The 130,903-nt window shown below is 36.3% G+C and overlaps 4 protein-coding genes across 5 annotated transcripts; 2 read left to right on the forward strand and 2 right to left on the reverse strand.

Annotated features, from left to right (window-relative positions):
* Nucleotides 1-22,381: 22,381 nt before the first annotated feature.
* On the forward strand, nt 22,382-23,852 carry LOC113332124 (peroxidase 72-like). The gene is made up of 4 exons (XM_026578799.1): nt 22,382-22,600; nt 22,705-22,896; nt 23,061-23,226; nt 23,351-23,852. Exons 1-4 carry the CDS (start codon nt 22,382-22,384, stop codon nt 23,767-23,769), a joined length of 996 nt encoding a protein of 331 aa, XP_026434584.1. The 3' UTR covers nt 23,770-23,852.
* A 1,516-nt stretch (nt 23,853-25,368) lies between these two features.
* Nucleotides 25,369-89,161, reverse strand: LOC113331901 (histone H2A.1-like). The gene is made up of 4 exons (XM_026578543.1): nt 89,016-89,161; nt 88,419-88,479; nt 26,025-26,273; nt 25,369-25,863 (listed from the first exon to the last, which is right to left on the reverse strand). Exons 1-4 carry the CDS (start codon nt 89,159-89,161, stop codon nt 25,618-25,620), a joined length of 702 nt encoding a protein of 233 aa, XP_026434328.1. The 3' UTR covers nt 25,369-25,617.
* An 813-nt stretch (nt 89,162-89,974) lies between these two features.
* On the reverse strand, nt 89,975-95,504 carry LOC113332072. Of its 2 annotated transcripts, XM_026578747.1 has the most exons (11): nt 95,200-95,504; nt 94,904-95,089; nt 94,300-94,382; nt 93,998-94,196; nt 93,345-93,466; nt 93,088-93,154; nt 92,594-92,644; nt 92,465-92,517; nt 92,004-92,214; nt 91,216-91,386; nt 89,975-90,267 (listed from the first exon to the last, which is right to left on the reverse strand). In XM_026578747.1, the coding sequence occupies exons 1-11, from the start codon at nt 95,455-95,457 to the stop codon at nt 90,193-90,195; spliced, it is 1,476 nt and encodes a 491-aa protein (XP_026434532.1). In that variant the 5' UTR covers nt 95,458-95,504; the 3' UTR covers nt 89,975-90,192. The 2 variants fall into 2 exon arrangements, with proteins under 2 accessions (XP_026434532.1, XP_026434533.1); XM_026578748.1 differs by lacking the exons at nt 93,998-94,196; nt 94,300-94,382.
* Nucleotides 95,505-121,815: 26,311 nt separating this feature from the next.
* LOC113331902 (protein MAINTENANCE OF MERISTEMS-like) lies at nt 121,816-128,587 on the forward strand. The gene is made up of 5 exons (XM_026578544.1): nt 121,816-121,829; nt 122,363-122,615; nt 122,913-123,152; nt 127,970-128,242; nt 128,339-128,587. The coding sequence occupies exons 1-5, from the start codon at nt 121,816-121,818 to the stop codon at nt 128,585-128,587; spliced, it is 1,029 nt and encodes a 342-aa protein (XP_026434329.1).
* The last annotated feature ends 2,316 nt before the right edge of the window (nt 128,588-130,903 follow it).

A 130,903-nucleotide genomic window follows, 5' to 3' on the forward strand; every position in this document is an offset into this window, starting at 1 on the left:
CCAATAAAAACAAAAGACTAAGCCTGTGAGTCTGATCTCACAAAAATTTTGAACTGTCGAGGGATTTCGCGCACCTTGACAGTTCCAAGATAAGTAACTCATTCTTGTTGTGAGTACTGGTGCTTTCCAGCCAGTCGCTTGCCTTTTCCTTGAGCTTTTGCATCAGTCTCTTCATCGTCCAGAAAGAGTTTCCAAGCCAATTTGGTTTGTTGAGGGTTGTCATGGGTGCTTCCAGGTGTAGTAGCTTCCTGATTAGTTGCTTTGACTTTGTTCTTTCCTTGTTGCTCATGGGTTGATCTCGTCTTTTTTGCTCGAACTATTGGAACTTCATGTTTAGGTTGGAGAACTCTGGTTGATTCTTGTATAAGTGAAGAAAGAGAAATAAACTTCCTTGTTTTTTGTGGTGGGGATGGTACTGCAAACTCGGGTGTTGGGGGGATATTCAAGTGTTGTGGTATTCCATTACTTGGATGTGTGCCTTTCCTTTTATAAGTTTTGAGAGGAGTTGTGTCAACCTGCTAACTTTCTGGCTCTGCCAAGTTTACATGATTATGGGTTACCTTCACATGTGGTACACCATTTACTTTAGTAATGACCAGACTGACAATGGCATGTGGGGTGTCCAGGAAAGTGTCTAGAGCCTATGCATAAAGTAGGTTGAAGAAATTATGGAGCTGATTAGATTGTTGAGCAGTTGTTGTCGGTTCAGATTGATAGTGAGCCTTTTAAGACTTTCATGAAAGTGAATGTTGTTGTGGCTGGGCCTTACTTTTTCCTTTCTGTTGTGATGTCTTCATGTCCTCCTCTAATACCCTGTATGCGGATATGGGTATTCCAAAATCAATTGGCCCACTTTCCAAAGGGTTTGCTGAGTCATTTGTTCTCGTTTTAGCATCCGACCCGGATCCAAAAAAATTGTTTATTCCAAATATTTTAAAGCCAGAAGCTGCTCCATGTCCAAATTCATCTTCTCCCTGTTGTTTTTCAGGATCATCATAGTTTCGTCATGTAGTAGACGAATCAGCCTTTTTTCTGGGTTCTGAGAGTTATGGGTTACTGTCAGGAGAGCTTTTTGTTGATAGCGGTTATTGTGCTAGTGGGGTCCAGCTTAAACCTTGTTGAGCCATCACCGGTGCAAGCCGCGTTGGAATCGGTCGTGTTACTGTCTGTTTGGGTGGTGTGGTTGGGGTTGTGCCTGATGAATATTGGTGTTGTTGGATGAGCTTGAAACCTGATTTTGAAGATTCTGGTTGTATAGTGGATGAGGACGAGTCTGAAACTTGGTTTGATGATGATGATGTAAATGAGAGCTGTCTTGGTTTAGGTTTTGCAGCTCTCATGCGACCATTAAGCCTATGGTAAGGGAAAAAGAGGGTGTTCTGGATCTTGCATTGCATGTTGTTCATTTAGGAAGTTTGAACATTCATCAGCAATATGTCCAAGAATACCACACTTATAGCAGATAGTGGGTAGATACTCATATGAAAATTGAATCCATTTTGCTCCTTATATACTTAGTAAAATACCTGACATGAACGGATCTTTGATGATCAGCTCCACCTTTGCTCGAACTGGTTGGTATTCCAAATCTACCTCTAGGATTTTCCAGGTATCACTTAGTATCTCCTCCATGGATTTTTCATATTTGATATATTTTGGTAGCCCAAGCATCTGTAGCCAGAACACATCCTTTGTGAAACATGCTTGAGGGTTTTGCTGGTAACTAGTCCAATCTTCAGTCAATATTACTTGGTTTGACATAATCCATGTCCAGGTCGACAGTTTTCTCAGTTTATCACTTTCATGTTCATAGATGCTGAAAAACGGGGGTACAACAACCACACCCAATATTTCGCTTAGCAATATGTATGGACAAACTCCAATATACTTTCAAGACAATAAACTAGAATCAATCTTAATAAAGTATATCAAAGAGTTATATCTCTCTTTCTTGATTCAATTCTTACTCAAGCAAATAGAAATCTGCGAGTCTAAATGAATACAAGAGAAATCACTTGAACGGTACCAAAGACCAATGTTCAAGGATCAATAAATTTCAATCAACAACCAAAGGTCGGATTTCCAATTGATTGATTCAAACGCACAACCTGTGATATTTCTATTATATAACAAAATATATGCAGAAAAGAAATAACACAGACGCCAGAATTTTGTTAACGAGGAAACCGCAAATGCAGAAAACCCCGGGGACCTAGTCCAGATTGAAAACACACTGTATTAAGCCACTACATATACTAGCCTACTACAAACTAACTTCGGTCTGGACTGTAGTTGAACCCCAATCAATCTCACATTGATTCAAGGTACAGTTAAGCTCCTTACGTCTCTGATCCCAGCAGGATATTACGCACTTGATTCCCTTAGTTGATCTCACCCATAACTAAGAGTTGCTACGACCTAAAGTCGAAGACTTTAATAAACAAATCTGTATCGCACAGAAAAGTCTACAGTAATAGATAAATCTATCTCTCACAGAAATACCTACAAGTTTTTTTCCGTCATTTGATAAATCAAGGTGAACAGGAACCAATTGATAACCCGGACTTATATTCCCGAAGAAAAGCCTAGTATTATCAATCACCTCACAGTAATCTTAATCGACGCGGCGAAAGAAGATATTTTGGAATCACAAACGATGAGACAAAGATGTGTGTGACTACTTTTGTATCTTGCCTATCGGAGATATTAATCTCAAGTCAATCGTTACGATTGTACTCAACACGATAGAATCAGCAAGATCATATCACACAACTACGAGAAAGTAGTATCGGTCTGGCTTCACAATCCCAACGAAGTATTTAAGTCGTTAACCTATATAGTCTCAGAGAAAACTAAGGTTAAAGGAGAATCGACTCTAGATAATACAACTAGTATCACACAGGAGGTGTGGGGATTAGGTTTCCCAATTCCTAGAGTTCTCCCTTATATAGTCTTTCAAATCAGGGTTTGCAATCAATGTTAACTTAGTAACAAAGCATTCAATATTCACAGTTAGAGGAAAACCTAATTAGATTCAAGCTAATATCTTTCAACCGTTGGATCGAAAACTTAGCTTGTTACACACAAATGAAATGCACGATTTTAGGTTTGTGTAACCATACATAAACATGTACATTTGTTGGTTCAACAATAGTTAACCAAATGGTTAGCCCATATGAGCACTTTCATATCAACCATATTCATCTTCACCATAACTAGTTCTAATGAATTAAATGAACTAGTTAGAGAGTTGTTCAATCGTATAAAAATCTTATGTAACTACACAAGAACAATCGAAGCAAAAACTATTTGATTCACTCGAATCGATTCATGAACTTTATATCCACGGTTTGCATTTTGCATTCCTTAGTTAATATAAATATAAGTTCACAAAAACCGTCTTTAGATATAACCAACTTAAGTTCGCAGACTTAGTTCGCGGACTTAAGTTCCCGGAAGGAGTTCTCAAACTCCAGCAGATATTCTCGGGATGAGAACTTCCGCCAGTTCGCGGACTGGGTTTGCGGACTCAGTTCACAACTCTTGTTCCGGTTTTCCTGATCAACAAAGTACGCATACCTTGGTTCAAGGAATAAGGACTTATACATATATGTGTCGTCACACAATGCTTATATCAACCTTTAGTTATATAATCTAAACTCTCATTTCAATCATTGAAACATTCTTAGAGGACGTTATATAACTGTTATTCACAAACCATTTTTCGTCAAATCCATTTTCAAAGTGATTGAAACATAACATGACTTTCGTCACTAGATAAATATGAACTTGGCCAAAGCGAAAACTTACCAACACATATTTCGAGAAATAGATAAGCGAGATAAACTCGACTCGAAATATCAAATGTGTATAATCGAAGTCTATACATCAATACGAATTTTTTAAAAGGCGAGGGTACCCAAATATACCTCAAGCTAAAACATTTCCTACCTATAAGTCCTTTCCCCGAAAGTGATTGTCTATGGAAAGAGTCGAGACAATCCAACTAATCGGTTCACACTTCGTGTGATTGTGTATGGATACGAGTTCGAGAAAATACAACAACGAAGTATGTTTACTTGATACAAAGGTTCGGACTTAACCAAACACAATATGATTGCTTATCAATTAAATAGGAATTAACGTTTGTGTAATGTATTTTAATTATAATAAAACAATTATAATACGGAAAATAAAAGTAAATGACACGGCAAGATTTTGTTAACGAGGAAACCGCAAATGCAAAAAACCCCCTGGACCTAGTCCAGAATGGAATACTCTCAAGATTAATCCACTACACAAAATTACACTTAACTTCGTATATTTGAGACCAAGTAACTAACCCTATAGTTCACCTAGTTCCGTCTATATTCCCACGCCTCCGACCTATAAATAAGTCACGTACTTGGAACAATCCCTTTGGTTCATATTCCAAACAGTCAAGGAACAAGAAATATGTTTGGTGTTAACTCTATTCAACCAAGTGATATGAGTCGGACAAAGGCTCTTCCGTTTATCTTAACATAAACTCCTTCGTCGGGTCTAGATTTAGCTTATGTTCAATCGCCCTAAGGCAATCGGTTAAGATTAAGCCAACAACACCTTTAATCACAAGGAATCGTTTTGATGTCGATCTACTCAATTAATCGATCCAATCTACCACAAGGATAAACCGATTATTAATTGGATCCTCTTTTCCCAAACAAGTATTGTGCACACCAAAGATTATAAAACCCAAGTCAGATCTTCAATATCTTATTTGTCTTAAAATCTTCTTAAATCTTCAATAAAAACCTGCACACAATCACTTGAATCTCTTGTGATCAATCACGCACAGAACAGAGTCTGTTAACAATGGATTATCACAAGATCGTCTTTAGAACTAACAACAATCTAAAGATCCATGTCGAAACTCTGAACTAGTTTGAGTGAATCTTATATCAGAAGAGAAGATTCTTAAGAATAAACAAACTAGGTGCAATCAGATTTCAACCACCGTTAGTCAATCAAATCAATCGAAAACAAAGATAAACCGTAATTATCTAGTTTCCCACCAACGGGTCGCACTAGATCTTCTCAATCCCAAAGAAGACTTTAAACTGATTTCACCTAATTAGATTACTCTCCTCTCCGATAGGCGGCTACACCAGTAACAAAGACAAAAGAGGAAGTATGTTCTTACGAAGGATTAGTTTGCTAGAAAGGAAAACTTCGTGTATTTATAGACAAGGAAGTTTGGACACCAAGGAATTTCCAAAACCGAAAATATTCTCAAGATATTCATTAAAGCACAAATTCGGTTTCCATAATTCCTGGAAATGCTCTGTCCAAAAATAACGATCGAAATCTCTCGGAAAATATAATTAGTAAATGCACATTACTAATTCTGAAATTTCCCTACAAAATGAAATTAATAACCTTAATTAAAAGATTCTTAACTTACTTATGTTTCGATCCTGGGATTCTCTTCCCTTAGCCGTTAAGGATTATCTTTGAACAATTATAGAAATAAACATTCACAGAACGTGTTCAAAGTTTGTCGACATCTTTACTTTGTAAGTTCTCTTTCACACTTACAACCTTGAAACCGATTTGCCACACTTCCAAACAAGTTTATAATTGGTTCATCTGACTTTCAAGAACTATGTGATTGATCAAACCAACACTCAATCACAATCATGGGTTTACGGTTCTACCAAAACAAGTTTCGGTTCAACCTCCATGTGAGTACTAAGCATAGTCACACTAGATTCCTAAAAATTCGGTTGACTAGGTACTAGGATCGGTTCCCCACATATGTATGGTATCTAACTTATATGTGTTGCACATGTTCACAGTATCGGTTCCCCTTTCTGTTGTAAACCTTGTTGCACCCCATACAAGGATCGGTTCCCCTTGATGTATTGCACCCCTTACAAGGATCGGTTCCCCTTCACCTCTTACAAGGATCGGTTCCCTTCACCCCTTATAAGGATCGGTTCCCTTCACCCCTTACAAGGATTGGTTCCCTTTCCCATGGCAGAGATAATCCGATCATACCAAGGTGATTACTTAAGATTGGTTTTACTAATGAAAGTTATACCAATACAAAAGTCATGCCTTTGTGAATAGTTCTACCAAGAACACAACAAGTTGTGAGACGCTCTACTTTATCACACATATTGGTTGTTCATAAGATATGCAATGAATAACAAAACCAATAACACCTGGCAATTTCCTTTTCGGTTCACACAACAAGTTTATGAACTTACTTCCTTAGAACACATGTAAAGATTTTTCCCTAGGATGAAATCCTCACCTTATACCCATACATAATCACAATAGCATTCAAATGATTATGGCGATGTCTTATCTACAAAGTTTAATGGTTAAGCAATAAACCTCGTATTGTATTCCTTAGTACTATGTCTATCTAGAGTTCAAATATGCTTCGCAGTTATGTTTTCAATATGCACGACTTGAAAGATACGTTAGGGAATGAAACTGTTCAAGTCAAATATCACTAACCTCAAGTGGAAGGATGATTGTTGTCGTTGTATCTCCTTGCTTATTCACATATTCAAGACTTCGCAATACTTGTAATGTCTCATATCTTAATGCTTTCAAGCTAACCTACACGAAAGTTAACTCTAGTACATAATCAAGCGACTCTTAACATGAGTTTTGATTCACTAAAATATGACAATTAAACTTGACATACCAACGCTTGGTGGGTTCAACCGAGCAATGCTCTAACAATCTCCCCCTTTGTCAATTTAGTGACAAAACTCTTACATCATATGGATAAACAAATTACAATAATTCATTACAATCCGCTTGATTCCCGATTCAACAGCACAGTGAAACTGCTTACATTCAATCCTTGAAAATGCCGTTGTTGACATTATAATAACAAAGCAAATACTCCCCCTAAGGAAGATAGGTATATATTCAATCCGCACGGCTTTGTTATACCAATATATATGACATGTTACTCCCCCTTAGTCTGTGCTTTCACTCTTTCATTAGATAAAACATTCAAGCACAAATGTTCTTTTCCTTAGTGATACCAATTAAAATCAATGTCAATATCACTTGTTTACTCCATATATTTCTCCCCCTTTTTGTCACAAAAATGACAAAGAAACGAAAAAATAAAGCACAACACGAAAAGAATCTTACAAATATCATCATAGACTTGCAAACATGTAGAGTTAGGCACGATGGTTCCACACATCACATTCTGATAACCACTATCAAAACCGAAACTACAAGTAGTCTTATTTTGATATGTTATCATGGAAACAATTTCCCGAAACAATTTTTCCCATTTAGTTTAGCAAACCAAAAACAACTAATCGCATTAGTTCCTTTGCTAAACCGATTGTTCATAAACAACCGCTTAATTCGATAAGACCAAAATAAAGAATAAACTCCATTTTTATCATCAGGTTCTAATTATCCATAAACTTAGACCTTCCAATTTCAAACAAACCAAATACTAGGTTAGTTAACTAGTATTTCTTTGTTTAGGCATTCGATTAGACTTGAATAACCAAAACCTCACTTCGATAAGACAAACTAAGATCAGAATTAACTTAGTTTCTTATCCAGAATCGAATTGTACTAAACAACTCATCCCGTACACATATTATTTCGTTAAGTCATAAATAATTCATACAAACCAATATAAATCAACTAGCAACATTATTCACCTCAACCGGAAGCAATTGAAACATCATAGACATTATAAGCACCGCAATTGCACCGTAATTTTGTAAGCCTAAACGATTGATACCATACAAACGCAAGATAACAATATTTTTTCTTAACCGGAACCAATTGAATCACACACACATCAATTGTACCGAAATTTTGTAAGCCTAAACAATTGAAATCACACAATAAATCAAGATAACAATGGTTTTTCTTAACAGGAACCAATTGAAACACACATACACACACACATCATGGAATAAATATCAATTGAACCTAAACTTCGTTAAGAAAAAGCAATAAATATATAATAAACTCAGGATTTTCTTAAACAGGAAAATAATTAACTAACAAGATTGTTACCTCAAATTTCGCATCCACTTCTCCAATATGATTGCATCTTCGTCCAGGGAGAATTGATATCGAAATATCATCGCGTTCTCATCCTTATGCGTAAACAAAAGAATAACAACACACCTCAACCTTTACCAGAGAAAGGTTGAAAACCGTCGAAACACATATGCTTTTATGCAAAACCAAAACCGATTCAACATATTGTGACTTTTTCACATACTGTTTCTATCAGAACCCTTCATAATCCTTTGATAAAGCCTACCTACTAGGGCTAGAACTTAATCCCGCTAAATCAAAAAGTCTCCCAAACCATGAGGGTTCACAATATATAAGATCGAATATTAAGGTAGTAAAACCGAAATCAGACATCCCATAAACATACATAGCAATAAGGTAAAAGCAATTAAGCACAGGCTATGTAAACCAAAAACTATCACAAAAAAATTACTCAAAACAAATAACTTTATTCATAATAGTTTTATTCATAATAGACCAATACAATCAATGAAAGAAATAAAAAATTGATATTTATTCTGTCTTTGCAACCTAGTCCTTCATATCAGAACCAAATGAAGGTGCATTACTACTTTTCAGCTTTTGAATTTCTTCAAGTAGAAAGCCTTGTTGCTTGACCAAAATCTCTTGTAGATGATAAATCTTCGTGAAGGATTCTGCAAGAGCATGTAATTCTGTCTTCGATTGAACACAAAAGTGTGTCAATGCCTCAATACACTGATCTTTCTTCAGAGTATTCTCTCTTTCCTTCTTTCTAAGACAATCTCCCTTTCTGAATTTACCCTTAAAGTCAAGAGATAAACCGGACTTAGTTTTAAGATGATCTTTCTGATCTTGCATCTTCTCCAGAGAAACCATTTGATCCAGACTCATAGTTCGGACAAGGAATGATCAAAATGGGAGAAGAGTCTTTTTATAATTTTTCATACTTCCGAAAATATAATATTCCTATAAATATGAATATATCAAATATCTTCAAATACTAGATATTATTTCCATAATCTACACAAAAAGTGCCTTGATTTTTCTTATTCCTCACTCAAAATTTGGCACACGAGGTGAGGAAAGAATTCTAATACCGATCATGCGGCATTAGTATGAGATTTTCTCTCATTATGGAATTTTGAACAACCAGAGTGTTCTTGATCTAGTATAGTATGAAAATATCTCTTTTTGTTGCTTCGAACTAACGAAGCATCTTGAGATAGATCGAAATTGCACAAACAACTTTTAGCAAATCTACTCTTAAGACAGTTTTTGTATCTTGTCTTATTTTCCCCTTTACCATTAGGTGATTTAATAACATCGGAAGACATGTCCATTCTTAAAATGGGTAAATCACGAATGGAGGAGGAAGAAATAAGATTTACAACTAATGAAGTATTAGATATTTCCTCTTCTTCAGAATCGTATGAATCAGAGGTCTCATCAAGAGTAACATCCAATGCCTTGCTTCCAGTGCATTTCTTAAGATTGGGACAGTCTTTAGCAATATGACCAAACCCTTTACACTTGAAGCATTGTGGCTGATATTCATCATCTTCTTCCTGATCTTTCTTGACAGGAACTCGATCATGTGGTCGAGAAGATCAATAAGTATCCTTAACGAATCTCTTGTTTCTCTTCTTCAAGAGATCTCGAAACTGTGTAGTAATCAATGATAATGATTGTTCAATTTCATCATCAGAATTTTATGCAATCGGTTCATTTGAATCATCCAACTGTCTATTCTTTTCTATTGAAACTTTTAGAACTTTTTCTTTGAAAGCAATTCCTTTACTTTGAATATACTGTGATTCATGATCAAAGATCTTTAACTTACCAACGAGTGTGTTTCGTGTGAGAGTTTAAAGATCATTTGCTTCTATGATTGCATGCTTCTTAGAATCGTATCTAGATGGTAACGATCTGAGAATCTTGCATACTATATCCTTTTCAGAAATAGTATTTCCTAACGAGAAAGAGGCATTAATTATCTCAGAGAGTTTAATGTGAAACTCCTCAAAAGTGTCGTTGTCATCCATTCGAAGGTTTTCCCACTCAGAGGTGAGGGTTTGAAGTTTAGCTTCTTTCTCAGAAGAGTTTCCTTCGAATACGATCTGAAGATTATCCCAAGATTCTTTCGAAGTTTGACATATAGACACATGATGTTGCAAGTCACGACTTACAGCATGAATAATAGCATTCAAACCATCATAATTCTTCTTTTCCAATGTATTTTCTTCACTAGAAAATTCCACTAAGCACTTAACTCGGTTTCTGAATTTTTCTCTCTTTGGAAGAGTATAACTATCGACGACTAATAGCCAAGTATTAAAGTCTCGTGATTGAAGAAAAGATCTCATAGCACATTTCCACCATAGATATTTTGTTGTGTCAAATCTTGGCGGTACGTTAATTGAAGTCGATTCATGAGAACTCGAGTTCATTATTATAGGTTGGATCACACCAAACACAGATTGTTAGATATTTTCGTGTGCTCTAATACCAATTGAAAAGGCGAGGGTACCCAAATATACCTCAAGTTAAAAAAATTCCTACCTATAAATCCTTTCTCCGAAAGTGATTGTCTATGGACAGAGTCGAGACAATACAACTAATCGGTTCACACTTCGTGTGATCGTCTATGGACACGAGATCGAGACAATACAACAACGAAGTATGTTTACTTGATACAGAGGTTCGGACTTAACCAAACACAATAGGATTGCTTATCAAGTAAATAGGAATTAACGTTTGTGTAATTTACTTTAATTATAATAAAACAATTATAATGCGTAAAATAAAAGTAAATGACACAGCAAGATTTTTTTAACGAGGAAACCACAAATGTAGAAAAACCATGGGACCTAGTCCAGAATTGAATACTCTCAGGATTAAGCCGCTACACAAAATTACACTTAACTTCGTATAGTTGAGACCAAGTAACAAACCCTATAGTTCACCTAGTTCCGTCTGTATTCCCACGCCTCCGACCTTTGAATAAGTCACGTACTTGGAACAATCCCTTTGGTTCGTATTCCAAACAGTAAAGGAACAAGAAATATGTTTGGTATTAACTCTATTCAACCAAGTGATATGAGTCGGACAAAGGATCTTCCGTTTATCTTAACATAAACTCCTTCGTCGGGTCTAGATCTATCTTATGTTCAATCACCCTAAGGCAATCGGTTAAGATTAAGCCAACAACACCTTTAATCACAAGGAATCGTGTCGATGCCGATCTACTCAATTAATCAATCCAATCTACCACAATGATAAACCGATTATTAATTGGATCCTCTTTTCCCAAATAAGTATTGTGCACACCAAAGATTATAAAACCCAAGTCAGATCTTCAATATCTTATTTGTCTTAAAATCTTCTTAAATCTTCAATAAAAACCCGCACACAATCACTTGAATCTCTTGTGATCAATCACGCACAGAACAGAGTCTCTTAACAAGGGATTATCACAAGATCGTCTTTAGAACTAACAAAAGTCTAAAGATCCATGTCGAAACTCTGAACTAGTTTGAGTGAATCTTATATCAGAAGAGAAGATTCTCAAGAATAAACAAACAAGGTGCAATCATATTTCAACCACCGTTAGTCAATCAAATCAATCGAAAACAAAGATAAACCGCAATTATCTAGTTTCCCACCAACGGGTCGCGCTAGAGCTTCTCAATCCCAAAGAAGACTTTAAACTGAGCGGCCGTAAGAGATTTCACCTAATTAGATTACTCTCCTCTTCGATAGGCGGCTACACCAGTAACAAAGACAAAAGAGGAAGTCTTACGAAGGATTAGTTTGCTAGAAAGGCAAACTTCGTGTATTTATAGACAAGGAAGTTTGGACACCAAGGAATTTCCAAAATCGAAAATATTCTCAAGATATTCATTAAAGCACAAATTCGGTTTTCATAATTCCTGGAAATGCTTTGTCCAAAAATAACGATCGAAATCTCTCGGAAAATATAATTAGTAAATGCACATTACTAATTCTGAAATTTCCCTACAAAATGAAATTAATAACCTTAATTAAAAGATTCTTAACTTACTTATGTTTCGATCCTGGGATTCTCTTCCCTTAGTCGTTAAGGAATATCTTTGAACAGTTATAAAAATAAACATTCACAGCACGTGTTCAAAGTTTTTCGACATCTTTACTTTGTAAGTTCTCTTTCACAGTTACAACCTTGAAACCGATTTGCCACACTTCCAAAAAAAATTAGAATTGGTTCATCTAACTTTAAAGAACTATGTGATTGATCAAACCAACATTCAATCACAATCATGGGTTTACGGTTCTACCAAAACAAGTTTCGGTTCTACCTCCATGTGACTATTAAGCATAGTCGCACTAGCTTCACAAAAATTCGGTTGACTAGGTACTAGGATCGGTTCCCCACATATATATGGTATCTAACTTATATGTATTGCACATGTTCACAGGATCGGTTCCCCTTTCTGTTGTAAACCTTGTTGCACCACATACAAGGATCGGTTCCCCTTGATGTACTGCACCCCTTACAAGGATCGGTTCCCTTCACCCCTTACAAGGATAGGTTCCTTTCACACGGCAGACATAATCTGATCATACCAAGGTGATTACTTAAGATTGGTTTTACTAATAAAAGTTATACCAATACAAAAGTCAGGACTTTGTGAATAGTTCTTCCAAGAACACAATAAGTTGTGAGCGGTTCTACTTTATCACACATATTGGTTATTCATAAGATATGTAATGAATAACAAAACCAATAACACCTGGCAATTTCCTTTTCGGTTCACAAAACAAGTTTATAAACTTACTTCCTTAGAACACATGTAAACATTGTTCCCTAGGATGAAATCCTCACCTTATACCCATACATAATCACAATACCATTCTAATGGTTATGGCGATGTCTTATCTACAAAGTTTAATGGTTAAGCAATAAACCTCGTATTGTATTCCTTAATACTATGTCTATCTAGAGTTCAAATATGCTTCGCAGTTATGTTTTCAATATGCACGACTTGGAAGATACGTTAGGGAATGAAACAGTTCAAGTCAAATATCACTAACCTCAAGTGGAAGGATGATTGTTGTCGTTGTAGATCCTTGCTTCTTCACATCTTCAAGACTTCGCAATACTTGTAATGTCTCATATACTAATGCTTTCAAGCTAACCTATACGAAGTTTAACTCTAGTACATAGTCAAGCGACTCTTAACATGAGTTTTGATTCACTAAAATATGACAACCAAACTTGACATACCAACGCTTGGTGGGTTCAACCGATCAATGCTCTAACAATTTTGTCTCAAGATAGGAGATAGAGTAGATAGACTTTTGAGTGATCAATAAGTTCAAGTCACATACCTTTTAGTCGATGAAGTTCCACCAGTTCCTTGAGTAGTTCTTCATCTTGTATGATGATTGCCATCGAGTTCTTGAGCTTAACTACACTTATCATCCTAGTCCGAGACTTAACTAATGTAGACTAGAAATCAAGACTTATAGTTTTGATCACTAACATTGACAAACATGCTTGAGATAGCAACGCATGCGAGTTCGACCGAGCAGTGCTCTAACAGATGCACTGAAAGATCTTGTTGTTGGTGTTTGGCCAAGTCTAGAATTTCTTGATTTTGATGGGACCCCGGTGTCTTGTGACGGCTTGTTTTAGGGCAGGGTAAGTGAACTTTCCGGTAAGAACCGCAACAACAATACAATGGTTATCATGAGCTTGTGTGAGAGCTTTCATTATTTCAGTCAGTTGGAAGATGACAGTTTCTTTCTTTTTGGTGGGTGAATGATGGTCAACAGTTGGAGTTTTGTTTGAATGATTTTTGACTTTGTTTTCTGGGTTTTCCTGTTGGGGTATAACCTTTTTTAGTTGATTTGGTTCAGGTATGAGTTGAGCTTTTTGAGGCGAGGGTGGGAAAAAAGGGGGTGGGGAAAGTGGTTCGGTTCTACTTTTGGGGTTGTGAAATGATTGAGCAGAGAAATAAGAGGAAAAATATGAGGTGGTTATTTGGGGGTGATCAGTGGGTATATTAGAATAAGGAAGGAAATGATTATGGTGTTCAGAGGCGTGTCTAGGGAACTGATGAATTTTGGGTATACGGGAAGAAGAGGTTGCGGTTGCAGTTGCGCATGCTGCTGGTGTTGATTGCTTTTCAGGCGGTGAGGAACGCCATGCATTGGGTGGTTCAGTCGGTACTTGGGATGTCATTGGTGGAGAAAATTTTAGTTTTGAGATTAAAAAAATAGTTGAGGAGATAGTGGAGGAAGATATGAGTAAGGTTGGAGATGGGCGATTGTTGGTGAAGCAGTTAAGAAAAAACAGATTCTCAGAAAGTCGAGCCAACGTAGTTTATTTTGTGATCTTGGTATGAGCTGAAAATGTTATGATTTGAGAAAATTCTCATATCAATTGCTTAACTCCATTACCGAAGAAAACCCAGATTCTTCATAATTGGTGATATGCAGAATTTTGAACTTTTTTTGACTCTAGTCAACGTAATACGACCCAATGAAACATTCCATCATTTAGTTAGTCCTATAGAGAGTTTCTGATGAAAAATATATTCTTACAGGAGTTATTACAACAATCGTTCTAGGCGTACCGCCAAAATAAACCATGGGAAAACCGTTACTCACACAAAATTGGGCCCAATGGGATGGGAATTTGCAGGGGGCTCAGTATTGTGCGGCCAGCATGAAAGGTATGTGGGGGGCAGTTTTCTTGGTGTCTGTTTGAGCGGTTCAGCAAGAATTTTTGTTATTACAAAAATAGCTAACAAAGTTAGAACTCTTAAATCTTCCTTTGATTTTGCTAGCAGTATTCCCATAGACATAGCCGATCGAGTAAGGGAAGAAAGGAAGATGACTATGAAGTCATGTAATATGTTATGTTTTAATATAATAGTTCTTTGCATCAAAAAAAAAATCAAGCAATTATTGTGAGACACGAAAACATAAAAACTATAATAAAAATCTAGTCAAGCATTGACTATTGACCTGAAAGACACGGACTAATAAACACATAGTCATATGACACAAATACATTGTACTGTTTCACGCAACTTTTTCTGGCCATTGGCCAGTGTATCAAAAAGAAAACAAAAAACCAACCCGCTACACTTCCCCTTCTAACTTCTCCTGCTCCCTTCCCAGTTAGGTGGCATTATTCTTAGACCTTGATTCTTTGGATGGAGATTAGCAGGGGTCCCATTATTATTGAATTCTAACCAGTACTTACGTGACACATAGGCGGGGGATGGGAATGGGAATGGGAATGGGTATGGGGACATATCATTATCCGAAGACAAAATTTACACAATTACATTGTCTGAGAAACACAGCAGATAGATGTTACAGGTCCTCATAACATTACACTCGCAAAATATATATATATATATATATATATATATATTTACTTTATGACGAGAGAGAGTACGAAGCATTTGAAACGGCCAAGGGGTCTCATCTTCGTCCTTGTGCTCCACCATTACGTACCTCTTCTTTTCTTTTAGCGAATCATGATTCACTACGTACCTAATTACCGCGTGATTATGAATCCCAAAGTATAGATGTCCAGTATGCCGATGCCACATGGGGGCACAAACCAATGGTCAAAAAGCTACGACTGAATACAAAAAATAAAGACGTTAATATCATGCCTACCAAAAATGAGAGTGAGATAGTCAAATCTTTGTTTGACAAAAAGTGGAGAGGCAGGTTTCCTACCCTTTTCCGATCTTAAGGTCCAAATATCACCTACTAATTCCTGTGTTTGTTTGTTTGTTTGCTAGCGACATACTTAAAAGTCCTCCATGCAAGATAAAGATAAATTTCTGTTCTGGAGACAATAGTAACTAAGACTCATGTGTTTCTTTTTTTTTTTTTCATGGTTAAGAGTAAAGAAGCTAATATCCGCCAACTACAATTCAAAAGTGAGGGTTTTACTGTTAGTCTCTGTCAGTTTTGCCAATCTGCGATTTACAATATGCTTGAGTTGATTTGAGACATGATCTTTTTACTTTCTTTTTTTTTGTTTGAAACAGACCTCTGATAGCCCATATGAAGACATGTCTGTATACATGTGCTGCCTGATTTAATAATGTGCTAACTACACTCTTTTATTGAGATGATCAGATACTGAAATCAAAGGCATATGGCTTTCTGCCTTTCCCATCAAAGCTTTACCTTTTGTAAGGCGTACGATATCTTGGGTTCCAATACCAACTGTTGGATATACAGGTTTTCAAAGCTTCATACAGATATTTGGTGACAGCTTACGTTCAAGGAGCCAAATGCCAAGGTTAAATAAATTAAACTTGCAGATATCCGTCTAACGTACCAGTTTCAGTCATTGGGTATGATGACCAAGACCCGATTTTAACAGCTATAACAATTAATCAGAGGTGTAAAACGTGCCGGCCCGGCACAGTCCGGCCCACGAAGTCACATGCTTAGTGTGCTGCGTGCTGGGCTGGGTTGTGCCAGAGATTCAGACGTGTTGTGTTGTGCTGTGCTAAATGGCGTGTCGTGTTGTGCTGTGCAAGAAAAATAAACGTGATGTGCCAAATGGTGTGCCGTGTTGTGCTGTGCCAGAAAAATAAACGTGATGTGTCGTGTTGGGCTGTGCTAGCACACTTATTTTATGTTCTCCAAAATAAATATTTTTGAGATATTTTAGTTAGTACATGTATTATTATTAAAATAAATTAGCATAACGAAAATAAAATGTCATAAATTGGTTAAAATAATGATTTTTTTGTGAAATATACATCAAACAATGATTTTTTTATTATATATGTATATGAAATTTTTTAAATTATCACTTCTTTATTTTTTTTGAATTTCACAACTATATATGTATATGTTGATAATGGAGAGAACTAGTAACCAACTCCCACCATACTTAGATTTTTTTATTCATATCTTTGCATGCCAGCATCTTTGTTCACTCTGTAAATATTGAAAACCTCGTTCTCAATTTCATTCATCGCATACTTTGTTTAAGGAAAACAAAAACTAGACTACTAGTAGCGATACAGAAGTCAGCGAGTGAATTTCTTGTTAGTTATCGAAGGCTAAATAATTATTTCCTAAAGTTAGTCGTGGTTATTTAGGGAAGGGGTTTCCTAAACTGGTTAGAATTCTTGGTGGCCAAGTTTGTAACCTATATAAATAGGTAGTTAGGCCTTGTAGAGTTTGTACATTGTGTAGAAAATAATTAAGAGATTGGTGAGAGATTTCTTGTATAACTTTTAGGGCTAAAACTAGGGTTTCGTTGTGAGAGCATATTGGTGAGGAACAAGAGACAAGGTTATCGTCTCGGGTAATTGTTGCGGTGTAACCAAGGGTTTGCTGGGATTCACACAACGTTGTAATCGTTTTTCTTCATACTGGATTTGAGTTGGTGCGGCTCAAAGTGGACGTAGACAATATATACAAGTTGTATGTATTGGTCGAACCACTATAAATCTTGTGTCTTGTGAGTTGATTTATCTTTCTCGTATTATTATAGTTGCTTGTGCTTGGTTTACTTATTATTCATCATAATATCTCAAGATCCGTTATTCCGCGGTTGTCAGTGATTATTCCCTAAGAAAATCCTGACAACTGGTATCAGAGCTCGGGTTAGAGCTTTAGGGTTTATCGTAGTACGATTGGAGTGGGAGTTACGGGTGATAATAACGAAAGTACGGTAGCTAGGGTTAAAGTTTTTAATGGGAATAACTTTGCGTTTTGGGAGTCTCAGATGGAAGACTACCTATATGAGAAAGACACTGCTGATCCATTGGGTGGAGTTGCGAAAAAGGGAGCACGCAAAGACGATGAATGGACAACTCTTGATCGCAAGTGTGTATCCGTGATCCGTAGATGTCTAACGGAGGAAGTCTACAATAACGTACAAGAGGAAACTAGTACGAAGGATCTTATGGATAAATTTGAAAAGTTGTATCAAAAGTCATCAGCCTCGGGGAAGATTATGTTGTGTGAACAATTATTTAATCTGAAGATGCAAGAAGGCGAAGCGATTTCAGCACATCTTGGGAAGTTTAAATCGATTATTTCTCAGCTTTCAAAAGTTAGTATTACTTTTGATGATGAAGTTCAAGCTTTACGGTTGTTGTCGTCATTACCAAAGAGTTGGGAGACTGCAAGGACAACCATTAGCAATTCCGCAGGGAGCGAGAAGTTGAAGCTTGATGATGTGCAACAAAGGTTAATTGATGAAGAGGAGAGAAGAATAGAACAAGGTTATGTTTCTAGTTCTTCAAGCTCGGTTTTAAGTATGCATGAAGAAGATAGAGGCAGGAGTTCAAATCGGAACAACAACAACAAATCTAGATGGAAGTCTAGAGGAAAGTCAAGGGGAATATCTCAATCCCGGACTAGAGGTATTGTTGAGTGTTGGGCGTGTAAGAACGTAGGACACTTCAAGCGCGATTGTACGGAAAACAAAGGTACTAATAATGGTGGAAACAAAGTTAATCAAGAAGAGGTCAACGTAGTTGCAGCTGCGGAACCGGTGAAGGTCCTTGTTGATAACAAGAAGATGATTACGGAAGGTTTTCTACTACTCTCTGAGGACAAGCAAGACGATTCTTGGATTATCGACTCGGGAGCTTCTTTCCATGCAATGGGTGATAAGAGTATTATGATCTCTTACAAAGAAGGATACTATGGCCAAGTATTCTTGGGTGATGGTGAAGCATGCGACATCATCGGTTTGGGTGATGTGATCTTGAAAGTCAATGGTTCGACATGGAAATTGAAGGATGTACGACACGTTCCAAATTTGAAGAATAACTTGGTGTATGTGGGTCAAGTTTGTGATGATGACTGTGAAGTTGTGTTAACGAAAAACAATTGGAAAGTAAAGAAAGGGGCTATGGTGTTAGCTCGAGGAGTTAGAGTCAATACTCTATACCGGACTTCAGATGGAACTACTTTAGCAGTGGCTAGTAGTGGTGAAGACACTAACTTATGGCATAGAAGATTAGGGCACATGAGTCAGAAGAACATGAAGATTCTATGTTCGGGAGGATATCTACCTAAGGTGAAGTCTGTTGATATGAGTTTTTGTGAAGACTGCGTTCTTGGAAAGCAAAAACGAGTTAGTTTCAGCAGAGGAGGAAGAGACTTGAGAAGTGAAAAACTTGATTTGGTTCACACGGATGTATGGGGACCAATTGATGTTGCATCTCACAGCGGGTTCCAGTATTATGTCACCTTTATTGATGATCACTCAAGGAATGTGTGGCTTTACTTCATGAAGAATAAGTTCGAGGTGTATGAAGTGTTTAAGAATTGGAAAGCTTTGGTTGAAACAGAAACTGGTCTGAAGTTGAAGTGTCTAAGGTCAGACAACGGTGGTGAATATGACAAAACAGAATTCTTACAGTTATGTTCTACAAATGGAATTCGTTTGGAGAGGACAGTTCCAAGGATACCACAATATAATGGAGTAGCAGAACGTATGAATTGGACGTTGAATGCACATGCAAGGTGCATGAGGTTGCAGTCTGGTTTTCCCGAGACCTTCTGGGCACATGCAACAGAGACGGTTGCTTATCTAATTAACAGGACACCTAGTAGTCCATTAGATATAAAGATACTAGAGGAGGTTTGGACTGGCAAAAAGGTAAATCTTTCTTATTTGAAAGTTTTTTGTTGTGTTGGTTATGTTCATCTTAGTCCCGGTGAGAGGTCTAAGATAGGTGCTCAAGCAAAGAAGTGTATATTCCTTGGTTATGGAATTGACGCTTTTGGGTATAAACTTTGGGACTATGAGGGTCACAAAGTTATTAGAAGTAGAGATGTCACTTTTAATGAGAATAAGTTGTACAAGGACAGGAATACAACACAAGTTGAAGATATCAGGTCAAGCAACGTCGATAAGGAGTTGTATATCGATATTGATGATGTTTCTGGAAGAAGTGTGGAACAAAAAGAGCATGATGTTGCTGATGGCAGAGAAGTACAAGTTGAAGAGACTTCTACTGCAGTGGGAGTTATTCCTACAGTTTCACAAGAAGTACGAAGATCGTCAAGAACTCCTAAACCAAACCCAAGGTATGCTTTGAATTATCTATTACTTACGGATGGAGGCGAACCTGAAGATATTAAGGAAGCACTAGCGGCTAATGATTCAGGCAAGTGGAAACTTGCTATGGAGGATGAGATAACTTCACTTGATGAGAATGGCACTTGGGTGTTAGTAAAATTACCAAGAGGTAAGAAGGCGTTGCATAACAAGTGGGTTTATCGGATGAAATCTAAAGCAAATGGAGAAATTCGCTACAAGGCGAGGTTGGTTGTGAAAGGTTTCCAGCAAAAACCCGGTGTTGATTACAACAAGATATTTTCTCCAGTTGTGAAGATGACTACTATTCGAGTAGTGTTAAGTCTAGTGGCTTCTGAAGATCTCTACCTTGAACAATTGGATGTAAAAACAGCTTTTCTTCATGGTGACCTATATGAAGAAATTTACATGAAGCATCCAGAAGGATTCATAGTAAAAGGCAAGGAAGAGATGGTGTGCAAGCTAAAGAAGAGTTTGTATGGTTTAAAACAAGCCCCGAGACAGTGGTACAAGAAGTTTGATAACTTCATGCATAGAAGTGGTTACTCACGGTGTAATGCATATCATTGTTGTTACTTCAAAAGAAATGGTTCTGACTATATCATATTACTACTGTATGTGGATGATATGTTGGTTGCCGGAACATCTCTACAAGAAGTTGAAAATTTGAAGAAACAATTAGCAAGTGAGTTTGCTATGAAAGATCTTGGTGAAGCAAAGCAGATTCTTGGTATGAGGATCATAAGAGACAGAGCTAAAGGTGTAATTATGCTTAGTCAGGCTGAATATATTGAACGAGTGTTGAAAAGGTTCAATATGGAGAATGCTAAACCAGTTAGTTCTCCCCTTGGAAGTCAAATCCGTCTTTCAAGTATGCAGTGTGCGAAGACAGATGAAGAAAAGGAGTACATGACTAACGTACCATATTCTTCGTCTATTGGGAGTCTAATGTATGTTATGGTGCGCACGAGACCGGATATTGCACATGCAGTGGGAGTAGTGAGTAGATATGCAAGCAACCCAGGAAAACAACATTGGGAAGCTGTGAAGTGGATTCTCAGGTATTTGAGAGGTAACACAAACGTACCATTGTGCTATGGAAAAGGTGGTTCTATTTTGAGGGGTTATGTGGATGCAGACTTCGCAGGTGATGTAGATAAAAGGCGAAGTACGACCGGTTATGTTTATACTATGGGGTCAGCTGCAGTGAGTTAGAACTCAAGGTTACAGAAGTTGGTGACATTGTCTACTACGGAAGCGGAGTACGTAGCGGTGACGGAAGCGAGCAAGGAGATGATTTGATTACAAGGATTATTAGCTGAGTTGGCAAGGAACAAGGAGATAATGTTCTGTTTAGCGACAGTCAAAGTGCTATACATTTAACCAAGAACTCAGCCTATCATGCTAGGAAAAAGCATATAGATATTCGTTATCATTTCATTCGGAATCTCTTAGAAGAAGGAGAGTTGAAGCTCGAGAAGATTCTTGGTTCGAAGAATCCGGCAGATATGTTTACCAAGGGAGTTGCATCAGACAAGCTAAAGCTCTGCAAGGCTTTAGTTGGTCTCTCAGAATGAGGATCTGGTAGGGGAGCCGCACTAACAAGGAAGATGTTTTAGCACCGTCAATCCAAAGTTGAAGAATGAAAGACAATCAATAAGTCTTCAAAGTGGGAGATTGTTAGTTATTGAAGACTAATTAATTATTTCCTAAAGTTAGTCGTGGTTATTTAGGGAAGGGGTTTCCTAAACCGGTTAGAATTCTTGGTGGCCAAGTTTGTAACCTATATAAATAGGTAGTTAGGCCTTGTAGAGTTTGTACATTGTGTAGAAAACGATTAAGAGATCGGTGAGAGATTTCTTGTATAGATTTTAGGGCTAAAGTTAGGGTTTCGTTGTGAGAGCATATTGGTGAGGAACAAGAGACAAGGTTATCGTCTCGGGTAATTGTTGCGGTGTAACCAAGGGTTTGCTGGGATTCACACGACGTTGTAATCGATTTTCTTCATACTGGATTTGAGTTGGTGCGGCTCAAAGTGGACGTAGACAATATATACAAGTTGTATGTATTGGTCGAACCACTATAAATCTTGTGTCTTGTGAGTTGATTTATCTTTCTCGTATTATTATAGTTGCTTGTGCTTGGTTTACTTATTATTCATCATAATATCTCAAGATCCGTTATTCCGCGGTTGTCAGTGATTATTCCCTAAGAAAATCCTGACATTTCTAGCAAGGTCGAAAAATGGCTCAAACTAATATTAGGCATGTCATGGTTCTTTCACTATTTTTATGTGTTGCATTTTCTCCAGTTTACTCTTTCTACCTTAACCCCAACTTTTATGAGCAATCTTGCCCAAAAGCTGAAGAAATTGTGAGGTCTGTTGTTGCAAAAGCTGTCCAAAAGGAGACTCGAATGGCTGCTTCATTGCTCAGGCTTCATTTCCATGATTGTTTTGTTCAGGTTATACATAATATTTAGCGTACTGTGTTTTAACTTCTAATGCAAAGTGCTAAACTATTGTACTTTTCCCTTTTGTTTTAACTTTTTCCTTGCTTTCCTTGAAGGGTTGTGATGCCTCGCTTTTGTTAGACAACAGTAGAAACATAAGAAGCGAAAAGCAGTCAAACGCAAACAGAAACTCAGCTCGAGGATTTGAAGTCGTAGACGACATTAAATCTGCATTGGAGAAGGCATGTCCACAAACTGTCTCATGTGCCGATGTCTTAGCTCTAGCAGCAAGAGATTCAACCGTATTGGTATAAAACTCATTACAACTTTGACCCTCAATGCTATCCACGATCTATCAGTTTAATATATAAACTTTGGCGTTACTATACAGGGCGTCATCATATTAGCCCCTATAAGGCTGATGTGATGCTAGGATGAAATGATGAACTGTATATGTTTGCGTATTGTGCAGGCTGGTGGTCCAAACTGGGCGGTTCCACTCGGAAGGAGAGACTCCAAGACTGCAAGCTTAAGTGGTTCTAACAGAAACATTCCTCAACCAAACAATACCTTCCAAACAATTCTTACCAAGTTCAAGGTTCAAGGCCTCAATGTTGTCGATTTCGTTGCACTTTCTGGTGAGTAACAAAGACGCGATCTTAATTGTGAATTTAGAATGAATAGTTGAAACTGAAAAACTTCGGTTTATTGAAATTTGAAATTCACTTGGTACAATCTAATGGGTTCTTTTAATCGTTTCAGGAAGCCACACCATTGGAAACGCTAGGTGCACTAGTTTTAGGCAAAGGTTGTACAACCAATCAGGGAAGGGACAGGCCGATTACACTCTTCAACAAGTGTACGCCAATCAATTGCGAAGCCGTTGTCCAAGATCCGGCGGTGACAATAACCTGTTTTCCATGCACTTGGTTTCTCCTGCCAAATGTGATAACTATTACTACAAGAACATTTTAGCTTCAAAGGGACTTTTTAATTCTGATCAAGTTCTTTTAACAAAAGATGAGTCGTCAATGGATTTAGTTAAGCAATATGCTGAAAACAACAACCTATTTTTCGAGCATTTCGCACAATCAATGGTTAAAATGGGAAACCTTTCACCATTGACTGGATCAAATGGCGAGATCAGGAAATACTGCAGGAGAATTAATAGTGGATATTAGGGGAAAGATGTCTGTGCGCTTTTAGTGTGTTTACTGTCTTTGTTTTTGTTTCTGTTTTTGTTTTCGTGTGTGTGGTTTTTAGTTGCTGGCATGTTAAAGTGCTAAAGTGGTATATTTTTGTGATTTAAGCTATTTTTAATAAACGTTTTATTTGAGGAAAATATATTGATGTTTGAATCTTTAGGAATGTACAATACAAACAAACAATCTCGAAACTGAGCTTCCAAATGTCTTGTTACTTTGAACATCACAATTTGATGTTCATGTATCTGGTGCAGGCTTCTAACTGGTCACCCCTATATCTGTTTATCAGACCATAAGAGCATTGTGACATGCATGTCTGAAAGCATTAGCCACAGGATCACAGGCTTTGGTCATGTGTACGTATGCCAGCAGTACAAGTGCTCTAAGCGGCATTTATATGCACATTGATTCAACTTTTTCAGAAAATACTGTTTATATATGTATTTGTGTATTCTTGTACTTACAGGTACGCACTGACAGCTTTCAATTTTATTACCTCGGAAGCTAAATGACATAATGGCCACCTCAATAAAGCAGTTGGAGGCTATTCAGCCCCAAAAGGTTATTCATAGCCACCAGCAACAGATTAACTGGTGGAACATACAGAGGAAGTTATACTCAGCAGCTGCATAACTTGAACATACAGGTAAAATCATCTGCGGAGATTAATCATGTATTGTCTTAAACCGATGAAATTCCCATAATCATCAAGATATATAGATATGTATGCATGGAACTCAATATGCAGATGGCAAAATATGCTTTGAAGCTGCATTATCAGCCACATTCCAGTCCCTCCAAAACAGTCACCTCGAATATGAAAGATTTACAGGATTTGATTTATGCAGAAAGATGATATTATGCCACTGTTTGATGGTTCCAAGAAGACAAGGGTCAAATTGTGAACATACTTGAATTGGCAACTTCAATGCATTTTAAGTTACTAGCTAGTCTCGCTTTATTGTATCTATTTGCTCTCATTAACTTTCTAACTTCACTTATTGTCTCCCTTAACTATGCATGATCAATTGAGTGAGTAACCCAATGTGTTGCAACAAGAACCTCATTACAGAGAAACTCATGAACTACTAGATATCTTGTTTGTCAATAGTAGTAAGTTAAGAGATCGACATAAGTTCTCACATCAGAAGCCCAATCCAGCCAAAATAATCTGTCTGCAATGAACAAGGCATGCTAAGCCAATACATGAAAAACAATTATGATTCTCTACATACCAGTAATCTTGTCTAGCTGTCTTAGCAAACCAGAAAAGATTTGTGACAATGGTTATAGCAGCTTCAGCATCTCCAGCTCACGCAGTCATGTTTGCAACTATTGAGAACTAAAGGCTCCTTTCTACATTCAAATATCTATACAACTATATAAGTGAATTCAGCACTTATAAACATCAAATACTTTTCATTGAAATAGATGAAATAGGGCCATGAAGTGTTTGTTCTCTAGTCACTTAAGTTACTGTACTATGTGGCTTAACCATGAGATTCAATAACACTTTTGAGAAGCCAAGGAAACAAATCAAACAACATATAAGAAATTGTGAGAATAGACGCAATGTTTGATAGACTGCTAGCAGCTTATAAAGGATTTAACAGTCAATATGTCAAGAAAGTAGATCACTTTATTCCGAAGAAGCCTATGAACATTGAAACCCGAATCAGATTTAAATCTGTAAAAACTAACCCCCAAAAAAACAGATAATTTGAACCACCAAAATAGTCCCATCCCAGAGTTTCTAGATTTCATTTCATTGCACATTTAGTTACATAATAGCTAGACTGTACCCAGAGTAAACAGAAACTAGATCTAAGCTTTCTTTGGAGACTTTCCAGCGGGAGATTTTCCAGGAGACTTGGGTGTGGTTTCTTTCTCAAGACCCTTCTTTGGCAACAAAACAGAGTTGATATTTGGAAGAACTCCACCACTAGCAATAGTAACACCAGCAAGCAACTTTCCTAGTTCTTCATCGTTCCTTACTGCCAACAGTAAATGCCTTGGTATAATCCTTGATTTCTTGTTATCCCTGGAAGCATTTCCAGCCAACTCCAAAACCTAAAATCCAAAACACAAACCACAATCAAAATCAAATTAAACAAAAACCCAGATCTAAAATCAAAATTTAAACAAAACCCGGATCGTAAATCAAGGGTTTCAATCCAATATCTCAAAATCAAAAATTACTAACTGAAAATAAAGGAATTTTGTTTATATACCTCAGCGGCTAGATATTCAAGAACAGCGGCGAGATAAACTGGAGCACCAGAACCAACACGTTGAGCATAACGACCTTTCTTTAAGAAACGAGTGATTCTACCAACTGGGAATTGTAAACCAGCTTTGACTGATTTTGTTACTGCTTTCTTTCTATCACCACCTTTCCTTCCTCTCTTAGAGCAACTGCAATGGACGAGTAAACCTATAATTATGATCCAGGGACGAAACGCAACGGGACGGAGTAAAGACTAAAATCTGGACCAAAACCAAATTCCAGACCATATTTGGTCTGGGACCAAGACCAAAACTATATATAGTGGAGCGGAGGTATAATCACCGTTTGGCATCGGGCGTATATATAATCTACGCCTGTTGTGAAACGTACGTAAAGTCACCGCCCCATAAAGAGGCGTGTATATAAGTTACGCCCGGTTCAGACGTTGATAAAATGTTCGCCCGTTGGGACGTTGATAAAGTTTACGCCCCACGTCAGGCGTTAATAAAATGAACGCCCCATTCAGACGAAGATTATACAAACGCCCCAGCCCGGCGTTGATATTCTTAACGCCCCACGCCAGGCGTTGATAAAGTGTACGCCCCATTCAGGCGTTGATATAGTTAACGCCTCACGCCAGGCGTTTATATAGTTAACGCCCCAGACAGGCGGTGATATAATTAACGCCCCATGCCAGGCGGTGATATAATTAACGCCCCATCCCGGCGTTGATATAGTTAACGCCCCACGCCAGGCGTTTATATAGTTAACGCCCCAAGCTTGAGTTAAAAAAAAAAAAATACTTAGACAAAATTGGTTTTGAAATTTTTTTATACCGTTGGTAATTCGACCGTTGAAGAAAATGGAACGTTGAAGAAAATGGAACGTTGGATAATTTGGAACGTTGGAAAGTTTGGAAGACATTTCGGTTTTTTCAGAAGAAACACCTATATATACACATGAGATCCTGTGACATTTTCCCACGACCAATACTTCAAACTATCCACACCAATAAGAAGAAATATTGTTTCTGCTTTCAAATCAGTTGGAAAATTTTCACGGATTCGCTTACAATGGCACCAAGAGTAGCACGAGGTCCAAATTTTACGACAATCGAAGATGTAACAATGTGTAAAATTCATTTATCTATATCTCAAGATTCTAGTGTTGGAGCTGATCAATCAGAGGCGACGTTGTGGACTCGTATCAAGGATGATATTGAACTTCATTTACCTAATAATCCAGAGCGGTCTTGGAGTTCTTGGCAAAAACGATATCAGGGAATAAGTAAAGATGTGGCGTTATTTTCGGCAAAAGAGGCAGAAGTTGAAGGTGAATATCATACTGGATGGGGTCCTGAAAAGAAGGTAAGCATTCTTGATTTTTCCAACCATTGTTTTCTAATATTTAATAAGCGCCCATGTACTTAAGTGTTTTTAAAAACATTAACAGCTTGAAGAAGTAAACAAGAGGTTCAAGGAATGCAACGATGGGGAAAAATTTAAGCACGAAGAGTGCTACCAAGTTGTGTTAGAAAATATAAAATATAATCGACGATCGACTTTTGTATTCGATATGACGCATGATTTGGACACTTATGAGAATAACGAGGAAGATGATGAAGGACCGCAAACAACAACTCAAGGAGAGACCGGTAACGACACAGATGGGGGAGACATAGAGAACACATATCTTCGTAAGATGGGGAAAAAAGCAGCAAAAAGATTGAAGAAAACAGGGAGAGAGAAATCCAGTCACCAAGAGGAATTGATGGGAATAATTATTAAAGAACAACAAAATTTCAATACTCATTACCAAGCACAATCAAGATTCAAGATGGAACAAAGAGCAGCAGAGTTTGCAGCAAAACAAGCTGAACATGCTGCAAAAATAGCCAAGCAAGCTGAAGACGAAGAATTTCGCATCATTATGATGGATCTTGAAAAAATGGAACCTGTACAACAAGAGTACTTCCGACTTCGCAGGGCGGACATAGTTCGGAATAAAAGAAACCAATCTTAACACAAAGGCGGAATAGTTCAAACCTTAATTATTTCTCCTATTTAGTGATTAGTAGTATTATTAGTATTATTATGTTTTAAATTTCTTATATCTGAACAATTAGCATTATTATTATGTAATTTTTGGATTTTAAATTTACTTCCGTTGATTTGAATTAAATTTCTACTTTTTTGAAACATACGACCTTAATTAAAACTTGAGGATGTTTACATACAAAGAGATAATAGAAAGGAAATGACAAACGACAATTTTTAATTCCCATATTCTGCCCATATATATCGATCAAGTCATCACGCAAGCGAATATGTGCATCTTTGTTACGCATTGCACATCGGCGTTGCTGAGCTCTAATTTGGGAAAACTCGTCACTATTGCCTCTTAATATATTAACCGGTGCTGCGTTGCTACGTTGTTCATAAACATGTGGCCAGTCACCGGGTAGACGCTCATCCTCGACTATCATATTATGTAAGATAATACAAGTTTTCATGATATAGGCAAGCACATCTGGATTCCACATTCTTGCAGGTTGTTTGATGATTCCAAATTGTTGTTGAAGTACACCAAATCCCCGTTCAACATCTTTTCTTGCACCCTCTTGCATCGATGAAAATATTTCCTTTTTCCTACCACCGGATGTTTAATGGCCGTAATAATAGTAGGAATCTCTGGGTATATTCCATCACCTAGATAATACGGCATATCATATGAATGTCCGTTCACCTCATAGCTCACCGGCGGTGCTTTTCCTGTTACAAGACTTCGAAAAACATATGAACGGTTCATAACATTAATATCGTTGTTAGAACCGGGCATACCAAAAAACATGCCAAAACCATAGGTCATACGACACCACTGCCTCCAACACGATACTTTCGCTCCCTTTATACGCGGTGTAAGCCCCAGATTCTGCCGACGGACATTTATCCCATTTCCAATGCATGCAATCTAGACTACCCAGCATCCCAGGAAATCCCCGGTCTTTGTTTTGCTTGAGCAACAGTTCAATATCACCAGCCGTTGGTTCACGCAAATATTCTTTCCCATACAATTCACAATCGTCTTACAGAACCTACGAGTAGCTTCCAGCACAGTTGTTTCTATGCGTAAGTACTCGTCTATTGCATCTGCCGCACATCCGTAAGCTAACATTCGTACTGCTGCTGTTACTTTTTGATGAGGGTTTAATCCTAAAACTCCACAAGCATCGGGTTTTGAACAAAATATCTGTTTGCATTGGTAACACCTTCCACTATCCGGTTAAACAATTGTCGACGCATTCTAAATCTTCTGCGAAAAACATTGGGTGGTTGGTTTGGGTACGGAGAGAAATAGTCGTTCCATAGAAGTTCAGCCCCTGACTCACGATCTCTTGGTATTCTGATACGAGTTTGAGGCCATTTTGAATTTGTAACAAGGACTCCCAAACTAACGGCCATGTTATTTTGCATAATTGCTATTGCATCATCATCCGAGGAATAAAAACTACTATTAGAAGAAGAAGATGAAGAAGAAACAGAAGAGCAATAATGAGCGGTTTTCTCATATGTTCCATTATATGAAGCAGAAGAGATGTATTGTTATTCATATATTGAGTGAAACCAGTCTTTAATTTATAACCCATTTTCAAGAGCATTAAAAAAACCAAAAATAGATATTTTTTTGGGTTCACGCAAATGTGTTTTCCAAAAAATAAAGTGTTTGTCAGTGACCTGATATGACAATACTATATATGATTAGACTATACTATATATGATATGACTATACTATATAAGATAAGAAAAGATAACTCCAAAGACAGTCATCTAAATAGTCATAACAAATTAACCCTTCATATTATCATTATCCGAAGTGGACGATCTTGGTGCCACAAAAGGCATGTGCGTTCTCGGATTGGTATTGACTGAGGACATTGTTGAAGCTGATCCTTGATTCATACCACTCCAAACTTGTGATGGCAGGGTTTGGGAAAAGGAACCGTATCCAAGCTGAGGTTGGACAGTGTGCGGCATACGGAAAAGAGATAGTTGTTGCTGCAAATCAACGTTCGCATTATTTAGCCTTTGTATTTCTGCTTCTTTCGACATATAACGTCCATCCTCTCCTTCGTTTGTTTTAATGTAAATTCGCGAAATTGTTGATTAAAATCAGCATTTTCTTGAAATAATGTGTAAGCTTCATGCTGTCAAGAAAAAATAAAATATAAGTACAAATATACCAACAAAAATCGAACGTACAATAAAAAGTCGAAAGTACACTTACGTGGGATAATAGATGTGGAGGAGGGATATGTACATGTTCAACAGGTTGTTCAATTGGGACCGTATACAAGTCACCGACATACCCATATGTTTGGGCTTCCCAAATAGGATGAGTCACGTAATCTTTGGAGTTGGTTACCATTGTCCAGTATTGTAAATATATATCATAATCTTTAACAACTTGCACTATCTCTGTTGCATCGACCAAACCTTCTTTTTTTAGGCGTTCGGCTTGAATATTGCCAATATCCCCTATAACTGTGTGTAGTCTTATAGGAACAGCGAAAGTACAATGGTTTTGCCGCCAACACCTTTCACCAAGATACATGTTGTGCTGTACAGTTAGAAAGGGAATAAGAATTTAGTAAGTATGTTATATAGGAAAAAAGTATGTTATATAGTAAGTATGTTATATAGAAAAAAAGTATGTTATATAATAAAATTTACAAATTAACTCACAATGCCCATGTAAGAAAATATATCTCGAGTCTGATAGCCGCGTAGCCGTGCATCCCATATCAGATGCAAGAACTTCTCTGTATGATTCCCATGGGCGCCATGTCACTTGTTCAGCAGTAAGCTTACTTAGTAAATCCCTACAACGGAAAATATCATTTGTATTCTTCGGTACATTCCATTTAGAAGATACGGGCCATTTTTGTTCTGTACTCGCCTCTGGGATTTCTGGTCGACATATGCCCAGGTATTCATACCCCCAAAACTACTCCATCAAAATAATTAGCCAATTTAATAACTTAGCAACAAAATAAACAATGAGAGGAAAAATAACTAGATTGAAAGAATACCTCTAATACTTGGAATGGACCACATAGTGCCTTCTGTCTCCTCCCAGATAAACGGAGTGCCGCATACAATTTCGAAAACGCAGCACCACCCCAGTCATACGTGGATACTACATCAAGATTTTCAAAAGCAGCTAACCATCCAGCATCAATATAAGTCTTTGCATTAGAAAAGAAAAAATGTCCCAAAACATACATGAAAAACAATTGCTACTCTATGAGCAAGGGTGCTATCATTTTCAGCCGCAACCAACTTGTCTTCGATGAAATATGACCTTAAATATTTAATTGTAATTGAATTTGAAACCCACGACGGTGCTTTTGGACAGAGCGTGACATCTTGGATATCCGGAAAGATATGCTCACGAACATGTTCAAATTGGTACTTCCCCGAATCATAAGGAACATCAGGCCCATCACCGATACTCAGTCCAGTCAACATGAGCCAATCTAGGGGGTGAATCCCATCTCACCAAATGGGAAGTGAAAAGTGTTTGTTGTATCCCAAAACCGCTCAGCAATATAATCAACCATTGAATGGTTGGTTTCGCTACATTGTATGTCCAGTAAATTTTGCCATCCCGCTTTTTCAATAATATATTTAGCTCTAGGACAGTGTTGTGAAATAGTTTGATAGTGATGAATTACCGATGCCAAAGATCCACGATGTTGATACTTCAATTTGTGCTCCCCTGTAAATGTGATGTCCGTAGTAGCGTGCGGTTTATCATCTTGCAGTATAGGAAACCTCCTAACCGGGGAATATCAACCTCCTTAATTGTACCAGTAGCGATTAAGTTATAATCCTCTTCGGCTACAGATTTTTGTTTCTTGTTCGTCTTCACGCGACCATTGAAACGCGCTGTGAATTTGTTCAACATCTGTGCACACACAATATAGATGCAGTTACATTATTAAAAGACCAACCCTCATTAACGAATATTTTTATTAGTCCATCACCATTTATATTCCAAATACTATAAATCCTTAACACAAACCATATCAATTCCAAATTCTATAATTCCAGAAACACAAATTAAATCGTCACCGATGCATTTCCAAAATCATTACAAGATTCCACAACCCAATTTAATCACTTCAAGATTCCATAAAAATCACTAAAAAATCAATTCCATACTCACGCAATTAGCTCTTCTACATATGTAACTCCCAAAATTTACATAACTACAATTTACATAACTAAAATTAATCACCTCAAAATTCAATAAAAAAAATACAAATTCAATTATTGGTAACCATATTCACATACAACATGCAGAAAACCAATAATTAATCCAATAATTTACATAACTACAATAATTTAAATAATTTAAAATTAATCCAATAATTTACATAACTACAATTATTGATAACCATATTCACTAAAATTAATTACCAACAGACAACATGAAGAAAAACAATAAAAGGAAGCTCTCAATTGAAATAGGTTGATTGAAACAGTGAAGGGTGAGAACTATTTCCCACATAATCTACATAACCACGGATTTTTACAATACCCAAAAATATCTCATCAAATTTTTACAATACCACTGTGGAAGCTCTAATAAATTTTAGTGAATAGATTATAAATCAAATAAAAATTTACAATACCCACAAATCAAATATTACAATACCCACAAATAAATTTTTACAACCACTGTGGAAGCTCTAATAAATCTAACTATTTTAAAAAAAAATTTAACCAAATTTACATAATCATCAAATATGGTTTTTTTCACATACATATTAATCTCTAAAAAAACATAAAACACACATACCCAATTAAATTTAACCAATTTCATATTCATATTTGTTCGTTAAAACCAAATTTTAGATAAACTAATTTTAACAAATAAAACCCTAAATAAATTATACAACAATATGGATAAAACAAAAGAGATTAAGAAAAAAAAACATACCTCTTTTGTAACCCGGGTTCATCAAGTATCTTGGTTTTTTCTTTTCTTTTACTGCTCGTCACTGTGATGTTTTTGTTAAGAAGCTGTGTTTGTGGGCGGTAGAAACAAAGAAACAAAGAGGAGGTAGAAAAGAAAAGAAGAAGACGGAGAAGATTAGGGTAAAGGGAAAGTGAACACGTGGGCTATACGTGGTGGTTAGAGATTGGACGGGTTTAATGCCACACGTGCTAGATACGTGTGTTAATAGAAGTCCAACACTATACGTACGCCTGCCATGAGGCGTTGATTCCTTCATTCGCCTGAATGAAACCAAGCGTTGATTATACGTACGCCTGAGAGAAGAGGAGGCGTTGATTATACGTACGCCCCACGTCAGGCGTTAATTATACATTCGCCTCAAACAGGCGTTGATTATACTTACGCCTCAAAACAGGCGTTGATTATACGTTCGCCCCACGTCAGGCGTTGATTATACGTACGCCTCAAAACAGGCGTTGATTATACGTTCGCCTGAAACAGGCGTTGATTTTACGTCCGCCTCAAAACAGGCGTTGATTATACTAACGCTTCATTCAGGCGTTGATTATACGTTCGCCACACCAAGCGTAGATTATACAAACGCCCCTTCTCCGAGCGTGAAATATATGTACGCCCCACAACAAGCGTATTCTTTACCAACGCCCCACAACCAGCGTTAACTATATCTCCGCCCGGCCCAAACGAAGATTATACCAACGCTCCACATGCAAGCGTGGATTATACGTCCGCCCGACTGAATATACTCCACTGCCTTAACGTGACACTACAGACTAAACTCAAATTTGATCGTTTGTTTTGGTCTTTGATCTTTGGTTTTGATCGTACCACTGTGGACGCTCTTAGCAGCCTTTCCTGTTTCCATTGTTTAACAAAAAAAATAGCTTCTGAAAACCAAAAAAAAAACTGGGGTCTTGAAAATTAATTGGATTGATTTGAGTTTTGATTGGAAGTTGTGAGTTTTTCGGAGCTTGCTTGAATAGTTATTTATACTGAAGTTGAGAAATGAACACGCTGGCGATCCGTATGACGAGTTTTGTGTTTAGAAACTTAAGATTATAATCTAATGGGGACAAGATGAATACGTAAGCGATCCGTAATTTTTGGTTTTAGCCAATCAAAATTAAACGTGAGGACTGCGAGGATGAATTCTTCTGAGCTTTGAGATCCGTATCTTGCGGTTAGGAGTTGTGTACATGTCATCGATCCGTATGCTTTTGATTTTTAGATGTTGTATAGTTCCAGAGAAATTTTTTCGTCAGGCGGTAACGAATTTGTTTTGGTTCAATTTTGAATTTTTGTTGTTTTAGCTAAATGACGACTAAATCCTCGTAATAACCAGGAACAGGATCAACATCAACAACATCAATTCTTGGGTTTGAACTGGGCTTATGGTGCCCTGGAAAAGGGTTTCACCATAGCACTAGAATAAACTTTGGACTATAACATCTATTTTTTAGAAACCTATTTTGAGGCATACTAGATTTTTTTGAGGCATACAAATAGGGTCACTAAATAAAAAACAACATCACCCCTCATCCACTATTTTTGATAATGGCATAACTACCCTTATATAATTAGTGTAAATGATTATGATTAGAATTGATCAATTATGAATTTTAAGGATTGATTAAACATTAAATTATTAGTGGTGAATTAGTAGAAAAATCAAATTTATGTGAGAAGTTGGGATTTTTGAGAGGAAGAAGAAGAAGTGAAGAAAAAAAGCTTGGGTTTTGACTTTTGAGATTTTAGTGATTAGAAGTGACCAAAATGTGTGATTCAAATCAGAGGTAAACTTCTGTCGAGGTTTAATTTCCTTTTATAAGTTGAATCTGCCAAAAAATTGAATTTTTAAAACCCATATATGCTGACCAGATGCATAGTTCGGCTGATAACTTTTGAGCCGAACTTCACTCAGAAACTGAATCATCCACTAGGTTCGGCTTGAAAAATTGAGGTTCGGCTGGAAAATTGAAGTTCGGCTGAAAAATTGAGGTTCGGATCAAAATATTGTAAAGTCGCATTAGCCGAATATAGTGTTTCTCTAAATCATACACTAAGTTCGGCTCAAAATTGATACTGCAAGATCAGCCGAACTGATCTTCTGAAAACCCTAATTTCATCTTTGAAATCATAAAATACCGATCAAACAAAATAAAATCAATCAAAAACAAGATGGGTTTGTTGCGCATACATTCTAAAATACATCTAAGAGCAATTGAGATTTGGATTTCGCATTCCAACATCGCTCACTTCGATTCGTGTTTCCTTTGTTTGATTAATTTTTTTATTGAATTGGTGTCATAGATGTTTAAGTTTAAAGTTTATTTTGATTTTTAATTTTAGGTTTTTGAGGATAAGGGAACTATGACAAATTGAAATTATTTAGGGATATATATGTAATTATACTACCTTTAGACACCCCTTATAAACCCACCCTAGATAATATAATGGATGAGTATGCCTCAAAAAAAATGAGTAAGCCTCAAAATAGGTCTCATTTTTTAAATCAAAACTAACACACATATGTAAAAAAGAACCCAAATTTTTGGGCCTTAAGACTTAGGGATCCAGGCTGTCGTTAATTCACTTATGCTCAGCGACAGCCCTGAGCATATCAAAAAGAAAGGGTAAGTCAAAAATTGCAATTGTACTATTTTTTTCTCTTAAGTAAAAAAAATATCAACAGTAAATATCAATTAAAAACAATATTTACTAAAATCGATAAAATAGTAGAAGAACTTGGTTGCTGCCATTGATTTTCGTTGATGAACAAAGGAGATTGCAAGTGATTATGAGCTCGTATTTAAAGGGTTTGGTCAGATATTTGAAGCGAGAAGTTACTGAAAATTTTGGTGCGAGTTTTTGTTGATTGGTCTAAGTTTGATCAAATGGGAAAACAGTCGCAGCAAAAGGAGTTGTTGTCATTTATTTGGTGATGAGTGGGGAGGCTTAAAAATAATTTTTTAGTTCAATTAGAGAAGCTTAAGAATAGGATATTGTGGAATTTGTAACTTGGATGAGAATTTAGTGGTTTGTGTGGAGTTTCTTGAACCTAAAAATCAGTCAAGAACTGATGTCGATGTCGTTGGTTTTGTGGATAAATAATGGCTGGTTGACGAATGTTTAAAGTTTTAAAATGATTAGGAATCTTGGGTTTGCATCATACTCGAGTTACAACGAAGAAATTTTAGTGAAGGAGTATATAAAAAGCATAACACGCACTGTAAACTCATGTTCTGGATCACAATTTTACACCAAAAATTGTTCTGAAAAAAGTCTCGAAAGAAACGGCTATATCCTTATCTTTCATCGAGGAACATATGCACGGTATATGACCTGATTGGGAACGAGACACGACAACAATAAACATGATTTTCGTAATGTACCCTTTACTTTTACATATGATTAAAATTTCATCTTCTTCGCCATGGAGGTAGTATTAATCGCCATGGAGAAGCTTCATGGTCGGATATGCTTTTCAATACATCTAGACGTCCCTCCACTTCCATGAGCCGAAAACTTGGTGAAATTGGAAAATTTTTGGATTCTGAAATAATCAAACTTATCACTCTCAGCATGAAACCGCGTTATGTCTTCCAAGTCACGCCCAACCCGGATCCGCCAATGTATAACACCATTCTCTATATAAAAACATTGTTTTTTCCGAGCGCTCTCATTAACCAGAGCTTCTGGTTGATTCTAGCCCACCATTATTTATTTCTAGTAATGATTTAAGATTTTAGCTAATAAAATTTGAGAAATATATTTCTTTGCTCCACAGTATATTTCCTGGCCAATCATATTAATAAAAAAATATATATTACCTAAAAAACTAATTAACAAAAAAAACTAAATAATAAAACACATCACGGTTTTATCATCACATGATTAAAACAATCATAACATTAAAAAGATTGTCCAATGTCCGATTACACTTCTTAAAATCAAATAATCCTAATTACAATTCCAAGCTATTAATAATTAAACTAATCCTAATTGTAATCTTACAATTACAATTTTAATCAAGATAAAAAAAAATTGAATTACAATTTCGATCTAGATGAAACTGATGAATCGTTGATCAAAACTATCAACAATTGAAATTCAAAATAAAAATACATAGGTTTATGGTTGATTACCAATTGATCATAATATAGTTCTTCCTTACTAGAAGAATAGTAGTTGAGAAAAACTTTGGATTCCTAAGCAGGTTAAAAACACAAAAAAATAAATCACGAAGACAATAGCAAAACAAAGACAGAAAATATCCTTCTGAGAATGCAAAAAAGAAAACGGAAAATTCAATTTTGCATACATTTTCTTTTTGTATTATTCATTATATTGACAAAAAAAATATTCGGTGAATATCAAAGACTTTAATACAAAGTTTGTAATTTGTTTGTTCTTCAAATAAAAGACTATTAAATGAGATTGTTTAATAGCTCTTAATACACTTGACCAAAAGCAATAATATTATCGATATGAGAATTGATATTTTCCATGAGTATATACATAAAAGCTTTAACATGATTAACCAAAAATAATAATATTGTAGATATTATCTTAACACTAATATTTTGGATATTTTCCTAAATGCACGGATAGATATAACAAAATATTCAATAATTCTTTTCAGCCCACCATATATCCCACAGTCAATCCCAACGAATGATTTGGCAAGATTTTTCTTAAGTTTCGGTTTCTCTTTCTTAATGACGTGTGTGTTTGTATTATTTCTTGTTTTTAGTATTAACTTTTCGTTGTATTTTATGAAAACAAAATAATGGTGTATTTATTCATACAAGTTTCTTCCCTTTATCCCCTCTTCAATCTTTGTAGCCCAACCTAGGATATATGATTTTCAGTCACCTTTTTTTTAACTCTCCTTCGGTTTCATAAACTAAACCCTAATATCAACTTTACCCTAGTTTTCCAATGTTTTATATTTCTCATTATTTGATTCATTCACTTTCAGGCTCAAAGTTTAAGATTTCAGCTAATAAATCTGAAACTCGATTGAAGTTATCATACCGATGTTCATCAATCCAGATAACTTTATCTCTCTCTGTTGATTTCGATTTATTTTTTTGTAATTGATAAAGAGTTGTAATTATAAACTTGACTTCGATAGAAGGTTATTTGGTTTAGTTTTTGAGAAGTAATGAATGAGCTCGAGGAATGGGATATTTAAATCATTCTGAAATAACACAAACAGATTCTCTTTTGGTTTCGTATAATTTTATTTCTAGGGTTCTTTAATTGATTGATTCTCAAATGGTTGGGTGATTTGCATTCCTTGAATGCAACAAATTTGTTTATATTTATTAGAAGCAAAAATTTTGAACTATCGCATATGAATTTTTTGTATTTTTTGAACTGTCTCATTTAATATGGATTTTCATTTTTAGATGTACAATACTACATGTTGATACATCACGAACTTAAGTAGCAATTATGTGTTTAAGGTTAAACCAACTACAAGTTGTCAACAAAAAGATATCTTGAGTAACTGCGGTTTTCTTATAATTTAGGGTATACCAAAATTTGTGTAAGAATAAAATTTGAAGTTCTAATTATCAATGGATGCACTCACAGTTTGCAATGGATATCTTTGGTCTTCTTTGTGTTCTTTTTACTTCAAATGCATCCCATAATACATACAAACATTTTTGTACATTACCAGCAACAATCAGTCAACCAAGAAAACTTAGATCATGACACGATAAACCCGTTTTATTTCATCAAAGAAAAAGAAGAATTTCTCTAAGACCGAAGCTTGTCTCATCCTACAGTTGTGTCGTCCTTCCCCAATCTTGGGGAAAACCATAATCAGGCGATATTTGAAACTTTTGACACTTCTTTGTTTTTCGGTAGTAACAAAGAATACAGTTTTGGCGTTCTTGTTGTATAAAAATATTTGTCACGACAAGAGCTTCAATAGAAACTTCCGGTTCTACAGTCCAGGCATAGGGCATTGTGATCTTCTCTTCAGACCGGTTAACCAAATCATCGTTACACACACGAAGTACCCACAAAGAAGCTTCATAATCGGATGTTGATTTAAATACAGCTACGCTTCCATCAACTTCTAGAAGCCGAAAACCTGCTGGTGAAAGTGAACCAGGGATCAAAATTATACTAAAATCTTCACTTTCAACATCAAATGTCAATACGGTTTCAACATTACCAATTTTCCTGAACCGCCAATGTATAACACCATTTGCATAAAAAAGAATCATCGACAATCTCATCCCACATTTCATGACGATGGATAACTGGGTGCATTCCGATTGTACCTAATCTTTGCAACCTCCTACCTCGATCAAGAGTGGAGACTTCAATAACCCGGGTGTGTTTTTAGTTTTTGATATGCAAATGACTTTGTATTTATTTATTTACTGAATCCTAAGGCAATAGTTTCAACTCAGTGGCGTCTCTTTTTTGTCGGCGTTTCAATCCACGGTGAAGAGTATCCAGTGGCAGGATTATAAACAATAAATGCCCCATTGATGGGAATACATATCAAATAATTCACAAATTTCCTGGGTAATTCAAAAGGACCACGATCTACTAGTATCTTCTTAGTATGATATTTTGTCATCTTGTATGAGGTGAAGCAATTGTGAATTAGATGCTTCCTCCTCCTAAATTTATTAACTTCATAGCGGTATATCTTTCATCTGATCTTAGTATTTTCATATATACAATAAAACTTTGTTAAATTAATACACGTTAAATTAATAACTTCACTAAGTAAATATTTTTCGTCAGTCCCAATTTGGGCTAGTGTGCCAAATTAACAACCTCGTTAAATTTATAAGATTATAAAGAAATTAAGTTTTCAATAGAGCCCAACTAATATATAAATTAATAACTAGTGAAATAACAATATATTATGGTTCCTTATTAGAATAGGAATTTGAAGTTTTTTTCTTGTTCACATTTATATAATATTTGACTTTTATCCTTAATAATTATAATCCCTTGATAAGTTCCATGGTGATTTGTTGCGTTGTTGTTCTTTTTCATTTAATTTTAACATCACAGTATATACATTTACGCACATAATACGTAATCTATTGTCTCATAAATGCCATAAAACTATGAGAAAACTATTTGAATTGAAAATAAACTTATGGATATTTGTTATTATAGGAAAATGGTGTATACGCTTATTTTTAAAATTTTAATTTTAATATGTTTCGATATATTAATAGCTTATTAATTTATTGATAAATTAATACTTCGCTAAATTGATAGAATTTGGCAACCCCAAAACAATTAATTTATCGAAGTTTTACTGTAGCAGTAATATATGACCTCCCTCTTGCAGCTTTTCAGTGGATTCCTTGAGAAAGCTCTATAATGTGTAGGAAACTTCTTATGAGATTTTATTCTTGTTTTTTTAAGAAGGAAAACTAGGGTTTGGAATAACCATTACTGTGAGCACACATAGTTATTGCCAATGTTTTCATCTTGTAATGTTTTTATATTTATTTATTTAAATTCTAAAGTTGATTTGGAAGATGATTTTTGAAGTATTAATCCTTATGGTTTTATATGTTGCAAAATGTTATGGGATATGTTGTTTATGTCCGTGAACTTTGACTGTCCCATACTTGTTCAAAAGTTATATTTATTATGTAGGTATGAATGTATTGATAAAAGATAGAACGAACTTTTGACTAAAAAAGTTAAGCCTTTTATGTCACTAAGCAAATATTTTTGGAATAAATGATAAACTTTTGTTTAAAAAGATTAAGTCTATTATATGTCATTGTGCAAATAGTGATGAGAAATAGAATGAATCTTTGATTATTCCGTAGTATTGGTTTTTCTCTGATCCACATTTTTGTGTATATACTGTGTTGCTACTACGTTCTCTTATGATGAGCATGGCCAATTGAATTGATCATTTTCCTTATGGTTGATTCAATTGAGATTTTTCTGTACAAATTCATGTTTCATGTGATTTGTTAATGTCCAAAGAAATCCTTATTTTATTGTAAAAGTAAGGTCGCTCTTGTTGTTCTTTAGGGAATGACATTTTATGGGGGAGAGTTCTTAATTGAACTTGTGCTTAATTGCCAAATCTTTGTGGGGAGTGCGGCTGTGGAATATTGTAGGGGTTATCTTGTACTATAAACTCCTTGATGAATGCATTTAGCTTCGGCTATATGATGGCATCTAAACAAGTTGATATGTTGTTCTGTTTTGGCCATGAAGTATCTCTATGAAAATTTCATGAGGATCCCACTAGTTTTCATACATTTCCCAATTTATATTGAGAAAAAGGGGGAGAATAAATGTGTAGTTCACACTATAAATACACATGGTTTACGGATCATTATGTAAGGGGGAGTGCTTTTCATTGTGTGATGAAGTATTGACAAACGGGGAGTGATAGATATCACCGTAGTATTGTTATTAAAGTTGTGATATAACTGAACTTTGATGTTGTGTAATGATACTATGACACTATATAACAATGATTGACAAAAACTGTTTTCTCATTGTTATAGCTACTGATCTTCAACAACTATGATGCTGAATTGCACACAATTGGATTCATTGGCGTACTTCAAAATCACGAAGATTTCGAGTAATGTTGAAGAACCAAGGAGATAAAGCATTTGGATGAGAAGCTACAAAGTTTATTTATTTTGTAATCCATATGTATTGATAGTTTTGTAATTAAAATCGACAAAGGGGGAGATTTTTATGGCACTGCTTGGTCGAACTCGCAAGCGTTGTTATCTCAAGCTTGTTTGTCAATGTTAGTGATCAAAACTGTAAGTCTTGATTTATAGTCTACTTATAGATGTCTCATATTAGTATAGACTGTGTAGTTGAGCATTAGACTTCACGGCTTTCATCATTGAAGACGAAGAACTACTAAGGAGAGCTTTTGGAACTTCATCAACAAAAAGGTACGTGGACGCTGAAACTCATTTGTGGAGACTGAAACTCATCTATCACTTGGAAAGTCTATTTCTATTTTATCTCCTATATTGAAACATAAGTTGTATTACGATATTGTTTTCTATTATACATATTTGAGATTTCGAGCTGAGTACTAACTCGCCTACATATTTCTTGGAATATGTGTTGGCAAGCTTTCGCTTCGACCAAGTTCATCTTATATTCTTGACGAAAGTCGAAATATGAATTGCCGAGTAACATCTTACATGGTTTGTGTGATACAATTATTTGGTGTAGACTTGGAATGTTTCGTTATGATTATTTCAATAACTTGAAAATTGTTTTGATGTTAATAATGTGTGAAAACGGCTATTGTCATCTTATAAGAAAGTTTCAATGATTGAAATAAGAGATTAGAACACTTAACCATTATTGGATTATGACATGTTGTGTACTCTTGCACATATGTAATCCATGTCCGAGAACCATAATATGCGTACCTGTTGGTTTGAGAAGTCGGGGAACCTAAGTATGCGCACCCGTATGCGTACTGGCGTAAGGTTCATGTCCGAGATTTTCTGCTAGGATTGGTGGTATGCGTACCCGTTTGCGTACTGGCGAAACCCAATCTCAGTCCTGGTATTTCAAGTATGCATAACCGTTCGCGTACTTGAAGGTTAAAGTTCTAAAATCGGTTTAGTACATGAACTAATACATTTATATAATAAGGAATGCATTCTTTGCAAACCGTGGCTATAATGTTCATGAATTGATTCGAGTGAATTAAACCGATTTTGCTTCAATTGTGTTCTTGTACACTTCTATGAGAATATTGCAATTAAAAAACTCTTTAACTAGTTTCATTTGAGTCATTTGAACTAGTTATGGTTAAGATGAATAAGGTTGATATGAGAGTATTCATATGGTTAACCTTGGTTAACTATTGTTGATCCAACATGGTGTACACGTTTAGGTATGGCTACATAAACCTAAATGAAAGTACATTTCATTTGTGTGTAACAAGATAAGTTCGATCTAACGGTTGAAAGATATTAGCTTGAAACTAATCAGGTTTTCATCTAACAGTGAATATTGAATGCTTTGTTACCAAGGTAACATAGATTGCAAACCATGATTTTAAAACTATATGTTAGAGCACTGATCGCTCAAACTCGCATGCGTTGCTATCTCAAGCATGTTTATAAATGTTAGTGATCAAAACTATAAGTCTTGATTTCTAGTATCTTATAGCTAAGTCTCGGACTAGGATAATAAGTGTAGTTGAGCTCAAGGACTTCATGGCGATTCAACATACAAGTAGAAGATCTACTCAAAGAACCGGTGGAACTTCTCGACAAAAAGGTATGTGGAGACTTGAACTTATCCATCACTCAAAAGTCTATCTATTCTATCTCCTACTCTTTGAGACAAAAGTCGTATGTTATATATATAGACTAGATTATACACATTTGATATTTCGAGCCGAGTATACCTCGCCTATCTATATATCGAAATATGTGTTGGTAAGCTTTTCGCTTCGACCAAGTTTATCTTTACCTAGTGACGAAAGTCATGAATGTTTCAATCACTTTGGAAATTGCTTTGACGATAAATGGTGCAACAACTATATAACGTCCTCCAAGAATGTTTCAATTATTGGAATGAGAGTTTAGATTACATAACCAATGTATTCCTTGAACCGAAGTTCTCGAACTTTGTTGATCAAGAGAACCGAAAGTATGGAAAGTGCCAAGTCCGCGAACTGCCGAAGTTCTCAAATTAGAGAATTTCTGCCGGAGTTGACAAACTACTTGCGTGAGCTAAGTCCGCGAACCCAGTCCGCGAACCGGCGAAGTTCTCATCCCGAGAATTTCTGCTGGAGTTTGTAAACCATGTCCGGTGTCTTAAGTCCGCCAACCTAGTCTGCGAACTTGAGAAGGTTATATATCTAAAAATGATTTTTAAACTTAATCTTAAATGACTAAGGAATGCTTTTGCAAACCGTGGCTATTAAAGTTCATGAACCGATTCACGTGAATCAAATCATCTTTGCTTCAATTGTGTCTTGTGTAGTTACATAAGATTTCCTTGCAATCGAACAACTCTCTTAACTAGTTCATTTGAACTAGTTATGGTGAAGAAGAACATGGTTGATATGAAATGCTCATATGGTTAACCTTTTGGTAAACTATTGTTGAACCAACAATGTACACGTTTGGGTGCGGTTAACAAACCTAGAAGTGTACAGTCATTTTTGTATAACAAGCTAAGTTTTCGATCTAACGGTTGAGAAATATTAGCTTGGATCTAAATCAGGTTTTCATCTAACGATGGATATTGATTGCTTTGTAACTAAGGCAAAACCCTGATTTGAAAGACTATATAAGGGGACATCTAGCATCTCTGCAAAACTAATCCCCACACCTTACGTGTGATACTAGTTTGCGTGCTAGAGTCGGTTCTCCTTTAACCTTTGGTTTTCTTCTTCTAAAACCAGGTTAACGACTTAAAGACTTCATTGGGATTGTGAAGCCAGACCGATACTACTTTTATCGTAGTTGTGTGATCTGATCTTGCATCTTCTATCGTAACAGTACAATCATATTTATTGGCTTGAGATTGTTTAATTTCTATGATAGGAAAGATATAAAAAGTAATCACAAACACCTTCGTCTCATTGTTTATGATTCCACAACATCTTGTTTCGCTACCATACGATTAAGATTGTTGTGAGGTGATTGATTAATCTAGGTTGTTCTTCGGAAATATAAGATCGAATTAACAATTGGTTAATGTTCACCTTGATTATTATCAAAAGACGGAACAAAAAATTTAGGGTTTTTCTGTGGGAGGCAGATTGATCCTTTGATAGACTTGTCTGTGTGAGACAGATTTGTTTATTGTTAAAGCCTGCGATTTTGGGTCGTAGCAACTCTTATTTGTGGGTGAGATCAGCTAAGGGAATCAAGTGTGCAGTATTCTGCTGGAATCAGAGGCGTAGGAAGTACAACTGTACCTTGGATCAGTGGGAGACTGATTGGGATTCAACTATATTCCAGTCCGAAGTTAGCTTGGGGTAGGCTAGTGTCTGTAGCGGCTTAATACAGTGTGTATTCAATCTGGACTAGGTCCCGGGGTTTTCTGCATTTGCGATTTCCTCGTTAACAAAATCTCTGGTGTCTGTGTTATTTCATTTTCCGCATTATATTGGTTATCTTTATAATTGAAATAATACAGTTTATGCGTTGAGATCATCAATTGGTATAATCCAACCTTTGGTTGTTTGATTGCCATTGATTGATCGTTGGACATTGGTCTTTGGTACCGTCCAAGTTATTCCTTGTGTTTGATTAGGACTCGTTGATTTCTTTTAGCTTGAGTAAATCAAAACAAGAGAGAGATATTAACTCCTTAAGATACTTTTACCTAGATTAAATCTGACTGTCTAGTTGATTCTCTAGAAAGTGTTTCGGAGTTAGTCCATACATATTGTTAAGCGAAATATTGGGTGGTGTTGTTAGACCCCCGCTTTTTCAATTGGTATCAGAGCAGGCAAACACGCTTAAGACCTCAAAAGTCTGTGTTTGTAGCGATCTGACTATATGGACCATAAAGTCTCTATTGACGCTTCACCAGTTTTAAAAAACAACCGTAGAAAAAGGTCTGATAAACTGGTTACTCTTCAAAAGGGGTTGGATGAACAAATCCGGATCAATTCTGATCTTGTTGCAAAAAGAGAAATTGAGAAATATAGGCCTATTTGAAACTTTGTTTTCAAATATAGGCATGTTTTTTTTTTTACTTTTCAAATATAGGCCTGTTTTCAATTTTCCATCCATCTTGGTTAAGTCTCATTATATTTTTACTTATTTACCCTTTACTCATTGCCACGCCGACCTTCTTCATCCTTTTAAGGTTCGTTGATCTCGGTACAGTATCGCTTCGCCATTTTCAGGTTCGTTACATCATTTCCCAAAAGGGTTCATCATTCAAATGTTAAGGGTTTAGGGTTCAGGTTTCATGTTTTTTAATTCAGTGTTCATCATTCCCAAATTCGGGGTTCAGGGTTCCCGAGTTATTGGTTTCAGGGTTTTTAGTTGGTGGAAAATCGACCTTGCACAAAGGAGATGTGGTTTAGGGGTATATAAGACTTTTTAATATATGAGATAACTGCCACCTTGCACTTCACTGGATGGAAGTCAAAACAGGCATATATTCGAAAAGTTCAAAAAAATAGGCCTATATTCGAAAACGCATAAAAAAAACAGGCCTATATTTCCGAATTTCCCCAACAAAAATTGCAATTATTAAGGATTTGATATCTGATATTAGTCATTTGGTGAATCTGAGTAACTCCAGTTGTTCCTCTTTAAAGAATAGTCGTAAATCAGATGGTAATCAACAACCTGATGATGTTAAAACTGATGTGACAAGGAACCACTCAGACAAACTTCAAAGTTTTGGCCCATATTGTTGTGTTGATTCTTTATAACAAGTTTGTATGTCATTTCGAAAGAGTCTGAATGTTGCATGTAATCTTTGTAAGAAAACTAAACAATGTTTTGATACTCTGAAAGGACATACAAGACTATCAGGAAACTCTAAACATAGAAGTACTAATAGTATGAGTGCTTTTGCTTTAAGATCCACGTCTCCTTTTCAATGGTTTCTTGATAGTGGATGTAGTAGACATATGACAGGTGATCTCACATGGTTCATTTCGTCTATTGACTATGAAGGAGGTCCTGTAATGTTTGGAGATGGGAGTTGTTGCTACATTAGCAAGAACGGAACGATCAAACTACCCGGTGTTCCAGAAATCCATGATGTAGTATACGTAAAAGGTATGACTGCTAATCTTCTTTCTATTAGTCAAATTTGTGACAAAGGCCATCGAGTTATCTTCAATGCAAATGGATGTGACATTGTTGACAAAACTGGGAAAGTAATCTTTGAAGGAACTCGTGGTAAAAACAATTGTTATCCACTTGATACTCAGTTTAGCAATCGTTGCAATTTGACTAAGGTGGAACCTACACATCTTTGGCATGAGTGTTTTGGTCACATCAATTATCGTCTTCTAACTAAGATCATTAATAAAGAACTTGTTTGAGGCATTCCCAAACCAATGCAAAGATTGAAGGTGTATGTGGTGCCTGTCAAAAGGGTAAGCAAACGAAAGTTCACCACAAACCATCTCGAGATATTCTCACTAAATATCCACTTGATTTGATTCATATGGATCTCTTCGGACCAATTCAACAACCCACTGTTGCTGGTAAGAAGTATGTTTTAGTTATGGTAGATGATTACACCAGATTCACTTGGGTTTCATTCTTATCTCATAAGAATGAAACTATTGGTGAATTCAAGATCATTGTTAAAAGGATACAGAATGAACAAGGTCGCAAACTAAAGAAAATTAGAAGCGATTGTGGAACTGAATTCAAAGACACCAAGGTATTTGAATTCTGTGACGAACTGGGGATCATTCAACAATACTCACCACCTATCACTCCTCAATCTAATGGATTTGTTGAAAGAAAGAATAGGAATATTCAGGAAATGGCCAGGGTAATGCTCCATAACAAAAACTTACCTTTAATATTTTGGGGAGAAGCTGTTTTCACAGCATGCTATTTGATCAACGTGTGTATTTACGGTCTAAAACCCTTAACACTCCTTATGAGTTGTGGTATGGAAGGAAACCCAACCTACACTATCTCAGGGTGTTTGGAAGTAAGTGCTACATTCTGAAAGATCGAGAACAGAAAGGAAAATTCAACACCAAAAGTGATAAAGGTATCTTTCTTGGTTATGCTTCTGATAGTCGTGGTTTTCGAGTATTTAATCTCAGAACACAAGTCATGATGGAATCTGCTAATGTTATCATCAACGACATTAGTAACTTTCATCAGGATAATCCTCCTGATGAATTTCCTCCAACCTATACAATTGAGAAAGTCAGAGAAATTCCAGAATCAGTTAAATTTATCCCAACCGTTACTGATCCTGAAATTACTAGTGACGAGGAGAAAAGCACTGATCAAGGCATCCCTGATGAACAAGAACGTGTCCCCCCATGACATCTATGGGTTCAAAGGATTCATGATCCAAACAGTATTATTGGAGGAATAGATTCTACAACTAAAACTAGAAGACAACTTCAAAATATATGTAATTTTGGTTGTTATGTTTCCCAAGTAGAACCGAGGAATATTGATGAAGCTCTGAACGACCCCTTTTGGGTGAATGCAATGCATGAAGAGTTAAATCAATTTCAAATGCAAGATGTGTGGGAACTTGTACCTTGTATTTCCAATATCAATATTGTTGGTACTAAATGGATATTCAAGAATAAGTCTGATGAATTTTGCACAACTATCAAAAACAAAGCTAGACTTGTCGCTCAAGGATATTCACAGATTGAAGGAATTGATTTTGACGAGACCTTTGCTCCTGTGGCACGCCTTGAGTCCGTTCGTCTTTTGTTAGCTCATGCTTGTTTTCTTAAGGTTAAGCTGTTTCAAATGGATATAAAATCCGCGTTCCTTAATGGAATTTTAAAGGAAGAAGTCTATGTTGCTCAACCTAAGGGGTTTGAAAACCAAAATTTCCGAGATTATGTGCTAAAACTCAAAAAGGCATTGTATGGGTTGAAACAAGCACCTAGAGCCTGGTTTGAAAAACTTACTACTTCTCTTATTAGAAAAGGTTTTTCAAGAGGAGGAGCTGATAAAACATTGTTTACCATATGGAGTGGGAAAGATGTGGTTGTTGCTCAAATCTATGTAGATGATATTATCTATGGATCAACTTCTGAGAAATTTGCAAAGGACTTCCAAGTCTATTTTGCTAAGGAATTTGAAATGAGCAATGTTGGTGAATTAAAATTCTTCCTAGGATTACAAATTCAACAACATAAGGATGGAATTTACTTATCCCAAGAGAAGTATGCTCGAGACCTTGTCAAAAGGTTCGTCCTGGATAAGTGTTCTCCGAAATTGACTCATATGCCCACTACTGGTAAACTACATAGAGATGAGAAAGGAGTAAAAGTGGATCAGAAGTTGTATCGATCTATTATTGGTAGCCTTTTGTATCTTACATCTAGTAGACCTGATATTTCCTTCAGTGTTGGTTATTGTGCTCGGTTTCAGGCAAATCCAAAGGAATCTTATCTTGCAGCTGCAAAAAGGATCATTCGATATATTAATCACACTGTCGGGTATGGTTTATCCTACACTTTTGATATTAACACTGATTTGTCTGCTTATTTTGATGCTGACTGGGCAGGTTGTGTCGAGGACAGAAAAAGTACATCAGGGGGTTTCTACTATGTAGGACTAAATCTTGTTGCTTGGCATAACAAAAAACAAAATTCTCAATCCCTGTCTACATGTGAAGCAGAATATATTACTGCTGGATCATGATGTACTCAACTACTATGGATGAAACAAATGCTTGCTGATTATGGAGTTGATACTGGAATAATGAAGATCTTCTGTGATAACTCTAGTGCGATTCGAATAGCTGAGAGTACCGTAGAGCACTCAAGAACAAAGCACATTGATATAAGGTACCATTTTATTCGTTACCTCTATGAAAATGGTATCATCAGTATGGAATTTGTGCCTTCCGAACAACAATTGGATGATATTCTCACCAAACCATTAGACATTGCTACATTTCAACACTTGCGGCAGTCTATTGGTGTTGTTTTGGTTCATTAAGTGTTTCTATAACTCTTTCCCCTATGCTTATCTATATCTTTTGGGAAATTGAGTTTGAAACTCTAGTAGGTTACTTTAGTTCAGTTTTTGTAGGGTTGTTTTTCTGTTTTGTTAGTGTCACTTTTTGTTTATCAAAAATCCTTCTTTTCTCTTGAAATTAAGGCCGCTCGTTGTTTTTCTTTCGGGAATGGCATCAAATGGGGGAGAGTTCTTTTGAACTTATGCTTAATGGTCATATATTGAGGGGTGTGCGGCTGTGGAATTTTAGAGGGGTTATCTTGTATCTTTAAACTCCTTGATGAATGTTGTTAGCTTCGGCTATATGATTGCATCTAAATAAGTTGATGTGTGTTTCTTTCTCTCAGTCATGAAATGTCTCTTACGGAAATTTCATTATGATCCCGTTCTTGTACTTTTGCCAATTTTATTGACAAAAAGGAGGAGAATTAATATGTAGTTCACACTACAAATACATATGGTTTTCGGATTATTGCGTAAGGTGGAGTGGTTTCCATAATCGAGATGGAGTATTGACTAAGGGGGAGTGATACATATCACCAAGTATTATTGTTGAAGTTGTGATACAATTGAACTTTGACACTGTGTAATAATACTATGACACTGTATAACAATGATCGAGACCAATGCTTTCTCAATGTTATAGCTACGGATCTTCAACAATTGTGATGCTAAACTTACAACCTTTGGGATCGTTGGAGTACATGGAAGTGACGAAGATTTCGAGTAATGTTGAAGATTAGACTTATGGAATATGAGCTACTAAAGTTTCATTATCTTTTTTGTATTCCATATGTATTGATAGTTTTGTCACTAAAATTGACAAAGGGGGAGATTGTTAAAGCACTGCTCGGTCAAACTCGCATGCGTTGCTATCTCAAGCATGTTTGTCAATGTTAGTGATCAAAACTATAAGTCTTGATTTCTAGTATCTTATATCTAAGTCTCGGACTAGGATAGTAAGTGTATTTGAGCACAAGGACTTCATGGCGATTCATTATACAAGTAAAATATCTACTCAAGGAACCGGTGGAACTTCTCGACAACAAGGTATGTGGAAACTTGAACTTATCTATCACTCAAAAGTCTATCAATTATATCTCATACTCTTTGAGACAAAAGTCGTATGCTATATATATAGACTAGATTATACACATTTGGTATTTCGAGCCGAGTATACCTCGCCTATCTATATCTCGAAATATGTGTTGGTAAGCTTTTCGCTTCGACCAAGTTTATCTTTACCTAGTGAAGAAAGTCATGAATGTTTCAATCACTTTGGAAATTTCTTTGACGAGAAATGGTGTAACAACTATATAACGTCCTCTAAGAATGTTTCAATGATTGGAATGAGAGTTTAGATTACATAACCAATGTATTCCTTGAATCGGAGTTCTCGAACTTTGTTGATCAAGAGAACCGTAAGTATGGCAAGTGCCAAGTCCGCGAACTCAGCCCGCGAACTTCCGAAGATCTCAAACCCGAGAATTTCTGCTGGAGTTGACAAACTACTTGCGTGAGCTAAGTCCGCGAACCCAGTCCGGGAACCGGAGAAGTTCTCATCCAGAGAATTTCTGCTGGAGTTTGTAAACTCTGTCCGGTGTCTTAAGTCCGCGAACCTAGTCTGCGAACTTAAGAAGGTTATATATCTAAAGATGATTTCTAAACTTAATCTTAAAAGACTAAGGAATGCTTTTGCAAACCGTGGCTATTAAAGTTCATGAATCGATTCATGTGAATCAAATCATCTTTGCTTAAATTGTGTCTTGTGTAGTTACATAAGATTTCCTTGCCATTGAACAACTCTCTTAACTAGTTCATTTGAGGCATTTGAACTAGTCATGGTGAAGAAGAACATGGTTGGTATGAAATGCTCATATGGTTAACCTTTTTGTAAACTATTGTTGAACCAACAACGTACACGTTTGGGTGTGGTTAACAAACCTAGAAGCGTACAATCATTTGTGTATAACAATCTAAATTTTCGATCTAACGGTTGAGAAATATTAGCTTGGATCTAAATCAGGTTTTCATCTAACGGTGGATATTGATTGCTTTGTAACTAAGGCAAAACCCTGATTTGAAAGACTATATAAAGGGAAATCTACCATCTCTGCAAAACTAATCCCCACACCTTATGTGTGATACTAGTTTGCGTACTAGGGTTCTCCTTTAACCTTTGGTTTTCTTCTTCTAAAACCACGTTAACGACTTAAAGACTTCATTGGGATTGTGAATCTAGACTGATACTACTTTTATCGTAGTTATGTGATCTGATCTTGCATCTTCTATCGTAACAGTACAATCATATTGATTGTCTTGAGATTGTTTGATTAATCCGATAGGCAGGATATAAAAAGTAATCACAAACATCTTCGTCTCATTGTTTGTGATTCCGCAACATTTTGTTTCGCTACCATACGATTAAGATTGTTGTGAGGTGATTGATTAATTTAGGATGTTCTTCGGAAATATAAGATCGGATTATCAATTGGTTCCTGTTCACCTTGATTATTATCAAAAGACGGAACAAAAACTCTAGGGTTTTTCAGTGTGAGATAGATTTATCCTTTGATAGACTCGTCTGTGTGAGACAGATTTGTTTATTGTTAAAGCCTGCGATTTTGGGTCGTAGCAACTCTTAGTTGTGGGTGAGATCATCTAAGGGAATCAAGTTCGCAGTATCCTGCTGGGATCAGAGGTGTAGGGAGTACAACTGTACCTTGGATCAGTGGGAGACTGATTGGGGTTCAACTATAATCCAGTCCGAAGTTAGTTTGGAGTAGGCTAGTGTCTGTAACGGCTTAATACAGTGTGTATTCAATCTGGACTAGGTCCCGGGGTTTTTCTGCATTTGCGGTTTCCTCGTCAATAAAATCTCTAGTGTCTGTGTTATTTCATTTTCCACATTATATTGTTTATCTTTATAATTGAAATAATACAGGTTAAGCGTTGAGATCATCAATTGGTATAATCCAATCTTTAGTTGTTTGATTGTCATTGATTGATCCTTGGACATTGGTCTTTGGTACCGTCCAAGTTATTCCTTGTGTTTGATTAGGAATCGCTGATTTCTATTAGCTTGAGTAAATCAAAACTAGAGAGGGATATTAACTCCTTGAGATACTTTTACTTAGATTGAGTCTAACTGTCTAGTTGATTTTCTAGAAAGTGTTTCGGAGTTAGTCCATACAGATTGCTAAGCGAAATATTGGGTGGTGTTGTTAGACCCCCGCTTTTTCAATATATAAAGGAGAACTCTAGCAATTGGGAAGCCTAATCCCCACACCTCATGTGTGATACTATTTGCATAAGCTAGAGTCGGTTCTCCTCTAATCTTAGGTTTTTCACGAAACCATGTAGGTTAACGACTTGAAGACTTCATTGGGATTGTGAAGCCAGACCCAATTATTTTCTTTGTAGTTGCGTGATCTGATCTTTTGCTGTTTTTATCGTATTGAGTACGATCTTCTTTAAGATTGGCTCGAGATTTATTCTCCGATAGGAAAGATAAAAAGTAGTCACAAACCTCTACGTCTCATCGTTTGTGATTCCACAATATCTTGTTTCGCTACCATACAATTAAGATTATTGTGAGGTTATTGATAATACTAGGTTGTTCTTCGGGAATATAAGTCCGGGTTATCAATTGGTTCATATTCACCTTGATTTATCAAAGACAGAACAAAACTTGTAGGTATTTCTGTGGGAGATAGATTTATCTATTCCAAAAGACTTTTCTGTGTGAGATAAATTTGTTTATCAAGTCTTCGACTTTGGGTCGTAGCAACTCTTAGTTGTGGGTGAGATCATCTAAGGGAATCAATTGCGTAGTATCCTGCTGGGATCTGAGAAGTAAGGGGCCTAACTGTACCTTGAATCAGTGTGAAATTGATTAGGGTTCAACTACAGTCCAGTCCGAAGTTCATTGGTAGTATGCTAGTGTCTGTAGCGTCTTAATACAGTGTGGTGTTCAAATCTGTACTAGGTCCTGGGGGTTTTTTGCATTTGCGGTTTCCTCGTTAACAAAACTTCTGGTGTCTGTGTTATTTCTTTTTCGCATTATGTTTTGTTATATAATTGAAATATCACAAGTTGTGCGTTGAATCGATCAATTGGGAAATCCACCTTTTGTTGTTGATTGAAATTGATTGATCCTTGAACATTGGTCTTTGGTACCGTTCAAGTTACTTCTCTTATATTCAACCGGGCTCGCAAAATCCTATTTGTTGATTGCAGATTGAATTGATAAAGAGAGACACAAAACTATTTGATATACTTTTTTATAAATTGAGTCTAACTGTCTAGTTGATTCTCTTGAAAGCATATTGGAGTTTGTCTATTCAGATTACCAAACGAAATATTGGGTGTGGTTGTTGTACCCTCGTTTTCTCAGTTATCAATTTTCCTAAACCGCCAATGTATAACACCATTTGCATAAAAATGATCATCGACAATATCATCCCACATTCCATCATGATGGATAAGTGGATGCATTCTAATTGTACCTAATCTTCTCAAACCTCCTACCTCAGTCAAGAGTTGAGACTTCAATAACCCGAGTGTTTTTTTTTGAAGGCTTTGAAATACAAATAACTTTGTATTTATTGCTTTTTCGACTAAATCCAAAGGCAATAGTTTCAATTCGGTAGCGTCTCTTTTTTGTCGGTGTTTCAAATCCAGGGTGAAGTGTATCCAGTGGCAGGATTATCACAAGAAATAAGTTTTCTGGGTAATTCAAAATGACCACAATCTACCAGTATATTCTTAGTATGATATAGTGATCCTGTCTAAAAAAAATTCGGACCACAAGGCAAGCACTATGGTAAGTGTCACTCCGGCAAATGCACCTCACAAATTTTCAGCGCGAATGTAATCCGGAAGCACAGTGGTTCAGTAAATCAAGCTTCACCCCGTCATAATTCAGCCATATAAGTTTGCATCAATGCAAACAGCAACACTGCTAACAGTTAGTAATGGAAGTCTTTAGTCTTCTTTCTCTTCTTTTTACTTCAAAGGCATCCCATAATACATTCAAACATTGTTGTACATTACCAATAATAATCAGCCAACGGAAAAAAGCTTAGAACATGACACAATAAAGCTGTTTTATTGCATCAAGGAAATGAAGAATTGCTCCAGGACTGAAGCTTGTATCAACTTACAGTTGAATCATCCTTCCCCAATCATGGGGAGAACCATAATCAGGAGAGATTGGAAACTTTAACCACTTTTTTGTTTTTCGGTTGTAACAAAGAATACATTTTTGGCGTTCTCGTTGTATAAGAATCACATTTTTCATGGCAAGAGCTTCAATAGAAAATTCTGGTTCTACAGTCCAGGCATAGGTATTTGTGATCTTCTCTTCAGACCAGCTAACCACATCATAGTTATACACATGAAGTACCCACAAAGAATATTTGAAAAGGCAAGGGTACCCAAATATACCTCAAACCAAAACTTTTCCTACCTATAAATACTTTCCCCGAAAGTGATTGTCTATGGATACGAGATCGAGACAATACAACTAATCGGTTCACACTTAGTGTGATCGTCTATGGATACGAGATCGATACAAAACAACAACCAAGTGTGTTTACTTGATACAAAGGTTCGGACTTAACCAAACACAATAGGATTGCTTATCAAGTAAATATGATATTAACGTTTGTGTGATTTACTTTAATTATAATAAAACAATTATAATGCGGAAAGTAAAAGTAAAAGACACAACAAGATTTTGTTAACGAGGAAACCGCAAATGCAGAAAAAACCCGGGACCTTGTCCAGAATTGAATACTCTCAGGATTAAGCCGCTACACAAAATACACTTACTTCGTATAGTTGAGACCAAGTACCTAACTCTATAGTATACCTGGTTCCGTATGTATTCCCACGCCTCCAACTTATAAATAAGTCACGTACTTGGAACAATCCCTTTGGTTCGTATTCAAAACAGTAAAGGAACAAGAAATTTGTTTGGTATCAACTCTCTTCAACCAAGTGATATGAGTCAAACAAAGGCCCTTCCGTTTATCTCAACATAAACTCCTTTGTCACGTCTAGATCTATCCTATGTTCAATCACCGTAAGGTAATCGGTTAAGATTAAGCCAACAACACCTTTAATCCCAAGGAATCGTGTTGATGCTGATCTACTCAATTAATCAATCAAATCTACCACAAGGATAAACTGATTATTAAATGGATGCTCTTTTCCCAAACAAGTATTGTGCACACCAAAGATTATAAAACCCAAGTCAGATCTTCAATATCTTCTTTGTCTTCAAATATTCTTTAATCTTCAATAAACACCTGCACACAATCACTTGAATCTTCTTGTGATCAATCACGCACAAAACAGAGTCTGTTAACAATGGATTATCACAAGATCATCTTTAGCACTAACAACAGTCTAAAGATCCCTGTCGAAACTCTGAACTAGTTTGAGTGAATCTTATATCAGAAGAGAAGATTCTCAAGAATAAACAAACTAGGTGCAAACAGATTTCAACACCGTTAGTCAATCAAATCAATCGAAAACAAAGATAAACCGCAATTATCTAGTTTCCCACCAACAGGTCGCGCTAGAGCTTCTCAATCCCAAAGAAGACTTTAAAACGAGCGGTCGTAAGAGATTTCACCTAATTAGATTACTCTCCTCTCTGATAGGCGGCTACACCAGTAACAATGACAAAAGAGGAAGTCAAATTTTTACGAAGGATTAGTTTGCTAGAAAGACAAACTTCGTGTATTTATAAATAAGGAAGTTTGGACACCAAGGAACTTCCAAAACCGAAAATATACTCAAGATATTCATTAATGCACAGTTTCGGTTTTCATAATTCCTGGAAATGCTCTATCCAAAAATAACAATCGAAGTCTCTTGGAAAATATAATTAGTAAATGCACATTAACAATTCCGTAATTTCCATACCAAGATAAATTAATAACCTTAATTAAAAGATTCTTAACTTACTTATGTTTCGATTCTGGGATTCTCTTCCATTTATCCTTTAAGGAATATCTTTGAACAATTATAGAAATAAACATTCTCAGCACGTGTTCAAAGTTTGTCGACATCTTTACTTTGTAAGTTCTCTTGCACACTTACAACCTTGAAACCGATTTGCCACACTTCCAAACAAGTTTAGAATTGGTTCATCTGACTTTCAAGAACTATGTGATTGATCAAACCAACATTCAATCATAATCATGGGTTTGTGGTTCTACCAAAACAAGTTTCGGTTCTACCTCCATGTGAGTACTACGCATAGTCACACTAGCTTACCAAAGATATGGTTGACCAGGTACTAGGATCGGTTCCCCACATATATATGGTATCTAACTTATATGTGTTGCACCCCTTCACAGGATCGGTTCCCCTTTCTTCTGTAAATGTGTTGCACCCCATACAAGGATCGGTTCCCCTATTGCACTGCACCCCTTACAAGGATCGGTTCCCCTTCACCCCTTACAAGGATCGGTTCCCCTTCACCCCTTACTAGGATCGGTTCCCTTCACCCCTTACAAGGATCGGTTCCCCTCTTCCATTGGTAGTTACAAAACCGATACGTACCAAGGTGATTACTTAAGATTGGTTTTACTAATAAAAGTTCCACCAATACAAAAGTCAGGCCTTTGTGAATTTAAACTACCAAGAACACAACAAGTTGTGAGCGGTTCTACTCTATCACACATATTGGTTGTTCATAATATATGCAATGAATAACAAAACCAATAACACCTGGCAATTTCCTTTTCGGTTCACAAAACAAGTTTATGAACTTACTTCATTAGAACACATGTAAACATTGTTCCCTAGGATGAAAATCCTCACCTTATACCCGTACATAATCACAATAGCATTCAAATGATTATGGCGATGTCTTATCTACAAAGTTTAATGGTTAAGCAATAAACCTCGTATTGTATTCCTTAATACTATGTCTATCTAGAGTTCAAATATGCTTCGCAGTTATGTTTTCAATATGCACGACTTGAAAGATACGATAGGGAATGAAACAGTTCAAGTCAAATATCACTAACCTCAAGTGGAAGGATGATTGTAGTTGTTGTAGCTCCTCGCTTCTTCACATCTTCAAGACTTCGCAATACTTTTAATGTCTCATATCCTAATGCTTTCAAGCTAACCTATACGAAGTTTAACTCTAGTACATAATCAAGCGACTCTTAATAGGAGTTTTGATTCACTAAAATATGACAACCAAACTTGACATACCAATGCTTGGTGGGTTTAACCGAGAAATGCTCTAACAATCTCCCCCTTTGTCAAGTTTAGTGACAAAACTCTTACATCATATGGATAAACAAATTACAAGAATTCATTACACCACTTGATTCCCGATTCAACAGCACAGTAAACCTGCTTACATTCAATCCTTGAAAATGTCATTGTTGACATCATAATAGCAAAGCAAATACTCCCCCTAAGGAAGATATGTAGATATTCAATCCGCACATCTTTGTTATACCAATCAATATGACATGTTACTCCCCCTTAGTATGTGCTTTCACTCTTTCGTTAAATAATAACATTCAATCCGTAAGGGGATCTCTCACTAGGATCGGTTCCCTTACCATGACATGGTACTAGGATCGGTTCCCTTGGGGGTACTAGGATCGGTTCCCATGTGTTACTTGTGACAGATCACAATACTAAATTGTTTTCGACACAACTTTTGCATACGATGTCCGAATTCAGTGATTTTTGGCTCGTTTTGACCACAAAAGCAAGAGATACACATACATGATCAGTAGATATCAACATCATCAACTAAAAATTACCGTTTCTATTATAATCTCAAAAATAGATAGAGCAGGTATGAGTATAGAAGAAGATAAATCTCCATAAAGATGTTAATTAGTCATGTAATAATCGAGAGATCATGTGCTCAGTTTTCATGTGCTTCCTCACCTCCAAAAATATTGAGCACCAAGGTGAGCATGCACATTCTAACACAACTAGGTTGTGCTAAGTTGATCCTTATCTTGTTCGTCACGAGTGACTAAGACCGAATCATCATTCTTGACCTCTTGCTTGGTTTGTCTTGTCTTGTTCCATCTCTTGTTTTTCTTCTTTGACTTGTGATGAAGAGTGTCATTATCACAACGTCCACTAGTACAAGAAAAATCAGACATAATGTCTTTCTTTAGTCTTTCAAGAAGACTCTTGTAATTATTGTCATCAACAATTAACAACTGAGAGTCATTCTTATGACTAACTTTTGGTCCCTTCTTGGCTATGGAGAACTTAGGGACCCATTTAGAGTTGGGTTTCGCAGGAGCAACTTTCTCCTTCATAATACCATTAGGATCATTGCCCTTTTGAATATTTTGCGAAACACCCTTTCTTCAATTTGGAACATGCACACTTGATTCCCTTAGCTGATCTCACCCACAACTAAGAGTTGTTGCAACCCAAAATCGCAGACTTGATAATAAACAAATTTGTCTCACACAGAAAAGTCTATCAAAGGATAAATCTATGTCCCACAAGAAAACCCTAGGTTTTGTTCTTTCTTATGATATGAAATCAAGGTGAACAAGAACCAACTGATAATCCGGTCTTATATTCCTGAAGAATAGCCTAGATTAATCAATCACCTCTCAACAATCTTTCTTGACTACACAAGCAGATGTCGAGGAATCACAAACAATGAGACGAAGATGTTTGTGACTTCTTTATCTTGCCTATCGGATAACTCTCACGATCTCAAGCCAATCAATAGATTGTACTCGTACGATAGAAGATGCAAGATCAGATCACACAACTACGATAAAAGTAGTATCGGTCTGGCTTCACAATCCCAATGAAGTCTTTAAGTCGTTAACCTGGTTTTAGAAAAGAAAACCAAAGGTTAAAGGAGAATCGACTCTAGCGAGCGCACTAGTATCACACAGACGTGTGAGGATTAGTTTTGCATAATGATAGATGTCTCCTTTATATAGCCTTCAACTCAGGGTTTTACTTAGTTACAAAGAAATCCATATTCACCGTTAGATGAAAACCTGATTTAGATTCAAGATAATATTTCTCAACCGTTAGATCGAAAACTTAGCTTGTCACACACACTTGGGTAGACGTTTACTGGGTTTGTGAAAACCATGCCCAAACGTGTACTTGTATGTTGGTTCAACATAGTAACCCAAAAGGCTAACCATATGAGCATTTCATATTAACCTTGTTCTTCTTCACCATAACTAGTTCAACTGACTCAAATGAACTAGTTAGAGAGTTGTTCAATTGCTATGAGATCTTATGTAACTACACAATACACAATTGAAACAATGATCATTGGATTCGATGAATCGGCTCATGAACTTTATAGCCACGGTTTGCATAAAGCATTTCCTTAGTAATTTAAGTTTCATGTTCAGAGGACATCTTTAGATCATAACCACTTAAGCTCACAAACAAGTTCGCCGACTTAAGATAACCGACAGATTTTTCCAAACTCAGCAGAAAATCTCGGCAAAGAGACTTCCGCCAGTTCGCGGACTAAACACGCAAACGAGTTTTTTGGAAATCCCAGCAGAAATTCTCGGTAAGAGAACTTCCCTCAGTTCGCGGACTTGGTAAAGCCAATTCCTCCGGTTTCTCTCAATCAACAAAGTTCGAAAACTTCGGATTAAGGAACATATGTGTTACCACACAATGCTTATATCCATCATTGGTTATATAGACCTAAACTCTCATTCCAATCATTGAAACATTCTCAGAGGACGTTATTCAGCCGTTATTCACATACCTTTCTCGTTAGAGAAATTTCTAAAGTAATTGAAACTTTTCATGACTTTCGTCACTAGGTGAAGATAAACCCGATCAAAGCGAAACGCTCTACCAACACACGATTTCGAGAAAAAGATAAGTAGAGTATACTCGGCTCGAAATGTCAAATGTGTATGATCTAGTCTACATAGCATACGACTTTTGTCTCATAAGAAGTAGAATATAGAATAGATAGACTTTTGAGTGATAGATAAGTTCAAGTCTCCACATACCTTTTTGTTGATGAAGTTCCATGGTTCCTTGTGTAGATCTTCGTCGGTGTATGATGAATCGCCATGAAGTCCTTGAGCTCAATTACACTTTTCTATCCTAGTCCGAGACTTAGCTATAATAGACTAGAAATCAAGACTCATAGTTTTGATCACTAACATTGACAAACATGCTTGATATAGCAACGCATGCGAGGTCGACCGAGCTATGCTCTAACAATCTCCCCCTTTGTCAATTTTAGTGACAAAACTATTAATACATATCGAATACAAAGATAAACTTTAATGGCTCCTATTCCATATTCTAATCTTCAACGTTCCTTGAAATCTTCGTCCTTCCAAGTACTCCAATGATCCCAAAGGTTGTAAGTTTAGCATCACCGTTGTTGAAGATCCGTCGCTATAATAATGAGAGAAATCGAGATTCTCGATCATTATTATACAGTGACATAGTATCTTTATGTAACATCAAAGTCCAATTGCATCACGACTTTAACAATAATAATATGGTTATATGTATCACTCCCCCTTAGTCAATACTCCATCTCGATTATTGAAACCACTCCCCCTTACACAATGATCCGAAAACCATATGTGTTTGTAGTGTGAACTACATTATTTCTCCCCCTTTTTGTCAATAAAATCGGCAAAGGTAAAAGAACGGGATCATAATGAAATTTCCACAAGAGACATTTCATAGACCAAAAGAAAAAAAATACATATCAACTTAATTAGATGCAATCATAAAGCCGAAGCTAAATGCATTCATCAAGGAGTTTTAAGATGCAAGATAACCCCTATAAAATTTCACAGCCGCACATCCCGCAAGATATTACCATTAAGCACAAGTTCAAAAGAACTCTCCCCCATTTGATGTCATTCCCGAAAGAACAACAAGAGCGACCTTAATTTCGAAAGAAAAGAAGGATTTTAATTGGACAACAAAAACCATAGGAATGATTTTCTATATCCAAAACTCAATCAAATTAATCACAAGTAAACCCATGATTAATTTAATTGGAATACGTAACTAAATCAAACCACAAAAGTGATCAATTTAATTGATTGTGCTCAACATAAGTAAACTCACGGAGCTACTGTAGGATCAGAATCTGCAACAATAATGCCTCGGCAAAATTATTAACAACACAACACGACAGTGTCGCAGAACAACTTCAGAAACAACATAATAAACGACATCAGCCAAATCATAAGAAAAGTGTGACGATCCTGCGAAAATAAGGAAGTTTGCGAGATTGATATTTATAAGGTTGCGAGGATGTCGCAAGTCATATCCGAAAACAAAGGACAGATTAGTTGTCTTCCACTATGTAATTCCCTATAAATAGTTGTTCAGTTGTAAAGGAAAGGGAGAGATCTTTTTTGAGTGAGAAGCAAGTAAATAGGAGAGATAAAATTTAGAGCGGTGGTTATTCTTGATTCCTTTATCTTTTCTTGTAAGATTGTTTAAATATTTATCAATAAAATTAGGATTGTTAATCAAAAAATGAGTTGAATGTTAATGAAATCTTGTGAGGAGTGTAGTGTAGGATTTCCTGCAACTACATAATGGCGCTAGAAACAGGGATGAAGATTGAAGATCACCCTAGAAAAAGTTGAAGATTAATATTCTGATTTGTGGGAAATTAGAATAACTGGTGAAGAATTTTGCGGAATCTCTTACAATTCATTAGTATTGAAGAAATGGCTAGAAGGAGGAATATATCCGAACAACCAACAACCGCTAGAAGAAGAAGTAAAAGACTTGCTGGAAGGGAGAGAAGTGAAACAGGAGAATCTACTAGAATAAGAAATGATGGAGAAAATCAAATCCAACAACCAGTTCAACAAACACCCGTACAAAATAGAACTATGGATTATGATAGAGTGAGCATACATACTTGGCGATCAAATTCAGCAGATGAAGAAGAAGAACGACAAACGAGAAATAATAGACAAACATAGGGAGGACAAGAAATAGTTGAAGGAATAATTCGTGAAGATGAGGAAATTAGAGCAGTAGAGATGTTAAGACGAAGAATGCATGAAGAAAGAAGAGCTGAGACAAAAGAGCGTGCGAATCTAACAAGGCAAAATCACGAATTGAGGATGAAAAATATGAGACTGCAGAGTAGAAGATCAAGTACTACAAGATCGTATTCAAGATCGACTAGAAGATAGATGAGGCGAAACTCATCCACTTTGGAAATAATATTCGAGAAGAAATACGAAATCCGAATGAAGAACATCGCGAAGGTAGAGAAAGGACTGATGATCGTTACGTTCCACAAAATGAAACTTTTGATGATAGGAAAAATGATGGAAATCAGGAGAATGGACAACGTCAGGGACGAAATAATCAAGATGGCGAAGAGAATCGAGAGGAAGGAAGGAGAATTTTACATGAGAGAGAAACTCAAAGAAATCAACAAACGATTGAAGAAGAAATTGAAAGACACTATGCTGGACAAGCACGTTTAACTTGCGAACGTGAAAAATTAAGAGCGGAAATGGAAGAACAAGAGCTTCTGGAGGCAATTCGCCAGAACAATCATGAAAATCGAGAAAGAAGGTGTACACAAAACCAGAATAACGGTAATCTCAATGAAGAGTATGATAGAGTACATAGGAGGGCTGAAAGACAACGAGTGGAATTGATAAGAAATGAACAAAATCATGGAGGGGAAAATGAGAGACATCATCATACGAATTCAAGATAGAGATGAGGAAGAGAACCGCAGAATAAGACGAGATGAGGATGATGAAGAAGAAATGCAAAATTTCGCGAGAGAAGAAAGGCATGAACGCAGAAGAAGGGGGGCGAAATTAAAAAGACCGATGGATCAAAATTCAGGCGTAAATGAACAAATCTTAAAAGAATTGGAAGAAATGAGAGGAATGCTAAATAATAGAGGAGAAGTAGGCAGAAGACAATTATATGAAGCTATAGAAGAAGCTGCGAAAAACTCCATTTACAAGAGAAGTACAACTAGGAGGAATACCTCTGAAATGCAATTTGCCCGCATTAACCAACATTTTTGATGGAACAACTTGTGCAATTCTACACATTAAAGCCTATATGAGGTGCATGTTGCAGTGGGAAAATCATGATGTCGTATTGTGCAAGTATTTTGCATCCAGTCTAACAGGAGAGGCGTTAAAATGGTTCGAAGCTATACCAAAAAATACAATAACATCTTTCAATCACTTACATACCACATTCTCGGGGGCATATATAAGTAACAATTCTTCGCGACCTGGTATTGAAGATGTGCTTGGATTAAAACAAAGGATTGGCGAAAGTTTGAAGCACCTAACTAAAAGGTGGAGAACTATGTGTAGTGAAATGGCTGGCCGTGTGGATGAGAGATATCTTATCTTATCATTTATCAATGCTATGTTCGCAACCAATCTATTGTATATCCAAATTTTCAGAGTCAAGAATACAATCACAATGAATGAACTGCGAGAACTTCAGGAAGAGTATATTGCTCTAGAGGAAAGGCAAAATGAAATGGAATCATACCCAGTTGCGAGCACCAATTCACAAGCAGCGAATGCAAGCTTATTACCTAAACTAATAAATACAGTGGCGAGCACTTCGCAAATACAACAAGAAAAGGTTACGGGCAACAATCAACAGAAACTGGTGGCTATGGGAAGCGGAGATCAAGAGGAGTATGAAAGAGAAATAAATTTCTATAATCGTGGTGGAAATAATAAGGTTCAAAGACTTGATCAGCCGCAAGAAACTTATGGAGGTTAAAGACAAAATTATAATAGAGGACAAGGAGGTCACAAGGTAGTATGGGAAGAAATCAAGATGCCACCTCTGAATGCAAGTGTGGAGAGAATATGGGAAGCTATAATTTTGATGGAGAGTATACCAACACCCTGGAACATGGGAACGGAACCACCTCAAATCCGCAGAAGTCATGAGTTCTGTTCTTATCATCATTTTCACGGACATACTACGAATGATTGCATAAATATAAAGAGAATTATTCTGAGAATGATAGATCAAGGAAAACTAAACCACTTTCTGGTAGGAAATCCACAATCTCAACCATTACTACCACCACCACCAGAGCATCACAGAGTAAACACGGTGAAAGAGAAGGAAACGTTCTTCGTAGAAGCTGGTGCAAAAGCAAAGAATCTATTCTGTCACTCTATCGTACATTCATACAAGACAATTGAAGATTTTCATGACAATGTTTTGAGTAGAGTGTTCGCAAGAGACAGTGATGGAAAATAAATTATGAATATTGCGAAAATCTCGCCATTAGAGGAATGGCAGAAGCAGACTATTTCTTTTACCGCAGAAGAAGTCCCCGAAGGTGGAGAGGTACACGACAATCCATTAGTGGTAAAATTAGAAATTAATCCAAAACCGAAAGAAGATGAAGATGATGAAGCTGAAGACTCATGGGCAATTAATAGGATTCTAGTCGATACCGGAAGCTCTGTGAACATCTTATTCTATCATACTTATAAAACCATGGGAGGGAGAGATGATGATCTTATACCATCAACATATAAGATATATGGTTTTAATGGTACTGCCAACAAGCCTAAAGGGGAGGTTACTATGCGAATTCCATTGAAGGGAATATCTTCTGAAATCCTGTTCTGTATTATTGACGTAGAATCACCCTACAATGCATTAATTGGTCGACCTTGGCTACATGGGATTCTAGGTGTAGCTTCAACTTTCCACCAGTGCATCAAATTCCCTCACCCAAGCGATGTAGGAATCATAAAAGTAGATTGGTTTGAAGGAAAGAAATGTTACGAAACTGAGGTAGAATCCTGCGAAGGAAGAACAAACAAGAAGGAAAGTTGGCGACGCAAAATCAAAGAGACACAAAGAAGTGAGAGATTTATGGTGGATGCAATCAAACGAAAAGAAGAAGAAATGTTGTGAAACTAATGCTAGCTCAGAATAAGAAATGGTGAACATACCACTACCAAGGAAATAGTAGCAGAAAATAACAAAGAAGCAGAGAATGGCAAAGGTAATAAAAATAAGAAGTGTATGAATGATTGATTTGTTGCGACATTCTCGCATCAAATAAAATTCTCAGAAGTACATTTTACTGAATGATAAAAAAGAGATTGAGAAGTGCAAATACGATGTGATGATGTGCGAGAACCTCGCAGAGATAATGAATTCTACAAAAGACAATCAGAGAACAATGACAAAAGAGAAAGGGGCGAACCTTTATGGCGTACACCCTAGTTCGCGAATACAATTTCGCAAGAGGAAAATGTAAGGCCTAAAGTATGTCATATAAGGGGGTACATGTTGCATAGCTCAAGGAAAGGCTACACCGCCACCGGAACCTGAGTCATGGAGACTTGGGGTCAGTAAAGCCCATCCGGGAGAGGCACCTTGGATTCTCATCTTAAGCATATGACTTAGGTTGGGCGACTAAGGTAATAAGGACTCTCCCAAGGAGTGCAGAATCTGACCAAGGCGCCGAGGTACACGGCTGAGTCAAGAGTGCTAGGGGCGTCTGGAGCGTACCTTTCCATTCTTGACAAGTCTTGGCTTATACTGCACTCGGCCCGAAGAAAACCCCACTTAGGGTGCAGTCTCGTAACCATAAACCTTATAGGTAAAAGGGATAAGAGGCTGCAAAAACAACTGTTTGTTGTTAAGACCGGATGGGAGGATCCAACCTTGTATGGTAGAGGTACGCCTTCATCACCATCAGATTCTTCATCATCAGCTTCGCTATCCGAGATGGTCAGACTAGGAATGTTCTTTGGGATCTCCTCCAAGAGACAAGGATAATCAGAGTGAGGAATATTATGGTCATCACAAACCATTTTAATAGTTTGATTGCGAAAATGCAGAGCGTCGTTCTTAAAGTTCGCAACAGTGATCTTGGTTTGATTCTTTAATCTAGAATATTTTTCGTTGCGAGAAGAAAGATTCTTTGCGAGTTCCTCTTTTTCAGCTTCAAGTTCCTCAACTATTTGGCGATATCTACTTTTAGATCCTACGAAGTATATAGCAATTAATCAATAACTTGATAAAAACTCGTGAAAAACCAAAGATTAATAAAGGAAAACAGTTAATGACCTTCTCTCTCAGAAATCATATCTCTAATCAAGGTTGTATGCTCAACTTGGAGACTAACATTTACACCTAAATCTTTTCTGGCGTTATCCAAGATTGTCGCGGCCCAAGCGAACTCATCATCACTATTTATAAGAAGACGAGAACGAACTTGGTTTTCTCTCTCGCTAAGCACAACATTTTGACGATTGGCTTCATCTCGTTCAATTTGAACCTCAAGAAGAGTCTCTTGGAATTTTGCCAAAGCCTTAACACCTTGATCAAAGATACGATCTTTATCATCTATAAGTTTGCTAATCTTGGCTCTTAATTCATTGATCTTCTCTTTAGAATTGAGATAAAAACGTTTAAATTGGTTGGCTAAACCTAAACTAGATCTATGATCGATCTCTAAGAGGTGAAATTTGGATTTAAGTTCATTCAAAGGCAGAGATGAAATTTTATCATTAGAGAAACTATTCAAAGATTTATTAAGATGTTCAAGAAGAGTGTCATTATGTAGGGCATCAGGAAATGAACGAAGAATAATGGCTTCATCAGAAAAACCATAAATGTCTGTAAAAAGGATTAATCAAATAAGATAAGACAATAGGATGAATGAATGAAAGGAAAGGAGAAAAATTGCATACCATAGAGCTGATCATTAGCTTTTTGAAGAGTAGAAATTTTGTTCCTTTGCGAAGAAGTGTCGATTTCCAGTTGTTCGTTCTTCTCGCGAAGACCTTCAACTTCAGATTCTAATTGTTCGTTCTTCTCACGAAGACCTTTAGCTTCAGTTTCCAGTTCTTCATTCTTCGTACGAAATTGAAAATTCTTCTTTTCAAGAATTTCGCGTCTCCTCTCCAAATCTGAGGCAACAACGAAAGAAGTTTTTCCAGCCTGCGAATAAAATACAAAAAATAATTAAAATAAAAAGAAATTTTGAGTCACAATAATGAAGAAGTAAAAAGACGAAAGCATACCAATCTATTGAGGGAATTTAGGAAGCTAGGAGTCACTGATCTGGAGAATCCACGAAGAGAACTATCACCATCCAACAAAGGAGTATCGCAAATAGTTGCGAGAGCTTTGCATATACTGGCGAGGCAATTATCTCCCACCCATTGCCAAGAATCAGAGAAGATACCAGATAACTGTGTCATAGAGGATTCAGGTGGAGAATCTTAATTCTCAACAGAGTCGTCATCATCATCTTTATTGTCTTCATCATCTTCAGAACCATCAGGGAAATGAACATCTGAAGGAGGAGGAGAATTCCCTCTCTTTCTTTTCTTTGAAGAGGATGCAGACGATTTTACTTTGCGAAGAATATCTTTACCCTTATCACCAGCTGTCGCAGCCTTGGTGGATTCTTCTACTTCAGCGATAACCTTCACACACAAATGAAGATAAGAAACAGAGACAACAATATATTGTTTAAAATCATAAAAGAATATTTCTTACCTCATCTGTGTATGAGCGAAGAGCTAGTAAGGTATTGGCTTTCCCAGTCCTGCGGTAGCTATCTTTCAGTTTCTGGATCTGTAGAAGGTCGCAAGAAACAGCGAACACAAAAGTAAAGATAAATAGAGAAACATAAAGTGGGAGAAATTGGAAGAAGTATACCTCTTTCACTTTATCAGGCCAATAGAATACCAGGGTCGGTAAGCGGTGAGATTCGCAGGAATGACATTAGAACCAGCAATATAGGGTCCTTTCATCATCAAGGGGAAGACACACCATTTATCATCTTTCGATTGGCGAGGGGTTTTATTTATTCCAGAGTGCCAATCAATGTCATGCATGAACATTTTATCTTCAGCAATAACATCCTTCCTTTTCAAGCGAACACCCCAGCGAGTATTCTCCTTCTTCATAGATATTAGTTCATAATTTTTGAAGAAATTCGCTACTGTGTACTTCTCAACGACTATCTCCAAGTCTGAGAATTTAGGATCCCTAAGATTTTTAGGATAAAGAGATCCTTTACCAGCACCGCGATTAGCAAACTCTAACATCATACGGATGCAATCCCTACTCAATTGGAAGATAGCTCGCGAAAATCCCGAGTGAGCGAGAATTTCATAGAACAGAGGAATATCTGGGTCATAAAGAGGAATGGGGAGACCTGCGAGAATTTGACCCAGCGAAACTATGATTGATTGATCATCACAATGTTGATCAGAGAAAAGTTTGATAGAAATAATTGACTTGGCACTTTCACCAGGAATGGTAGAAAGTGTGAAACCTTTCTCGGCAAGATCGTTTTGAACATCCTTTAAGGTTTTCTCATGTTTTTGACCACTTGAAGGCATATCTAAATATAGAGTATGGGAATGGACAAAGAATTAAGAATATTGAAGAAGGAAGATAGAAGAAAAATTACAGCAGAGGAATTTACGGACAAAATGATGAAGTTGCAGAGAAGATGAAAAAGAGAGTAAAAAAGAAGAAAAGTGAGAGTAAGAAGAGTATATATAGAGGATATTTTCGAGAAGATAAACACAATTAATGCGAAAAGACGTGAGCGGTTGAAAAGCAACAGTTACAGAAGACGTGTCAAGAAACAGATGGGAGAAAAGATACTGTGGTAAATGCATAATATGAAGTGATGGATAGATGCGACATTTCTCACATCGTTCTCTACTTCGCAGAGAAGATATGAGAAGAGGCAAGATGTAGGATCAGAATCTCGCAACAATAATGCCTCAGCGAAATTATTAACAACACAACACGACAGTGTCGCAGAAGAACTTCAGAAACGAGATAATAAACGACATCAGCCAAATCATGAGAAAAGTGTGACGATCCTGCGAAAATAAGGAAGTTTGCGAGATTGATGTTTATAAGGTTGCGAGAATGTCGCAAGTCATATCCGAAAATAAAGGATAGATTAGCTGTCATCCACTATGTAATTCCCTATAAATAGTCGTTCAGTTGTAAAGGAAAGGGAGAGATCTTTTTTGAGTGAGAAGCAAGTAAATAGGAGAGAGGAAATTTAGAGCAGTGATTATTCTTGATTCCTTTATCTTTTCTTGTAAGATTTTTTAAATATTTATCAATAAAATTAGGATTGTTAATCAAAAAATGAGTTGAATGTTAATGAAATCTTGTGAGGGGTGTAGTGTATGATTTCCTGCAACTACAACTATGATTAAGGTAGTCATATGGAGATGACTAACTTAATCGTTCATATACTCAACATAAGGAAAACCTTACGGAATATACGACTACATTAACCAATAGAACATGATTAGTATAGCCGTTCATATAGTCAACACAATAACTTGTGGAATATATGAAAACTCAACTAGATTAATTACAAGAGAACCTATAATTAATCTAATTGGAATACACAACCAAACTAATCACGGAAGTAATCAATTTGATTTTCAAAGGTTTTGCTCGACAAAAAAAGACTTTTGGAGCAAATAACTAAATAACTAAAAGATGATTAATTTAGTTCAAGAATGCTCAACATATAGCATCTCACGGAACAACCAAAAAAGCGAAGGTTAATCGACTTAGTTGTATCGTGCTCGACAAGAGACACACAATGGAGCCTTCACAGTAATACATAACAAAATGGATCAATGAAGATCAATACCGTGGATACATACAAGGATCTATTCTATTTTTCCATAACTATATGCATAACGACATAATAGACTTTATCCTTGTCTTACAAAAGATTCCATCCTATTTTCCATCAAATAAATGACTGCATAGGCATAACTTTTGTATATGTCAAAAGTCCATTCATCCTTTCATCAATATGAATACCAATTTATGAACGACTTTACTTTTGACAACATATGGGACCTTCAAGTTCACGGACACAAACAATACATATCCCATAAAAATATTGCAGTACTTAAAAATCAAACAGATTAATACTGCAATAACCATCATCCTCCAAATATTTTTAGAATTTAAAACCAATAAACCTAAAAGATAACACAAGAAGATGAAGACAAAATAGTTGTGTGTAGTCACAATCATCGCTATATAAAGCATTAGTTATTCTTCCAACTAATCCAAAAAGAAGACATACTAGTCAACAATCCCTTTGAGAAATTCTTCATCATTCCCGAGCTCCTTGTTATCGACAGCCATCGGGACATAAGGTTCACGGAGATAAGTGTCAATACCCACGAACTGTCTTGGCTGAAGAGGTCGAATTAGGGTCCTCTGAATTTCCAAACAGTTAGACACGAAAGTCTTTATTTCACAAATCTCCCTTCTTATTTCCTTTAACTCATCAAGAACATCGGAAAAGTTCTGAGAGTTAGAAGGAACATCCCTGAATTTTCTTGTATTTCTTCTTTTTCTTTTCAGAGACTTAGAAACAGGAGATTTCTCTTTTTCCTTGATTGAAGGCTTAACAATCATGTTGACATCATTTCCATATGACGACATAGTGCTTTGAGAACAGTTATGAACAACTGGATTTGTGAGATGGAATCACTTAACTCAACAAGCAGTCTTATAAAGGATGTCAAAAGGAAAAAGGAATGTAGGGTTCAAAACCTATTGACAGGTTCGTATACACCCAACTCTAAAACCCTATAAAGAGTAGAATTGTCGATAATAACCCTTTCTTTTATTTGATAGACAGAAAATAACAAAACTACGAAAAGAAGGAAAAAATTTTCTGAATCCTGGATCAGCTCTCAATCTTGTCTCTTTTCGGTCAGGCACATGAGACAAGATTTTCCCAACAACACAATCAAGTTTTGTTTCGATGAACAATGATTTATCCATATTTTTCCTCATGGGAGGAATCCTCTGATCTCTGTCTATCAAAACGATTTGACCATATTTTCTTTTCGAATGGTCTTATTCTATCCCTGGAACCAACTTCTTAGAAGAAGATAAGATCCTACATACCCCGGCGGTCTTCTGAGCAAGTTTCAGCTTCCTTGCTAATCGGTCTGCTCTTCGTTGAAGTTTGATAGCGTGCCTTATTTGGTGCTTGTATTTGTAACACCTTGATAGTTCGTGTCCCTTCATCGAACAAAACAAGCACGTCAATCTTGAATAGTATTCAGGCATCTGAGATGTGCAAGCAGCTAGACATACATATATATCCCTCATTCATGGACTTGGTCCGAACCGTGATCCACATAAGACTTATGGCATTTCCTTAGCCTTTTTCACATTAAAGGTATGCAACCAATCATACATGTGAAGGATAACAAAAGCAATAGAAATATAACCAAGCACAACAGAACTGTACACAACACAAACCATTTCTTGCCCCCACTTCAAGATATGTACAAATGGGGTAAACGCCAACCTTGTTACCAAGAGGCATAATGCGCAGAGGAGTTCTCATACGACACGTCTGGTTGATAAGTGTAAACAGTCCCTGTGGTATAATCAAAATAATGATGATAGTCAGGGCATCTGGAGCTCTCTATCCTTCGTTTGTTCGGGCTAGAAGAAGGATAATTCTGATTTATGGGTTGTACAGTGTTAACACCTTTAACACGACCAACACCCTTTCCGGAATGATTCTTAGACTTAACAGAATTCAGTTTTTCTAAGAATTTAAGAACGCCTTCAAACGCTTTAAACAGATCTTTATCAATTGATCCATCACGATAGTATTCCTCATAGAGATCAAGAGTTAATCTAGTGAGGTTCCATATCCTTGAGTGTATTGAACGTTTTCCCTTCTTTTTATTTTTTCTTTCTGATTTCTTCTTAACATCTAAAACTCCCTTTTTAGATGAAGAGAGATTATCATGAGAGCCCACAGGTTTTAACCATAATAATCTCTGAACAATCTTTAAGGAATTATGGCGTGCGTTACAAATGCCAAGAGCAAGCTTTCCTAAGAAATTTCCCATGGGGCAATTTATAAGGAACGAACAAACACAAACTTATTAGGTTTACCGTGTTTGCCAGCTCTGATACCAATTGAAAAAGCGGGGGTCTAACAACACCACCCAATAATTCGATTAACAATCTGTATGGACTAACTCCGAAATACTTTTCTAGAGAATCAACTAGACAGTGAGACTCAATCTAGATAAAAAGTATCTCAAGGAGTTAAAATCTCAATCTCTCGATTTAATCTTACTCAAGCAAACTGCGAGTCTCGATTAAAGAGATATAACTTGGACGGTACCAAAGACCAATGTCCAAGGATCAATCAATATCAATCAACAACTAAAGGTTGGATTTCCAATTGATGATCTTAACGCACAACCTATATTACTTCAATTATATAAAATATAATGCGGAAAAGAAATAACACATACACCAGAAATTTTGTTAACGAGGAAATCGCAAATGAAGAAAAACCCCGGGACCTAGTCTAGATTGAATACACACTGTATTAAGCCGCTACAGATACTACCCTACTACAAGCTAACTTCGGACTGGACTATAGTTGAACCCCAATCAGTCTCCCACTGATCTAAGGTACAGTTGTACTCCCTACGCCTCTGATCCCAGCAGGATACTGCGCACTTGATTCCCTTAGCTGATCACACCCACAACTAAGAGTTGTTGCAACCCAAAATCGCAGACTTGATAATAAACAAATTTGTCTCACACAGAAATCTATCAAAGGATAAATCCGGTCTTATATTCCTGAAGAAAAGCCTAGATTAATCAATCACCTATCAATAATCTTTCTTGACTACACAAGCAGATGTCGAGGAATCACAAACAGTGAGACGAAGATGTTTGTGACTTCTTTATCTTGCCTATCGGAGAACTCTCACGATTTCAAGCCAATAAATAGATTGTACTCGTACGATAGAAGATACAAGATCAGATCACACAACTACGATAAAAGTAGTATCGGTCTGGCTTCACAATCCAAATGAAGTCTTTAAGTCGTTAACCTGGTTTTAGAGAAGAAAACCAAAGGTTAAAGGATAATCGACTCTAGCGAGCGCACTAGTATTACACAGACGTGTGGGGATTAGTTTTGCACAATGCTAGATGTCTCCTTTATATAGCCTTCAAATCAGGGTTTTGCCTTTGTTAGAGCATAGCTCGGTCAACCTCGCATGCATTTCTATATCAAGCATGTTTGTCAATGTTAGTGATCAAAACTAGAAGTCCTGATTTCTAGCCTATTAGCTAAGTCTCGGAGTAGGATAGGAAAAGTGTAGTTGAGCTCAAGGACTTCATGGCGATTCAACGACAACGACGAAGATCTTCACAAGGAACCGTGGAAATTCATGAACAAAAATGTATGTGAAGACTTGAACTTAGCTATCACTCAAAAGTCTATCTATTCTATCTCCTACTTCTTATGAGACAAAAGTCGTATGCTATATAGACTAGATCAAACACATTTGATATTTCGAGCTGAGTATTCAATGCTTATATATTTCTCGAAATTCGTGTGTTGGTAAAGCGTCTCGCTTTGATCAGGTTTATCTTCACCTAGTGACGAAAGTCATGAAAAGTTTCAATCACTTTTTGAGAATTTCTCTGACGTGAAACGATCTGTGAATAACGGTTATATAGCATCCTCTGAGAAAGTCTCAATGATCGAAATGAGAGTTTAGATTACATTACCATGTATTCCTTGAACCCAAGTTCTTCGAACTTTTTTGAGCAAGTAAAATCGGTAGGATTGTGGAATTAGCTTGCCAATTCCGCGAACTGTCGGAAGTTCTCGACCGAGAATTTCTGCTGGGATTTCTAAAACTCGCTTGTGTGCTAAGTCCGGGAACTCAGTCCGCGAACCCAGTCCACGAACTGGCGGAAGTTCTCGACCCGAGAATTTCTGCTGAGTTTGGAAAACTCAACCGATTACCTCATGTCCGCGAACTTGTTTGTGAGCTTAAGAGGTTATGATCTAAAGATGTGCTCTAAACATAAAACATAAATTAATAAGGAATGTTTAATGCAAACCGTGGCTATAATATTCATTGAGCCGGTTCAATCGAACTGAATCATCTTAGTTTCAATTGTGTCTTGTGTAGTTACATAAGATCTCATAGCAATTGAACAACTCTCTAACTAGTTCGTTCGAGTCAAGTTAACTAGTTACGGTGAATGAGGAACCAGGTTAATATGAGATACTCATATGGTTAACCTTTTAGTTACTGTGTTGAAAAAACATATGCGTACACGTTGGGCATGGTTTCACGAACCCAGTAAACGTTTACGATAAGTGTGTTTGACAAGCTATGTCTTTCGATCTAACGGTTGAGAGATATTGGCTTGAATTTAAATCAGGTTTTCATCTAACGGTGGATAGAGTTTGCTTTGTACCTAAGGCAAAACCCTGATTTGAAAGGCTATATATAGGAGACACCTAGCTAGAGCAAAACTTAATCCCCACACGTCTGTGTCATACTAGTGCGCTCACTAGAGTCGATCTCCATTAACCCTTGAGTTTCTTCTCTAAATTCGGATTAACGACTTAAAGACTTCATTGGGATTGTGAAGCCAGACCGATACTACTTTTATCGTAGTTGTGTGATCTGATCTTACTTTTCTATCGTACGAGTACAATCGATTGATTGGCTTGAGAACGTTTGAGTTCTCTGATAGGTAAGATAAAGAAGTCACGAGCATCTTCGTCTCACTGTTCGTGATTCCTCGATAATCCGCTTGTGTAGTCAGGAAGGATTATTGAGAGGTGATTGATTAATCTAGGTTGTTCTTCGGGAATATAAGACCGGATTATTAATTGGTTCATGTTACCTTGATTTCATATCTAAATACAGAAAAAAACCTAGGGGTTATCTGTGGGAGACATATTTATCCTCCGATAGACTTTTCTGTGCGAGACAGATTTGTTTATTTATCAAGCCTGCGATTTTGGGTCGTAGCAACTCTTGATTGTGGGTGAGTTCAGCTAAGGGAATCAAGTACGTAGTATCCTGCTGGGATCAGAGGCGTAGAGGTGCAACTGTACCTTGTATCAGTGGGAGACTGATAGGGGTTCAACTTTAGTCCAGTCCGAAGTTAGTTTGCAGTAGGCTAGTGTCTGTAGCGGCTTAATACAGTGTGTATCTAATCTGGACTAGGTCCCGGGGTTTTTATGCATTTGCGGTTTCCTCGTTAACAAAACTTCCGGTGTCTGTGTTATTTCTTTTCTACATTATATTTTATATAATTGAAATAATACAGGTTGTGCGTTAAGATCATCAACTTCTTTAATCCAACATTTGGTTGTTGATTGTAGTTGATTGATCCTTGGACATTGGTCTTTGGTACCGTCCAAGTTATCTCTCTTTGATAAAGACTCACAGATTTCTATTTGCTTGAGTAAAGATAAAATCGAGAGATTGAGATAATAACTCCTTGAGATATCTTTTATCTAGATTGAGTCTGTCTGTCTAGTTGATTCTCTAGTAAAGTATTTCGGAGTTAGTCCATACAGATTGCTAAGCGAAATATTGGGTGGTGTTGTTAGACCCCCGCTTTTTCAGCTTTAGTTACAAAGCAATCCATATTCACCGTTAGATGAAAACCTAATTTAGATTCAAGCTAATATTTCTCAACCGTTAGATCTAAAACTTAGCTTGTCACACACACTTGGGTAGATGTTTACTGGGTTTGTGAAAACCATGCCCAAACGTGTACGTGCATGTTGGTTCAACATAGTAACCCAAAAGGATAACCATATGAGAATTTCATATTAACCTTGTTCTTGTTCACCATAACTAATTAAATTGACTCAAATGAACTAGTTAGAGAGTTGTTCAATTGCTATGAGATCTTATGTAACTACACAAGACACAATTGAAACAAAGATGATTCGACTCGATTGAATCTGCTCATGAATTTTATATCCACGGTTTGCATAAAGCATTCTTTAGTAATTTAAGTTTCATGTTCAGAGCACATCTTTAAATCATAACCACTTAAGCTCTCAAAAAAGTTCGCAGACTTAAGATAACCGGCAGAGTTTTCCAAACTTAGCAGAAAATCTCGGCAAAGAGACTTCCGCCAGTTCGCGGACTAGGATCGCGGACTGAGTTCGCAGACTAAACACGCAAACGAGTTTTTTGGAAATACCAGCAGAAATTCTCTGTAAGAGAACTTCCGTTAGTTCGCGGACTGGGTTCGCGGACTTCGCAAAGCCAATTCCTCCGGTTTCTCTTAATCAACAAAGTTCGAAAACTTCGGATTAAGGAATAGGACTTATGCACATATGTGTTCGCACACAATGCTTATATCCATCATTGGTTATATAGACCTAAACTCTCATTCCAATCATTGAAACATTCTCAAAGGACGTTATTCAGCCGTTATTCACAGACCTTGCTCGTCAGAGCAATTTCCAAAGTAATTGAAACTTTTCATGACTTTCGTCACTAGGTGAAGATAAACCCGATCAAAGCGAAACGCTTTACCAACACACGTTTCGAGAAAAAAAATAGTGAAGTATACTCAGCTCGAAATGTCAAATGTGTATAATCTAGTCTATATAGCATACGACTTTTGTCTCATAAGAAGTAGGAGATAGAATAGATAGACTTTTGAGTGATAAATAAGTTCAAGTCTCCATATACCCTTTTGTTGATGAAGTTCCACGGTTCCTTGTGTAGATATTCGTCGTTGTATGATGAATCGCCATGAAGTCCTTGAGTTCAACTACACTTTTTTATCCTAGTCCGAGACTTAGCTATAATAGACTAGAAATCAAGACTCAGAGTTTTGATCACTAACATTGACAAACATGCTTGATATAGCAACGCATGAGAGGTCGACAGAGCTATGCTCTAACAACCTGTGATATTTCAATTATATAAACAAATATAATGCGAAAATAGAAATAACACAGACACCAGAATTTTGTTAACGAGGAAACAGCAAATGCATAAAAACCCGGGACCTAGTCCAGATTGAACACACACTGTATTAAGCCGCTACAAACACTAGCCTACTCCAAACTAACTTCGGTCTGGACTATAGTTGAACCCCAATCAATCTCACACTGATCTAAGGCACAGTTATGCTCTTACGCATGTGATCCCATCAGGATGCTACGCACTTGATTCTCTTAGCTGATCTCACCCACAACTAAGAGTTGCTATGACCCAAAGTCGAAGACTTTAATAAACAAATCTGTATCACACAGAAAAGTCTACGGTAATAGATAAATCCGTCTCCCACGAATATACCTACAAGTTTTCGTTTCGTCTTTTGATAAATCGAGGTGAACAGAAACCAAATCAATAACCGGACTTATATTCCCGAAGAAAATCCTAATGTTATTGATCACCTCACAATAATCTTAATTGGCGCAGCGAAAAAAGATATTGTGGAATCACAAACGATGAGAAGAAGGTGTTTGTGACTTCTTTTTTATCTTGCCTATCGGAGATATAAATCTCAAGCCAATTATTAGAATTGTACTCGTAACGATAGAAACAGCAAGATCAGATCACACAACTACGATAAAAGTAGTATCGGTCTGGCTTCACAATCCCAATGAAGTCTTTAAGTCGTTAACCTGGTTTAGAGAAGAAAATCCAAGGTTAAAGGAGAATCGACTCTAGCTTACACAACTAGTATCACACGTAAGGTGTGGGGATTAGGTTTCCCAGTTGCTAGAGTTCTCCCTTATATAGTCTTTCAAATCAGGGTTTGCAATCAATGTTAGCTTGGTAACAAAGCATTCAATATTCACCGTTCGATGAAAACCTAATTAGATTCAAGCTAATATTTCTCAACTGTTGGATCGAAAAATTGCTTGTTACACACAAATAAAATGTCCAATTTTGGGTTTGTGAACCACACCCAAACATTAACATTTGTTGTTTCAACAATATTCAACCAAATGGCTAGCCATATGATCACTCTCATATCAATCATATTCTTCTTCACCATAACTGGTCCAAATGACTCAAATGAACTAGTTAGAGAGTTGTTTAATTGCAAGGAAATCTTATGTAACTACACAAGACACAATCGAAACAAAATTGGTTTTATTCACTCGAATCGGTTCATTAAATTTATAGCCACGGTTTGCAAAAGCATTCCTTAGTTTATTTAAACATGAGTTCATGAACAACCGATTTTAGATATAACCACTCAAGTTCGCGGACTAGGTTCGCGTACTTAAGCTCGTGGAAGGAGTACACAAACTCTAGCAGAAATTCTCGGGTCGAGAACTTCCGCCAGTTCGCGGACTTGGCTCACGCCAACTTCCATTTCTCTTGATCAACAAAGTTCGAAAAATTTTGGTTCAAGGAATAAGGACTTATACATATATATGTGTTTCCAAAACAATGCTTATATCCTACCAATGGTTATGTAATCTAAAATCTCATTTCAATCATTTGAAACATTCTCATAGAACGTTATATAGCCGTTATTCACAGACCATTTTTCGTCAGAGCAATTTCCAAAGTGATTGAAACATAGCATGACATTTGTCACTAGGAAAAGATGAATTTGACTAAAGCGAAAGCTTACAACCACACATTTCGAGAAATAGATAGGCAAGATAAACTCGGCTCGAAATAGCAAATGTCTATAATGAAAGTCTATACCAAAATGACTTTTGTCTCAAGAGTAGGAGATGGAGTAAATAGACTTTTGAGTGATAGATAAGTTCAAGTTTCCACATACCGTTTAGTCGATGAATATCCACTAGTTCCTTGAGTAGTCCTTCGTCTTGTATGATGATTGCCATGGAGTCTGGAGCTCAACTACACTTTCTATCCTAGTCCGAGACCTTTAGCTATATAGGCTAGAAATCAAGACTTATAATTTCGATCACTAACATTGACAAACATGCTTGAGATAGCAACGCATGCGAGGTCGACCGAGCAATGCTCTAACAATCTCTCCCTTTGTCAATTTTAGTGACAAAACTATTAATACATATGGAATACAAAAAATAAATAAATTAACTTTTGTAGCTCCTATTCCACATGTTTAATCTTTAACATTACTCGAAATCTTCGTCACTTCCAAGTACTCCAATGATCCCAAAGGTTGTAAGTTTAACATCATCGTTGTTGAAAATCCGTAGCTATAACAACAACAAAACAATAGTTCTCAATCATTGTTATACAGTGTCATGGTATCATCACACAGCGTCCAAGTTCAATTGTATCACAACTTCAACAAAAATACAATGGTTATATGTATCACTCCCCCTTAGTCAATACTCCATCTCACATGGAAATCACTCCCCCTTACATAATGATCCGAAAACCATTTGTGTTTATAGTGCGAACTAAATATTAATTCTCCCCCTTTTTGTCAATAAAACTGGCAAAGGTACAATAACGGGATCCTAATGAAATTTCCGAAAGAGACATTTCATGACCAAAAGAAAGAAACACACATCATCTTATTTAGATGCAATCATAAAGCCGAAGCTAATGCATTCATCAAGGAGTTTAAAGATATAAGATAACCCCTAGCATATTCCACAACCGTACTCCCCACAAAGATATGGCATTAAGTGCAAGTTCAAAAAGAACCCTCCCCCATAATATGTCATTCCCGAAAGAACAACAAGAGCGACCTTAATTTCGAAAAAAGAAGAAGGATTTCTTTGGACATAAAAAATCACATACAAGTATGAATTTGAATCCAAAATATTCAAACAAATTAACCACAAGAGAACCCATGATTAATTCAATCGAAATACACAACCAAACTAATCACAAAAAGTAATCAATTCTATTGGCCATACTCACATAAGAGAATCTACGGAGCAATGACTAAGTTAATCATGAAAATAATCAACCCAGTCAAGAACGCTCAAACATAAGAAAACTTATGGAGTCATAACTAAATAACCAAACAAGATGATTAATTTAGTTCAAAAATACTCGATATAAAGTACCTTATGGAACAACAACAAAGCTAACCACAAAAATAATCAACTTGGTTGTTATAATGCTCAACATAAGACACATTACAGAGTTTCACAGTAATACATAAAATATGGACCAGGGAAGATCAATTACTCCGGAATACACAAGGATTCATTCTATTTTCCATCACAATTTGCACCACGACAAACAATAGACAATCCTTGGATACAAAATATTTTAACCTATCTTCCATCAATATTTGACAATATAGGCTTAACTTTTGTTTTTGTCAAAAGTCCATTCATTCTTTTATCAACATAAGAACATCGATTTACAAAAGACTCTACTTTTGAAAAGATATGGGACAATCATACTTCAAGGACGCAAACACACATATCCCATATACAATTGCAATATATAAACCAAAAAGATTAATACTGCAAAACCATCTTCCAAACAAGTTTAGAACTTAAACCAATAAATCTAAAAACATGAAGATGAAAACGTTGGACATAGCTATGTGTAATCATAATAATGGTTATTTCAAACTCTAGTTATTCCTCTAAACAAAACAAGAAAAATAGAAGATTTACTAGGTAAATAAGAACACAAATTACTCATCTTCTTCCACATCGGAGACACCCAAGATGCTTGAAGTGTGTTCAATTCTTCCTTGAGCTCGGGAAACTTTGTTGCAATCAAAAACAATTGTTCTTGGACACACTTCACCCTTGAATTGACTTTACACACTCCCTTATGAATTTTTGAAGAATACCCAAAGTGGTAGGGTCACAATCGTTAAGTGAGACATCCCTTTGTCTTTTGCACACATTCTTCCTTATGCGTCTAAAGGTACACGAACGAACCGGTTTGGGAAACCCGAGAGAGTTTCCAATCGAAACAAGACCACGTTCACGGCAAATTTATTCAATTAAGCAAGGGTAGCCTAACATCTTGATGGGTGAAGTCATTGAGGTCATTTGATAAATGATAAACCCACAAATATCGAGACTTTGAATACCCGATTCAAGGAAATAGACTAATTCCGCAAACTCGTGACTCCACCAAGAATTTTCAATTGTGGAGGGACAAAGATTGGGGATCCCAAGTTTCCCAAACGCCAACAATGGAATACTAAGATCATTAGTAGGAAACTTTCCTTGATTCCGAGCTACCTTCTTGCCAAAAAGCCCAAGAGAGATTTCATCACATGATGGTCGTTCATCACTTGGTCTAGGAAGATGCACGTTTCCCAACGGAATGTTAGCGATCTTCGAAATTAATTCTCTATCAACAAGGAATATTTCTATATTTATCATGGATTTGAAATCCATCTTATTAATATCAACATCATGAATGTTGGCATAGAAAATTCTTGTGAGAGAATCAAAACCTTGACCATGACCATCAAAGATCTTTTCCAAGCTTGAATTTTTTTTAAAGCAAGCTAAATCCTCTTCATGCCCACTAGAGAGATCCAATTTCTTTTCTAGGATAAAATCTTTAGATGAAATCTTTTCAAAAGTTCTAGCACAAGAATCATCCACAAACCTAATCCTAAGAGAGTTTTGGTCACAAGGGAGATCCATGCTAGAGGTATTTGAGCTTTTGGAACTTCTTTTTGAACCTTTAGAATTCATCATGATCTAAGAAATCGAAAGGAACAAGAGGATCTTACTTACTTGAAGTTAATCTTGAACACCCTTTCTTTCAATTTATCCAAGAAGGCTTCAATGCCGGAAATACTCAAAACCCTAGAGGTTCACGTACGCGGACGGGTGATGAAGAAGATGGTGCGCGAACTTCTTCTTTATAAGACCAAAGATGGGCTTATATCCGTTTGTGAACCGCGACCCACAAAAGGAAAGTGGGGTTTTCTTAGTCGTTTGAACAACAAAGACTATCATCCCATGACAACACACATGTGAGAGACGATGGATGCAGACGAAAGCTAGAAAAGAATAACTAAAACTGTACACGGTTCAAACCATTTCTTTCCCCATTCCAAGATATATAAAGACGGGGTAGCGCCAAACATGTCACCAAGAGGCATAATGTGCAGAAGAATTTTCATGCACCATTTCTGGTTGATAAGTGTAAACAGTCCCCAAAGTATAATCAAAATAATGATGATAATCAGGGAAGTCAGAACTTTCTCTTCTTTGTTGAGCCTGGTTAGAAGGAAAAGTCTTTTGAAACCTAGGTTGCACAGTATTATTTGATTTAACATGTACATAAACTTTTTCTGAATGATTCTTAGACTTAACAGACTTAAGTTTTTCTAAGAATTTAAAAACGCCTTCGAACGCTTTGAATAGATCTTTATCAATTGATCCATTACGATAGTATTTCTCAAAGAGATCAAGAGTTGATCTATTGAGGGTCCATATCCTTGAGTGTGACGAACGTTTTATTAATTTTTCCTTCCTTTTATTTTTTCCTTTAGATTGATACTTATCATCTAAATCTTCCTTTCTAGATGAAGAGAGACTATCATGAGAAACCAGAGGTTTTGACCATAATAATCTTTGAGCAATCATTACGGAATTTTGGCATGTGTTACAGATGCCAAGAGCAAGTTTTCCAAAGAAATTTCCCATGAGACAATTTTTAAGGAACGATCAAACACAAACTTGTTAGATTTAAGGTGTTTACCTGCTCTGATACCAATTGAAAAAGCGGGGGGTACAACAACCACACCCAACAATTCGATTAGCAATCTGTATGGACAAACTCCAATATACTTTCTAGAGAATCAACTAGACAATCAGACTCAATATAGACAAAGGTATATCAAAGAGTTTATATCTCAATATCTCGATTTGATATTTACTCAAGCAAATGGAAATCTACGAGTCTATATCAAAGAGAGATAACTTGGATAGTACCAAAGACCAATATCCAAGTGTCAATCAATTTGAATCAACAACCCAAAAGGTCGGATATTCTAATTGATTGAACAACGCACAACCTGTGATATTTCAATTCTATAAACAAATATAATGCTAAATAGAAATAACACAGACACCAGAATTTTGTTAACGAGGAAACCGCAAATGCAGAAAAAACCCAGGGCCTAGTCCAGATTGAACACACACTGTATTAAGCCGCTACAGACACTAGCCTACTCCAAACTAACTTCGGTTTGGACTGTAGTTGAACCCCAATCAATCTCACACTAATCCAAGGTACAATTATGCTCCTACGCCTCTGATCCCAGCAGGATGCTACGTACTTGATTCCCTTATCTGATCTCACCCACAACTAAGAGTTGCTATGACCCAAAGTCGAAGACTTTAATAAATAAATCTGTATCACACAGAAAAGTCTACGGTAATAGATAAATCCGTCTCCCACGAATATACCTACAAGTTTTCGTTTCGTCTTTTGATAAATCGAGGTGAACAGAAACCAAATCAATAACCGGACTTATATTCCCGAAGAAAATCCTAATGTTATTGATCACCTCACAATAATCTTAATTGGCGCAGCGAAAAAAGATATTGTGGAATCACAAACGATGAGACAAAGATGTTTGTGACTTCTTTTTTATCTTGCCTATCGGAGATATAAATCTCAAGCCAATTATTAGAATTGTACTCGTAACGATAGAAACAGCAAGATCAGATCACACAACTACGATAAAAGTAGTATCGGTCTGGCTTCACAATCCCAATGAAGTCTTTAAGTCGTTAACCTGGTTTAGAGAAGAAAATCCAAGGTTAAAGGAGAATCGACTCTAGCTTACACAACTAGTATCACACGTAAGGTGTGGGGATTAGGTTTCCCAGTTGCTAGAGTTCTCCCTTATATAGTCTTTCAAATCAGGGTTTGCAATCAATGTTAGCTTGGTAACAAAGCATTCAATATTCACCGTTAGATGAAAACCTGATTAGATTCAAGCTAATATTTCTCAACTGTTGGATCGAAAAATTGCTTGTTACACACAAATAAAATGTCCAATTTTGGGTTTGTGAACCACACCCAAACATTAACATTTGTTGTTTCAACAATATTCAACCAAATGGCTAGCCATATGATCACTCTCATATCAATCATATTCTTCTTCACCATAACTAGTCCAAATGACTCAAATGAACTAGTTAGAGAGTTGTTCAATTGCAAGGAAATTTTATGTAACTACACACGACACAATCGAAGCAAAAACGGTTTGATTCACCCGAATCGGTTCATGAACTTTATAACCACGGTTTGCAAAAGCATTCCTTAGTTTATTTAAACATGAGTTCAAGAACAACCGATTTTAGATATAACCACTCAAGTTCGCGGACTAGGTTCGCGTACTTAAGCTCGTAGAAGGAGTAAACAAACTCCAGCGGAAATTCTCGGGTCGAGAACTTCCGCCAGTTCGCGAACTTGGCTCACGCCAACTTCCATTTCTCTTGATCAACAAAGTTCGAAAAATTTGGTTCAAGGAATAAGGACTTATACATATATGTGTTTCCACAACGATGTTTATATCCTACCAATGGTTATGTAATCTAAACTCTCATTTCAATCATTTGAAACATTCTCAGAAAACGTTATATAGCCGTTATTCACAGACCATTTTTCGTCAGAGCAATTTCCAAAGTGATTGAAACATAGCATGACATTTTTCACCAGGCAAAGATGAATTTGACTAAAGCGAAAGCTTACAACCACACATTTCGAGAAATAGATAGGCGAGATAAACTTGGCTCGAAATAGCAAATGTGTATAATGAAAGTCTATACCAAAACGACTTTTGTCTCAAGAGTATGAGATAGAGTAAATAAACTTTTGAGTGATAGATTAGTTCAAGTCTCTACATACCTTTTAGTCGATGAAGATCCACCAGTTCCTTGAGTAGTCCTTGGTCTTGTATGATGATTGCCATGGAGTCTTGAGCTCAACTAAACTTTCTATCCTAGTCCGATACCTTTAGCTATATAGGCTAGAAATCAAGACTTATAGTTTTGATCACTAACATTGACAAACATGCTTGAGATAGCAACGTATGCGTGTTCGACTGAGCAATGCTCTAACACTTAGTGGCGTGAAGGTGTTAAACCCCAAAAACTCATCCTCATTAGAAACTATTTATAACGAAAGAGATAAAAAAAAATTAGAAAAGAGTCATGGGAAGAGAGAGTGCTTATGCAACAATAATTGTTTTTGTTTGAGGAGGCAAAGTACTCTACCGTGTATGAAAAGAATGAAGAAAAGGAAGTGGAATATCTTTTCATCGCCAATCTGGAATGTGTAAAATTGGCAAGATGCTTTCATCAAATTCTCTTTATGGATTGCACGTATAAAACTAACAAGTACATCATGCCGATGTTGAAATTTGTTGGACAAACATCTACCAAGTCGACATTTACCGTTGCGTTTTGTTTCTTGAAAGACGGGACGAAGGAAAGTTATATGTGGGCATTTCAAAAAGTGAAGTTATTGTATCAAGAAGGTTATACTCCACAGGTGTTGATTACGGGTAAGGAGCAAGCATTGATGTGGGCCATACCACGTGTTTTCCCTACGCGCGTCATCATCTTTGCGCGTTTCATATATGGAACAATGTGCAAACTAATTGCAAGAGGGTTATATGACCAGCAAAGAAGACCGGGATGGAGAGGATTAAAAATCTACCGTTGGATAAATAACAAGAAGAGAAAGATAAGTTTGAGATCAATGAAAAAATAACCGAGGTGCTTTGGGAGGATTCTCAAGTTGATTGGGAACAACTAATATGGTCGCTCACGGAACCATTATATTTCCTAAGGGAGCGTTTTGTAATGGAGAAATGGTCTACCTACTCGGATGTTATAACATATTTGAAGAACGAGTTATTGGATCCCCACAAAGAAAAGTTTGTTAGTGCATGGGTAAACCATTATAGACAATATGACAATCAAGCCACAAGCACGGTGGAGTCGGCTCATTATCGGTTCAAGAGTAAGTTAAATTATTTTGGTAGTGGATTCATTGTTGTTTTTGAAGTTATGGTCGAGTATTTCAAGCGTGATCTCGATAGAATTAAAGGGGATTTTGAAAATAGACGATCTAAAACGGTTGTCGACTACCGGGATATCCCTTGGCTCCGGGGAATAAGTTTATATGTTTCGAAAGAATGGGGTGACGACTAAGTTACTTATGTAAGGTAAAAGTGTTTGCTTGAACTACGGCTTTTCCCCGATTTCTACAAGCCAGTGATGAGATTCGAAAGAAATGACACGGAGGCGGTGCTAAACTAGGAGTTCAAAGCATTTGAACGGCGTTTAAAGGGCAATACTAAAATGACAAGTGAATATTGGATGAGAATGTCAATATGTGGATATCTACTCGCCAACTCATTCCATAACGTTATTCATTCCATCTCCTATACACATAGTGTTACATACGCACCAACAAGATGTATTTTTACCGAAGAAGAATCACCAAAGATAGTCATCATGGGGTTTGTGAACATGAACCATTATATCGGCCTCCAATCGAAAGATCGATGCCTGTTACCTCCATTAAGTAAGGGAGATGGATGTGACGGCGAAATACCAATGGGTTGGTGTCATAGGTTCGAGGAAAAATTTCAATTATGGGATGCATTACAGTTTTCGAGGGATGGCCCGTTGTGTGTACTAATGAGTTCCAATGAGGATGACTATGAGTAAATGTGGTGTAAAGGTTAGTGATAATATAATAACAATGTTTTTTGTAGGGTGGTGATTAAAAATGATAATATGATAACAATGTGGCGTGAACCTATGTATTTTGAATCACTCATTAAATATGAAGAATCTAATTTTACTCTTATTATGTGTTTGCAATGATAATACGATAAAAATGTGGTTATTTAGAGGTACTTACAGCCACGTTATACGCTGACACGACCTAGCCGTAATGACCCAAGTGAGATATTCGCATAATTATGGCTAAGAAACCTAACCGAAAAGCCAGTAACGGCTAGGAATCCTACCCGTATTTCTTGGTATTGTCAGATTTACGGCTGGTAATCCTGGCCGTAACTCTTCCAAGAATGTCAATTTCATATTTTACTCCGTTACGGCTGAGATATCTAACCGTAAACCTAATTTCGACTAGGATTCGTTCCCGTATTTCTGAGTACTATCAGATTTACGGCTGGTAATCCTGGCTGTAACTCTTCCTGGAATATCAGTTTCAGATTTTCCTCCATTACGGCTGAGACACCTAACCATAAAACTAGTTTCGGCTAGGATTCCTTGCTCATGTTTCTGGGGACTGTCAGCTTAACGGCTAGTAATTCTGTAGTTAATCCAACTTCCGGCTGGTAATCCTGGCCGTAAATTGCCCTGGAATGTTAGTATCATATTATACTTAAACAAGAATCTGATAAATTAAGAATCAAAACACTAGTATCCACTCATTCAAGGTTAAGTCTGCATAATGAAAAGTAAGTCTGAAAAGTAAATCACCCAAATCCATTACCTAAAACATGATAAAAGTAAGTCTACATAATGAAAAGCTGGAATGGCTTAAACAAGTACATAAAACAACCATCCACTACGATCAACAATCGAAGGAACATTCTCAGGAGATGATGAAGAATTGTCGGAAGTTTGGTAATCACTCATCCAATCATCCTAGTCGTTAGTATAGAGATCATCCATCGTTGAATTATGTAACTCCTGAAGCCTGAGAAGCAGTGTTCTTTGTTGGTCGCAATCCAAATATAAAACCTCCTCAATGTTAGAGATCAGTCCCTTGGCAATCCACTTAGATATATTCACCTATTTTCACATCACTCGATTAATAGTGGTACATAATTTGAGAAACGTATACAAAAAGAAAAAGACTCAGCCTACGTACCATCATCGTAGCAATATCACACATTGGTAGTTCATGGGATTCTTTCTCCTTTTCAGGGTTCCTAAAAATGATGAAAAACATATCAGAAGATAGGACCAACTCACACGGAGTGATACAATTACGGTTAGGAAATAACAGACAACTCATCCGTTCTACAAACTATCAGCTGGGAAAAGTGAGACATCCTAACCGTAAACATAGTCTCGGCCAAGAAACATGCATACGACCAAATCGTAAACATCATATCGGCTGGAAAATATAAATAATGGTTAGGAAAATTTAATTACGGTGAGGAAACTCCCAGCCGGAACACTCATCACTCAATTTTACTCTGCAAACACAGGACGACTTACAGCCGGGAAAGTCCCATCCGAAAAGTTATTTCAAGGTTGAGATCTCAAATTTTCCTAACCGCAAGAGACACTAACGGCTGGGAGTTCTTGATGTCCTAACTGTTAGGTATACATTACGGCAGGATGATATAATATCCCAGCCGTAAACGCTTCAGAAAACAATTTTTTAAAACCCTAAAACCATCAATCGAACCTATTTTTTCAATCTAATGGTAAAATAATTGGTGGATTTTTCGATTCTTACCTAGTAGGAATCATTTGTGGAGGATTCACGGGTGTTTGAACAGATGGGTTCACCACATCTCCATTAAAAGGAACATCAATAACTTGCCCAGTTTCAGAATCAGGGTTCAATCGGCCGGATCTTGTCACTCTTGATCTTGCTGCCATCTGAGAACCACTTTAGAATCGATTCGCATTGAACTGCTTCAGAAATCAGTGGAGAAGAGTGGGAGATATTGTTAGGTTTTAGAGAGTGTATTTGAGAAGAAGAGGAGAGAAAATGAAAATGAAAGGGTTTTGATTTTGGGGGCTTGAATTTGGAACAGGTTTTGATTATATAAGAATTTGTTTTTAAAATTGATTTATTAGGAAGAGTAAATCCGACTTTTGAATCACTTGAAATCTCTCCCTATCCATTTTTTTGGCTACACATAGCATTTTAGTCCCAAAAACTCGCCCCCTACGGCCCCAGTAATAGGATTCCATTTTTATTACCTCAACTACCTTTTTCATTCTTTCGTATTCATATTAAGACACCACCAGTCTTGACTGCTTTCTCGCTGCCAGAACTGCACTCATTACCCAATCCCGAGCACAAACTCCACCTACTCACTGTACACTCGAATTCAGAGAGAATCCAACTTCCTTCTCTGCTTTAACTTGAGAACCTTCTCCTATTTCTTATCAAATACTCACCAGAACCCATAAAACACTAGGAAAAAGTAAGCTGGTTTCAGCTGGAATTTCAGTTGTAGAAAATACTCGTTCAGGCCTTTACACAAGCACCATGTGTGCAGTTTGTTGTTGATTTAGAGATAAAAGTCATACTGATTCCTAAGACAATTCATCACCTGCCCTGCATTGCAGTCTATTCGTTGAACCCAGATCATTTCCTCTCGCAAAAACGATAGCCTAGCAAATGATACTTCATTCATGACCTTCGTCCAATCAATATGAATAAAGTCTATTTGTAGCAAATGATTCTGTCAAACTGCCTGTAGAATTTAATTAAGTGAAGTCTAATTGAGAATCATTTACAAAGTGGATTTACTACTACACTTTGTTTTTAGAATGGGTATTGGGTACAATCTATAGTCTACATTGAATAACAGACAAATTACACATATTTACAGTAGAATAAAGGGAACTCATTCAAGGCTACCAATTAATTTTTACAGGTCTACTAACTTCGAGGTTTCTCATTCTTCAAGGCTTTTCAGAACATCCTCCTTGAAAGGACCAGAATCATGCAGCATTTTGATAACAGTCTTAACCTGCAATGGGAGTATCAACCCGATAAATAAATAATGAACTGGTTACAACTGTTTCGTGCCATTATTCAATATAATCCATGGATAATATAAGACTGAACAGAAAGACTGAAAATAAGCTGGTTTCAGCTGGTTTCAGACTGAAAGACTGAAATTTAGTTTAGGATAGAACATTCAGACTGAAAACCCAAAGTAATGAAATGAACCAAAACAAAACACTGAGGTGTTCTAATTTTATCCATGATTCATATGGTACTCATGTTTCCCGAGGCCTTTTGGGTGGGATAGTTGGTCTCGAAGCTGGACCAGGGTTCTAACCAAGAATAAACATGTGGTAGTGTGAGCACCTAAGAGGGGACAACAATGGCAGACAACTGCATATGATTCACTGGGATCACCATAGCCATGGTTTCGCTTGGTGGGCTAGGAACGCATGACTTATCCTTAATTTTGTGACAACCATAAAAATTCGAGGGGTAACTTTCGTTATAGCTTCTTCTTGAGATTTGAAGCAGCAATGGGTTTAACGTATGGGAGCAGTTATTGTATGCTATAGCATTTTTGTGCAAGGATTTTCCTACATATTTATGGGACCAACATGGGTCTCCCCATTAACGCCTTCTTTTCGGAGGTAGACAGAAATGACATTTTTTAAGCATTTAAACATCTGATCAGCTGCAGTGATAATTGCAGAAAATAAACCTTTCGACTTTTTTTTTTGCTGACCTAGGAATTCGGAAACTCTATACTATAGCTTCTCGTGAGCAGGCCAATAATCTGATGCAAGATCGCAGACTTCTCAATAGTTGGGACGACTAAATAAGGGCCTCCATGCATGTTATTAACAATGTACATATATTTTAAACATTAGATGACAATAGTTTTAAACTCTGCTGACCTGTGTCACAGTAAGACATTCAATAAGAGGAATACTTAGCAGCAGTAACATACCTGAGTTGCTTCTCTCCTCACAAAGTCCCCTATGGCTGAGCTGAAATCCTTATCTAGAATGTAGTGGCTGCTGTACGTTGTTACAGGTAGATAACCCCTCTGAATTTTATGTTCTCCTTGAGCTCCTGCCTCTACTTTGCTGAGATTTAGTTCAATAGCAGCTTCAATTGCCTGAAATAGAAAAACAAATAGAAAATTTAATCACCGCCCACATTTAGAAATTTCACACTATTAACGAACCAGATCAGAAGATTGGTGTTGGAAATAATTCACTATTAGATCCTCAAAAAGAGTTTAGTAATGTTATTAAATGCATGGATAAAATATCTAGTGATGTTTGAATGAGGGAAAAAACATGCAGAAATGGTATTAATGAACTAGTACTGCAATTACTGCTTTGTAACGTGAAATAAAATATAAACATGAACTGCAACTGTTGCTTTGAAGTATCCGTTATAGTGATATATGATAGTGGGTCATACCAAAGAGAGAAGAGTGTTTTTTTCCCTGAAGGAAATATCCTGTTCCTTACGTCCATAAGGATAAGTGGGCGATCCCACTTAACCAAATGACAGTAGGGACAAATAACAAATTCAGACAATAGCAGTCCCCATCGAGAACAACAATTGCGCACTTGACAACTTGAGCATCTTGTAAGCATAGTAATCGTAATAATAATAATAATGTGTTTGTCTACTATACATACAAATCGATGCTATTATCAATTTTTTGGAGCGTGAGCGGATCATGAACCCTAACTTTGACTACCACGCAAGCTGTATAAATACCTGGTAATAACACGCTTCAAAATGCAAACTGGGATAATAGGCTTGTGGAAGGCAGCCCCATAACCGCCCATATATTGTGTCCCCTCCAATAAGATTAAGAGCACCTGCAACAAGATCATCGCCATCTTCAGCAACAACTAGCAACACCTGGTCTCCCATCTTCTCTCCCATCACATGAAAGAAGTCCCTAGTTAGGTAAGCTCTACCCCACCTACAGATATATCAAAATCCGAAATACGTTTCCACCTGATATCGTGATTAATTGAAAAGAAAACCAGATACAAGTTACTCAGCGTCCAAGATTCTTACAGGGTATTCTTCATTTGATAAGAAAGACACGACTAATAAACTCTAATGCTTGCTGAGGATGAGATTACTACGGTGTATGCAGAATCAAGATAACTAATATAGAAGAACTATGCAAAGCGTATACGTATAAATTGTAGAGAAGTGTTACAAACTTGTCATCAGTGGTGCTCCTGTAGAAATGGTAGAAGGAATCCCAATGCTTAGCCTGCCACAACATCACCCAAAATACATAATAAGAACAAGAATACATGTACCTAAAACAAAAATAAAATATTAGGTACCTTTATTTCATGCCCACGGAGGCGTTTCATTGTCAAATTTTGTGTAGAGATCTGCACGAGAAAGATTTGTCAAACAATTAACAACATGCTACTTCAGCACTTTGGCATATAGAGAGTGCTTTCATTCAGCACTTTAGAATGACAAGGCCACCTTTCGACATAATATGTTTGATCATTTCTTAGGGTGGAAAAACTACAGATTACTATCTGTGTATCTCTCAGATCTCAATAGTGTTAGGATTGGAGTCTTTCAAGAAAATCATCTTGAATCTGACCAAGCAGTCTCGCAGTGCTCTAGGATCAGTGTCTAATCCATTTTAAATTTAAAGTTAGATGACTACCCAAAATTAAGGAACGCTGACCAGCCAACCAAGTTTCCGGCACTAAATCACTTTGAAAAGCAACTAAACTACTAAATGAATTGACTTAGATGTTACTAACACCTTGTTTTAACATAAAATTCAGCACCAAAGAGAAGCTTGATTTATGCTAACCTTTTTGCGCTCTTGACGAACATTTTTTCGTTTACTTTGTTTCATGTCCATAAGAAACTCGTCAAAACTGTGGCGTAAGATAAGAGCTCTTAGTAGTACAGAGAAAAATACAATAACAAACTAGGATGCAGCATACCCATATCCTACACTGAAATTTATACCTAGAAGATGTAATATTCCACTAAAAGCAAAATATACCAAGGATTCAAAAACAGAAATAAGAAGGAAGGTGAACTGGTAAGCTAAGCTAAACTCACTTCTTATAATCACGATTTCTCCAGTGATATTGCAACCCAACTCTCTGCAGAAATCCATGGTCCTTCATTTTGAGCCACTCATTTTCAGATGGGAAGGTAATATGTAGAGATGAGACCTTGAACTGGCAAAAAACAGTCATGGTAACTTTTACAAAATTGTAAATTAGTCAAGCATGTTTGGTTTACATGATTAATGAAGTTTTTCATAATTTTCCAATTTAGAACCATGCAAGCATAATCACAAGTAGTCAAGGCTCCCACTTTTCTTGGCTGGAAACTTAAATAATAAATTCAACATGGCGCATAAATAAAGAAGCAAGGATATCCGACATTTTGAGAAATTCATCAATGGTGAATTTGTACCAAGGTTTTAAAGAGGGGGATTGTGCAAACCGAGGACTGTTCATAATTGATCCTCTATCCTCTAATAAATCTCTACCTGATTCCTGGTTACCATAGATCTCCTCAGTAATGATGAACATAAAAAACAAGTGTTCTCACTTCAATGAGAAGAGTTAATTCAACTTATAACTCCCATTTTCAAATTGTGAAGAAGACAAGGGGTTGATGTATCCATCAGTTAATAACAAGTCAATCAATTCTTAAGCATCACCATTTTTAACAGGACAATTGACAGTTGAACTCCTACATACCTTAGCAGTAAGATCCTTCAAGGCCTCAACTAACTTCTCAAAAACCTGATCTTTATAACATGTGTTACGAAGTAATATCCTCTGACCAGTAACTGGAGTAAAAGGTACACAGGACTGTAGTTTTGGGTAATAGGGTACACCACATCTGTAGTAGGCATCTGCCCAAGAATGGTCAAATACGAATTCTCCATAAGAATTGCTGCAAATCCAAATTCAAATAGCTAAGCCACAACCAAAAAGATAGCAACTAAATGGAAAATAAAAGGAGAAAAATGTGTACATGGTCTCTGAAGATGTTGGACCTTTTAAGATAAAGAGGAACAACACCTAAAATTTCTTCAAATTCGTTTCGAGCAACAATATGCACAGGAGACCATCCTGTTTCCTGAAAGTAAGTCAGGCAATACTATCAGGTTATAAAGAGATCATTCCTCACTAAAAGGTGGACAAAATTTTGTTTTACAAATTCTCCTCTGCGGTGCAGCAAGAAAACAAAGTTCGTCCTTCCCTATGGCCAATTATCTCATCTTCTTGAAATTATTCCTTGCCAACTGACCGTATAAATGGGAATAGCACATGCTCTAATAGCTGAAGCATTCAAACACAAAAGGAAAGCTGATCGTCTTCAGTGTGCCTTCTGCTTATGGTCTTACGATCTCATCATTAATTTACCATTTATCCCATTACCTAAGGTTTGAATTAAACATTGCAAATTTCATCCTTTTTGCTCTCTATGTGCACATGTCTATTCTTTTTCTACCACCTTAAGATGCTTATGATTGACGCACAAGCATACGATCTTCATAAGAACATTTTGAGTTTCAAATTAATTGGAGATAATGAAGTACAAAACAAAACATTCCACTAATGCAATTGAATTTTAAAAGGGTTAACCATAAGAATAACCTTGACAGCGCAGCCAGTTTCCTCTAAGCTAGAAAGAAATCCATGTGTAAGAAATGGATTCATTTTATCAGAACCAGTAGCTTCAATTGCACATGCATCCCAATCTTCAGATGGAATCTCTGAAATTGAAGAAACCACTGAAATAGATAATTTCTGAGGTCTCATCATCTCATTCGTTGACACGCCCTAGTAATTATCCAAGAAAAGAAAAATATTAAAAAAATAAATAAATAAATCAAGAGTACCTAATAAATCCAATCCGGTAGAAAGTATGAAGGGCCGAAGTATGAAAACACCTGTGAGTCTGATTCTGGGGCTGCAAGTGTAAATGTCCCTAGAGAGACTTCCATTTCATGTGGTTGTGGTGCAGCAGGTTTCTTTTGCCCCCAAAAGATGGCACTGATTTTCGACAAATTAACATTAGTTGGAGTTTGATATCGTCTTGTAAGATGAAGCGATGATGAACGTCCAAGAAATTGAGAAGAATGGTACTTTAACGGCGTCGTAGTGGTGGTGGTTCTGTAGTTGTAGCAGTTGGAGACTACTACTGCCATTGTTAGTTTTCACTATGTTTGATTTCGTCGCTTGTCTGTCCCACACAGACAGACCCGCCTCTTAGAATTCTCTCTCTATTTATCTTCTACTTCTACTATCTGGGAAGATAAACTAACACGTGTCAGTCTAATTATCATTTCCTCCTATTTCTCTTGCAAAAATAACTCTCATCTAATTATTTTTTTCTGAAGAGAACAGATTTTTATTTATATTAATCCCCGTTGAAAATGAGGTTTTGGTCCATCATGATACCACCATCTGTTTAAAGAATTTAAATGGGTTATTATCATCTACCTTGGCAACATGAAAAAAGTATATGGAAAGTGTTGGATTGTTTGAACCCAAGGTAAATTCAACGGGAATAAATGTTAACGAGCCAACTTCAGTCGTTGATTACTGTTTGTACCTAAAATTTGGTTCTAAGAATGTACGCCCGAAGTATTTTATTTAGGTTCGGGAATCAAAATTGTACATGACGAGCGTAAACCAAAATGAGGAATCCCAATGGTGATGAATTGTGTATGTGTAAAATTGTCAATAACTACGAAGAAGCAAAGCTCTAAATGGTAAGCTTGTTTTATTCTTATGAATAGATAAAAGAGTTTACTTATAGTTATAAGGGTCACACATTGTTTCCTCGTGAGTAGTGGAAGTGGTGACGGAATTGTGAGGTGGAGATCGTGGATGTAATGGTACAGTCATGTCCACTCTCCTAGGGAAGCTTCTAGACTACCACTCCATCATCTCTTCAACTGCTCTAAACTGTCACCACTACTCGTTACTTTCTCATCATTTGTTGTTGCCAATCCATATGTTATTGTAAATCACCATACCAATATCCCATGAAGAATTTCCCCATATAACATGTTTTGATTTCTCATGGGAATTAGTAGAGTTGTGGGCTACTTATTGTTTTGGATGGCCAAGCTCGGCGAAGGTCGAGAAGTAAAAATGGCTAGGCTTGCCAGCTTAGCCAAAATTGACAAAAGGTGAGAAGTGGCACGGGTGTAGAGATAGGATTTGTTGTCGCGGACGAGAAGACTGGCCGCTGATGGGGAGTACCAAACATTGTTGCTGGCAGGAAACGCTAGCATGGCTGCTCGCGGGAACGGCCATCATGGATGTTGGCGGGAATGACAATCATGACCGCTCGCGGAAGCGACCAAACATTGATGCTGGAAGGAACGACCATCATAGATGCTAGCGGGAACAGCCAAACATTACTGCTGGCGGGAACGGTGTGAGCTGTTGTTGGGGACACGCTTTGGTTGCTGCTGTTGCAGGCGAACTTGGTTGTTGGCACAAATAACATGGGCCTGCTAGTGCGGATAGCACGGGCCTGCTAGCGCTAGCCAAGTTGGATTAGCAACTTGGCAGGGGGCTGAAAATTTGTCTAGCGTTGTTGGGAACTTGGTATGTCGCTTGAAACTTAGCCCGACATTGGCGCTGGCACTTGCAAGTGTCGTGGCATGCCTATGTTCTACTTAGGGCTTCTTAATTTTTTGGGTGAGATCAGGTGTTGGCATCATGCTTCGACGAGACTGTATTTGTATATGAAACATGTTCGAGGAGTTCATCCATGGAAGTTCTGCGACTCGAGAAGATGTTCAATATTGTTCAATGGAAATTTAAATATTAATAAATGAAACGAGTTCAAATAATTCAACTATGGAACTATTGCAACTTACAACGGGTTCAATAGGAACAAGAGTATGTCTCGAACATATATTATGTATAGCCAAAAAACATCCGGAGAGGAATTGCAACCAGCATCAATGGCACTCTAAGGACAATATTACTATATACTAGTGGCCAATCCATCTAGAAATTGTTCAATCATAGTAGATTGAATACCGAGATGATTACAGTATATATACTAGAATACTCCACACACATATATAGAATATTGAGAATTCAGCTGGGTAAATCCTAAGTGCATACATATATTTATAGTTATCATCTTTGATACAGGTTCATAAGTAGATTTACAAGTTGTCTCCTTGTTAAAAAATCACCATCAACAATTAATTAAAGGAGTTTATTGTTACTTTTAGTTTTATTTTAAAATAAAACTCATAAGATAGTTATTTTATTTTAAGTTATGTTTGTTTTTTGAAGTTTGATGCGTGAATTAATAAGAAACTCATTATGTTTCTAAGGGTTTAATATAGTAGGTTTTAATTAAAATTTTTTTCTCAATCAAGAAATTCCAACAATTAGGTTTCATAATGTAGGAGTTAGTTGATGGCTAAAAAAGAATGTTTTTGTATGTTAGATCATCTCTTGATTTTGTACTGCCTGTTTTAAGATGTGTTTATGTTAAAGCATTGTCTGGTCGAACTCACGATAGTTTTTCTATCTCAAGCTTGTTGTCAATGTTAGATGCACAAATCTATATCTTGATTTCTAGTCTACTAAATTCAAGTCTTCAATTAATATTAGTATGGTAGTTGAGTATCAGATATCATTGAATAACCTTTAAGATTTGAGAGTGAAGCACAAACGAACACATTTGAAGAACTTCATCAACAAAGAGGTATGTGAAGACTGAACTATCTTATTTACTCAAGGCATTTACCATTATATCTTTATGAGACTATGTCATATGATTTTAGTAGATTTAATATTGCAAATAAGAAATTTCGATTCAAGCTTGTCTTGATAAATCTCTCGAAATATGATTCAAACAATGGATGCTCATAGATCCTTAGCAATCTTGGTTAAAAATAATTTATGGTTCATAAACTATTTTTGTTTCAAATTGATCATTTGGAAGTTGCCAAAGCAATGATATTTATTATCTATGACGATTGTGAATGTTTTAAATTGTTCAAAGAGAGTTTTCATAACTACCGATTCATGTACACAGGGTAGGTACAATACCCAATACGCGTACCCTGGAATATGAGTTCCAAAACATGATAGGTATGCATATCCAGTACGTATACCCAAGTATTAGAGCATTGCTCGGTTGAACCCACAAGTTTTTTTTATCTCAAGCTTGTTGTCAATGTTTGTTGATCAAAACTATATCTTGATTTCTAGTATACTAAGTCAAGTCTCGGACTAGGTTACAATTTGTAGTTGAGTATCATAGATCACCCTTTAAGACTGAAGATCGGCGAAGACATTTGGAGAACTTTTGTATCAGGTATATGAACACTGAACCATTCTATTTTACTCAAAATCTTACATCATTTTATCTGTCAAGACTATGTCGTATGACTTTCAGTAGATTTACAAAGAAAAGGTTACGTACGAGTCAAGCTTGTCTTGTGAAAAATCTCAAAATATGATTTAACAAAGATGTTCAACGGTCCTTAACAATATTAGTTGTGAGAATTAATTTGCGGATCAATTAAAAATTGCCATCCAAATGATTTTATCACTTGAGAATGTTTCAAACATCATAAGAGAGTAATATGAACTTCTGATATTTCTACTCAGGGTAGGTTGACGAACCAGTTCGCTAACCATAGATATTTGTGTTAGAGCACTGCTCGGTCGAACTCGCAAGCGTTGCTATCTCAAGCTTGTTTGTCAAGTTTGAGCTCAAAACAATAAGTCTTGATTTTTAGTCTACTTATAGCTATGTCTCGGAATAGGATAGAATGTGTAGTTGAGCTTTAGACTTCACGGCGTTCATCGATTGAAGACGAAGATATACTAAGGGGATTTTGGAGGAAATTCATCAACAAAAGGTATGTGGAGAGTTGAACTCAGAAGTCTATTCAATTATATCTCATATTAAGACTAAGTCGTATAGTTATATAGACTTTTACATTATCCACATTTGATATTTCGAGTTGAGTTTAACTCGCTTATGTCTTCATCGAAATATGTGTTGAAAAGCTTTTTACTTTAACCACGTTCATCATTATTCTTGATAAAAGTCAAAAGATGGCCATGTGAAAATCATCTTGTAACATCTTACATGATTTGTGTGAGACAGTCATCTGATGTAGACTCAGAATGTTTCGTATTGATCATTCGATCACTTGAAAATTACTTATAAGCTAATTGTTTATGTGAGACAGCTATTGTCGTCTTCTAAGGATGTTTCAATGATTGAAATGGGATTTTAGAACAATTAATTATTGTTTGGATATAGTACAGTATGCATACCCGTATGCAAACTGTGGTAAGAATGATTCAGATCAGGGAACCAAGTATGTGCACCCGTATACGAACGATTTTAACTGTTAAAGTCTGGAACTTAAGTTTGCGTACCCGTTTTTAAACTTATGTTGTTAAGTTCTAAATTCGGTTAAGTATGATTTCATACTCATGAACAAATACATGTATATATTAAGGAATGCAATCTTTGCAAACCCTGGCTAAATGTTCATGAATTGATTCTTGTGAATCAAATCTGATTTTGCTTCAATTGTGTCTTGTATACTTCTATGAGAATATAGATAACTGAACAACTCTATGAGTAACACAATTAGATTCATTTGATTATCATTTGATCCAGAAGTGTTAAGATGAATAAGGTTAATACAAAAGTGTTCAAATGGCTATCTTCGGTTAACTATTGTTGAGCCAACTCAATATACACGTTTAGGTACGGTTACCCATATCTAAATGAAGGTATATTTCATTTGTGTGTAACGAGCCAAGACCATCTAACGGTGGAGAGATATTGCCTTGGTTTAAGCTATCTTAAATCAGGTTTTCATCTAACGGTGAATATTGATTGCTTTGTTAGTAAGATAACTTAGAATGCAAACCTGATTTGAAAGTCTATATAAGGGAGAACTCTAGCAACTGGGAAACCTAATCCCACACCTTCTGTGTGATACTAGTTGCGACCAAAGTCGATTCTCCTTTAACCTAGGTTTTTCCTAAAACCATTATAGGTTAACAACTTTAAGACTTCATTGGGATTATGAAGCCAGACCCAACAATTTTCTCTATAGTCGCGTGTTCTGACCTTACTTGTTCTATCATATTGAGTACTATCTTCTCTAAGATTCGCTTGAGATTTATCTCCGATATGTAAGATATAAAAACTAATCACAAAGCTCTTTGTCTCATTCTTTGTGATTCCAAAATAACTTGTTCAACTACCGTATAGTTAAGTTCTTGTGAGGTAATTGATATTTCTAGGATGTTCTTCGGGAATATAAGACCAGATTATCAGTTCGTTCTTGTTCACCTTGATTTATCAAAAGACGGAACAAAACTTCGTAGTTATTTCTGTGGGAAACAAATTTATATATCAAAGTAGACTTTTATGTGGGAGACGGATTTTTTATAAAGTCTTCGACTTTGGGTCGTAACAACTCTTAGTTGTGGGTGAGATCAGCTAAGGTAATCAAGTGCACAGAATCCGGCGTGGTGCTAGAGGCGTCAGGAACGCGACTGTACCTTAATCAGTGTGAGACTTGGTTATGGCTCAACTACACTTCATTCTGAAGTTAACTTGTTGTAGGCTAGAGTCTATAGCAGCTTAATAAAGTGTGTTGTTCAAATCTGGACTAGGTCCCGGGGTTTTTCTGCATTTGCGGTTTCCTCGTTAACAAAACTTCTGGTGTTTGTGTTATTTCTTTTCCGCATTATATTTGTTTATATAATTGAAATATCACAAGTTGTGTGTAGTTCAATCGATTGGTAAATCCAACCTTTGGTTGTTGATTCAATTTGATTGACACTTTAACATTGGTCTTTGGTACCGTTTAAGTTGTTTCTCATAATAATCAGGCTCACGATTCTTATCTGTTTGATTTGCTGATCACTTTGAGAAATAGAGATATAACTCTTGGATATATTTTCCTTGATTGAGTTTGACCGTCTAATTGATTCTCTTGGAATTATATTGGAGTTAGTCCATATAGATTGTCGAACGACATATCGGGTGTGGTTGTTATACCCCCGCTTTTTCAATTTGAGGTTCAGAAATATTGGTTCGCCAACCACAAGTTCAGTTGGGTACAGTTCACGAACCAGTGATAAACTGAATTTCAAAGTTGGTATAATAGGCTAGCAGTTGGCGAACCCGGTTCACGAACCGTTGTCAATTGAGATCAGTAGTCCAGTGGGATTGGCGAACCCTGTTCACAAATGGTTGCACCCTGACTCGTGAAAAAACCTTATGGTTCACGAATCGCTCTACCAACTATCCCAGTTTATATTTTTAATATGTTTGGCATTGCTATAACTCTCTTCAACACTTGTAAAACTTTATTGATCACTTAAACACTGATGTGTGTGCATCATGATTAAACTCTTAGGCGTTTAAACTAACATCAAATTGTATTTAGTTATTTGGATAAGTTGTCAAATCAAGCAGTCGTTATACACGGTTCTATGACCGGACCAAAGTGTATATTCTTCTATTGTATTTTTCAAGAATAATGTTTGCTTGATTCTCAAATTATCTTAGCTTGAATTCTACGTAACCCCTAGTCTTGAAAAAACTATAAGTTAAGATGCGCTCTTTCAACTAGGAAACTAAATCTCTGGAACTTTGTGTACTAGATGATTCTTGAGTCGTCCTCTATTAACCTAGGTTTCCTCTGAGAAACATATATAGGTCTACGAATAAAACACTTCTCTTTGGGGATTCCTGAAGCCGTGCTCTACTATCTTTACATTGATAGTTCGTGTATGCTGATTTTTCGTTTCTATTATCGGGGATTTTGTAATCTCTTTTAGGCAAGATGGATGGTAATCGTAAAGTTTTCTTCGTCTCAAACTTTGTGATTCCTCAAGATAGATATCTGAAAACTGATCTTAATTAAACTTTTGATGATTGTTCTTAAGAAGTGGTTAAGAATTTAGGATGCTCATCGGGAGTTGTAAGTTCTGTATTTGTGAGGTTTGCTAGGTTGTTTATTGAAAACAGATTTCCTCACTTTAATCTTTGATCTAAGTGAAAATCAAATAGCCTTATCTGTTAGAGGCATATTGGTATCAAAAGCCTTTACTTTGGCTGAAGAAATTCTTAGTATGTAAAGGACGTCATCTAAGGAAACCAATTGCGTAGAGCCTTGCGAGGTCCAAGAAACGTAAGGAACGCGACTATAACTGAATTGCTTGGAGGGTGGGTTCGGTCTCAACTACATTCCAGTATGAAGTCTTATAGTAGGCTAGTATCTGTAGCGGCTCAATACAGTTTGGTATTCAAATATGGACGAGATCCTTAGGGTTCTCTGCTATTACGGTTTCCTCGTTAGCAAAAATAAATATTGTCTTGTGTTTTTTTCTTTTCCGCACTATATTGTTTATCTTTATAATTGGATTTACACAAGTTTTTACGTATTCAATCTAAGTAGATACATCCACTTAATTGTAATTGATTACGAGACTTGTTTCTTGAAGAATTTGTATCTTGAAAGACAGATAACAAGTTTAATCACTTGGCAGATTTCCGATTGGATTATTTGGATACGATTAGAGTGATCCTGGATACTGATAGATCGTCCAAGTACTCTGCTTAACAATCAGGTTCACGGACTCTGTGTCTATACATATACTGATTGAGTAGAGGTTGAGATATAAATCTATATACACATTGTCAAGGATCATTCAGTTGGTCTACTTGTAATTGAATTAAGTTTTGTCTACACAAATTGCCAAACGCAAAAGTCGGGTGTATTTTGTCTCCCCTAAGTTTTCATTAAGGTTCTGATTTCGTAAATTGGGGAAGGTATGTGTACCTATTATGCGTACTCTAAGGACCTGAGTTTGTGAATGTATAGAGTAATGCATACCAAGTATGCGTACCCAAGAGCCTTAGCTCACAGATTGGTCCATAGCTACACGTACCCATACACATACTTACTCAGTATTAAACTGTGCAGATGCTCATAAACTATTTTTACAAATATGTTTGGCATTGCTACAACTCTCTTTAACACTTCTAAGACAACTTTGTTCACTAAATTACCATGTGCTTGTGAAACATGGTTTGAGTCTTGAGTGTCACTGTACACGATTATGCTTATGAGTTCTTAATGTATATTTTTCATGAACTATCATTGTACGCGGTTCTAGTACACTGGACCATATTGTATATTCTTTTGTGTAATTTAAATACAAAAATTGTCACACACTTACATGAATTCCTAATAAAAATTTCATCTAAACCGAGAAAGTGGTTGCTTGAATCTCAAGTTATCTTAACTTGGGTTCAAAGCTGCCTATAAATAGACATGCTCTTGCAACTGGAATTCTTAATGCCCGACACTTTGATATCCTAGTTGAAAACTAGAGTCGTCCTCTATTAACCTAGGTTTTCTCTAAAAAACATAATTAGGTTTACAACTTGGAGACTTGACTTACGGATTCGTGAAGCCATGTCCGATTACCTTTTATCTGATAATTCGTGTATCCTGATCTTGTTCTTATTGAACGTTGAGGTTTTTGTTAATCTCCGATCATGAACGAGATAAATAAAAACCGCGAAGTTTTTTTCTTCTTACATTCTGTGATTCCTCGAGATAGACATCTAAATATGTGGTTAGTAATCATGGATCCTTAGCTAACTGAGTATAAGAGTTTCGGATTTGTGAGGTTTGTTGGAATATTTCTATTGTAAATAGATTTCCAAACGTAGATCGAAATATTAAAAGGGAAATGTAATAGACTTGTCTGTTAGAGGCATATTGGTATCAAAAGTATTCACTTAGGTTGATAGGTTCAAGAGACTCTCTATATATATATACATATTGTTCAAGGATCTATGATTTAGATTTACTTACAATTACATTAGGTTTTTTCCATACACGTTTCTGAACAAAAAAGTTGATGGTGTACTTGGTAGCCTCACCTTTTCAATTGGTACCAGAGCAAGCAAATATCGTTGGGCCTACCAAATCTGTTTGAGGCTACTAAATCTACGGAAAAAAGTTCAATCTCTATTAACGTACCACCATCCTTCGATGACACAAATTACTTATGGTGGAAAATAGTTAGGCTCTCCTTCCTTCAAACTCATGACTTTCAATCATGTGGTGCTTGTCATAAAAGGGTATAATCCCTTAACAGTTCGAGAAGGCGAAACTATTTTTGTTAAGGGTGTAATTGTTTTTAGCGAAGATGAAATCAGTCTTGCAAAGCATAATTATGATGGATTGAATGTTATTATCTTTTCCATAAGTCGATATCGTCAACATCATTTGTCTACGTGTTATACGATGAATCAAGGTTGGGATATCTTAGAAACCATACTTGAATGGAATATCGCAAAAAGGAGGCAAGGCTTCAAAACCTAACTTCTGACTGGAAAAACCTTCATATGGCTGATAAAGATTCGTTTGAGGAATTTAATCACAAGTTATCTGAGATGGTGAATGTCTCTCATGCGTTAGGTAGGATTATTTTCGAAAGAGAAGTGAAAATCGAGAATTTTTCCAGCTCGATACGAGTCTAAGAAACATGCCATCACCGAAGGAAACGATCTTGCAACACTATCCATAAAAGTCTCGTTAGAAAGTTAACGATCTTTGATAACCGACTATATAACAGAGACAACTGTCTCAATTGTGGTAATACTGCTATTAATTCTGATGACAGCTCGGTTATTCTTTAACCTGAATTAATTGATAAGGAGGATGGGAACAACAAATTATGAGAGGCAGAACTTAGACAGAGTAAAAGAATGTCTCTTAAAAAGTCTTTTTCTTCAAAAAATTAAAAGAACTGTATGGTTTGGGATAAGAACACTCCTCTATGTTCCAAATGTATTTGGTTTTGGACATCATATCTTTGTATTTTCCGACAAGGAGTTTTGTAATAAAGCTAAAGCCTTAATGGACATTTTTAATTATTATCCGATATATGATCATACTTGTAAGGCTGAGTATATTACTTACTTTGTTGACGATAATGTTTATGATTCTAAGAACACTGATAGTTCTTCATAATAAAACTTGCCCACTCTAAATGGGTGAATTAATCTCTTAGTAGAATAAACTCACTCAATCAAGGTTAATTTCCAACTGGAAGAGGAGTCTCCCTTTAGAAAGATTGAAAATATGTAATGTTAGTTAGGTTAAATGAAAAGGGAACACATAAGAACTAATAAGTTATTTATGACCTCAAAGTTCATAATGAGAATAACCGACTCTAAATCGAGAAATCCTCATAAGAATGTTCAGCATGACTCCTCAAACACGTTCATTATCCTAATTCCTTCATCCCCGTTTTGAAGGAATACCAATCTATTTGCAATCGCATGAAACATCTCTTAATGCTCTTTGTGTACATAATGAGGTCACACAGATGATCAATTTGTTTTGAGAACTAGATCTCAGAGGAATCAATGTTCTCATACTCCCCACCCTTTAAAGAGGAATAAAACTCGCAAACCAAACGAGACAAATCTATAAAGCGAGATGAACTTATTCATGGACTACGGGGATCTATTAAAATCTCAAGATACAAGCTACGGAACGTGAAGAGACAAACAAAGTCTTCAAGTAAGTTCTCTGACTCTATTCTTAACCCCTTGGTTTATGAGGAAAGGTATTGTGCGTGACACGACTAAGAGTTTTCTAAAGAACTTCTCTATTATTGAAAAACCATCTAACCCTCCACTTAGTGGGAGGAATTGCTTTTTGCAATGGTCCGCTGGCTGGTTCTCATCTTTCCCTTGGGTGGGAACTACAATTTGAAGAGAGTAAGATTGTATGATAAACTTCTTTTGAATACACACTAAAGGAAAAAAAATTGGATTATAATTGTTAGAGCGTAGCTCGATTGAATTTACCAAGCGTTGGTATGTCAGGTTTGGTTGTCATATTTTAGTATCAAAACTCATCTAGAGTCGCTTGATTAAATACTAGAGTCAACTTCGTTTAAGTTAGACTAGAAAGTTTAGGAATGTTAAGACATACAAGTATTACCCCGAAGACCTGAAGAATGTGAAGAAGTAACGAATTACAACGATGACATCATCCTTCCAATTGAGGTTAGTAATATTGACTTGAACTGTTTCATTCCTAACGTATCTTTCAAGTCATGCTATATTGAAAACATAACTGTGAAGTTGTATATACTGTACATATTGTATAATATTCTAGTGATGTGACACGATCATAATAGTATGGCCATAGTATTAAGGAATCAAACTACGAAGTATAACGCTTATCTTTTGACTTCATATATATGACATCGACATAATCTTGTATATATTGTTATGATTTTGTGAATGGGTTATGGTGGAGATTTCATCATATGAAGCAATGTTTTACATTTTTTAAAGGAAGTACATTCATGAACTTTTTTTGTGAATCAAAAGAGAAATCAATAAGCTTATTGGTCCGACTATTCATTGCAAATCTTTGGATGACCAATATGTGTGAAATGGTAGAACCGATCTTAACTTAGGTTATGTATCTTGGTATAAATATTCACAATGCCTGACTTATGATTTGGTATGACCTGTTTTGTTAATTGGTGTAGCCGATCCTAAGTAATCACCGTGTGATGGTATGATCGATCCTTGTAATTGATTTGACCGATCCTAGTAATTGGTGTAACCGATCATGAGTGTGTGTGACCTATCCTTGTAATTGGTGTAACCGGTCTTGGTAACTGGTGTGACGGATATCAAGTAATACCATGTGTATATGGAATGATCCTTGTAACTGGTGTAACCCATCCTCGTGACTGGTGTGACCGATCACAAGTATTTCCATACTTAGGTATAACTGATCCTAGTGATTGGTAGAAACAATTGAACCCATGTATGTGATTTGATATGATCAATCACATAGTAGTCTTGGGATACATGCAAACCAATTCTAAACTTGTTTGGAAGTGTGGTATAACCGATTCCAAGAATGCAAATCCATGTAAATATGAAATAAGGATTTGCATTGAAAATATGTCAGCATACTTTGAACACGAGCAGTAGCTCTTATTGTTCAAAGATATTACTCGGTACTCAAGGTGATCCTGTGACGAAATAAATTAAGAATCTTTTAATTAAAGTTTTTGGTTTTATATGCTTTAATTACCAGCAATTAATGCATAACTTCAGAGAATAAAAATTAGTAATGTGCATTTACTAATTGGAGATTCTCTATTGAGAGATTTCAGAAATATTGGACAAAGCATTTATTGGAATTAGGAAAATCGATTTTTTCCATTCACTGCATATCTTGATAATATCTTTGGTTTTGGAAATTCTTTGGTGCCCAGACATCCTTGGTCTATAAATACTTAAGTTTGCATTTCTAGCAAACTACCCTAAGATCCAGGAAAACTTCATTTCTTGTTGTTTCTGGTGGAGGCGTCTATTCGAAGAGGACATGGTCGAGCAGAAGAAGAAGAACAGAGAACAGCCGCATGAAGCGTGACCGTTTATTTTAAACTCAATGCTCTTTGTAGCAATTCTTGCAACAATTACTTTCATTTCGTAACAGTTATGTTAGAGTTCTCTGTAATAGTGTGTTCTGTAACAATTATATTTGTTACAAAACACACTGCCTTATGGCTTTTCATTCTTTTAATCAACTTATGAGATATAAACATGTATTTTTAGTAAGTGATTAATATGAGGATCTAAACCCCATTTATGAGGCGACAGAGGAAGCTATTTTTCCAACAAAAGTGGTATATTCTTATTTATTTATTGTAATTATATTATGATTATTTTCCTTGATCGAAAATTGTTTGAATAATTTTTTACTAAACAATTATTATTTATTTTGATAGAGCATGCTTGGCCATAGGTTTTTGATGCTCTACACTTTGGATTCACACATGTTATTTTGAAAATCTACATGTTGCAATAGTTTAGAATCAAATTAAACTTAAAAATTGAATAAATATAAATATTGAATTTAATCACTTTGAAATTGGAATAATGGAATTTTAAACCTCGGTGTTCTTTTAATATTGATATCATCTTGTCTGAATTTTTTATAATTTTTAGTGAGTTTTCTAGTTTAGTTTCAGAATTTAAGTCAAAAGGTATCCTTTACAAGTCTGAGAAACAAATATCTTTTTATCATTATCTACAATCACATCACGAACCTTGTTTGTGAACCGGTTTACCTGTAAAGGTCCGGAGTTGTTTTTCACGTACATTTTTTCTGAACGGGCTAGACAAGGCCATGTCCAGAACAGTTGTTCGCGTACCTTGTTTGCGAACAAAGCCAAATTCTGACACTCTTGTTTGCATACTCAGTTTGCGAACAGAGAGGTTAAGTTCTAAAACCGGCAAGTATGGATTTTCATACTCATGAACCCAGGTTTGTTTGCGAACTCAGTTTGCGAACTAAAGTCCCTGGAACTTTAATGTATTAAGGAATGTAAACTAGTTTTACAAACCGTGGCATTATGTTCATGAATTGGTTCTTGTATAAGTACTTTGTACAATTACAAACCAAACCTATTTTGTTTCAAATGGTTCATATATACATTTATATGGAATGATGAACATTTGAACAACTCTCTTGAAGCACATTTAGATTCATTTGATTATCTATCAAGATAGACTGATCATCATATTTGATCTAGAAATGTTATGGCTAAGTTATAAGTGTTAATATGGCTAACTTTGGTTAACTATTGTTGATCCAACAGAGTATACACATTTGGGTACGGTTCATCCATATCTAAATATAGGTATATTTCATTTGTGTGTATCAAGCTAATACCATATAACGATGGAGATTAATTGCTTAATTTCTAAGAAGACTTAGCTTGAATCGTAAATCAGGAGTTCATCTAACAGTGAATATCAAATGCTTTGTTACGAAACTATATTAGTTATGGTTGTAAGCAACCCTGATTTGAATAACTATATAAGGGAAAACTCTAGCATCTGGGAAACCTAATCCCGACACTTCAGTGTGTCCTAATTTCAAACTAGAGTTGATTCTCCTTTGACCCGGGTTTTCCAAAACCATTATTAGGTTAACGAATTGAAGACTTCATTTGGGATTCGTGAAGCCAGATCCAACTATTTTCTTTGTAGTTGCATATTCTAATCTTAGTTGTTCTATCGTATTAAGTTTTATCTTCTCAAATATTTACTCGAGATTCATCTCCGATAGGTAAGATATAAAAACTAATCACAATAGTTCTTCATCTTAGACTCTTGTGATTCCGCAATAATTTCTTCTGTTAATCAATTAGGTTATTGTGAGGTGACTAATATTTCTAAGCTGCTTTTCGGGAGTATATGATCGGGTTATTAGTTGATTCTTGTTCACCTTGATCTTTATATCAAAAGACAGAATAAAAATAATAAAAGATAAACATATTTGTGGGGAGAGATTTGTTTATAAGTCTTCGACTTCGGGCCATAGAAACTCTTAGGTGTGGGTGAGATCATCTAAGGGAATCAAGTGCGCAGAATCCGGCGTGGTGCTAGAGGCGTCAGGAACGCTATTGTACCTTAATCGGTGTGAGACTTGGTTAGGGCTCAACTACACTCCAGTCCGAAGTTAACTTGTAGTAGGCTAGAGTCTGTAGCGGCTTAATACAGTGTGGTGTTCAAATCTGGGCTAGGTCCCGGGGTTTTTCTGCATTTGCGGTTTCCTCGTTAACAAAACTTCTGGTGTCCGTGTTATTTCTTTCCCGCATTATATTTGTTTATATAACTGGAATATCACATGTTGTGCGTAGTTCAATCACAGTTGATAAATCCGACCTTGTTTGTTGGATAAGGGTCACAGACTCTCTGGTTGTCAACCAATTGATAAACCGGACTTATATTTCCGAAGAACAACCTAGTAATATCAATCACCTCACAATAATCTTAACCGCATGGTAGCGAAACAAGATATTGTGGAATCACAAACGATGAGACAAAGATGTTTGTGACTGTTTTTTATCTTGCCAATCGGAGATTAAATCTCGAGTAAATCTAGTACTCAATACGTTAGAACAAAGCAAGATAAACACACACAACTACGGAGAAAATAGTTGGGTCTGGATTCACAATCCCAATGAAATCTTTAAGTCATTAACCTATAATGGTTTTAGAAAAAACCTAGGTTAAAGGAGAATCGACTCTAGTTCCAACTAGTATCACACAGGAGGTGTGGGGATTAGGTTTCCCAATTGCTAGAGTTCTCCTTTATATGTTCTTCAAATCAGGGTTCGCAATCAATGCTACCTTGGTACTAAAACATTCAATATTCACTGTTAGATGAAAACCTAATTAAACTCAAGCTAGCATATTTCAACTGTTAGATCGAACTTAGCTTGTTACATACAAATGAAAAGTGAATTCATTTAGATACAGGTAACCATACCTAAACGTGCACACTTTGTTGGTTCAACAATAGTTAACCGAAGTTATCCATATGAACACTTTCATGTCAACCTTGTTCATCTTAATCACAACTAGTTCAAATGACTCAAATGAAACTAGTTATAAAGTTGTTCAATTGTTCATATTCTCATAAAAGTATAAAAGACACAATTGAAGCAAAATCGATTTTGATTCACTCGAATAAATTCATGAACATTATAGCCACGGTTTGCAAAAGATTGCATTCCTGAATTTATAAATATATTAGTTCATGAACAAACCGATTTTAGAACATAACCTACTCAAGTATGCAAACGTGTACGCATACCTAAGTAGCCGAAATTGGTTTGGGTTCGCCAGTATGCGAACGGGTAGGCATAATGTCTTACACCACCAAACTCGGTTGGATTCCCGGACTTGAACTTACGCCAGTATACATATGTGTATGCATACTAAGTTCCCAGACTTCAACTAACCAACTGGTAGGCGAATATAGATGTGAAAATAAGAGAATAAATGGATGCCTACAGTGATACCTGCAAGTGCACAGGGTCAGTTGTAGCTTGTGTGCAAGAACAGGGTCATTCCACAAGGACTTGAGTGTGATTGAAATCTTCCTAGCTAAAGTTATCCTACAGTGAGCTAAGGGCATTAAACTATGGTGACAGTGACAATGAACTAGAGTGGTAGTGAGCAGTGATGGATGAAGGCAGTGAATAGTGATGCAAGACATAAATGTTGACAGTGAGTAAAAGTGAAGATATTGACAGTGGTGAGCAAGAGCAACAATAATAACTTAAGTAACAGAGACAGAGGCAATAAGTGACATGAAGATGTTGATAATGATCTAAGGGTTAAAACAGTGAGTAATGAAGGTAAAACAAGTGAAAGAAAACAGTGAAGAAACTGAAAACAGTGGGAATGGAAGTGTATGGAGATGGATGAGAATTCTCTTTCACCTAGCTAGTTAGCCTAGGATAAATCCTTGTCCCTAATGGACAAGAGGGTCTAGTTCAAGCTAGTCTCTTGGCCAGGGCAATTCATGTGGCAAGTTATCTAACCTAAAATCCTTAGATTAACCCCTAGCATTGCCTATCTGATTAAAGCATAAACAATCACAGGTCATTTAGGTTTCTAGGTCTCTAACTAATATGGCTGGTTAATCCCTTAGAGCTACCACTAACCCCTAGCATTAGTGGTCTTTTTACAGCACCACTAATCACAAGTCAGTGAGGCTTTTAGGAATTTAGCTAGCCTAGACTATTTTGAGTTCTACAATAATCAACCTAAAGGCTAACCAACAAGGCTTAAGGGTCTTCTCACCCTAGTGGTGGATTTAGAACATGCTGAAGTTAGGAGTTTTCATGTTTGTCAAGCATTAAGACTCAAACACAAGAACATGTGAGTCAAACAGGGGAATTACATGAACATTAACGTACACAAGAACATGAACATAACATCAGAACAAAGTTTAGAACACAAGAACAAAATTTAACAGTGAAGAACATGTACTGATAGTATTATGGAATTGAAATTGAAATTAAACATGAAATTAACCCAATTAGGGGGTATCTCGGATGACCCAAGAACCGTTTTAACATTCTACATCAGTTTCTATTTATAGGTTACAACAAAATCCCTAATTCACAAAACCCTAAAATTTGCAAACCCTAACTTTTGGGGAAAATCAAATTCGACATACCCATGTGTAAATTGGCTTCGACCCATGCTTCTTGATGTCCCTCTGATGCTTTTCCTGCTCCAATTGATGTACTGCAACCCTAGCTCGAGTTGTTTCATCAACTCCACACCTAGGTCAGAGAGATGTAGGTTTGGGGAAACGACTAGGCTAGGGAGAGAAAACTGTGGTGCGTACGGGTTTCGGTAGAGGCGGAGAGGGGTGTAGTGAAGCTCGAGGAGCAGCAGTTGCAGGCTGCCATGGTCGGGTGGAAGGAGGAGCTTGTTTTGGGGAAAATTGATTTGGAAAGAAGAACCCGATGGAGAAGAAGGGTCCGTTTGGTTAGGGGTATAGGTTTCTGATGCTAGGGTGTGAGGCGGATGTATCAAAGGTTGATGATCATCGAAGCGAAAGTGCAGGATGAAAAGGTGATGGAATGATCCAACGACGCGATAGAAGCGACCGTTGGATGATGAGATACAACAAAACTGACGGCTTCAGATGGAGTTAGGTACTATAGTGTTTGACGGGAGCTTCGGAGTTTGATACACAATGATGAGGCGACCGTTGGATGATGAGATTGATCCAATCTGACGGCTCTCATGGAAATGGGTATGGATAATGGAAATGGATTTGGGTAAGGGTCTTGGGTCTTGGGTATGCCAAGCCCATATCTTCTTTAAGAACAATTCTTCCTCTTCAAGCCCACTTCTAATTGATCCGGCTCTTGCAAACATCATTCTTCGCTTCCTCCTAGCGGGAGTCTTTGCCGTTCCTTTTCTCTTTTCGCTCCGTGAGATAACCAGGCTTTATTTAGTACCTAAAAATGCAAAATTAATTAAGAAAAGTATTTATTCTTGAAAACAATGAAAATACAGAATATGGGATAAAATGTAGAATTAATGCACAAAATATGAGTTAAATGCCAAGAAAAATATACAGAAATATGCACTTTTTAGCACTCATCACCAACCAGTACGCATACGGGTATGCATGTTATGGTTCCCGGATTTGGAATAACTTGCAACAGTTAGCATACAAGTATGCATACTGTGTTATATCCAATTAATGGTTAATTGTTTAAAACTCATATTTTAATCATTGGAACGTTCTTATAAGACGGGAATAACCGTCTCACACTTCAAAGCAATTTTCAAGTGATCGATATATCAATACGAAACATTCTAAGTCTACACAAAATGATTGTCTCACACAAATCATATAAGATGTTACCAGGCGTTTTTCACATGATCATCTTTTGAGTTTCGCCAAGAATATAAGATGAACTTTGTTAAAGCGAAAGCTTACCAATACATATTTCGAGAAATATGTGAACGAGTTAAACTCAGCTCGAAATATCAAATGTGTATTATTGAAGTCTATATAGATATACAACTTTTGTCTCAAATAGGAGATATAGTAGATAGACTTTTGAGTGATGGATGAGTTTAAGTCTCCACATACCTTTTGTTGATGAAGTTCCATAAGCTCCCCTTAGTATAGTTCTTCGTCTTCAGTCGATGAACGCCGCGAATTATAAAGCTCAACTACACTTTCAATCCTAATATGAGACTTAGCTATAAGTAGGCTAAAAATCAAGACTTATAGTTTTGGCAACTAAACTTGACAAACAAGCTTGAGATAGAAACGCTTGCGAGTTCGACCGAGCAGTACTCTAACAATCTCCCCCCTTGTCAATTTTAGGGACAAAATTATCAATACATATGGATTACAAAATAAATAAACATTGTAGCTTCTCATCTAAATTCTTGATTTCCTTGGTTCTTCAAAATTACTCGAAATCTTCGTCACTTCCAAGTACTCCAGTGATTCTGAACATGTTCAACTCAGCATCATAGTTGTTGAAGATCTGTAGCCATAACAATAAGAAAATAGTAGATCTCAATCATTGTTATACATTGTCATAGTATTATCACACAACATCAAAGTCCAATTGCCTCACAACTTTGACAACAATACTATGGTGATATTTATCACCCCCCCCCTAGTCAATACTTCATCTCACAATAAAAACCACTCCCCCCCACTACATAGTGATCCACAAATCAAATGTATTTATAGTGTGAACTAAATAATAATTCTCCCCCTTTTTGTCAATATAAATTGGCAGCGGTACGAAAACTAGTGGGATCATAATGAATTCTCATAGAGATACTTCATGACTAAAAGAGAACATATCAACTTTGTTTCGATGATTTCACATAGTCGAAACTTAGTGTATTCACCAAGAAGTTTATAAACATACAAGATAACTCCTACAATATTCCACAACCGCACTCCCCACAAAGATTTTGCAATTAAGCACAAGTTCAATTAAGAACTCTTCCCCATATATGTCATTCCCGAAAGAACAACAAGAGCGACCTTACTTTTACAAGTAAAGAAGGATTTATTTGGACATTAACAAATTACATGAAGCATGAATTTGTATCCAGAAAATTCAATTAAATTAACCACAAGAGAACCCATGATTAATTTAATCGGAAATGCTCAACATAAGCGAACTTACGGAACCGCACAATACTTACACATAGAAAATTAATACTGCGGAATATTCAAAGATTCATTTTATTTTCATCAATATTTGCATAATGATATCATAGACTTAATCTTTGCTATCAAAAGTTCATTATGTTTTTCACAAGTATTTGCATAATGACATATAATAGACTTAACTTTTGACATATATGGGACAATCATAGTTCACGGACGCAAACATACATATTCCATAAATTTATTTGCAATATATAAATCCAATAAAGATTAATACTGCAAAATCATCTTCCAAATTAACTTTAGAATTTAAATAAATAGATGTAAAAACATCGCAAGAAGAAAATCGTTGACAATAGCTATGTGTACTACAATAATTGCTATTCCAAACTTTAGTTTTCCTTCTTAAAACACAAGAATAAATTCTCATAAGAAGTTTCCTAGACATTAAGACCTTTTAAGAATTCTTTATCATCCCCGAACTTCTTACCGTCAACATCCATTGGAACATAAGGTTCATAAATAAATGAGTCAATTTCAACAAACCTTCTTGACTGAAAGGTTGGATTATCTAATTGATTGAACTACGCACAACCTGTGATATTTCAATTATATAAAAAAATATAATACGGAAAAGAAATAACACAGAACCAGAAGTTTTGTTAACGAGGAAACCGCAAATGCAGAAAACCCCCGGGACATAGTCCAGATTTGAACACCACATCGTATTAATCCGCTACAGACACTAGCCTACTGCAAGTTAACCTCGGACTGTAATGTAGTTGAGCCCTAACCAATCTCACACTGATCAAGGTATAGTCGCGTTCCTTACGCCTCCGAATCCAAGCATGACTCTACGCACTTGATTCCCTTAGCTGATCTCACCCACAACTAAAACTTGCTATGACCCAGAGTCGAAGACTTGATAAAAAAATCTGCATCACAAAGAAAAGTCTATTGAATCGATAAATCTGTCTCCCAAAGAAATACCTATGAGTTTTGTTCCGTCTTTTGATAAATCAAGGTGAACAAGAACCAATTGATACACCAGAGTTATATTTCCAAAGAACAACCTAGTAATATTAATCACTTCACAATAATCTTAATCGTATTGTAACGAAACAAGATATTGTGGAATCACAAACGATGAGACGAAGATGTTTGTGACTACTTTTTATCTTGCCTATCGGAGACTAAATCTATAGCAAACCTTAGAGAAGATAGTACTTAATAAGATAAAATAAAGCAAGATAAAAACATGCAACTATAAAGAAAATAGTTGGGTTTGGCTTCACAATCCCAATGAAGTCTTTAAGTCGTTCACGTATAGTGGTTTTACGAAAAACCTAAGTTAAAGGAGAATCGACTCTAGTCGTAACTAGTATCACACATGAGGTGTGGGGATTAGGTTTCCCAGTTGCTAGAGTTCTCCTTTATATAATCTTCAAAAAATGGTTTGCAATCAATGCTACCTTGGTAACAAAGCATTCATTATTCACCATTAGATGAAAACTTGATTAGACTCAAGCTAATATCTTTCAACTGTTAGATCGAACTTAGAATATTACACACAAATAAAAAGTGACATCATTTATATATGGGTAACTGTACCTAAACATGTACACTTGTTGGTTTAACAATAGATAACCGAAGTTAGCCATATGAACACTTTCAAATCAACCTTGTTCATCTTAATCACAACTAATTCAAATGACTCAAATGAAACTAGTTATAATGTTGTTGAATTGTTTATATTCCCATAGAAGTATACACGACACAATTGAAGCAAAATCGATTTTGATTCACTCGAATCTATTCATGAACATTATAGCCAGGGTTTGCAAAAGACTGCATTCCTTAATTTATAATGTATTAGTTAATGAATAAACCGATATTAGAACATAACCAACTCAAGTATGCAAACAAGTACGCATACCTAAGTAGTCGGACTTGGTCTGGGTTTGCCAATATGCCAACGGGTACGCATACTGTCGTACACCACCACACTCAGTTGAATACCCGAACTTGAACTTACACCGGTACGCATACGGGTATGCATACTAAGTTCTCAGACTTCAACTAACCAACCAGTACGCATACGGGTATGCATACTATGGTTCCCAGACTTGGAAAAACTTGCAACAGTTAGCATACAAGTACGCATATTGTGTTATATCCAATTAATGGTTAATTATTCTAAACTCCCATTTAAATCATTGAAACATTCTTATAAGACGGGAATAGCTGTCTCACACAAACTATTAGCTTCAAAGCAATTTTCAAGTGATCGAATGATCAACACGAAACATTCCGAGTCTACACCAAATGACTGTCTCACACAAATCATATAAGATGTTACCAGGTGATTTTACATGATCATCTTTTGAGTTTCGTCAAGAATATAAGATGAACTTGGTTAAAGCGAAATCTTACCAAAACATATTTCGATAAATATGTAGGCGAGATAAACTCAGCTTGAAATATCAAATGTGTATAATTGAAGTCTATATAATTATAAGACTTTTTTCTTAAATAGGAGATAGAGTAGATAAACTTTTGAGTGATAGATGAGTGCAAGTCTCCACATACTTTTTGTTGATGAAGTTCCACAAGCTTCCCTTAGTAGTTCTTCGTCTTCGATCGATGAACGTCGTGAAGTCTAAAGCTCAACTACACTTTCTATCCTAATCCGCGACTTGGCTATAAGTAGAGTAGAAATCAAAACTTATAGTTGTGGCAACTAAACTTGACAAAAAAGCTTGAGATTGCAACGCTTGCGAGTTCGACCGAGCAGTGCTCTAACACCAATACCTAACAAAATTTAGGTTATAATGATAGACTTTGTGTTTAAACCGGCATGTAAAACAAATATTGGATATAAGGGAACTTTTTTCATGTAATAAATTTTGGATCACAATTGTAGGTTTTAGTTTGTGGTAAAAATTTTGGCCATTAGGTTGGTCCTAGGTTAAAATTGAGATTTTCGGTCATCTCACATATTTTGAGTTGTAATGCAGATTTTGGTTTAAAGGACAATTTTTTTGTTAAGTAAATTTTGAGTCACAACACTTTATTATAACAATTAAATAAGCTTCAGTTTACAATTGTAGATTAAAGACGGGGATAAAGATTTTGGATCACGATTAAAATAATTATTCTATCAAGTATAAAATAAGTGTACCGACGGAGCACAACACATCACAATTGTTTTTAAAAGCACAACACAACGTGACACACTTAATATTCTGGCACAACACAACATGAGACACAAAATGCTCCTTGTGTATTTTGCCTATACAACTATGAGTAGTCACAACTCGCCACAATTTTTTCTATCATTATATCCGTGGAAAACGTTTAAAATAAACTATGTGTGGTCACTAATTAAACAAACTTTTACTGGGACGTAACGACTAATTTGTGCCTTTGATCGACAAATCTTGTTATAATTTTCAGACTATATACATCATTACTCCCTTACAGATTCGTTTTAGGTTGATAACAATATGTGTTGTTGAATTTAGATTAACCAATGCAAAGTTATTGGTATTTTCTTACTATTTAGTGGTACGACCGAGAGTGATATAACTACCCCATTATTTACTGCGCTAGGGATTTATGGTTTTAACAAGAAGCTTTTTATAGACTTAGACGAGTTGTATTACTTAATGGTTTTGCCTTATTCAGACAGATCGATCTGGAAAAAATATGTGTATATACCTTTATAGTTTTAACAAGTGAGGTTCCAAATCATTATGCGTCATTAAAAAGAATGTCTAAACCAACCAAAAAATATAGCACACTGTTAGGTTTTAGCTATTGAATAAAAATTAAGTTGTTTTTAAGTAATGACAATAATGAACCGTATAACTTATTAATGATCATTGTGGATTGTAATTCCATTAGAATTTCATGTTATCTATGTAAATTGAAAGACATGAGAGGGTATTTGGATCCCTATAATCGACCAAAAATAACAATTTAGATTCCCATAATTATTAGTTTTAAGACAATTTTTTTTTACGACTTTAACATAACTTTCAAAACATATTTTGGATGGTTGCAAAAATAACAAAAGAATCAGGTCCAAAATAACTTTCTTAAAGTTTTAAATTGAAATTTCATTCTGCCAAAAATTGTGATACATCTTCTCTATATTTGACAATATGAGTTCTAGAGTATCATGCACATTTTTGGAGTATTTGGAGCGAAAAAAACTCTCAAGCATCCAATCTAAGGATACAAAAGAGCATGGTCCAGGGCATTTAAAACAATTCGAGAGGTGTACCCGAGTATGTTATCAATATAACTGTACTTTGAACTTCCATTCGTTATTTTATTATTATTAATTTTTAAAAAAATTTGATTAGTTTTCTGATTTCTCCTGGAAAGATATTTGTTAGCATGTTGTTCGTGCATTATTTGATCTACCAAAGATAATACTTATATATACACTTGCTAAATGAAAACTTTTCCAAGTTAGCCACATTGATTGAATGCCTTTCATATCTTAAAATGGTTGGTCGGGATGTTGATAAATCAAAATGTATGAACGCACAATCATTTCTTTTTTCCGTTTATCTCATCATTGAGTTTTTCTTGGGTGGTATAAGTCTTTAATACACATTTTCCTAATAAAATCTTATTTCGACAATAAAAAATAAACCACTAAAAAAGAAACACAAATTTTATATACAAGGAGAATTATTTAAAATGCCCTTCATTTTTTTTTTCTTTGTAAAAGTATTAGGAAAGGGTGTATTTTAAATTTCAACGTACCTTAACAAGTACTATTTTGAAGCATGCTGGATTAGTACGTTCTTGACACGTAAAAATATCAAATAAAGACTATTTCTAAATTGAACTGACCTAAAATATTATAATATTATAATAAAAATTAAACCTTAAAACTTAAATAACTACATATGAAACAAACCTATATATTTGAAACTTAAATAGTAACACTTAGTGTTACAAGTATATCTACTAAAAATCTACTGAAATACGTTTCTTTTATCCCCTTTTTTTCTCTCCTTCTGCAAAACCGTTTTTTCTTTTCAATTATCCAAAACTTCCCTTCTAGATTATTGCATTTTAAAATCTAGATTTGCTCGGATTTATTTGAGATTTCAGATATGCCAAATAGATTAGGGTTTCTGTAATTAGTATATTTGAATTTCAATAAAACAAATTATTGTCATTATAGGTTTTAGATTTCTAGTTTCTTATTTGCTTTAAATAAATATTGTCCATGGCTACTTCAAGCCATTTATTGTTTTATGCTATGTTAATGTTATAGCGATTTGTTAATGATAGACTCAAAGATATGGATTTGTCGAATCAGATTGTTTCACCAAATAATGTTTTAACAATCTCGTGTTGGGCGAAATTATGTTTCGGTAATCTCTGTCAATAACTTTTGGACAACTTCAGATGATGTCAGTTTTTTTTAGAAGAAATTTTGGTGAATCACAAACATCTTACAAAAGATTCAATTATTATGTGGAAGGTTATTCAAGTTAATGCTGGAAGAATATGGGATATGAGAATATTGATTTTGATACAACTTTTTTGATGACTAAGATAAAATGGAAAACCCAATTAATTAATGATCTACTTATCTTATTGGTTTAATAACTCAAGGAAATATTGAGCATACCATTTTGGGAATGATCAAAAGGTTACTAAAAGATTCAAAGATTCAGTTAGATTCTTCCATGTTTTTCTATCAAAGAATTCACATTTTAAATTAGTTGTATAAATGTGCAACATATAATCATGTAACATAAGGATACGTTTTTTTACCACCTTTACGTAGCAAAAGGACATGTTTTTTTTACTACCTTTACGTAGCAATCTAGACCTCGATCTAAATCTCAGGATTTTTTTTCCTGGCATTTTTAGGGGCGACCTAAAAGGAATTAGGGGCGACTTTTTTATTCCCAACCTATACACCACATTAAGGGATGTCCAAAAACGCGGAGAATACGTTAATGCCCTTACATAATCGGAAGCTATACTGTACCCGATTGTAAATACCTAATTAGAAGGTTATTAACTAGATTACACTACCGATTAAGGTCGTTTATGTGCCAAACTCGTATCTGGCTTCTATAACAATCGGGAGTAACAAGATCCTCAAGAGACTACCGATTGTTAAAGTATAGAAATTAGAAATATTTAGATTTTTGCAATGGTGAAATTTGGGGCTTCTATATAATCGGACGAATTAAAACCTGTCTAAGCTAACGATTTGGGCTTCCCATAATCGAAAAGCTACGAGTAACAATACCTCCCGATTATGGTAGATTTCAAATTCATTAAATGAAGGATTTTAGAAGAAAACTTATTTTGGGGCAACCTATAATCGGAAGTTTATGTAATCCGTATACCTTCCGATTATGACTACATCCAAAACACGAACCAAATGGTTATGGTCGGCTTTGTACCCTCGAAACCTATGGAATTTGGCAGTGGTTCGATTTGGGGCTTCCTATAATCGGTAGGTATATAAGTAACAAACCCTAACGATTTTGGGCTACTTAACAATCGGTAGCTTATGATGTGGTAATTCCTACCGATTATTAACCGTTTGACAGATAAAACCAAAGTCAAATTGAATTCATTTCATTTCTTTTCAACTTCAACTTCAACTTCAACTCCTCTTCTCCTCTTTCCTTCCGATTGCAGAGAGGAAAACTCTCCCCCTCTCCTCGCTATACATCGTTAATCGTCGAATCGAATCATCGTCGATTATTCTCTATAAAGATGAAAGAAAAGGAACCCCAGAAAGCTAAAACCAAAAACGTTTGTCGCGGTAAGGATCCAAACATTTGATTGCATGCCCGTAATAAAGAGGTTTTAACTCACGAACCCGAAGAACGCGAAGAAGATGCGTCCCCTGATGTAGGCGATACTCAAAGCCAAACTCTCCAACAACTTGAAATGACGCATATTAGGTAAGATTCTACCATTAATTTGCTTTATATTGCTTCAATTCGTCGAATCCATGATTATTTGTTTTAGGGTTTTCGGTTATTAGTTATTACCCATATTAGGTAGGTTAGTAATTGTTTTAAACTCCCGATTGTTGTCGATTTCTTCATTTCACAAGAACATTCGTTATATTCGGGTGTTAAATATTTAGGTTTCCTACCGATTATTGAACATTTTTCATTACTGAGGCCTAAATCGATCATAATCGGAATGTAATTGTGTTTTTGACTTCCGAATATACTAGGGAAGAACAAGTATTAGAGACGTATTAAGTGGTTGATATGTTGTGTAATTTGCTTCCGATTGTTTAGGCTGAACCATATTAGTAGTTTCTTGACACAAAGTGATGCATATTCGGTAGACATTAGTTTTGTGAGACTTCCGATTGAGATTTATTCAGAAGATTATACTTTTTATTACTTTCGATTATTCCTATTCGGAAGGTTGTGTTGAAATTTAGTTTACTAACCTGTTGTACTTTCTTCGCGTTGTTTAGGGATAGGCGAGGTAGAAAATTCGAAGATGCAATTGTCTCAGATAGTGCAAGGAAGCAAAGGCGACAGAACTTGACAGCTAGTGCAAGGAGAGCTAGGGCTGCTAAAGCCGCTTCAAGTGCTCAAGATGGAACTCAACAAGCAAGTCAAGAAGGTTTTCAACCAAGTTCCCCTCAATCAGAACCAGTTCAAGAAGGTGTTCAACCAAGTGCTCCACAAATTCAACTAGAAGCACCCGAAGATAGAGTACCAGAAGTAGGACAACCTAGTGGTGCGCAAGAAGAAGGATAAGCCGAAAAGAAAATCCTCCTCGAAAGAAAGCGCAACACCTTGTCCCAAATGAACTGAAGGTGAAGGATATTCCAGAAGGTGTAATCCTTGGGATGCCGGAGGATGGAGGACAATTGTTATTTGGATAAAAAGACTCTCGGGCCAAAGAAATATATGAAACCGAGGTAATGATCGTATCCATTTTATTTACCTATTATGTTTTTCTTCGTAATACTTTAGTTTATTCTAATTTTTTTTTGTAACTTGTCATGTGTTTAATAGTATCATTCCGATGCGGTTCGGTTGCTCAAACCGACCGCTGCACCAACTAAAATGCTGGATTGGCCTTTGAAGGATGAATGTGAAAGGTTCAAGACCATTATTGCAAATTCAGGGTTGGCTGATGTTGCGGATAACTCAATGTTGGAACATGACCGGGTGGCTATATCGGCGTTTGTGGAGAGACTTTATCCTGAGACCGACACCTTCCATATGCCGTTTGGGGAGATGACGATTACTGAAGTAATTTTTTGATTGTGGTTGTAGTAAATAGGATTCGAACTCTAAGACTTGTTAAGATTAATTTTAAAGGAATAAAATAGAGAACTGGGTCTAGGATTCGGCCAAACTCATATCAATAGGTTCAATTATTCATTCTCAAACAATTATCGCTCGACAAATAAAACAACATCGACTCTTATTCTTGCCAAGGTATATTCTTCAAACATTAATTATAAATCGTAAGCATGAGACATCAAACATCTAAACAAGCATGACCCATCTAATAAAATAATAACTAATTTTTTCAAATCATAATTCTATTTTAATTAAATGCAAAAGTCAAATAGAAAATAAAAAAATTTCACCCAAGTATGAAGTCCGGCTTCCTCCGTCGACCCAGTGTTAGGGTTTAGCTCCACATGGTGACAACACTCTCAAAATAATATTTCATTGCTCAAAAAGGTGTTTACAAGGAGAAAAGGTATAAAACAGTGTATTTGCAACAGTTATAATTGTTACAAAACCCACTGTTACAGAGAACCTAACAGAACTGTTGCGAACTCAAAATAATTGTTGGAAAAATTGTTACAAAGTTATTGAGTTTGAAAGTATAGGTCACGGTTTTTCTGCGACTGCTTTTAACTGTTGTTTCGTGTTCTTCTTCTTCTTCAATGGCAGCAGCAGAGACAAGCTCTGCAACTCCCAATCCTCAGCCTCTGTTCGAACCCGTAACTCCCCATAAACCTTCTTTGATACTCCAACACCCTATATATACTACTCAAGCCTTCGAATATCTCCTCATTACTCCGAATAATCTCTTCATACTTCAGGCAGTAAAGAATAAATTCTCTGAATATTTTATTTCCCATCTTGCATTCCCATGCGTTAAAATGCTACAGACACGCTCTAGACTTTCTGGTGCACGCATACGACTGAGTCAAGACGCTGTAGAGACACGCAACGTTTCAAAATATCACCACAGAATCCCGCGTATTGCTCCAACCTATGTTTCATGGGATATCCACGTAACTTCCCTTTTTTTATCGAAACCAAAAACATTACCACGCCTGTTTGGATAAAACAGGCCCAAATCAAACAAAATCCGAGAGGCAGTCCAACAAAAACTCCCTCGAAATCATGCCAGGCATCTCCGCCGGTGAAAGCTAACTTCCCCTGTATCACTTCAAACTGATCATCCATCCAAATATAATCGATTCTAAAGCACATGCCAACTCTGTTAGGCCAAAACAAATCGTTCCCAAAAGTTTTAGCCATTTAGTCTCTCAAGAACCCCACAAAGTCTCGAACCTTAATTATGTTTTTTTCCAAACCAGATTTTCCCTCAAATTTTGAATTCAAATGGGAAGAAGAAGGTCGCCCCTTAACCAGCTGCTTGGGTGCAAAAATCAGATGGTTACCCCTTATCATTTGAGGTGCCCCTTATCCAAAAGTGAGAGTCCGAATAACACGTGTCCTCCGGGGTGCAAATAACAACTTTTCGAGCAACTTTTTCCATAAGAGCTTATTTCACAAAAACACCTACAAACAAGTTTTTAGTGATAAAATGAGTCCCAGCTAATGTATTTATGGGTGAAAATGTGTCGCACTTTCGTGCTCATCAAATTCCCCCACACTTACATTTTTCTAGTCCTCGAGCAAAACAGAATACTGACCCGCTACACAGCTGGTCATATAATAAGAGACAGAGAGAGACCCGTTACACAGCTGGTCATAATTAGTGTTTTTTTTTTTGAAGACCCGCTACACAGCTGGTCATAAAATGCAAGAAAAAAGAAAAAAACTGCTACACAGCTGGTCATAACCCTAATAATCATAATAATTTTTTTTTATATCGACCCGCTACACAACTGATTATTATTATTATTATTATTATTATTTTATTTTTTGGAGACCCGCTACACAGCTGGTCATAAAGTGCAAGGAAATACCTGAAAAGAAAAGTAAAACGTTAACCACTCTCCCACACTTAAACATTACATTGTCCTCAATGTAATTGAGTCATCCAATGCAAAATTTAAGATGGGAAATCCATAAGATGAAAAAAAAGTAAACGAAAATATAAAAATAAAAATAAAATAAAATACACCTACTGGAATGTACAAAAAAGGATCCCTAAAAAATTAACAACCTGAAAATTTGGGGATCGACCCAAAATACAACATTTGTAAATGACAGCTTCACACTTATGTTATAACGATGCGGAGACACTGAAACTATCAAAAACAAAGATTTACCCCTAAACCAAGTTTTTACTGCACAAGGAAGTGCGTAAAGAACAAAATATGGGGATACTATTGAGACTGGGAAATTGTCAATTGGCTCATGCACGGTGTTAGAAACAGGGACGTCCTCTGGGTATTTTGATGCAAAGTATTCCAAAAAAAATTTTGAAGCACATAATTTTAACCATAAATTAGGTAACTTTTGGAAGTCTCGGGGACTAGAAACAACCTCTAAGTTGGGTGAAATATCTTGCGAGATAGGTTCTTCTAATAAATTAAACGAATCATTTACACAATCATTCACAGGGTCATCTATATATTCAGTATGGGACAGAGAGTCACTACATGATTCATCATCATCATCAACAAATAATCTTTGACATTCAATAACTCTCAATCTTTGTTCCAAACTAGGTGGTGTGTGTTTATAATACTTCTCGTATATCTCTAAAGGAGATTCTTCACTTACCACATGTGGATCAAAAACTCCATACCGTTTCCTCTGCATGTATTCACCAAGCGTCATCTCAGATGAGGATGCATGTTGATTTGAATTTCTACGCTTATATTCTGCCAATGTCATCTTAGGTGACGTCTCCTCGGAAGAAGTCATCGTCCTCAAAAATTCCATGAAAAGAAATATAAAAAGAAACACATAAAAAGGAAAAATAAAAATAATTTAAAATAAAATAAAATGAAAATACTGTACAAATAAAAAATAAATAAACCTAAAAATTAATCTAAAAACAAATCCGCGTCGGCGGCGCCAAAATGAAGTAATTTTTTGATTGTGGTTGCAGTAAATAGGATTCGAACTCTAAGACTTGTTAAGATTAATTTTAAAGGAATAAAATAGAGAGTTACTGGGTCTAGGATTCGGCCAAACTCATATCAATAGGTTCAATTATTCATTCTCAAACAATTATCGCTCGACAAATAAAACAACGTCGACTCTTATTCTTGCCAAGGTAGATTCTCCAAACATTAATTATAAATCGTAAGCATGGGACATCAAACATCTAAGCAAGCATGACCCATCTAATAAAATAATAACTAATTTTTTCAAATCATAATTCTATTTTAATTAAATGCAAAAGTCAAATAGAAAATAAAACAAATTCACCCAAGTATGAAGTCCGGCTTCCTCCGTCGACCCAGTGTTGGGGTTTAGCTCCACATGGTGAAAACACTCTCAAAATAATATTTCATTGCTCAAAAAGGTGTTTACAAGGAGAAAAGGTATAAAACAGTGTATTTGCAACAGTTATAATTGTTACAAAACCCACTGTTACACAGAACCTAACAGAACTGTTGCGAACTCAAAATAATTGTTGGAAAAATTGTTACAAAGTTATTGAGTTTGAAAGTATAGGTCACAGTTTTTCTGCGACTGCTTTTAACTGTTGTTTCGTGTTCTTCTTCTTCTTCAATGGCAGTAGCAGAGACAAGCTCTGCAACTCCCAATCCCCAGCCTCTGTTCGAACCCCTAACTCTCCATAAACCTTCTTTGATACTCCAACACCCTATATATACTACTCAAGCCTTCGAATATCTCCTCATTACTCCGAATAATCTCTTCATACTTCAGGCAGTAAAGAATAAATTCTCGAAATATTTTCTTTCCCATCTTGCATTCCCATGCGTTAAAATGCTACAGACACGCTTTAGACTTTCTGGTGCACGCATATGACTGAGTCAAGACGCTGTAGAGACACGCAACGTTTCAAAATATCACCACAGAATCCCGCGTATTGCTCCAACCTTTGTTTCATGGGATATCCACGTAACTTCCCTTTTTTTATCGAAACCAAAAACATTATCACCCCTGTTTGGATAAAACAGGCCCAAATCAAACAAAATCCGAGAGGCAGTCCAACAAAAACTCCCTCGAAATCATGCCAGGCATCTCCGTCGGTGAAAGCTAACTTCCTCTGTATCACTTGAAACTGATCATCCAGCCAAATATAATCGATTCTAAAGCACATGCCAACTCTGTTAGGCCAAAACAAATCGTTCCCAAAAGTTTTAGCCATTTAGTCTCTCAAGAACCCCACAAAGTCTCGAACCCTAATTATGGTTTTTTCCAAACCAAATTTTCCCGCAAATTTTGAATTCAAATGGGAAGAAGAAGGTCGCCCCTTAACCAGCTGCTTGGGTGCGAAAATCAGATGGTTACCCCTTATCATTTGAGGTGTCCCTTATCCAAAAGTGAGAGTCCGAATAACACGTGTCCTTCGGGTGCAAATAACAACTTTTCGCGCAACTTTCTCCATAAGAGCTTATTTCACAAAAACACCTACAAACAAGTTTATTAGTGATAAACTTAGTCCCAGCTAATGTATTTATGGGTGAAAATGTGTCGCACTTTCGTGCTCATCAATTACCCCAGATGATGTTGTGCAGATTGTTACACTCCCTGTCCATGACAAAGGTGTCAGGGCTGAGTTCACAAAGTAGTTGGAATGGACCAAACTTTATGATCTAACTAAAAAATGTTTGGGTTGGGATGAAGAAACATCTACAACTGAGTTCAATAGATGCATGAATTATAGAACTAGACAGTTCAACATTAGTACTCTCATGGATATGTTCTAGGGAACCAAGGAAAAAGAAGAGAAAATAACTTTAACCGATGAGCAAGTCAACCACGCGGCCACCGCATATCTCCTATGTGTATTGGGATGTATCATTTTCCCCAATACCAATGGCAATCGGGTAGACGCCAACCTTTTACAACTTATGGATCCTCTCGAGAAAGTGCATGAGTACTTTTGGGGTACGTCATGCCATGCATGGTTGATGGAAGAGTTGAAAAAGGCGTCGAGGGTTGGAATTAGCCAAGTGGCCGGGAACGTGAGTCTACTACAGGTATTGTTTATTAACTCTACATAGTTTTTTTTTTTTTTTTGGTTTTTCTACCATTGAAGATTCAATTGCCTAATACTTGTAAAAATGACAATATAGGCATGGATCCACGACCACTTCCCTATCTTGAAATTGGCCATTGAAAACCCGGCGTGGAAGAAAGGCGATCCTAGAGGAACAAAGTACGTCTTTGATGACAACCATTCTAGGACGAAGGATCAACAACTGATTCGTTTGAGGGAGGTTTTGGACTCACTGACAGCCCAAGACGTATGCTTTGATCCGTACAAGGAAGACCGAGCTGGTGGACATATCGCGGGTCGATCCGATTTGGCCCTTTATTTTTGACCATTATGGCACCCCACAAGATATGTACAACACATTTTTGATGTACAATGCCTCAAGGGTGATGCGACAAAACAGTTTTGTACAAGGTATACCAAAGGAGGAAATCCATGGAAATTTCTCTTTGGTTCTGGAGGAGTGCACGTATGATAAGGATTCTATCACGGTCGTTCACAAGAATAAACCATCATGTAAATTGCATTGGGATAGAAGGGCGCATTACTTGATCAACCTAGGAAGGCCAGCCAACAAAGGTTTTGAAAATGCTCTCAACTATATGGAATGGTACCTGAGTGTTTCTCGCATTCGTGTAATCCGTGATCTTAAACCAAAGCCAGCTTCATACAAGAGTATCCTCAAAGACAAACCTGTAGGTTATGAAAGATTGGTACGTATTTTTTTCTTAGTTTAGTTTAATATTATGGGTCAAAATAGAGTAATAGCCGTTTGATGGTATGCTATGTTTTAAAACAGAAGGGCAGGTTCAAGAGTTTATCCAAATGGTGCACTAATTGCATAAAAGCCGGAGAGCCTGTGCCACTTGATAAGATAATAAAGCACCAAGAGTTGATTGATAACATTGACAATGAAGATTATGCATCTCAGTTTGGGGAAAAAGCCAAGCAACCTAAAAAGATTGTGAAAAAAAGAACTCAGGCGTCATCGAGCACTCAAGTTGATGAAACCAATGATAATGTTGGTCCAACTCGTCGCAAATTCAAAGGAAAGAAATAGTAAACTCTCGATGTTTTTCGTTCACTAAATGGATAACTTTGTTTATGTCGGATTGTGTCGTTTTCAAACAATGTGTCAGATTATGTCGTTTTCAAACAATGTGTCGGATTTTTAGTTGTTACGTTATGTTTATGGATCGTGAATGGTTCCTTGTATGGATTATGCATGATTATGTTGCTATGTTTATGCATTTAACGATGACTCGCAAGCAAATCACATGAAGAGACATGAAACTGTTGAATTTTGGAACACAATCGGAAGCTAAGTTTATATATTAACCTACCGATTACGGGGATTTTTCATTTTTTGGTCAGAATCGGAAGCTTTATATATTATTAACCTACCGATTCTGGGGATTTTTCAAAATATTTTGTCAGAATCGGAGTTTTTTAATATACTTTGCCTTCCGATTATTCAGTGTAAAAAACTTTGTTTCCTGGAACCAAACAACACCATAATCTGGAGGTATATGTGCACCTTGACTTCCGAATAGTAATAATCGGTAGGTTTAGTTTTTATTACCCTATCGATTATTATATGTAAAAAAACTTTGTTTCCTGAAACCAAACAACACCACCATCGGAATGTAAATGTGCACCTTGACTTCCGAATAATAATAATCGGTAGGTTTAGTTTTTATTACCCTCTCGATTATTCTATGTAAAAAAACTGTTTCCTGGAACCAAACAACACCATAATCGGAAAGAAAGTTGACTCATAACATAACCGAATATTACAATCGGTAGGTTGTTTAACAAAATAATCAACCGATTTCGTATAATCAGTAGGTATTGTATTTAGCATATCTACCGATTATGGTAGATTTCAAAATTTGAATTTGGGGCAACTTATAATCGGTAGGTCTTGTAATATATTTAACTCCCGATTAACGCTGCATCCAAAACACAAACCAAGTGGTTATGGCTAGCTGTGTACACTCAAAACCTATGGAATATGGCAAGGGTTCGATCTGTGGCTCCTTATAATCGGTAGGTTGTTAAGTTGTATTCCCTTCCGATTATAGCAGGTTTCAAAATTCAATACATGAAGGATTTTAGAAAAAAACTCATTTTGGGGCAACTTATAATCGGTAGGTTTTGTAATATATTTAACTCCCGATTAACGCTGCATCCAAAACACGAACCAAGTGGTTATGGCTGGTTGTGTACACTCAAAACCTATGGAATATGGCAAGGGTTCGATCTGTGGCTCGTATTCCCTTCCGATTATAGCAGGTTTCAAAATTCAATAATGAAGGATTTTAGAAAAAACTCATTTTGGGGCAACTTATAATCGGTAGGTTTTGTAATATATTTAACTCCCGATTAACGCTGCATCCAAAACAAGAAGCAAGTGGTTATGGCTGGCTGTGTACACTTAAAACCTATGGAACATGGCAAGGGTTCGATCTGTGGCTCCTTATAATCGGTAGGTTGTTAAGTTGTATTCCCTTCCGATTATAACAGGTTTCAAAATTCAATACATGAAGGATTTTAGAAAAAACTCATTTTTGGGCAACTTATAATCGGTAGGTTTTGTAATATATTTAACTCCCGAAAAACGCTGCATCCAAGACACGAACCA

Source organism: Papaver somniferum, unplaced genomic scaffold (genome assembly GCF_003573695.1).
Source record: "Papaver somniferum cultivar HN1 unplaced genomic scaffold, ASM357369v1 unplaced-scaffold_128, whole genome shotgun sequence".
NCBI lineage: Eukaryota > Viridiplantae > Streptophyta > Magnoliopsida > Ranunculales > Papaveraceae > Papaver > Papaver somniferum.

Coding starts and splice junctions, on each gene's coding strand:
- LOC113332124 (XM_026578799.1), top strand. CDS start 22,382: ATGGCTCAAACTAATATTAGGCATGTCATGGTTCTTTCACTATTTTTA. Junction 22,897..23,060: donor CAAGAGATTCAACCGTATTG/GTATAAAACTCA, acceptor CGTATTGTGCAG/GCTGGTGGTCCAAACTGGGC. Junction 23,227..23,350: donor CGATTTCGTTGCACTTTCTG/GTGAGTAACAAA, acceptor TAATCGTTTCAG/GAAGCCACACCATTGGAAAC.
- LOC113331901 (XM_026578543.1), bottom strand. CDS start 89,161: ATGGCAGCAAGATCAAGAGTGACAAGATCCGGCCGATTGAACCCTGAT. Junction 88,480..89,015: donor CCACAAATGATTCCTACTAG/GTAAGAATCGAA, acceptor CATCATTTTTAG/GAACCCTGAAAAGGAGAAAG. Junction 25,864..26,024: donor TTGAATATCTAGCCGCTGAG/GTATATAAACAA, acceptor TTTGGATTTTAG/GTTTTGGAGTTGGCTGGAAA.
- LOC113332072 (XM_026578747.1), bottom strand. CDS start 95,457: ATGGCAGTAGTAGTCTCCAACTGCTACAACTACAGAACCACCACCACT. Junction 92,645..93,087: donor TTCGTCAAGAGCGCAAAAAG/GTTAGCATAAAT, acceptor TTTCTCGTGCAG/ATCTCTACACAAAATTTGAC. Junction 90,268..91,215: donor TGAGGAGAGAAGCAACTCAG/GTATGTTACTGC, acceptor CTCCCATTGCAG/GTTAAGACTGTTATCAAAAT.
- LOC113331902 (XM_026578544.1), top strand. Junction 122,616..122,912: donor CCGAAGATAGAGTACCAGAA/GTAGGACAACCT, acceptor TGTGTTTAATAG/TATCATTCCGATGCGGTTCG. Junction 128,243..128,338: donor GGAACGTGAGTCTACTACAG/GTATTGTTTATT, acceptor ATGACAATATAG/GCATGGATCCACGACCACTT.